The sequence below is a fragment of the Dipteris shenzhenensis genome, chromosome 31, assembly GCF_047967505.1.
Source record: "Dipteris shenzhenensis isolate YYH24624 ecotype China chromosome 31, Dip_SZ_1.0, whole genome shotgun sequence".
NCBI lineage: Eukaryota > Viridiplantae > Streptophyta > Polypodiopsida > Gleicheniales > Dipteridaceae > Dipteris > Dipteris shenzhenensis.
Window position 1 is genome coordinate 7,881,214 of NC_141626.1, and position 144,179 is coordinate 8,025,392.

General features: G+C 43.5%; 3 protein-coding genes across 5 annotated transcripts; 2 read left to right on the forward strand and 1 right to left on the reverse strand.

Moving 5' to 3' along the window:
* The first annotated feature begins 10,898 nt into the window (after positions 1 to 10,898).
* On the forward strand, positions 10,899 to 13,256 carry CBSX3 (Cystathionine beta-synthase (CBS) family protein). 2 transcript variants are annotated; one of them, XM_087369697.1, is made up of 6 exons: positions 10,899 to 11,151; positions 11,398 to 11,674; positions 11,756 to 11,837; positions 12,322 to 12,395; positions 12,487 to 12,547; positions 12,795 to 13,256. In XM_087369697.1, exons 2-6 carry the CDS (start codon positions 11,417 to 11,419, stop codon positions 12,935 to 12,937), a joined length of 618 nt encoding a protein of 205 aa, XP_087225823.1. In that variant the 5' UTR covers positions 10,899 to 11,151; positions 11,398 to 11,416; the 3' UTR covers positions 12,938 to 13,256. The 2 variants fall into 2 exon arrangements, with proteins under 2 accessions (XP_087225823.1, XP_087225822.1); XM_087369696.1 differs by having other exon boundaries at positions 10,903 to 11,151; positions 11,405 to 11,674.
* A 12,020-nt stretch (positions 13,257 to 25,276) lies between these two features.
* Positions 25,277 to 27,266, forward strand: LOC147880982 (wall-associated receptor kinase 1-like). The gene is made up of 3 exons (XM_087370301.1): positions 25,277 to 26,203; positions 26,315 to 26,473; positions 26,876 to 27,266. The coding sequence occupies exons 1-3, from the start codon at positions 25,795 to 25,797 to the stop codon at positions 27,055 to 27,057; spliced, it is 750 nt and encodes a 249-aa protein (XP_087226427.1). The 5' UTR covers positions 25,277 to 25,794; the 3' UTR covers positions 27,058 to 27,266.
* Positions 27,267 to 58,340: 31,074 nt separating this feature from the next.
* On the reverse strand, positions 58,341 to 117,997 carry LOC147880983 (uncharacterized). 2 transcript variants are annotated; one of them, XM_087370094.1, is made up of 6 exons: positions 117,403 to 117,997; positions 116,976 to 117,226; positions 102,086 to 104,251; positions 101,819 to 101,980; positions 100,499 to 101,358; positions 58,341 to 59,489 (listed from the first exon to the last, which is right to left on the reverse strand). In XM_087370094.1, the coding sequence occupies exons 1-6, from the start codon at positions 117,482 to 117,484 to the stop codon at positions 58,409 to 58,411; spliced, it is 4,602 nt and encodes a 1,533-aa protein (XP_087226220.1). In that variant the 5' UTR covers positions 117,485 to 117,997; the 3' UTR covers positions 58,341 to 58,408. The 2 variants fall into 2 exon arrangements, with proteins under 2 accessions (XP_087226220.1, XP_087226219.1); XM_087370093.1 differs by having other exon boundaries at positions 100,499 to 101,370.
* Between the last annotated feature and the right edge of the window lie 26,182 nt (positions 117,998 to 144,179).

Below are 144,179 nucleotides of genomic sequence, written 5' to 3' on the forward strand. Positions count from 1 at the left end.
ACATGATTGGGTTCAATACAGATAGAAGGAGTGAACAAGGCATATGTCCTTTGAGGAGGGATTCCAATTTGTGGCAATTTTTCAAGGACAATGCTAAGCTCATGAATCCTCTTGAGGAGGCCTCATTTACATGGAGCAATAATCAAGTGGTAGTAAACTACACCCTTACTACAAAAGACTTGGATCCAAAGATTCTACTTGTTTAATACATTAAGTAATTCCTTTCTAGATTATAGGTGCAAATAATTTCATTCCCAACCCTTTTCAAATGATACTCACATTCAATGGAAAGGTACAAAGATGTTGTTGGTTCAAAATCAACTCCAAAGGTGTGGACCTAGAAATATGTAGACATACAATGTGCATTCAATATGACAACCTTATTCATCCAACAAATCCACCACATTATACATTCAAAGTGGATTTTTGAAAGGGATGAACTTAAGTCATGACGTAATCAATTTCAAAAAAGGGATAAAGTTATACATCTAAAAGGGATAAATTTAATTCACCAAATCATAAATAGCAAAAAAAATTTAAGGGAAGGAATGTAGGACTCATATGTAAATAGAGGCTTGAGTATCACCTCTCAAAGGGCCTCATATGTAAGTAGAGGCTTGAGAGAGGCTTGAGTATTATCCCTTCAATGCAAATCATATGTAGATTTTCCAAGTAGCACACCCCTTTTCTTTATAGATCCCAAGATAATGCATGATAGGGGCTAGCCATTTTGGATATATACACTTTTAAGGGCACACTATGAAACCAAGGGTAGTAAAATGCATTTTGGTTATTAGCTTAAATAGTCCATGTTTTGCTTTCATTTTTAATGTAGTGCATGAGACCCATAACTTAAGAAGCTTATTTTTACTGAATTTTATTATAAAGTGTGCCTTCATTAGCTACATGCAATCATATTTTCACCCTCCCTTCTCTACAAGAGTAGCAAAAGTTCATGATGTACCGAGAGGTGTGTGCACAGTTAGCCACGTATACCCTTGCACCATGCACCATCACCCAAACCCTCCAAATTCACTTTGATGCACTTCGTGCACAAAACCTTAGCTTCCACCTAAACCTCACTACTCCACTACCACCCAACGCCCTTCAAACTATTCTCCGTCGTAATCCCGACCATTGCTGCCCCATCTTAGCCGTGTCTTATTTTTCTCTTGACCTTCAGCCCACCTCCCTATCTCTTCTTTGCTCCTCCGATCTCCAAACCCTATCTGCACATCCCATTCTTCTTAATTTTCAAGGTTGGTGCCCCGTCATCACTGAGTCCCTTAATTATTGTACGGATGATGAAGTGATGCAAATCGCAAAGCCCGAGGAACTCACGCCATGGATCTGCACTCTCGAAATTCCGCATGCAGATATAACTTGGATGCAGAACTATATCCGAGTCTCAGTAGTCCAAGCTCGCTTTCTCTCCCACTTTGAAAGCCTTATAGTTCCTTTTGTAGGTCAAGTCCTCACGAAAAACTTTATGTGTACATGCAATATGTAGGAGGCTTGAGCACTGTCCATGCCTTGCAAATAGATGGAATGGTATGTATCTTTTTTGTTTCCATCCTAGAGTCATCAACTTCTGGAGTATTTGCAAACGCAATGCATATCAAATGACAATACTAGAATAAAAGGAATTGGAAAACTTCAAGAAAGATGATTCAGCTTACCATCATTCCATCCAAGCTGGTGACATGCAGTTGTGGGGGGAATCGACCAAGGGAATGAAAGGATTCCATGCATGTTTAATTGCACTATTAGACAATAGTAGGCTCATAAGGCCCTTGCACACACGTGCTGACTTCCAAAGAGGCATAGGATACTTATTTTTAATGGTAACTTTATTTAGTGCTCAGTAATCTATGCATAAATGCATAGTACCATCCTTTTTCTTTACCGATGAAACTGGTGCAGACCAAGGTGAGCTACTTGTTTGGATTTGGCCCTTCCTAAGATATTCCATTAACTATCTTTCGACCTCACGTTCCTCCGTTTGACTAAGCCTATATGGGGGTTTACAAATAGGGGTAGATCCAGGAATTAGATCTATTTTATTATCTACTTCTCTCTAGGATAACCTTGTGATAGTTACCTTGGTGATGTTCCTATCCTTTCTAAGTAATTCACTAGAGCATATAGCAAGTCTATTGGTCTAGACTCTTCACTCAAAAATTATTGAATTGGTCTAATAGTACTAGACATACAATATTGTAGGTTTGTAGACACCAAGATGATTTGCACACTTGCTAAAATTCAATGTAATAGAAGATTTCCGCTTTCTATATCCATATTGATCTACTAAAAAAAACCTACCTTTGTAAACATCAACATCCTGTGCTTCTTCTTCCCTTTTGCTATCAACCGACCTTTATTTTTCATATCCTCAACAAAGCATCCATGAGGATTAAATTTGACCTACAAGCCCTGCTCAACCATTTGACCAACAAAAACCAAGTTCTTGGTGATATTCGGGACATGAAATACATCAGATAGATATTTCCTTTTTTCATCCTACATAGACAAAGGAATTTTACCAATTCGCACAATAGGATATGTAGTATCATCACCAGTCTCCACAAATTCTAGTCTTTCCATTTTCCTTGCATCTTGCATCCATTCTGCATGACTTGTCATGTGGTTTGATGCACTTGAGTCAACATACCACACATTATTGCTTTCTTTTGCACTTGTCACAGAATTGGTCATGTGCTGCACCATAAACAAATGCTCATTTCTGTCATCACCTTGTCTACTAGAGAATGCATAGATGCCTTGCTGCAATTTTCCATTCATGATGTCATTCTACTTTTTGTAGCAGTCTTTAGCCATATGACCCATTTTACCATAGTAGTAGCATTCAACATTGTTGTTTGCATTTTGGCCTCTCTACCATCCATCACGACCTCTTTGGCTCCCCCTACCTCTAAAGTTACCACGTCCTCCTCCATAGGATTAGTTTTCTTGAATTTGCTGCATATTCTGATTTCTACCACGGCCTCCAGATTGGCCTGCTCTACCTTTGCCTCTAAGCATTTGAGTAGAAGACAGTTTCTTTTGAAGTTCCTCCTGAAGAAGATGCACCACCATTTCTCTGCTCTTCAGAAATTAGAAGAGTAATCAACTCCTCAAAATCATGAAATTTTTCACGGATGGCAATGGATGTCCGAAATTGTGCATAATCCTTTTCTAGACCATTCAAGGTCACAAAAACTAAATTATCTTCCACTGGCAACCCAATGGAAGCAAGTGCATCTGCAATCTTCTTCACCTTCATGTGGTAGTCATTGATGCTCATATTTTCTCTCTTCACATCATGCAACTCTTGCTTGAGCTCCATTTTCTTGGCTTGCGTATTTGTGCTGTACATTTTTGTCAAAGTATCCCATGCCTCCTTCGGCGTACTTGCATCCTGAATATGCACAATCATAGAATCGAAAATACTGATAGATAGCGAGTACATAACTTTTTTGGCTCTCTCATGCCATCCTTTAAATGCCTGCAACTCCTGTTGATTGGGAACATTAGGAATAACTGGTTCTTGTTCAGCTCTAGTAATGAACTCCCAATAGCCTTTTCCCTTAAGGAAATTCGTCATTCTAAACTTCCATGCTTGGATGTTTTTCTTATCAAGCTTTTCAGTGACTATCTGTGAAAGAGCATTAGACGCATTACAGAACACTGCAAAAATATTCTATCAGTACAAAACTTCTGCCTCACAAGGGTAAATCTGCAAAACTGACGAAAGTGGTATTTGACCACACAGTCACTTCCTAGTGACGATTTTGCATCAGCAGGCAATGAAATTGACTCTGTCACTCCCAATATCTTTGCACATCGGCATACGATGCAATTTCTGTGGCAAGTTTTCACCGACCTGCAGGGCGTCCCAATCTGAGACAGTGCACTCTTGCACTTTCCGACTGTGCTATCTGTAGAGATTTGCTCCCAAACTTGAAAAAGGAAAGCAACACTGATCCTCTTACCAAGACACTGCGAACTTGGTTTGCTTTCTTGAGCTCCTTACCACGAACCAAGCTCTGATACCATGTGAGGAGAGTGGGAGAGAAGTAAGGAGTCTCACTTGCAGCTTTCTCACATACACAAAGGGGGAATACACACAAAGGTGGAGGCTGAAAACAGTTTTCCTCTTCTTGGTTGTGAAAGACAAATGAACTCTCTCTTAGTACAAAAGGAATAGGTGAACCCTATATGTGGGTCTCAAACCAAACTCAGCTAACCTAGGTGGCATACTAACTGAGCCACTAACTAGAGTACATAAGGATAGCTGTCATCCAACTATTATTCATGGGTGGTGTACCAACCACATTTGCAGCTTACAAGTCAGTGACATAAATGCACAACGGTCACCCTGGCATATCACGAGTGGAGCTCGATATCTCAACAAGTGGATCAGTCGTGAGAGTGGACCAAAGTCGCCCCTCTCTTGGTAGAGGCAGTGATATCATCCTCGGATCTCATAGTAGGCTAGGTAGACACAAAGAAAATTCTCCTCGGTCTCCACCACTCCCAATGTGCATAACATATAGAGCTCTTTGGGTATACCTGCTACTCTCCCCACCTCAGTCCTCAACTAATGAGATGAAACCTGCTTTTGTCCAAGGGTGATCCTCAGTGCATGCGAGACTCCTCTGTCCTCAAGATATCGGGGTCTAATGATGAAACCCTCCTCTAATACTCTCAGGAAGTGGTCTTGATAAAATTGGGTTTGGTGTGGGGAGCTCCTAATCCCCTCCCCAAGTCTGAGATGTATGGAGCTAGAGGAGATCTGACCTTATGATACTGTTAATCTCATCTCGTGGGATCAGGAGAGGTGCATCCATGCTGTACTAAAAGGGGTGAAGCCTATTCATTTGAATGCCATGTTTGACAAACCATGTGGATACATGTGCATGCCATGTGTCTGCTCCACTCTCTATGATTCATCTGGATGACTTTAGGGCTAGATTCAGTATTCTCCATCAAGATAAGTGCGAGACTATGGATGAATGCCACTCTTTGAAAGATGGCATCAATTTGTAGAGGTCTCATGGTGAACTCTGCATGTACTATCTCATGTGGGACTAAGGGCTTACTCTGAATCATTCTGGATGCCACATTCACCTGCAGCCGCTCAAATCTCCTCCATTCTATCTTCGAACGATCACTTCCCGAGAATGACACTGCTTACTTGGTCGTCGGCCGCACTGACATGTCTAAAACCAGCCCTTTGTCGGTGGATCTTGAAAGTGTGACTTGAAGCATTGTCTCTCTAGTCAGGCCAAAGCACTCCATCCCTATGTAAGTTTCACCTGGGTTGCATGGGTCATTGTGAAAATAGGTCCTGAAGACTACTCTCAGGTATGTGTAGGATTGAACTATCTCAACCGGTTCACCATGGTATGTGAAACTGAGTCGACAAAGTACGGTGCATCAGGTGTTGAAGACCATAACCTTGGTCTTCCCAAGGTTGACTATCAGGTCTCTCTTTGCAAAACACCTCTAGGGCCTCCAGATGTCTTTGCAGCCCCTCCACTGACGAGATATAAGAACTATGTCATCAATATATAGCAATATCTATATCATGAGGTCGGCTAGTAGGGATCCCTCACCCCCTAGGTGGTCTATGAAGGATGTGATCTCATCGATCTAAAGTCCGAAGAGTGTCAGTGAGAGGGGGCAACACTTATTCTTACCTCAATCATGCTCTTGACCCAGTTTGACAAACCACCTGGAGCCTGAACTCTACCTTTGACTGTTGGCTCATCACACCCCAAATCAGCGTTTGCCTCTCATACCCCAAATCAACGTCCCAAAAATCTACAGGATCGTGGGATAGTGTCAAAGGCCTTCCAAAAGTCCACATCACTGGCATAGACTTTTTGGTGTCTGGACCTCACCTCCGCAATGATATCCCTCAGAGTGAAGATGTGATCTAGAGTAGAATGTTGCCTCTGGAATCCTACTTGTCCTACTGGCACCCACTACCCCTGAGACTCTTCATGGATGTTGAGCTCCCTCTCTAATACCGACCCATAAATCTTGGCCATAGTGTGGCCAATCATAAGGGTGCACTGATCCCCAGTGTCCATAGGGTCCCCGTCTTTGTGTATCAACACAATGGTGGTGGTGCTCCAAGCAGTTGGGAAGCCATGGCATACTGCATGGTTGAACATTTGCGCTACGACTGGAGCTAAGATCTCCCGCCCATGTGCAAAGTTCTCAGTCCGTAGGCCCTCATGATCATGTGCCCTCCAATTATGTAGCAAATGGAGTGCAACCCATGCATTTTGTGTAGTGAACATGTGACAAGTAGTGGTTCTAGGCATGGAGGACACTTCCAGTGGCGCCTACATAGGGACATCATAGAGACAACATGCATAAGTGCGCCACACATCTGAATTAGTGATGGGAATAGGTGGCTTCCCCTCTGATAGAAGCCCCCATCCAATGGTTAGCCGATCTCCTCAAGATGATTTATAATCTCATCCATTCTGTGTGTGAGAAGGCCCGTCTCTTATGGCGTGTCAGTCATCAAAATACCCAATGTGCCTCAGATGGTGTCAACAACTGGCCTAGGGCTCACTCTTGTGTGAGGTGGGATCTCACCTCTTTGTATCATCGTCGAACCAGGGATTTTGAGGCATCTTCCCCTCTTGAGCCTGTGTGGTCAGGTTGTGGGGAAGGATCTGATGGCAGCATCCTGTATCACTAAGACAAGGGTGGCAGGTCTATGCCATCTTCGAGTGGGGCAGAAGCTCTCTAGCTAAGTGACTCACATATACTAAGTCGAGGGCACAGTCAAAGTGGATCTAGTTATGGGCCGGGATGGGGAGAACCCTAGGTATGTGCCGGTGTGGGGAGATTCTCCCTGTGGCTGGCATACTAACCGAGATACTGAAGGCCAGATATGAGTGGTTAGCTCTGAGTGGGGGAGGGGGTACAATGAATTCATGCACTCATAAAGCAAAGGCTAATGGACCTAATAGGTAGTCCATTGTGCTCGCCCCACCACCATGTGGGAAACAAGTGAGTCCTCCAGATGATGGCTATCTTTGAAGACCATTGTAGATGATGAGGTCATGTACTCCCAGCTCAAGTAGATGTTGCCCGTACCCTGTCACATGTGAAGCATCTGTGGAGTGTCTCAATATCCTGACCTTTGCTGCATCTAGCTCTGGAACTATGTGGGGATCTCTCTCATATGCAAAGTCCTGTAGGCCCACCTATTTGTCTCTTGTCTGTGCATCGAAGTCTCCCACAAGGAGGGTGACTCCCTGTTTAGAGAACTCTATGATGTCATCATGTATCGTCTCATAAGGGCTATGTCCCTCTGTAGTGATCTCCAAGTTGTCAATTTTTTCAATTAATGCAAGGTAAATCTTTGGAGGTTGGTGAGGACATTAGATGTAGCATTTGGAGTTGTCCCTGCTGTGTAAGCTATCATGACATTTTCAAGTGCTTATTTCCCCCAATGTCCTCTACACATGCTCGTGTAGGCATTTTGTCAAATCACTTTTGTCTTTGTTTGTTTTCAAAAATGTTACAATGCAAAAATAGATATATTATTTCCTGCTTAGAGTGATCTTTGAGCATGCTGGCTATTTTTTTATGTCCTCCCTTTTCCTTTTCAATATTGCATTTTGCAAAACCATCGATGGGTGTCCTTTTCTTCACTTTCTTGGTACTTGATTTATTGGACTCTATGGTGTTTTCTTTGCAGTTTGGAGCTGGTTGGAACAAAGGTCGAGTTGCTCATTCGAGAAAAGGTCAAGCTGCTAAGGGGCTATGGGCTATGTGGGGGTCGTGTGTAGCCCCTATGGCTTGTGTGTTGCAACAACTAGCCCTACAGGACTACAGCTTACTAGGCGGGAGCTTACAGCCACCCCCGTGGCTTGAGTGTAGAGAGAGCAGCCAAGGCATGCCTGTGATGGGTGGGTGCAGAGGTACAAGGGCTCAGAGGCCCCTCGCAACGCTGTGATGCAACAACAGCAAGGCACGATGCTCGGGGGTTCACCTCAAAAATTTTAGTGTACCACGTGCATTCAAAAAAAGCGGTATTTAATTCAAGTTCTAGGAAAAATTTAACAGGATTACAATAACAGGAGGGGTTTTTTAATTCAACTTTGAGAAAAAATTTGTTAGTTCTTAAGTAAAGAGGGGTGGTTTTATTCAAGATGGAAATTTTAGTTGAGGGGTTTTTTAAATAGTCTTGAAATGCACGTGATACAATCGCTACTCTTCTTCATGAAGAGATGCCACAATGTGACACAAGATTATGAAGGCATAGAGCTTGCGTACATCTCAAAAAGTTCCAACTAAGAATACAAGATGATGAAAGGCCATTAATTTGATCTCAATTGTGCATACTATGGAAAAACTTGGTCATTGTGAAGAATTCTAGTATAAGAAAAGAGAAGATACAGAAAAAGGAACAATGAAAGTAAGAAGGTTGCTCATCTAGTTGCTGAAGGATATGCGGGTTTATGCTTGTCAAAATCCAACACCAACGATGATCATGCATTTCTAGAGATTATCCTTCAGTTATATAGAGTAGATGGTACTTTTTGGTAGTATATGCAAACCGAGCATGGAGTATTGTAGCTTTAGAGAGTCATGGCATTTTGGACACGTGGGGTCTTTTGCTTCTATGCATTCAACATGATTTTCTCTTCGGCTATGACCTTCTTTTCTCTGATAAGATACCATGGTGAGGTGTCATGGGAGTAGTAGTGTGTAGTAGAGTCTTGCAAAAGCTTTGTATTGGTAGATGCTTGGATGTAATCAAGGGATCCTCCTACATATTGGAAATATAAGCCTATAGGGCCTTGGTGGCTAAAACCCCCCTCATGGTTCTTAAAAGGAAATGTGTGGTTAATGGGATTTAGAGTGCTAAAAGGGGCATCCTACCAGCTTTTTTGTTGGATGTGGAAGAGGCTCTGTACGGCTATGGGGTGAGGAGTGGGACCCCCACACCCGATACATTCCGAGGCTGCCATGTGGTAGCAACTAGTGGTCAATGAAGTTTTCTAACATGGTATCAGAGTAGGTTGGCTCTTGCAGGCCTTGCGATTCAGCCATCTGTAAGCAATGTGCGCACTCTGTGGACAATATGAATTGCCTATTTGCAACAGCAACTTGCTGTACCTGTTCAAATAAATGCACATGTGCATGCATATGGGAAGTGGCGACCCACGTGCACGCTTTGTCTGTCTTCACGGGTGTATATTGGAGTTGCAGTGGTAGTTGGTTGCATTGTGTGTGTGTGTACTGGGAAAGGCACTTATGCACCCACAGGAGGTGGCAACCTGCAAAAGTGCTTTGATTGCAGTCCCTATCCAGGTTTGATGATGATTTGATGGTGGTTCCTTCAAAGTGGTGATTCTTCGATAGTCGGCATGGGAATTAATTGCTTGCATCATCATCAATGAATAGTTCATGAATTGGGCAGCATGTGATGGGTCAACCGTGCCTGTGTGGGTGGCAACCATGTGTTTGTTTGACCAATGGGTGGTTGCCATGTGTTTGTCTGACTATGCCCTGTGTGGGTGGTTAGAGTCTAAAGGTTGATCTTGCCTTGTGTGGGTAATTAGTTTTTTGTTTTGTTTTGAGAGCCGGCTTTGCTATGTAATCATTGTGTTTTGGTTGGCCAACTTAGTGAACTTGTGGTCTTTGAATCATGGGGGGGTGTTGGAAATATAGGCCTATAGGGCCTTGGTGTGGCTCAAACCCCCCTATGTGTGGTTAATGGGATTTAGAGGGCTAAAAGGGCATCTCTTTGGCCTTTTGTCGGATGTGACAGCTTTGGGGCAAGGAGCCCGGTGCATTCTGAGGCTGCCATGTGGCAACAACTGTTGGTCGCTGAAGGTTTCTAACACCACATAGAGATGTGGAGGATCCATCTAGGAAGTTTCTACTTTGTTTCCTTTTCACGCTTATATCTAATGATAGTTTATATTCTTTCTTTTGATATTTGCATCTTTTATCTTTCTAGTAGTTTGCATGCCTATACTTATTGGGTTTTCAGGATTTAGTACTTTCTAACTCTAGATAAGAACATTAAAATAAAGGAAGCCTTGATGCAATGTGAAGCTAATTTTTAAAACAAAAATTTACATGGAGAGAGAGAGAGAGAGAGAGAGAGAGAGAGAGAGAGGCTTAAAATAGACTAGGATCTTATCCACTCTAGTACTTTTGTGAGTGATGTGGATTCTCTCCTACATGTGAGTGATCTTATCCACTCTAGTACTTTTGTGAGTGATGGGGAAATACTTGGGAGGTCCATCTTGTGAGTCTTCTCACTTGGAGGGTTAAAAAGAGAGGGAAATGGGCATATTTTGTGTGTGTGTGTGTGAGAGAGAGAGAGAGAGAGTGTGTGTGTGTGTGTGTGTGTGTGTGTGTGTGTGTGAGAGAGAGAGAGAGAGAGAGAGAGAGATAGATTTTTGGAATGGCTCGAATGGAGTCTACCTTTGCCACTCTTTCATTGTAGCCATGGTAGAAAGGTAAATTTATGGTGACCGGTTGTGTCAGAGGATCATGGAAGTCACAATATGGTGAGCAGTTGTGTCGGAGGATCATGGAAGTTTGTGACGACTTGCCAAACTTGCTCAAGGAGAGGATAGAGGAGATTCATTTTGGAAGGTCAGGGGAGAGAGAGAGAGAGAGAGAGAGGCAAGACGAAGACCCAAGTATGACTCATCCGAAGACGACTCATCCGAAGTGGATAGAGCGCACAACACAAACACACACACACACACACACACACCCGAAGTGGATAGAGCACACAACACACACACACACACACATGCAACGACAATAGAGATCATTTCTTTGGTCCCCCGGAGTCGCCCCGCGTCCATTCTCGCGTTCTCTTGGCCCTCTCTCTACAAGAGTTTCATTCGTGTTCTCTCTCTACACGTGGGGTGCACACGTGTGGGCATCTTGATTCTCTTGCTTCTTCTTCTTCGTCGTCTTCGTCGTCTTCTTCTTCGGTGGTCATGGCGACCTAAAGTTTTCTTCCACACTCGCAGCGGCCGAAATCGCCTTCTTCCATCCACAGTTGTCCTTCTATCCGTCTTTGTTTCGTTCCACTTCCCTGCCTTCCCCGCCGCATATTGAAGTCCTCGCGTCCTCCCCAAGAAGCAGGTACAGCGATGCCTGGAATCGCGCGCAGGGAATTGGGATTTTCCTTTCGGATCTTTTTTCTCGAGAATGCTTGAGCACCATAAGAGCGGTCTTAACGATCGTATATTGAAGCGTTTGCACCTGGCTTTGAAGCGTTTGCAGCTCCCCTCTTCTCCTCGCTTATTTTCTAGAAGTCGTTTGCCTACCATTTGTAATGTCCAGCAATCCGACGACTGATCCTTACGCTATTTCTTCCCTTGAATTGAGGTTTCAGTAATCCGTCAAAATGCTAGGCGTTGGAAGGATTTTCTCTATGCATGGAAAGATCCTCACGGAAGCAGTTCTGCAACACATGCGCGTCGCCGGACCCTCTGCTCGACCGGTTCTTTTCCAACGTTCAGAGTCGGGAATGCCTGAGCGTCTGGAGGAGCACGGCTTTGAGAGCACAACGATTGCAGATATTCTGAAGTCAAAGGGGAAAAAGGCAGATGGCTCTTGGCTTTTTTGTAAAACAGACGACACAGTCTACGATGCTGTCAAATCTGTGAGTACTTCGATGACGCATTTGATGAGTGATTCACCAGAGAATTGAACGTTTGGCTTGAAGTATCGTTACGTCTTCCAGATGACTCAGCACAATGTGGGGGCACTGTTGGTGGTAAAGCCAGGCGAAAAGGATTCCATTGCGGGAATTGTTACAGAAAGGGGTCAGTTCACCTTGTGAATTCTATGATTTCTTTCTTGTGCTTGCTCGAGGTGGTATTCACAAGCGCTCGTATTTTTCGGTTTACTTGGTACAATACTGTAAATCCGCCACACATTACTTTGTCCTGCTTGGTGAATCACTTTTACTTGTGCGATTATCGAAGGGTACGTTTCCTTCAGAAAAATACTAACGTCATAGTGTAATGACATAATCCAAAATCGTGAGTGGCATTTTGGAATTCTACCCAAAATGCTGCACGGTTGTTAAGGGTAGTGTCAGGGACATATTTTCAATACGGGCCTGGCCTGAGTCGTGTATGACTACAAAGCAAATAATACGAATAAGCCGGCAGAAGAAGAGCTCTTCAAGCACATCCCCACAACTCTTGAAAATCAAAGTATGAATCACTTTCCCGAGGGGGATGAAACCATAGTTTTGTCCGTTTGACGTTCAATTGATTGCACGGATTTTGGCATCGTGGACAGATTACTTGCGAAAGATTATTGTACAAGGGAGATCGTCCAAAACAACCAAAGTAGGGGATATCATGACAGAAGAGGTATGTATATATATTTGGTATGCGAGCTTGATTACGGTTCATATTCAGCATAAGCATTTGAGGCTAACAATCACGGTTTTACCACTTCCAGAATAAGCTTATCACGGTGACTCCTAACACCAAAGTACTCCGAGCAATGCAGCTGATGACTGGTAATTCAGAATAACTTCCTTTAATGTTCAAGTTCAGAACAATGGGTTTTGAGGTTGGTTGCATTAAAATTATTTTGATAATTGAAACTGTCAGTTTACCAGCTGGCTTGCGTTTTAAGGATCTGATGTTGTCATTCCTGAGGAGCAAATTTTCTCCTGGAGGATGCAGAAGAATGGTTTTTTGCTTGGAAAATGTTGAAAGGATTTGATAGGTATGTCATAACTGTGAAACTGTTTATCATGCCAGACAATAGAATCAGGCACATCCCAGTGATTGAAGGAAAGAAGATGCAGGGAATGGTTTCAATTGGAGATGTTGTTCGAGCTGTTGTAGATGAGCATCGTGAAGAGCTAAAACGTCTGAGTAGCTACATTCAAGGTGGTTACTGAGATGCAAGCGTCAACTTGGTCTTCCTATATGGTTTTCAGTGCAAGAGGATGTTGTTTTCATTTGCTGAACTGGTTGTAAGGATGTGCCCTTGCGAGAAATGATTCGAGGTCTGACCAAGCACCTGTACATTTCCTTGGAGGCTCTCGAATTTCCATCTCTGCACTCAGGCCATGCTTATCTTGTGTTGATTGCCATAGTGTACAATCATCTAGTGATGTTAGAATTATACTCCTCAAGCTGGAGCTATAATATAATCCTTATGAATGATGATAAAAGTTTGTCTCATGTGATGAAGTGAGATGAAACTGCCCTTGATCAGATTATGTGTAACTGTTAATCTTTGGTTTTGGGTAAATCAGGAACTTGAGTCATGAACTTGAATGGAGTGCCATCCCACCCTTTGCATGTGCGCCTTGTTCAAAAGGCAACGTGGGTATGTAAGGGCTAGCTTTCTTTGCTTCATGTTTGAGATGGTGCTCTGCATGCATACAATGTCCTGGAAGTCCCGTTGCAGCAAGGGAACTTGATTGTAACGAGTAGGTCCCTATGGGATGAGAGTGCATGAAATTGGGATTCATATAAACAAGGTTTTCAAGGGTATCCAAAGTTCAGCTACCTGAAATAGGCATGATTCGGTCTTCCAGCTGGTATGCATCATTGAGGGGTAAGAAGTTGGATGTGTGAAGTTTTCTCTTCGGTGCTAGCCTTAATGGAACTCAATTTGCCTTTGTATTCATCTATCTGAGGGCAATTGAAGATGTGAGTAGTTAACTGTGGTGTTGAAGCATATGTGGGTATAAGAGATCAAAACGCATGTGTTGGAGCTTAAAAACAAGATTACTGGGAATTGAATTAGTCATAAGGTGAATCGGCCTTATAGCCTGGGTTACGACACCGCACGATCTTTCTGTGGTTTTCTACAAAGGCCTTGGGGAAGAGGGTGAGGGCCAAGAAAGACACAGCAGTACGATTTTTGTTCTTTTAGAGTTTCGACACTGATGTTCAAAGTTCCAACACAGGATTAAAGCTGCTCTCTGAACTTTGAATTATGAGTTTAGTTCTTTAAAAGTTTCAACATTGATATTCCAAGTCCAACGCAGGCTTAAAGCTGTTATCTGGACTTTGAAGTAAGAGAAGAATCTGCTTTGCCAGGTGTCCCTATCATGCCATTTTGTCTTAGGTTCAATTAAAGTCTTAACAGCAGAGAAGAATCTGCTTTGCCAGGTGTCCCTATCATGCCATTTTGTCTTAGGTTCAATTAAACTCTTAACAGCAGTTGTAATGTCTTACACTAAAGGGGAAAACCCTTCTTCATGTCTTGTGTGTCTTCTGATTTGGCTCCTATCTCAGGCGTGTTTGGCCTTACAAGTACGCATAGGATTCAATGTGCAATGTCAAAGGATGTGGTGTAGTGACAATAGGTATGAGGTTTTAGACCTGTTAAGGCCAAGGATAAGGTGATGTTATACCTACCTACCTATCTAGGTAGGTGAATATATTTGTCATGTAAACTTTCACCTACCTAGATTGCTAGTCTTTATTTCAAAAATACAACACATGACAAAGTCATCAAGGATTCTAATATTTTTACCTCCTTTTTGAAGACATGCAAATTGTTGCCGTGTACTTAATCATGGACGATGATCATGTGTAACTATTCAAGCTATGCACTTTCTGTTCATTTGATTAGTTGTTGCATCTGTGTGCGGTCTGTTGGTATTGTGATAATTCTTTCTATCTTAAATGGTGCGTTGCCCTATGAGCTAGATTTAGACACTTGTTTGGGAGAGACTAAAATGAAATCGTTTAGACTTCACAAGTAGTTGTAGCTTGAATGAAGAGATTATGGACTACTTTTTTATTAGCCTCCTTGCATGTAGGTCGGAAATAGAAACAAGTACTCTCACGAGGGTGGCATTCAAATTCTACATGCTACACATTTGCATTCTTGGGAAGGCTATTCTTTACACAATTCCCCCATGAGCTGAGTAGGAAACAGTCTCTAGCTGCTGACCTCAAGACTATTAAATGTATGTTTAATGTCTCCTTGGTGCTAGCCTTCGTCATGGCTGAGTTTGCCCTTCACCTCCGGAGTGCCGACAGAAACTCAGCACAAAGGCTTTGTATAAATGGATGCTCAAGTATGTGTGGGTGTGGATTTGTATTTGTGAGAGCATATTTTTCTACTATGGCCTACACCCAGTGTTGGGTGTTGATGACGTCAGTGAGAATGTCATAGTAGCTAGTCCTTGCTATGCGTGATGGAGTTCATGGTTTTCAATCTTGAGTGACTATCGTGAGATTGAAAGTGCACTATGTTGTGTTTTTAGAGGATGAGTTTGTTAATGTTCTTGGATTCATCTGGGTATATAGTTGCATCTCAGTGCCCATTAAAATTTTTGCTTGACAGTGAACCTCATGGATTATTTGAGATGCTTAAGAAGGATATATTTTTTCTCAACAAGAGAAGATTTGTGGAAGAATAGAGTTGCTTCCTTCGTTATTTTCACCCACCAAAGTTGAGATTTAGATGCTCATTGGGGAGAGACTAAAATGAAATCGTTTGGTCTTTCTAAGCAGTTGTAGCTTAAACGAGAAGATTTGGACTAGTTTTTGATTACCCTTCTCCTTTAGTGCTAGCCTTCATCATGATGACTGAGTTTGCCCTTCACCTCGAGAGTGCCAACAGAAACTTAGTACGAAGACTTTGTATAAATGGATGCTCAAGTATGTGTGGGTGTGTGGATTTGTATGTGTGAGAGCATATGTTTATACCATGGTCTAAACCCATTATTGGGTGTTGATGACGTCAGTTGTGGGGATATCATAGTAGCTAGTCCTTGCTATATGTGATGGAGTTTATGGTTTTCAACCTTATGAGTGACTATCATGAGATTGAAGCACTACGTTGTGTTTTTTGAGGATGAGTGTGGGCATGTTCTTGGATTCATCTAGATATATGCATAGTAGGACTAAAATGACTACATGTGCCATTGGCGTTATACTTGTGCAAAATGAAAGATGAAGGTTGTCATATGATCATTTTGTGTTCAATTTGTTTTCTTTGAAAATGGTGATTTTAATCAATGGTGGGAAGGGCATTAACTTTAAGTAGTCCAAGCTTGCATAATGATACTTGCAATTTTCAACCAGGCTAGTCACTTATATGGTAGAAAGTTCATTATGTATAAGAGGGACTAACACCACTTATACTTGAGTTGAGTGCTAGTAGGCAATTTCCTTAGTGATGTGTAGAGATTCTGGAGTGGGACACTTGTTTGATTGTTCAGACAGAGCTAAATAAGAGCTAGATGCCTCTATTGCAACCCTCAGCATAATGACAATAGAAGAACGTAGTGTTGCTCAAGATGAGCCCATTAGAATCAAAGAACTCAATTCAAACATGAACTTTTAGTGGCTTATCCAAATTGACCCAAGCAGTCACACCTACCTCACCCAAAGAATGGAGTGACTATGCATGACCTAGCATAGGAAAAGCCATCACACAAAGGATTTTTCACCTTAGAGCAATGCACGAGTGCACCCTTATACACATAGATTTGAATGTTGGCAAATACATGTTGGATTTAATGGGGGATGATAAATCCATGCAAGATCCGAAGTATGCTCCCCCACCCACATTTCCTTAGTTTGCGTCGAAGCTTTATGTGAGTCTAGGTGGACATCCAAAGCTCGAGGGCACATGGTCACCACAATTAGTTTGCCATGCTATGGGTTGATTGTTTGGAGAAATTGCCAACTTTCTTTTAGACTATGCAAGAGCTTTTAAAAACAACTCACCTATGGATAGGATTGCAATCAAGGTTTTGATGGACAGAGATCTAACAAGGCCCACTCTTGATTCGAGAGCTACTATGGAAGATATCTTGATAAAATTGTATGCCCACGAGGTTGATGAGGATGTGGTAATGCAACCCATGGAGGAGATGAAGGTGTGCTTATGAAGTTAAGCATTTTGGGTTGGGAGACTCAGAGCATATGTGTTTTGACACCATGTGTCTACAATTTTGACTAATTCTGTTTTTAATTGGTCAATTGACTTTAACATGTTTCTACAATTTTAAAAATTTGTAGAGTTCAAGTTGTACTTTTGATTGTAACTTGGCAAGGACTACAATATTTTGGCAACAATTTTGAATAACTTTGAAGAATTCAAGTTGTACTTTTCATTGAAAGTTGGTAAGGACTATGATATTTTAACATCGTGTGGTATTAACTAGAAAAGAATTCAATGCATGAGGCTAGACGCTAGGCATGGCGACGTTCGAGGGCCATGGAGGAAAAGGGAACGTGAGGGAAGAAGTGTTAACATAGGTGGGGAAAAAAGATTAAGAGGGGTGGGAATGAAGAGGGGGACTATGGCACAAGGGGGAAGAAAGAGGGGGAAGAGGAGCATGTACATGATGGGAGGTGGAATGTAGAGATGGAGACATCAAGGGAAGAGAGTCGTGCTTTATTGGAAAAATGGGGGGGGAAATCAAAGTACTAGCTAGGTGGCTTTACAAGAATGAGCATGTTACATCAAGGAATAGCCCCCTCCTTTTATAGCCAAGAGAGGGGGTCTCTCCCAATAAATGCATTCTCCCACATGCATGGTGTGTGTGGAAGAGTGTCCCATCTAGGCTAGGCAGTTACGCACTCTCAATTGTGTGTGACAACCCTTTGCCTCATTTTTCCACATACATCAACCCCCATATCCCAAGTCTAAGATACTCCCTTGGTCTCTTTCCAATTTTATAATACGTTCAAACATCTAGGAGGACAAGTGGAGGGTTGGCACAAGAAATCTTGCCACCTCATCCTACTTTCCCATTGTTAACTTGCATTCTTAGACTTTCTACACCCCCCCCCACATGGGCCTATCCTACATGGAGGGAATAATCCAATATAATATCCATCTCCACCCATTTTATATTACTTCTCCCATGGTCCTTGGGCCATATCTCACTAAATGTAGGCGTGGGACCGCCTAGGTGGAGGGGTGGTGCATGGAGGACCCATGCCACCTTATCATTTTATATTAATACTACCATGGATTATGTACAACACACCTTATCGGTCCTCTTACATGGAAGGGTGGCACATGGTCATGCCCTGCCACCTCAACCCTGGGCCTTATGCACACCATATTTTATTATACTATTGCCACACATACAAGCACACACACATATTTATGCCTTTTACTTTGGTCAAATTTATCCATAACAGTTCCCCCTCCCCAGGCAGGGAATGCACAGCATTTCCATGCCTGGGACCATCACGCACAAAGAAGGGCTTGAGACAACGCTTGTTGATCACCTTCTTGTCATATGGCTCATGCAGCTCCTAAACTTGTACAAACCCATTCCTACATTCCTTGATGACTTTGTATGGACCAGTCCACAGTGGCAGGAACTTCTTATCCATTTGGTGGTCCAATCTATTATCAAAGCATAGCACAACATCCCCCTCAGCAAAGTGTCTTTCCCATCCCTTACAAATTTTAACATCCAAGCGGGCCTTTTGTCGATTCTTTTGGATCTCTGTTTGATGTAGTGCAAGGCGTCGGGTTTCATCTAACTTCTCAAGTTATACCAACCTGGCCTCTACATGTTCATCTTCTATCATCCTCTGTTCTCGTGCCAATCTCAAGGCCGAAATCTCTGTACACCAACTCAAAAGGAGTGTGACCTATAGACATTTTATGAGTGATGTTGTAAGCCCACACAACTTCAATGACCTTTTGATCCCACTAGCTCTTGTTCCGTGAGGCCATTTTTCCCATGGATACAAAATCTATTCCCCACTTCTGAAACGGATGGATGGACATCACTGGGTGATGTTGCCCAGGATGCAAATCCTTCCTACCAAAGAATTGGCATGGTTCACAAGTTTTGCAATACATAGTGACATCCTTGAACAAGGTCGGCGAATAGTACCCAGCATGTAAAATCTTCTTAGCTGTATAGTCACCAGCATAGTGACCTCCACAAATACCTTAGGTACTTCATTTGCATCAATGGCCCTGTCTTAGTACCCCATCCAGGCCTTGATGGTATAACACCCCATCAAAGAGAGTGTAGCGCCTACTATCTCCATGGATTTTCTTTCTCTCATAGCTAGTACTTTCTGGAGGAAAGGAGAAAGTGGTCAGAAACCTGTAGATTCCACCATACCATGGATCCCCAACTTCTATGGCCACTACAAGGGTTACATCGAGGCACTCCTCTAAATCAATCAAAGCATTCTTCAAGTTGGAACAACCCCCTTTTACAATTTTGAAAGAAAAATCATATTCTTGTAAAACTGCCAACCATTTGGCCAATCGGCCTCTGGGATTTGGTGATTGAGGAACCTGCTTTGCAAGACCATTCCTACAGATTATAATGAAGGACTTTCTAGCAACATAATGCTTAAATTTCTCAATGTGGAACACCAAAGACAAAGCATGCTTGTCAGCCTCAGAGTAGCGTCGTTCAGTTTCGAGCAATTGTCGAGAAGCAAATCAAATGGGATACATAGAAAGTCTTTGACCAATCAGGATTGCATAGAATGGGTTCTGAAGCCAGAGCACTCTTGATTTGTACAAACCCATGATCACAATCCTCATCCCAAGAGAAATCAACTCCATCTTTTAATAGCATAGTCATGGGTCGCGTCAAGCAGCATATTGATTAATGAAGCGGCGATAGTATCCTGCTAGATTGACAAATGAGCATACCTGACGTTTGGTTGTTGGCGGGGAGAGCTTAAGGATAGCTTCTACCTTCTCGAGGTCATGCTTGACATCCTCAGATGAGACAATATGTCCCAATAACCTCCCTTGAGTGGCTTCAATGGTGCATTTATCAGGGTTGAGGCTGCCATTCGCATCATTGACCCTTTGGAAGGCCAACCTAACCTTCATGACGTGCTCCTTACATACCAAGAATATACAGAAATCATCCAAAAACACCTCTAAGAAAACCCCCAAATAAGGAGCAAACACCATCTGCATAAATCTTTGAAAGGTAGCAAGAGCATTGGTGAGGTCAAATGGCATTACTTTGAATGCAAATGTCCCCCAAGGTGTGGCAAATGTGGTTTTAAGCACATCCTCCTCAGCAATTCTGATTTGATAAAACCCGGAGTAACCATCACAGAAAGTATACATCTCATGACCACTTACCTTCTCAAGAATGAGGTCTGTTCAATGAAGGTGTTTACCGATTGGTTAACAATATGCCACCGCTGGCTAGTGATGTGATTTGATGTCTTGATGATAAGCAATGGTCACATTGTTGACCTGGGGTCTTTGGGACAACACATCTGCCACTCTATTCCAAATTGACTTAGCTCGAAATCTGGCATTGTCCTCCTGCATGGCAATTAAACGATCCAGGAGCACGGTCGCTCGATCCACATATCGATGCGTCGTCTCACCTTCTGACTCCTTCAAGTTTGCCACGTGCAGGTGCACATTCTCCGGCACCTCTTCTTTGTCAAAATACTCAATCATCGCTACTGTTAACCCTGGCCAGCTTTGGTGTATGTCGTCGACCTAATTCTCATACCACACTTGAGCCAAACCCTCTAGAAATGTGGGAACAACCAACAGCCATCTATCTTCAGTAAGAAAGTTGAAACACAATGGCGCTTGAAGGCCACAAGATACTCATTTGGATTTTCTTCAACCCATCCACAGAACACGAGAATGTCAGCCATGCTTGAAAAATGGAAAAGAGAGAGTCGAAATGAGGCTTATCTATTGGCAAACAATGGAAAGAGGTAGCTTGAACTGAAAATTAGGTGAAGATACATCCACAAAGCACACATAGGCAGGGTAGGGTGTGACTGGTATATTGTGAAATACTACACAGGAAGAATCTTCAGCATAGAATAGCTCAATGTGGCAGGCTTGGGTGTCACTTTTTGTCCTTGTTAGCACTTTCTTACACTTTTGACCTGGTGCCTTGTATCCAGGGAAAAATACGAGCACATTCAACAGTGGATAGGGATCTTAATCTAGTGGGGTGAGCTCTAGCACATTGATGCATGCTCTCAGTGTGTTACAGCTTATCACCAAGTTGAGTTCTTATTCCCCAATGCCGAAGTTTGTGCTCAACTACGAGAGTCTCATCACCAAGTTGAGTTCTCTGCGAGTGCCTAACGGAACAAGGACTTGTTTCCCTTTGCTCCACCTCTTGCAACTCCCTTGGTCATGGCTAGTGTTGTAGGATGGAGAGCCAAGGCAAACAATGGATCCCATGACTTGGGCAGCATTATCAATGGGCATCAAGGTTGCAGCAAAAGATTCATCATAGGGATAGAAGGGGTCTTGGAGAGAGCATGGAAGGTGGTAAAAGAGAAATTTTCCTGGGTGTGGTCAATTGTTTCTCTACCCTTAAAATAGTGTTGGATTTATTAAATTATCTTTTCACATGCACAAAAGTTGATCAAATCATCAAACCCAAATTTTATACTGCTGATCGAGTGGGAGGCAATGGCTCTTCGGGGATTTCCCACAGCCCGCAGAGCATGTATTAGTCAAGAATTATGTGCTTTGTGTTTGATTTCTGTTTATTCGGTACATCATCTTTCTATGAGCCAAGCTTGCCAGTATAATCAAACGTGTGGCTCCATGATTCTGCCGTATCAGTTCACCATGGATAAGAAGTGCGTCCAGGATAATTTTTATGTCGATTGCAGACAGGATGGTGTTCCTTACATCAGCATATCTTCCGTTAACAGCCTCAGTGCTACACTTCGCCAATGACAGCCTCTTGGTTGATGTCCAGCCCTATGCTGCTCGCGCTTGAGCATGTGATCAATACTCGTACCAGAATATCACTCTTTTTTTTTTTAAATTAAAAGTAATTTGCTCTTGTATCACTTAAAAGATCCCAAGGGACATCTCATACAAAGCGCTCCGTAGGTGATATCTAGCAATTTTATCAGGCCAAGACGCCGCTAACCAACCAACCTGTGAGGAGATCTCCAAAATAACTTTTTTACATGGTAAACCAAAAACATTAGGGCTGGTAATCAATGCCTCATATCGGGCAGTCCAGATCCGGTGAAGAGTAGCATATCTAATGATATCCCAGAGGACAGACAAATCTGAGCCAAGGTTCGCTCCAAAGACGGCAGCTCCTTCGGATATGTACTCCATTGCCAAGCTCTTAGCACACTTCGACCTAATACTCCCCACACATTCCAGACCCAAGGGCAGCCCCAGAATAGGTGGGTGAGAGTCTCTGTAGAGGCCTTGCAAAATTTGCACCGATCATCCACATGTAGCCGCAGTACATGGCTGCCACTAGGGAAGTGCCCGCCCACGATCCTCTAGAGAAAAATGTTAACTTTGTTGAATGGAGTGGCTTTCCAAACTCGTGAGAATCTGCCCCTCCATGTGATTTCCAGGTCGTCCCTTAGCCATCTCTCATTCAGCCTCAGATGCCAATTCTCCTTGTAAGGCAGCAGCTTGTCAAGCATCTTCATAGTCATTTTGTTCAACGGGACAGCGGCTCCCCATTCCCATTCTTCAGCAACATATCCATCTAAGGGATGCATATTGGTAGGCCAGTCCTGTGGGATACGGAGGGTGATTTCTCCCACTAATCTTGCTTGCTCCAGAGTCATCCTGAACTTCTCAATCAACTGTTGCATCAACAGCCAGTCCTCCGAGAGAGGATCCCAAATATCCTCCCATGTATAAAGGCCCTTGGCATTCAGCCCCCCTGCCGTAGCCTCCTTTCCAATGGCATAGCAGCCCCCTCCTGGCCATATTGACAGTCTAAGGGAGAAGTCAGCGTTCGCTGCAGGCCTGCCTTTCCATGCTAGCAGCCCAATACCGTCTTTCCAAGCAATCACCAATCTATTCAAGAAGCTGGATTTCAGAGAGAGAGGGGCCACTGAAAAAAATTTGGTCCACATATCCATCCCCTGGAAGTGCCTAACAGTAGCTCTACGAATAGCATCTTCTAGGAAACTGGTCCATGGTTCATCGGACTCCAAAAATTGCATCTAGATTTTCATGAGGAACGAAACAGATCTTCTCTTTAGATCCGGGATGCCGAAGCCTCCTTACTTCTTGGGTAAACATAGAAACTCCCAAGAAAGCCACTTCCATTTGGTTTTTTTCCAAATAAATGCCCTCAGTTCTTTTTCTACCATCAGCAAATGCAACTTATAGAACGCACAAACTGACAGAATATAGAAGGAAGCAGGAGCAAGTATGTGTTTCACCACAGTACACCTTCCCAGCATATTCAGAGGGAGCTTGGACCACACCTCGATCTTAATCTTGAACTTTGCCCACCACCACATGAACCTCTGTCTAATGGAGATTCCAACACCTATAGGGACCCCCAGATGCCTGATGATCTCCCCTCTTGGGACCCACTCCATCCAATCTGTTGGATCCTTCCTTGATACATTAAGTGCTTTCGACTTCTCCCATTGTATCCTACAGCCCAAGGCTTCACAATGCACTTTGAACAGGCCCAGGACTAACCTCAGTTGATCTGGATCTGCTTTGCAAATGGAATTAGAGTCATCAGCAAATAGCTGGACAAGCAACGGGGCATTGGATCCCGGGATCCTCATGGGGTCGAGTGAGCCCCTTGATATTAGTCTCCTAAACATAGCAAGCAGGGGCTCGATAATGATGGCAAACAGCAAAGGGGCCAAAATGGACATCCCTGCCTGATAGACCTTCGAAGTGGTAGGCATCCCACTTCAGAGCCATTGACCGACACACCAGCTAAGGCATTTGACAGCAGCGTTCTTATAACAGCCAGGAACCTTTCCCCAAAGCCCATGGCCTGGATCACATCTGTTATGTATCCCCATTCCACACAGTCATACGGCTTGTCGAAATCAATATTCAGCAGGATGATGTCTTCCTTGTTGGTCCAGGCATGTTCCAGGGCAGATATGACATTCAGCACGTTGTCTTGAATGTGTCTACCCTTGACGAAGCCATACTGCTGGCTCGAGACTACCTTTGGGACAATATTGGCAATCCTTGCTACCACCATCTTGGCTATCAGTTTATACGATACATTCAGCAAAGACAGGGGTCTCCAATCCCCGAATTTCTGGGAAATCTCTTGGGGCCAGCCAGATCAGCCCCTTATTTACTTTGGGGGAGATGGATTCCCTTTTCCACGCAGCGTTGGCCATTCTGACGAAGGGACCTCTAATGGTGTCCCAAAGAGCCAGGTATACTTCAGCTGACAGGCCATCCGGGCCTGGAGCTTTGTTCTTCTTCAATTGGAGAAGTGTTGCGTCTGCCTCCTCAACTGTAAATGGCCGACCAAGTGCGTGCATATCATCCTCAGTGACTTTCTGGTCTATGCATTCGATCAGCATTTGCCTTGCTTCCAGCTCGCCTCTTGTCTTGCATTCTGCCGCCCCCAAGATAGCCTCGAGGGAGGATGTGATTTGTTGGGTGATATCATCCTGCTCTGTAAGCCATCGACCATCCTGGTCTCTAATCCTGCATATGTTGTCCCTTGCTTTGTCTGTTTTCAGTGTTCTGAAGAAAAAGGAAGAGGGAGCATCCCCTAGCGCCAGCCATCTGGCTAAGGACGATCCTCGCCCCTTCTGCCTTTTGCAGTTCCACCTACTTAAGGGTGGCCTCACAGTGTTGCACCTCCTTCAGTTCTTGGGCATCCAATGGGTCCCACTGCCTCACAGCTCTTAGCTTCTCCCTTGCATCCGAGTCCATGACTCTCGTATTCCTGGCACGTGCTTTCTCTAGCTCCCTTGCTGTGCGGATGACTGCAGCTATCCCTTTGTCAAAAGCAACAATCGGGTCAATCTCCCCACCAGCACTTTGCTTCCAAGCATCCGCCATGCGCTTGCAACTATCTTTGTCAAGGAACGAGGTCTTAAGCTTAAAAATTTCCCTTTCTTCAATGGTTTACTGCCAACCACAAAGGAGACGAGACAAGCATGTGGTCGGACACAGTCTGAGACCGATCCACTATTCCCTCCCGAGGCGAGCATACCTAGGAGGCACCACTACTGAACCAACAGAGATCTAGAAGAGCCGATTGCACACTCAATCCCTTCCTTCTGAACTAGGTCGGTTTGGTATCGAGCATGCCCAGTTGGCGAGACTCCACCATGGCGTTCTGCTCCTCCATCGTCGCCCAAGCTCTGCTCCGAGTTTCAGCGTGATTAAAGTCTCCCACAACCACGAACTGTGCACCAAGGTCATGTTCACACAACCATTCCCAGAAGTCATCACATTCCCTTGCGTCTGTGGGAGTATAAGCCGATACTACGTCTAGGGGCTACCCTTCAACCTCGATGCGGATACCACCGCAGAGCCACCAGCTCCTTTCTTCTTGCATGAAAAGAAAACATCAAAACCCTTGAAGAGAGCCGCCAAGAACGAAGCCTCTTCCTCACACAATTTTATCTCCTGCAAACAGACGATATTAACTTTCCACTGCCTGATTTTTTCTGCCAACACCCACCTCTTGGCTCTCAGGCCGAGCCCGTGCATATTCCATGATAGCATCTTAACCAGCATGATCAACCCAGGAGTTGGAGGACCCCAAAACATCAAAATAATTCTGCCTTCCGGCCTTGCCCTTCCTGCCATTGGACTTCGCTGCACCGATCTCCTTGTGAGAGTTTTTCTTGAAGCTGCGGATGTCTTCTTCCGACAGACCCAATCTCTGAGGCAGCACCATCTGGTTAGCTGCAGCAGAGGGGCCGAGTGGGGGCGTCTTCTTGGATTGCGCTGTCCCCTCTATCCGCATCCTAATGTCTTCTCTCAAGACAACCTGCTCGGATTCTTTAATTGTAGTTATGGTATTTACACTACAGACTTCAACGGCTTCAATCAGAGTATCTGAACATGATCATTGACGACGATCCGCAGTACACTGTCGGCGGATGTGTTCCGGATAATTGTAGCAATACCGCCGATCCACGTTGCTTTGGCATTTCCTGCTGTGTCTCTGCCTCGCCACGCGGTTTTCGGTCCATATATTACACCGTAATGAATTCGGCATCCAGTTGTACTAGCCAGTGTGCACTTCCGTATTATCCTAACAATATCAGCTCCTTCACCGACGAATTCTCCCTCAAGCTCTTGTGGGCACTGCCATACAACCAGAATAGCAACACAAGCTATATCAAAAGCAACACGAGTTATTGTAGCAAGGTTGCGACTGTGATCTACGTCAAGGAGGTCCCCGGGTACCTCTGCGCATGCCCTGAAGGCTTCCACGGCGATGGATACGGAATTGGTTCAGGATGCACAGGTAGCTGCCAACTAAATTCAAACTTAACTGTTATACGTTACAACGTTTTACAGGTTTCTTTTTCCTTGATAGACTGATGATGCTAATCAAGGATCCCGTTGTTTATCACAGACATTAACGAATGTCAGGATGGATCCAATCGCTGTGTCGAAGGAGCAATATGCACGAATACTGTAGGAAATTACATCTACTCATGCAAAACCGGCAGAGTGGATGGCTACAAATATGGATCTGGTTGTGATCCAACAGCAAACGTTGGACTTGTAGGGAGTAAGGCCTTTTACTCCACATCTGCACTAGCTTTGTAGTGGAAACAGTCTCGTCCTCGCACTTTGCCTTTACTCTTATCTCCAGAAATACTGACAGGTCGAGCTAAGAGTCACAATTTCGGTGCTTGGAATTTGTGAAACTTCTTTATAATACCCGTCATCTTTAGATTTTCTCTTCTCTAAAAATATTGTGCTCTCATTAGACCAAATGGATCAAAATATATTGTGCTCTCATTAGGCCAAATGGATCAGCCATTCAATTCCATAATACGGCTGTATCAACGCTTGTCTTTCACGGATTTGCAAATATGAAGCTGCGGAGGAAAAAGTCGTCTTTTTATGTTAATATCTGAGCTGAAGTATGTGAAGGGTACTGATTTATTATCGCCCAATATATGGACAGGTTTCTTAGGGGTTTCGCAGGCGTTGCCTTGGTGTTCGTCACCTCATTGTGGTGGTTTAGAAAGAGCTCGGAGCAAAGATGCTACAGGCTCTTTGTTCAAAATGGAGGCTTGGAATTGCAGGAGTTCATCTCCTCTGCAGGCGGAAGAGAGACAACCAAACTTTACTCCGAAGAAGAGCTGAAAGCAGCAACCAACAACTTTTCCGGCCATCTGAAGATTGGCGTTGGTGGTTTTGGAACAGTGTTCAAGGGCTTTCTCGAAGATGGACGGACAGTGGCCATCAAGAAATCCGGCAATGACACGAAACAGTTCCTAAATGAAATTGTCATACTGTCGCAAATCAACCACCGCAATGTTGTGAGGCTTCTGGGGTGTTGTGTCGATCGAAAAGAGCCACTCCTCGTGTATGAGTATGTCTCCAACGGTACTCTGGCGGATCATTTGGGTTATGATGATGATGTTGATGATGATGATGATGATGATGATGGTTCTATACAGGGAGGAGGTGGTGAAGCTCGTGAATTTGTCGGTATCTCTCTCGGAAGTGATATTAGTGTGGATCAACACTCTTTGAATCCAAGTGTGTCCATTTCTCTCACCCTCAGAAGAGTTCGCACTTCGGGTCAACCCTCTTTTCATCCGACTAATTCTACGAGCCTCAGAAGAGTTAATACTTTGGATGAACACTCTTTCAATCCAACTCTCTCCACTTCTCTCAGCTTTTTTGAAGGAACTCCTCTACACATAGGAAGATAATCTTGCCCAATTTTCATGATTGAGGCATATAATTCGCCTGCACTTACCAAATCCAGCTATCTTAGCTCTTTTGCTAGAATGCTTCTATACATAGCAAGATAATTTGTCCACTTTTCATTACTCAAGATTATAATTTTGTCCACTTAGCCCAAGGCATTTACTATGTAAAAACCCCATATCTCACGTGCGTTCAAGGGGTATTTAAGAAAGGCCATACCTACAAATTTATATTACCTATATATTACACTCCTTTTGTAAAGTTCTGAATGATATAAAAAGTACTCCTTGCTCATGGAGATTTTCACTTTCTAAATTAAAACGTCTCTAATCTATGTATAAATTTTGTAACTCCTGAAGAGAGAAAACTTGCTCTATTGAATGCAGATACGATCTTATTTAATTTTTTTGGATCATGGTTTGCATGGGTGTAGCCATTTTTGTGACGTTCAAGGAATTTTTTGTATATAGGTATCTTGCATGACCCATAACTTATGAATTGCTCAACGGAATTCGACAAACTTTGTCTTTAAGTTGCATTGCACGTTTCAAACTTGAACATGAGACCAAAAAATCATGGAATAAGGATTTGGAACAAGACCATTACAGCATTACAAGTGCTATGTTGCATGTGAATCATGCATCCTGAAGACTATAGGATATAGCAATTTATTCAAAAACATCAAATTTTAATTATATATATACATGCAACCAAGTAATCATTCAAAAGTATACTACATGAGCTTCTCCTCAACCCAAGAACACACCTAAATGAGAGCATAAGGCATGGACCAACGGGCCTCCAATGTTGTGCTAAAGTGATGCACATCCATTTGAGGGCACGCTCAATAACTTTTTTAAAATTTAGTGAAAACCAAAACGGATTGAAAATTTGGAATTCAAACTAGTGAGACTACTGCATGATGGTCTTAAAACATTGATAGTTGTTGGTATTGGTATCCCGATTCACCCTAAAATGAAAGAAGTAAAAAATGTGTAATTTGTGCATATGCAAAGATCTTTTAATAAATCCAACACTAATTACAATTTTGAATTATTTCTTTTTTTATGCATTTGCTTGCTATATGGCTCATAAGCATGCCAAAGGTCATTGCATTTCATAATACACAACATCAAACTTGATAGTATGCCCTTTGGTCTATTTGTGTCTTGAAGCATTTGAGGCCACATTGCACTTGTTTGGGATATCCAATTTGGCTGATGTGTATCGTCAGAGGGGGAAAAACCGACGGCTGAAATTTTTGCTACTCCCGCGAATTTTGAATTTTCACACCTCCCGCCCGTCAAATCTTGGAAAATTAAGTACTTGCAACCTGCCCCCACCCTGCAACCCGTACGCACCTCAATGCGACCTTGTGCCATCTTTGGTTTGGCATTGTCGTCTTTCAGGTAAGCAATGCTCGATCATCATGATCCGAGTAGTCTATGGGCTTCAATAGAACACAAGAAAAGGAGAGACAACCTAAGTGCAAAAGTCATTGCAATAGTGGTGACGTTTGGCACAAAAATACGAGAGTTTCTCCAAATAACAAGGACATTTGTAGAAAGCGGACGGGACACAAGATGTTTGATAAGCACATCATACACATGCTTGATACAACACATGTCAATGGTTGCCTAAACCATCTTGGTGGTTGTTTGTGATTGAGCTTTGGGGAAGTTTACTTGTTTCATTTCTTGATACAACGCATGTCAGTGGTTGCCTAAACCAGCCTGGTGGTTGTTTGTGATTGAGTTTTGGGATAGTTTACTAGGCTAGCTTGGATTTAATGTAAACCAGCCCGATGGTTGGAATATCATGCAACTGTGGTGGTTGATTCAACTCAAACACCAGAACCAAGTTGGATTGGACTAAATGTGATTGTCCTAAACCAGCCTGGTAGTTGAAACATCATGCAATCGTGGTTGGTTCAACTTAAACACCAATTATGTGAGTAACCTAAACCAGTATGGTTGAACAAAAAGTAGCAGTAATATATTTTGCAATAGAATAGCAATATATTTTTATTTTACTAAACCAGCCCGGTGGTTGGAACATCATGCAACCGTGGCTAGTTCAAACACCAGTGTGGTTGAATAGACATTAGTGGTTGACCAACTTGGTGGTTGAAATTACTATGTTTCTTAGTTTTCAAATTAGTTAAATTTAATTTCATACTGTTCAGATCATATACCACTTAATTTCTAGACCAAGATGGCTTGGACTTAATGTGATTGTCCTAAGCCCAGGCTGGTGTTGTTTCAAGTCAAACAACAGTATCTGATTGAAATTATAGTTGAATAGAAATAAAGAAATAAAAGCAATATATCTGTATAGAAATGAAAAGCAACATATCATTTTTTTCTAATAGTTTAGAAATGAAAAGCAATATACTTGTTATTGCCTAATTGTGATCGTCTGGCTATCAGCTTGGTAGTTGAAATAGTGAGTGTCCTAAACCAACCTGGTGGTTGAAATTATGACCGTGTCCTAAACCAGCCCAGTGGTTGAAATTATGACTGTCCTAAACCAACGCGGTGGTTGAAATGATTTTGTTTTGCTAGTACCTTATTATATATGACTATATTAAACCAGTCCGAGGGTTGAAATTGTTTTGTTTTCCCATAGGTTGATTAGTTTAATTAGACCGCATTTTTGCACATACTGTAATTTTTTTTGTTTTCCTCATAGTAGTACAAAAAGGGGACTTGCATGTTGGGTCAGCAGACGGATTGTATCTCAATTTTATGGATCAAAATTCTGACATTTCAATTGGGCAAAGGAGCTATAAGCATTGGAAGCCCTGGTACGTCTAGAAACTCAAAGACAGGAATGTTTTTTGTTGCCAATTTGCCAAACACACATAGGCTTTGACCTGTGCAGCAAGTTGTGAATGACTTGAGATCTGGTCGTATTAGAGCATTGCTCCATGGGGATCGATGCCCATGTCTCCCCAATGAATGTGCATCATGTGTCCAATACAACCACCACGCTTGTTTTTGTAAATCCCAAACGATAGATTAACCCCATGCTTGTTTTCAGCATATCCCAACAACCACCGTGCTTGTTTTTAGTCATCTAATTGCACGTCATGGGATCCAATTGCATTTTCCTTGGTTGCACACAAGGAAAGTAGCTCCCACAAATAGGTTGGTTCTCTTTAACTATTATCAGATTGCAACCACCGAGCTAGTGAAATATTAGAAAATGCATTTGTTTATGGCACCCCCTTTAGGCTAGTTCTCTTTAACTATTGTCAAATTTTAGCCACGGGGCTGTGACCACAAATCCACGGGTGACCACAAATCTTAAACAAATGAATTGCATGCCATTCATCTTAACACCTATTGCATTAATTTTGGACTGGCACACTGTCCAAATTTGTTTTGTGAGATAATTTTGGATAAAACATGAAAAAAAAAGAGGCTCTTATAACATTGAGTCAAAAAGGAAGATTTTAAAAATTCAAATTAGAAAAAATGACGTTACATGTTATTAAAACTAGAGTACATTAAAAAAAGAGGACATCACATTGTTAAAAGAGACAAAAAGTAAGATTTAAAAAAATCAAATTAGAAAAAATGATGTGACATGTTATTAAAACTAGAGTACATTAAAAAAAGAGGACATCACTTTTTTTAAAGAAGTTTATCATATAACTGAAAGCCATATGGTGTCAAAAACACCTTACATTAGCTCAACCCTACATGGCTTCTTGCAGAGAATACAAGATAATCTAATTTACAAACTATATTAGCAATGCAGAGAAAAGTCTAGAAGATCTCATCATTGGTCTCTCTTATCTTCTCAATAACCCAAAGTCTAGAAGATCTCATCATTAGTCTCTCTTATCTTCTCAATAACCCAATCTTCCACTGCCTCCACATCTGTATCCTCAACATAATTACATGCAAGGAAGAAATTCAAGTAGTCACAAATTGTTTCTTTATAATTTCTTTGAGGCTCTTATTGTTCTCTCAGCATCCGCATCAAATCTCCCATACCGAGAGCTGTGATAACGAAGAAGTCTAAGAGATCTTGTCATGCTTTTATAATATTTCTTAAAATTCTTTCGCTCTTTGCTATCTTGAGAGTCTCTGCGCGCCTCTGTGCATCAAATTCCTCTCTCTCCATCCATGTCAATGGAGAGCCTTGTCGAATTCTGACCTCTCTCTGTGCTCCTTGGTCAGCAATCCATTCTTTGAGACTGTTAATTTCGGACTCCATGTCTTCGACGATGCCAAGGACATTGATGGGTGGGAAGATGATAAAGAAAGAGAGATGGACTAGGATGGAAGAAAGAAGAGACTATTTGTGAAAGGACTAGGATGGAAGAATACAAGTTAATGAGAAGCACTAGGATGGAAGAAAGAAGAGAATGTTTGTGGAAGGACTAGGATAGAAGAATACAAGTTACTGAGAAGGACTAGGATGGAAGAATACAAGTTACTGAGAAGGGCTAGGATGGAAGAATACAAGTTAATGAGAAGCACTAGGATGGAAGAAAGAAGAGAATGTTTGTGGAAGGACTAGGATAGAAGAATACAAGTTACTGAGAAGGACTAGGATGGAAGAATACAAGTTATTGAAAAGGACTAGGATGGAAGAAATAAGAGAGTGTTTGTGGAAGGACTAGGATAGAAGAATACAAGTTCACTAACACACAGTGTGTTTGCTATGATAAGTTTTGGAATAAAGTGAGTGGAGCATTGGGAATGCTCTACTTTAAGTGGGTGGAGACGGTCCCCAACTGACACTTTAACCGATAGTGTGAAATGAAAGGTTTGGAATAAAATGAGTGGAGCATTGGGAATTGATACTTTGAAGTGAAAGATAACAAACAATTATTATGTTCTTCTCATCACTCATTTATTTCCAAATAATCACATCATCACACATTCATATCATAAAATTGTATACATGAAATAATGATATAAATATCATGAGTAAACGCCACTTAAGTAATAAGTCACAAATTGGTGTATAATCGACAAAAATAACAACATGATTCAATACATTGCAACAAATAAATGTCAACCATAATACTCATGGAATAAACAACATATGTCATGAGAATATGCTCCTCATGCATATATACAAAAACATCATACATGCATCACAACTCTTCTAATGCTTCTAGTGGAGGCTGTGGCAACTCTTCTGATGCTTCCAGTGGAGGTTGTAGTGCTCTAGGTGTACAATGAGTCTCTACTTCTTCTGTAGTGTGTAGTGCTTTCGGAGTACACTCAGTATCCTCTTCCTTAAATGCAAGCGGAGGCTCTGGCAACTCTTCTAATGCTTCCAGTGGAGGCTGTGGTACTCTAGATGTATACTGAGTCTCTACTTCTTCTATAGTGTGTAGTGATTTCGGAGTAGACGCAGTCTCCTCTTCCTTAAAATGCAAGCTCTGATATTGCTTCAGTTGCATGTTGTGTTCCAATGGCAACAATTAGGTCTCAAATGATTTCAGCCCTAAACAATTGTATATCCTCCTTTGAATATTTGAGCTCCAAAGAATCTTTCAATGAGACCTATGGCTTAAGTGAGAAAATTTCTTTGAAAATCAACATGCAGTTATAGGCAACTCTCCACCCACAGCTATGCCCATCTTCTTGCTCTACTACTAAATGCCTTTGGAAGTCTGGCGAGTCTTTGTACTATCCTGTTTCTTTGATAGCAGATACCAGCTTCTCAACCGACCTGCTCATCATGACATATTAAAAAAACTTAGTGTGTCTATTACATAAGATACATAATATAGAAGTAACAACAGATTAATAGAATACTTACATTTGCACTGAGCCATGAAAGCTTGCAATCGAGTTGAGAAACCAACAATAGTTGTCTTCAAGGTCCCAAACCACCAGACTCCAATGTGCCCTACACGAATAATTAAGAACCATTATTATTTAACACAATGTTGCCAGTAGAAGATGAAAAATAAGGTTGCGATGATACTTACATCTCGTGATATGCCATAAACAGGACTCGCATGCCATCTAAATGTAAAGGCTATAACCATTTACAAACATTGGCTGTCATCTTTTTGCTATCACTAAGTATAGGAGAAAGGAGGGAATTCAACATATACACACAGTTTTATACTGATCTAGAAAGGGTCTAGAAAATCGTGAGATAACTATACTGCACCAATAAATAAATGAATATTAGCTTATTAGATTTAATCAAAATATTAAATTATCAAGCAGAGAAAAAGTTTGTATCAAACCTGAGAATGATGGCCATCATAACATTGTTATTGACCTCATTTGAAGAAACATAGATGATTGAAATCTCCTCTCCACCAAATTCCAGATACTATGATCTACATTGAATCATAATCCTAACATTAAAAGAGCTTCCCAATTCTTACAATGCAACCACATTTGTAGAGTTGAGGTCTTCTATCCCCTTTGACTCTTTGACGGCATTCATTTCGCACTCCTCCGAGCCATTATCTATTTGACTTGTGGGAGGGTCCATAATGTTTCCCTTAATGATTGCTCGAATGGTACATGTTATAAATGCATAGAGATGCAAGTCCGTATATGTTGATAGCGTGGTGTCATTCTGTATCTCAAAAATTTGACCAAGTACCAAAAAGCAATTGTAGCCCACCCTCCATCCATAATTGTAGATGTGGCTATCCTTTTGATGTGATACCTGACATGTTATATATTCTATTTACTGTGCCAAGTCACCTTGCAGCATTATTGTGTCAATAGCACCTACCAACTTTCAAGCCGATCTGCACATCAAAACATATAACAAGAGTGAATATGTGCATTGCATATCAATCTACATGTGAAGAAGTGACAACAAGTGTAGTCTACACTTACTCTGACACAATGCCATGGACGGATGCCATTGAGTTGGCAAAGAAGCACTTCTTGGAAAATATGTCCACGACCACCAAACTCCAATGTGAGCTGCATTATCAGTAAAGAATAATTATTGTGTTTGAGACAATTCTAGCAATGCAAGAGTAAAAACAAGTCGGGTTTGCTGCTTACTTCTCATAATATGATGTAAAGATAACTCGTGCCTCATTCATAGGAACATGCTTCAACCACTTGCAAACATCCTCTATAGCATTTTTTTTGTTGCTAAGCACTTCAAAAATAAGAGGATCAAGCATATATGAAACTCTATGGACATGTGGGGTTGCTTGGTTATCGTAATCGGTTAAACAATGTTGAATCGCTATGCAAGCAAGAGAGATGCGCAGAGCCCAAGCAGAGATGCTAGCACATTTAGGAAATAGCACTATTACTGCAATGCACAACTCTGTGTAGGATCTTCAAAGGAAGAACCAGGATCTTCATGATAAAGCCAAAGCATTGGACTTGGAGCAAAATGCATTGGACTTGGAGCAACATAAATTAGAAGAGTCACTCTATAAGCTAGCTAAGTCCAAAAAAGGCTTGGAAATATCTATATACAATCAAGTTCGATGAGCCGTAGACAAGGAACGAGAGAAGGTAGAAGAACAAGTGCAAAAGATGAAAGAAACACCTTTGGGATTGAAGGAGAGGAAGAGAAGGTACTTATGTAACATGGATGCATTGGCACCCAGTGGTGGTGCTAGAAAGAGGAGAGTCCAAGCTACAAGGTTGGTTATCAAATGTTCCAATGAAATTACACTCTTTTGTGCTACATTGTTTGTGACTAAGTTATTCTTGTGTTCTTCTTTAGGAACTTCATGGAAGATGTGATGGGAAGAACGGATGGGGATGATATTGACTGTTCATATGCTCTAGCTAGTTTATTGAAGTCAAGCAATGTCATTGGGATACTAAGGGACCCAAGACACAAGCGCCCATGTGTGCAATTTGCTGAAGAGGTGATGAAGGACTTCAAGGATATTGTGGATGCAAAGGAGATGCTTGCAGCTTGTGATACTGCCAGTGTAAGTCGTGAAGCTTACACATTTGTTTTCAAAATTTTCAAGTTTGATATTTTGGAAAAGTATAAGAAGTCTACAGTGCCCCTACCCACACCTTAGTCTATGAGACGTGCATGGCGAGAAACAAACCAATGTGCAAGAGAAATACTTGGAGGGTACCATTGCATAAGGGGCACAATGACTTGGAAGAGTAAAAAGAAATCTGGCTTGCAAACCTTTGAGATGAATGCTTTCAACAATGTCTACTTAGATGTTGAGAAACTGCAACAAGCAATGGTCAAATTCTATGGCATGAGAGAAGATGGTAAGAGGAAATCCATTATAGCATTGCACTTAGTTCATTTCCTATATCGTGTTTATCCTAACGATTTCTCTCTTTTGTTGTACAGATTGCAATGGAAAGCTCATATTTGTTATCAAAATGGATGAAGCTTAATTGGTGAAAGGACACAAGTTAGAGAGAGTGAGCATCTGCATTATGAATAAAGCCTTAGCCTTTGTTCAAGGGAATGAGAAGTAGAGCAACATTTCTCAGTGCAATCAGAGAAAGATATATGGTGGCTTGGCATTTGAGACTTTGAAAGAGTGCCATGAGACATTGAAGTGGGTTCTAGATAGAACAAGGATTCCCATCGACGATCCGAGGACAAGAGGAAGGGCACATATTGACAGTCGAGTTGAATGGCATCTTGCTGGTGATTTGAAAACCCTTAAGTGCTTGCATGGTTGTGATATAGGGGCAAATGCAATGAACACATGCCTTTATTGCATGTGTCCGCAACGTAAGCAAAAGGCTGGCTTACAATGGGAGAATGGCATTCTATCTTGTAGTTAAACGCAATCTCCCAATCGCGACAAGAAGGATCCAAAGTGGGATCCCATCTTGCCCATCCCACTTAAGAGAGTACACATATGTACTTTACACACAAAACTGTGCGTACTTAATAAGTTGTTGTATTTGCATCTTGTTTATGCTTGGAATTTAATTCCGCAAGAAGTATCCGTACGGTGCATTGCAGAAGCTGAGAAGTTGCTGTCAGAGATGGGATTCCATGAAGGACATGTCAAACTTAAAGAGGATAAGAAAATGTATAGGGAATGTATAGGGCAACACAGAATCTTCCTGCAAAAGTGTCCATGGGTAGAGGGAAGGCAAGGAGATTCCTATCGAACCACAATCTTGACTCTCGGACAAAGACAAACATACATTGTCTCAAAGCAGTTTGGGTCGGGAATACTAGAAAGCATTGTGTGAATGCACAACCAACAAGGCTTCTCATCCTCAAGTAGCAACTTTGAGAGCTAAAGTATGGACAAAGGTAGATGCATTAATAAAATTGCTTCGCCAGGTTCAAATCGATGAGATGTATAATGAAAGGTTCAGGATGGTTGTGAAAGAGTTTATGCAATTAATGGTGAAAGCATGGGGGGAGTCGCACATTATGCATTACATGGTAATCTTGGCACCATCGTAATATTTAGCACTTGCTTTATAAACAGTTTTTGTTGCTAAAATGATTCTCATCATGTTTGCAGCATATTCTCTATGCACACAGACCATGGTTTGTACAAAATTAGGGCCCTTTGTCCATTTGGAATACACAAGGCAAGGAGAAGTCGCACTATAGAGCCAAGGCAGCCTACTTCAAGAACTCAAGGCATGGTGGTGGTGTCACTCACAGCAATGCATTGTATGAGATGTTCGATTGGTTTTTTAGATGTCTACTAGGAAGGACTTTGAAGTCTGAAAAGGCAAAGGCATCAAAACTTGCAAAAGCAGTTCAAATTGTATCAAAGAATAGAAGGCATAGTGCTTGGAAAGCATCCATAGGGAGGCGAGGACTCACACGTTGGTTGCAAGCTAGAGTGAGAGAAGGGAGCAGATGGGTCCAACTAGCAAGAAGCTATGGTGTAATTGTATACAAATGTGAAATAAATATATTGCTTATTTTGACCACAATTTGTGTACTCTCTTTAATATCTTGCTTATTTTGATCACAATTTGTGTACTCACTCTTGGAGTCCAAGGTTTGTGTGAGGTAACGATGTTGGGGAAAGTGGGTACATGGTGAAGGAGGGGGGAGAGAAGGGAGGGGCACGGGGCAAGGCAAGGGGAGGGGTGGAGTGGTAGCAAGGGTGGGGGGAGGGGGGGTATGGGGGGTGTGGGGGAGGGCGACAGATGTGGGTGGGGCAAGTAGGGGGGAGGGCAACGAGAGGGTGGGGGTTAGAGGGGTTAGGGCGGGGGCGGGGGGCACGATGAAACCCTAAACATAATTAAAAGGGGTGTCAAAACATGATGGACCTATATAAAATGTTAAAAAAAACCCTAACTCTCATTATTCAATGGCAAGAGTGAAGAACACTGCTAGACCCACAGGACGCTGCCTCCACCCTTCCTCCTCTAGCTCCACCACCTCCATGGCATCTACGCACACGAACCTATTCGGGTCTAGTAGTGCCTCCCCCGACTCTCGTGAGCCCTCCCCCAACTCTCGTGAGGTCTCCCAGCACTCTCATGAGCCCTCCCCCAACTCTCGTGAGCCCTCCCCCAACTCTCATGAGCCCTCCCCCAAGTCCCATGAGCCCACTCCCTAGTCTCGTGAGCCTTCTCCTCCCCTCAAGTCCCGTGAGCCCACTCCCCAGTCTTGTGAGCCCAATCCCAAGCCCCAAGAGCATGAGCCTTCCCCTGTACCTTCCCCTCAGCCTGCCCCTCAACCTTCCCCTTAGCCTTCCCCTCAACCTTCCCTTTAGCCTTCCCCTCCCCATGAGGACTCATCCACACAAGCAAAATGTATTCGATAACCTCCCTGATATAGAGAGGCTTCCTGAGGGCCAACAAACTACTAGGAAGAGCACAATCTTCCCTCTCCCGGTGATAGAGCCCATCATGGAAATGGTACCTATGCCCATAAAGAGGGTAAAGCAGCTGTCGAGGAAGACCCATCCCAAAGAAGGACAAAGCTCAGGATGTCCGCAAGAGGGGGATTCGAAGGAGGATTAACGTAGAGAAGAGCAGCACAAGAAATTCAAGGCAGATAGGAGGCCGTGGGACAGTGTTTGGGTACCTACAAAGCCTCCACCAAGAGTCAGGAAGCCATACAGAGCAAAGCTAGGAGCGCGGGTCCTAAGGGAGATCAAACAGATGCAGAAGACCACCGACAACGTGATCCCACATGCTCCCTTCCAACATATGGTACGAGAGATAGAATAGGGATACAAGGATGATGTGTGATTCATCACAGGAGCTATGGGGGCGCTCTAGGAGGCTGTGGAGCAAGTGACCACTGCTCTCTTTGAGGACGCCAACTTGTGTGCCATCCACACAAAGCGCATCAAGGTCATGGACAAGGACATGACTTTGGCAGAGTGACCTAAGCTTGAAGCCCTAGATTCTCTTGTAGCGCACTCTTAGGACCTAGACCACCCCCTGCCCTTGAAGGCACTATCTTGTATCTGAGGCCCATGGGCTGATCTTTTTTAATAAAATATATCCACATTCTCTACACTATCGCATTATTGTGTATTCTCCATGTTTATGACTGACATTACTGATCATTTTAATGTAAGTTTCTAGAATGCCCAAATTAGCGTCGTGGTGGGTTTTAGGCTTTCTAGGCTCCTGGTGACATCTCGGACACTTTTTCCTTCTGCGCGACAGTGAAATTCCTTTAGGATTTGACAGAAATGAACTTTCGATACCCAGAATTAGTCAAAATGATACTAAATTGGCTAGAAATGGATTAAATGAACACAATTAAAATGATGGAGAAAATATATCATCAATGACTTAAACAAAATATTATGAATTCATGATGAGCAACGATAACTTAAAACAAATAATAAAGACATGTAGTCATGTATCCATTGAAATATATGTTTATATATACAAAAGGCCTCACAGGCTATCCAGGCAGTGTACCAAAACGACTTTGTCAGCATTCTGAGTAATGTTGGAGTATCCGATAGCGTGCGCCAATGCCTTGCACTTTAGCGGCTCCAAAGGATCTTGAGGAGAAAATTTGTTGTGGAAGACCACGATGTGCTCTGCGACTTTGCCAAGGTAAAGGATGATCTCACCCAAATGCGCTGCGAACATTAGCCCATCAAGATGAGAATTCATTAAGCTCAAATGCATCCTGCAATAATTCAACAAACGTTAGAAGATCGACAAAACAAATTATACCGAAAGAGCATCAAAATAAAAAATATTGTTTGAACTTACCACTATAGCGTCGTCGGCTTCTATCCCTTCCTCATTTGCAATGTTAATGGGAACCAGGTGCTGTGTGATGTTCCATTTGGGATGTGGATGCTTTCTCCTGACCTATGTTAGAGGTGGAAGCTTTTGCATGAGAGGGTTGTGCATCATATACGGACATGTCTGCATCCCTCGTTGAAACCAGTGTCATTAAGAGAAACTCTTCCATTGTCTGGTCTTCGGAACCTAAAACCCCAGGATCTTTGACACTTGTGTCAACATCGAGCCCCGATAGGATTTCGAGTGCCTCCTCCTCTCGTAGTCCAAAAAGAACCTCTATGTCATGGAGGAATATGTACTCTTCTCCATCGATGATGAGGGGGGACAAGGACCATAATTCTGATTCTGGATCAGCAATCTCCAATGCATATTCTTGTTATACTGGGGGCTTTTGAAGTAGGCTTAATGCTTGAGTTGCTTCCATCTCCTCTATTGCATCATCAAGACTCTCTTCCATGTACATGTCTAAGTCTAGGAGCAGGATCAACAGTTCTACTAGAGGGGGTGCTAGACGATGAGGCTTCTTCCTCTAAATTTCCTTCTTGGGGAAGGAAGATGAATGTCATCTCCCATGAAAGGAATTTGGTGCCTGTATTTCCTGTGATCCCCACGTCTAGGATTTCTTTAACTTCGACCGTCCTAAACCCTTCCTCTGTAAGGTTGTCACAAAAGCGGGCCAACCACTTTACAAACTTGGGTTCCTCTAGGAACAAATACTTTATGTAATCTATGGGAACCCATCTCTTTGAAGAGTGATCAAGTTTATAAGCAAAATTTGAGAAATTATCTTGCATGTAAAGGATGAGATCTGAGAAGTCATCCTGGCTTGCATATATGTGCCTAGGACATCTAAAGTCCTATCAAATACTAAAAATAGCTCTTCCTCACAATCTGCAAATGCAGTTCGTGAGATGAAGTCATGGAATGCAGTTCTAGCTGAATCCATGGCAAATAGCAGCTGATGGAGGGAGTAACTTTTGAGGATGGGAGTTTCTATGGCTCTCTAAACATGAAAGTGAGAATGTGATGTACAAAAGGCTCTTACCCCTTAATATATATCAAAACCCTAAAATTTAAAAATAATCATAAAATCCCCAAATTTTTCGAAAAACATTTACCATGAACTGAAAGGAGAAAACATTAAAAGAAATAACATTTTAATTTAATTGTCCATCATCTTTTGAAGCAATAACTAGGATTTGATAGTCAAACACATTGTTAGCAATCTTCAAAGTTGCAGGAGGAATGAAATTGGCACTATGCATGCACTTCTCCACACGGCGGCTGATCTTACCACCATTTAAGGTAAAGTAGAAGGACTTTGACATGCCGTCCTCCATGACCAATAGGTGTTTTTGCACATCCCTTAGAGTCCATTGCGATGTGACATTCACATTTTTGACATCTCCCTGTTCAACATCAATACACAAACTTACCCCCGTATTGTCTTCATCATTAGAGTCTAGGGGAAGCCACCGGCCATTCGTTTTCTTCCAGTGCCTGTAATGAAAAGCTAAATACAAAATTTGGCGTGACAAATGGTATCTAATAACCACGTTGTCTTTACATGCGTGACATTGAAACACATCACCCTTTTGGTTGCCTGACCTAGTTCCCCAATTCATCCCAAGTAAATCTTCAAGAGCATTTTCATCTACACGCTTGCAGGACCACATACTTTTTGTTCTACGCATATGTATATCCTGAAACAAAGAAGCAAAAATGTGCAGAGGCATAAACCAAGCTAGCCTTTCCCATTTGGATCCAAATGTAGACTTCATGGCCATGCCCACATCCTATGCAATCTTGTCCTTGTACGATTGTAATGTCCTCAAGTCCACATTGCTGCAATCCATGTCTTGAAGTTGTGGTGGTGCAATGGTTTGCAAACGGCCATAGCTTGATGATGTCGTTGGAGTGATGTATGTTGCATTATACCAATACACATTCTTCATTCGCAAGGAGGCCAACTTCTCCCCAGCATGCATTTGCTTACCTAAATCCTCATGAATCGTAGTGAACTTTCCTATGAATGATTCAACTAGTTCCCACTCCTCGAAGTCCAAAGGGAAAACATCTGCCACCATGAATAAGAGCTCTTAGAAACCAAACACAAAATTTCCAAATGGACTCATTACACCTACAGGTGTAAAAGGTACATAGATAGAAAGGCTCATAGTGTGATGGTATCTTTAGAGTAAACATATCTTTTCCCATGTAAACATGTTGCACTTTTGCGAGCCATCCTTTCTTCCCAAACATGAACTTCAAGATGTGCCCCTTCCACTCATGTAAGATGTCACCTCTCTTGCTCTTGGGAAGCTTATATGGACCTTTGGTTGATCCTTTCATCACTATCCAGTCATTTAAGCTATAGGTGCAAGGGATCCACTCATCCAATGCATTTCTGGTGTTGTGTTCTGATACTCCCTTGTAGTTCACAAGTTTTCTAGACTCTGACATAACCTCTACATTGAATTGAAAGCTTTGGTGTATATCTGTCGGCATCCTTATCTCATTGATCAATCTTTCCACATATGCAGCCACTTGTTGTGGGATTTTTTTTCTCATGTAAGAGGTTACTATTTCTGACGCATCTTCATCCTTTTTTATCCACTTGTTTGCCCATAGCTTTACCTTGGGTGTTGACAAAGACGTTATATGCTTGACCACATTATATTATGGCCAAGGATGCAACAACCAATCATGGATGCTTGGTGACAAACAAACGTGAGGAGAAGAAGTGCATAAATACACATAACAATGTGCACGAGGAACAAAAACGGTCATACAAATGCATGAAGAGAAAGCGAAATCCAGGCAGATCCACAAAAGCAACCAAAGAGGAAGAGAGTACTGAAAGAGGAGAATATGTTAAATGCATTGGGATATCTATGTTGCAAGCAAAGATGTATGCACTTCATTGATCTTACAGACATCAGGGAATATAGAGGACACGTGTGGCAAAGAAGAGGAAGTGAAAGAAATGAATACGTTCTCACAAGTCTCTCTTGCTTTCTTCAGAATGGCAATAAAAGGCTAAGTTCAAGACAAAAGGTAAAACCTCTCGTAAATGGAAAAAAGATTTGCAATAAGGCATATCATAATATTACTGGATTATCCCATGGTACATATTGAGATTAAGTCAGTAAGGCAAAGGGCAGCAAAAAATTTAGCATTCACAGCAGTAGAGGAAGGTCCAAATCAAGAATATCAACTGTCAGGGCAACAGCAATTTTGCAAGACTTCATATAGGAAAATGCTTTACCTCAACCCCATATATCTACCAAACTCCCTAACGGTGACGTGATCACTGAAATGCACCTTCCAATGGGCTTGCCAAAACTCAAAGTATTTGACTCTATTGCAGAAAAGCAAAGGCAAAGAGGGGATGCCGTGGCTTCTTCTCATACTTTGTATACTCTATGGAAGAACAACTTTGGATACGTGAAAATCCCAAAGAGGCAACAAATGTCAAAGTGCAATGTCTGTGATGATTTAAAGCGAGTGATTAAGAGTGCAACATGTCTAAATCAAAGGGAATTATACAAAAAAAACTGAAAATCTCATCATGACCTTATTTAACATTCTAGACAAAAATATGCATTTTGGAAGGAGCAAGCTATTTCGCATCCCATTGACTACATGTGCCTTATTGTAGATGGCATGGATCAGAATACAACAACATTGCCTCATTTTGTTGCCACTCCACCTAAATTACAAAGAAAGAACTTTCTTAAGACACATTTATGTGGAGTGTTGTGCATGGAATTAAGTTTTTTGTAGATATATGGATTGACTCCTTGCATCTACATGATAGCAATCAAGTTGTAACATCGACTATGAAGGCAATTCGCAATGTACATGCAGAAAAAAGTCACCTACCACTGACTTTGAGAATACAAGCTGATAATTGCTGGCGAGAAAATATGAATGTACTAATGTTTGCATACTGCTCAATGCTAGTTGCTGATCGAATCTTCAATGAGGTCAAATGTGGATTTTTGTATATTAGGCATACACATGAGGATATCAATCAGGTTTTTAGCACAGTCTCAAGAGAGCTTAAATGCAAGGATGTGAAGATAATAGATGACTTGGTAAGAAGATGTGGGAGGCAAGTTGGTGGTCGTAAGGAAAGTACGGTATGTGAGAGGTGAGGAGGACGATGGTATGGCGAACATGATGGATCCCTTTTTTGGAGGCACCACGGAAGATGGGGTTGAGATGTCTGAGCATGAGACCGTGATGCAAGATTTGACATCAACACTATTGTATGATGGTGCGAGGATGTCAAAACTACAAGCTTGCCTCTCAATCTTGAATTTGCAAGCAAATTATGAATGGTCATACACAAGTGTCTCATCCTTAATGAGGTTTGGAGCCTTGATCTTAGTATCTCGTTCCTAATTTTTATAATTAGTTAGTATCTTATTCACAAGTTTCTTGCATGTGCAAATTGTAACAGGTTGCTCTAGAAGATATTGCCTATCCCAAATACCATGCCCAATTCCAGAGACGAAGCAAAGAAGATGTTGACGATGGTTGGGATGGATTATGACATCATCCACGCTTGCCCTAATGATTGTATTTTGTTTCGCCATGAGTATGGCAATTTGGTTAATTGCTCAGAGTGTGGAGCACAGCGCTATAGATAGGACTTGCTAGGGGAGACGATCCTAGTGAAGGTCCTAAGACATTTTCCCATCATCCCCAAAATACAGTACATGTTCAGATGCAACTCCATCGCACAACTGATGATGTGGCATACTACACACTGGTCCACCGATGACACTTTGAGGATCCCAACAGATTGTGCTTCTTGGAAGCACATAGACAACATGTGGCCGGACTTTGCGAGGGAGCCACACAATTTAAATCTCAGGCTTGCAATGGATGGCATGAACCCTTTCGGGTTACGCTTCACATCTTGGTCAACATGGCCCATAGTCTTGGTGAAGTACAATATCCCACCATGGCTAACAATAAAGAAGGGACACATCATGCTTTCCCTACTTATGCCGGGGAAGTACAAGGCCAAAAATAAGGATATTTACATGGCACCCTTGATCGAGGATTTGCAGACCCTATGGGGGGCATACATGTCTTTGATATTCTAGAGCCCAGAGGCAAGCCGCAAACATGTGCATCAAGGGAATTTTGATGTGGACCATGCATGACTATCTAGGACTTGGGGAGTGCGTAGGTACGTGCTTTTGCATGCCTATTGATACCTTTATGATTCTATTGTGGTGTGATCTATGCATGTCTAATGACCTATGTGTCCATGCATATATGTAGGACTTAAAACACAAGGGTACCATGCTTGTCCTATTTGTGGCCCTAGTTTGAGTGCACGACACTGCAAACATATGAGGAAGATGGTTTATGAAGGTCATGCTCAATATCTTCCACTTGATCATCCTACACGTCAAGGTCAACTTGATCCACCACCAGTCCATAGGAAGGCAAGTGACTGGATTCGGGATTGGAGAGCTAATAGTGAGGAGGCTCCTCCTGGTATAGACTAGCTATCTATCTTTCACGAGCTTCCATATTGGGGCGAGTTACAAATCAATCACCTCTTGGATCCCATGCATATCTTCAAGAATGTGGGGGCTTCTATTTGGAAACAGTTGGTTGGTGACAAAGACACAAGGGGAGTGCAACAAGACTTGCACAAGATGGGTAGGATGCCTCCTTGTGGCCCCAAGAGTGTGTGCATAGAACTCAAGAGCATAGTTCTACAACTCAAGAGGGTGGTTCAGGAACCCAAGAGTGTCCTCCACAAATTGTTCTCCCAAAGGCACCATGGATCCTTTCCAAGGTAGAGAAGACAAGGGTCAAGGAGTATATTGCATCTTTTTGGACACCCACGGGCAGACACATACAATGCCTGAGGGGAGCATTTACAAGGGACAATAAGCTTAGTGGCCTCAAGTCCCATGATTGGCACAAGGTCCTATAGGTATTCTACATGTTAGCTTGAAAGAAGAGTATATAGAACTAAGATTTTGATGCTTTCGTGTAATTAACTTATATGATTGTGACACATTGTTGTAAGTCCTTTGTTGCTTGGATAGTTTATCCTCCCAATTACAGTGAGAGGATGCTTATCAGAAGATGTTAGAACCACTATCTACAAGATCAATGGCATTGTTAGGTATGCTTACTATCATATCACCTTCGTTATACTTCATATAATTTTAAATGATGGGTATAAAATATTGAATCTTACAAGTGCATGTGGAATAGGTGGATCTCATAAAAAGAGATCTCTATTTCCAACATCAGGAGGGCTAAGGTGGACTCCATTGAAGCTGTGTGCCTACTTGAGAAGCACTTTCCCTCAAGCATTATGATGACTCAGGTGCACTTGCTTGTACATGTAGTTGATGAGGTTGCCATTGCAAGAACCGTTTATAGTCATTGGATGTCTTTTCTTGAATGATTTATAAAAACCTTGAAGGGATTTGTAAGGCAAAGAGCTATACCCAAAGCAAGCATGGCAGAGGGATGTCTTGTGCAAGAGTCATTAGTATACATCACAGAGTTTCTTGCATCCATGGATCCCGATATGCCACATGCTTGGAATATCAAGGATGATGATCATGTCATTGCAATAGGAGTATATTCTCCTTGGTTTAGAACTATAATAACTCTAATAACCAACACGATGGTTGCAAGGAAACTATCATAAATTGTGGTGGTTGAGAAATTGTTGCAAGGACTAATAGGACTAAAATAGCTCCAAAATAAGGCTATATTTTCCTTGCTTTAGAACTAAAATAGCTCCAACAGCCAGCATGGTGGTTGTTGTAGATATGGACCTTGATGGGTCCCCTTTAGGGATTGACATGCCATGGTGGTCTTATGCCAATGTGTTGGTCTCTCCATGCCAACATCATTGCTCGCACGGTGGTCAGCGCAACAAAAGATTGTGTTGCGAAGCAATAGATGGCGAAGTTGCGCAATGACAGGTGGCAAGGTCAAGCTAACGTGGTGGTTGCTCCATGCCAACATCATTGCTTGAACTAGCACGGTGGTCAATGCAACAAAAGATTGTGTTATGCAGTGGCAGATGGCGAAGCTGCACAACATTTGACAGGTGGCAAGGCAAAAGTTGTGTGATGTAGTCAACAGAGCAGCAGTCTCTATGCTCATGAGTAAATGCATATAGTGCCATGTGTCGAGCTCTACGCAGTTGACAATGATAAGATTTTGTCTCATTCTTATGCCAATGTGGCAATGATGATGTCATAAAACTTCCAACGAGTGTGTGGGTCCATGCAAAATTCAAAATCTCACCCACCAACACGTCGCATCGCGGCCCCAAATGGCCCCAAAAATAGTTCGGCAATTGGCTATACCAAGCAAACATTGACCCTTTTGTTGAACTTCCCAAGCCATGTAGAAGAGTTTAAAATCATTTGGATCAATACCATTTGAATTTAACCATCTCCGCTTCTCCCAGCTCTTAGCAACTACACATAGGAAGATAATCTTTCCCATTCATTGTTCAAGAATATTATTTTTCTCAATACACTTTAGCTCTTTTACAAGAATGGTTCTACACACATGGTGATATTTTTGTCCAATTCACCCAATAGTTAGGGACCCTGGACCTCCATGCAGCATAGAGATATAATTCTGTATATGTTAATCTCCTCGGGGAGCAAGGGGGGTTCACTACTTGAAAACCCCATATATCACATGCATTCAAGGGGTATTCTTAAAACCTCTTATCTATAAATCACAAGCCTTTAAAATGACACCCTTTTCTATAAAAATTTACAAATTTTTACAATATCCCAATTTAAAAACCCATTTTGTAAGTATATATATTTATGTTTAAAAAAAAACAAAATGTGACTTGTTGCTATTTAAAACCCCTTCTACTGAACTTATGTGCTATACTTACATATGATGAGTGACCCCCTTGAGTGTTATCTTTCCAAAGCATACCTTATTCTTTATTTTATTTAATAGCTCACTGCCATTAACATTTTTGTTTTGAAATTCATGTCAATTTGATTTTGTGTGGGGAGGGGATAGGTATCATTCTAAAAAGGGGAAATACATCCCTCAAATACTATATCCAAGCTCACTTCCTCCCTCAAATACAATATTCGACCTCACTTCCTCCCTCTTATGCACTTTAGCCCCAATATAGTGTTATGCACAAGAGCCGTCACCATTGGGCTATAGTACATAAGCCAACCAACTGTAAGGCTTAATTAGAATTGTTTCATAATTTTGAAATGTTTGGCCTAGTAAGCATATGGTGTTTTTAAATTTAGCGATGTGAAAGATATGTTACATTGAATGTACTCCAAACCAGAATCATTTATCATAATGGTCTTTGTAAATTGGAATTTCATGTTGAAAGGTGCCTTTGTGCAATTTCATATTGAAATATGCCTTTATTTCTTCTAGTACCAATGATTGTGGTGCACTACAAGAAATTTACTCTTTTTTTACCTTTTTTTTAAATGGAAATTACATTAAATTAACTTTTCTAACCTAGGAAAATGTGGATATTAGTGTTACTATACGCATTGATATTTCCATAGTGTCGATTTTTAACATTGGTTTTTTATAAATATATAGACGTAAATTTTGACGGATACATCCACGTAAAATTTGAGATTTTTTTAAATGCTAATATCGACGGATATATTAATGAAATTTCTAAGAAAACTTCCAAACTTCTTGTCAATGGTAAAATTGCAAGTGATATGGATGGTAATATTGATGCTATTGACTTTTACATGATGCTTTTCAATGGTAATATTGGCACTTCTTTTTGGCAAGTCTTTTTAAGGGTAAATTAGGGCTTGGCCTTGCCCTAATTACCGATTCGTATATATGTCTATATTACATTATTTTTTGCCATTTGTGTATTACATTGTTTGTGACTTGTATACAAGATTATGCCTAGTTATCACTACTTCCTAGCATATACAACCACCCATTACTCATCACTACTTCATGGCAGCCCATCTTCATGACTCATTATCATCATCATCATTGTCACCACCCCCTCTAATTGCTCTGCTCATTGCTTTGTCAGCACGTAAAGCCTTTTCCAAGACTTCATCTCCATCTTGGGACTTGTTCAAGAAGCACATAGGTTAGACATTTGTACATCTTCTAGATGCTCAATTTGAGCATTTGAAAATAAATACGTATAGTTTGAAGAGCTTACATCAAGAAAAGGAACAAAATTTTCACCTTGTTCAATTCACAAGGGTGCCTTCATATTGTATGGGTACGTGAATCTATATTCTTTCTCCAAGACTTCATCTCCATCTTGGGATTGTTTAATAAGCACACAGGTTAGAGGTTTGTACATCTTCTAGATGCTCAATTTGAGAATTTGAAAATAAATATGTATAGCTTGAAGAGCTTACATCAAGAAAAGGAACGAATTTTTCACCTTGTTCAATTCACATGAAGGGTGGTATCTATATTCTTTCTCCATACACCCCCTATCTAAGGAATTATGACATTTATAAGAATACGTAGTAGTTCAAATGATTTAGATGCTACAATCCAGACACAATGAAAGGAGATAAATAGTAGCAAAGTTAAAAAGTATTCATTTAAGGCATCCCTACCTCCTGAGCCTAAGTGGGATTGGCCCGCTTTAGTCACCCTAGTAGCCACCACCCCCATTGTTGGTTGTACTTTTTGGGCTCCTTGCTAATCTCCTTTCTTACTTTATTCTAATCATCCTCATGGACCCAAGTAGGCTTTGTTTCCTTATCTCTTGCTATCCTATATATTTGATCCTTTTGTGATTTAAGCACCTGATACATCTTCGTCAACATCCAATGAGAGTTAATCTCGATCAGGTAGTACGAATCCCAACGTCAATGAGTTTAAAAACCTATTATTTTTCTTTTAGGTTGGTGACAAAACTCATAATTCATTCCTCTCTTGAATGCGTAGTTGCAGATATGTTGCATGTGTTTGATGACCCTTTTGCCTCACAAATTCATCATGATGTGATTTTGTTCATCAACATCATAGGTAGAGTTGTGGAAGCTTGGGAGCCTGTAGTACCACTTCCATCTCCTGAAGAGTGTCAAGCTCTGCCTCTTCCTAGCCCTTGAAGTACGTTAGGAGAGGCAAGTGGTTTGCCTTCACTCCGCTCTAGCAAATTTGAAAGGAAACTAGTTGCCTAGGCACTGAGGGGAATTAGTCCTAGACTACTACAAGAGAATAGAGATAGAGAGGGAAAAGCTTTACAAGGAGTCTTGCTTGCCGCCTGAGGTGTTTAATGGGACAACACGTAGGCCTTGGTCTGCAACATCAAATATATTTTCTTTGGGATGAATACTATCACAGTATTGTAAAACTTGTTACTACATAGAGAGTACTATGCCTTCCTTTGAGGTCCCTCCACACCATGAGCAGTGACTTGCAAAGATTAAGCTTGTTAAGCACATTTCATTGGGTATGCATAGAGTAGACCCCAAGAAACAAATAACTCTAGATAATGCGTGCTGCCTATTTTCATCAAAGGGCATTGATCCTTGGAAGGGCACTAAGAAATATGTAAGATAGCACGTGCAATCAATGGAAGTAGTTTTAAATTTTTACGGACGTACAGAAAATATACATACATAAGGGGTTTTTTAATTCCAAAAGAAAAAAAATTCATATATAAGGGATACGGGATGCACTGACTAGAATGTGTAAAGACAATTCTGGTTCCAAAATTGTTCAAATAATTGCATGGGGTACGAGACTATGAAGAATATTTGGTGCGTAGGAGCAAGATGGTATCAAACAATTGGCTTTGGGGTGACCATTTTTGTCTTCTTTGGGCTTTCGAGTACCTTAGAAGGCCAATCAATGTATGGTATTTATCTCATAAGAAATTTTATTACCGATATAGTATAACTTTTGCACTGGCTCCCTTTTAGCTTCTATACCATAACTCAATTCATGTTTCACACTTTGAAGCAATTATTGAGGATGGAGGATCGTTTCCAGTTCAATGACCATCCACATACTCCAACCCTCAACAATTCTCATCTAGCAACATTATGGATCTTGATCAAGAAATTTTGGCAAAACCTACATCTGATGGTGCAATCCACACAAAAATTGCTAGGGCTATGAAATCATTATTTTTAACAAACAAGATGCATCCTTGCGATTGATACAAGATAGCATGCCCCATGAATCAGCTATGGCAATCGAGAAAGAGACTCATCACGGACAATGTATTCCTTTGCAAAAGATAATGGAGCATCTAAAGTACCTCCAAAAAAAAACACAAACAACAACAAGCTTCTGCCAAGCCTTTGTCACAAAATATCAAGAGCCAGGCATTGAGTGGAAGCAAGTAGCAACGAGCTCCTGCCAAACCTTTGTTGCAAAATACCAAGGACCAGTCATTGACTCAAATGTGGCGATATGGAGATGTTATCTCTTGCACTTGGTACCACTTCATTGTCAAGAAATGAAGTAGTAGCAACTATTCATGCACAATTAAAACATATAGGGGAGGATAGTTGCTCAACTGACTCGGTGTCTTCAATATCTTGAAAATAAATTAGACCAGAAACAAAACAAAAGAATGCAAGGACAATGCTTTGAGGAGAGAAAACACTTAGAGGAAAAATAAGACAAAGCCATATAAACTATCCTGTCAATAGTTTCTGACACATCTACATATTCTAATGTTGTGAGAGACTATCATTTGAATATCAAACAAAAACAATAATTGAAGAGTTCATTACACTATTGGTAGAAACTTTGGTCATTGACAATGATTCCTTTAGGGCATTTGGTAATGCTATATGTCCATACTATAAGCACCAGCTTCACCAAGTCTAGGTCCCCACTTTGGCATCGTCGGCACATGAAAATGAGTGAACCGATCTAGCAAGCGTAGGTACTTTCAAAGCTCCAAGAAAGGCTAATCGCACCGCGCACCGCATTTGCCCAAATATGTCAACATTTGTCTTTTAGCCAATATTTTTAAAAAAGGAAATATTATAAATGTTGCTACTAATCTACACAATGCCCAAATATGTCAACACTTGTCTTTTAGCCAATATTTTTAAAAAGGAAATATTGTAAATGTTGCTACTAATCTACACAATGTCCACACTAAACTACTGCATTAGTTAGATGACAACATGACCATTGGAATTGCAATTAAGAGAATAGTAGAATATCAAACTCTATATACAAGTGGTAATTTTTTGCCAAATTTGGTGATGAGAGCATTGCATCAACTTATGAAAACACCTTTGCTATGCAAGAACATGTCTCAATTTTGTCTATGGCTTAGCTATATGGATGAAAACCCAGCAACATAAAGAAGACTTACATTTCGAGCCAAACGAGGAATGCATGGGCTTGTAAACGCAACGAGAAAATGATGATCCAGTTATAGATACATTGGTCCATGGATATATTGATGTAGATGAAATTTTCAATGCAAGTTCAGCTATTTTTGCAATTGCTCCTAGTGAAAACAAAAAACTAATGAGTATGTATAGAGATAAACACTGTGAGGAGCTACATTATGCAACACTCTTCTTTGGACAACAAAGGCATGAACGTATGCTAAATATGTTTACCTGTCAAAAAATTGCTCAAACAGAAATTTTACACAAAGGCCGTCAATTTGCACTGCATATCCAAAAGGCCATAATAGTTTTGATACATTTCATTGCTAGCTCAGCATGGGTTTAGATATAGAAAGTAAAACTCAATGGCAAGCCCATAGCCGCAATAGATGTTAAGAATAAGCCAAATCTGGACTTGCTCTTAAAATCAATGTAAAACTCAATGGCAAGCACATAGCCGCAATAGATGTTAAGAATAAGCCAAATCTGGACTTGCTCTTGAAATCAAATATTGAGAGGTTGAAAGTATTAGAGCTTCCCCACATTATTTGCAACATCAATGGAAAAAGCTATTTGCAATGGTTCGACAATTGGGTACTCCAACTTTCTTTGTAACATTCATAAGTGGGGAGAGTAATTGGATGGCCTTGCTAGATGCACTAAAAAAACCATGCAACTCTTAGCTAGCTTCTAGTATAGATGATATCCCAGCGTATCAGCTGGTTTGTGACAATCCTATCACTTGTTCATGCTATTACAATCACCATAAGAAGGGATTGAGGAAGTTGTTAAAGGTCGATAAGAGATTTTTTGGGCAAGTGAAAGACTACTACTTCACAACCAAATTTCAAAGCCAAGTGAGTGAGCACTACCATGCTTTGTTGTGGATTGAAGGAGCTCCTATATTTGGAGTGGAAACAAATGAAGCAATAAAAAACTTTGTTGATGAATACATTTCATGTGAAAGCATGCTACTTCTTGAGCCAAATAGCACAGTGCCATAAACATACTTGCACATGTCAAAAAAATGGAAAAGCAATATGTGGATTTCATTTCTCGTTGCCTTCAATGGATGAAACAACTATTTTAGAGCCTTTACTAGTAAAAGATAAAGAAACTAAAGCTACCTTGGCAAATGTATACAAGCAGCTAAATTATTTGAATTTGAGTGCAGAAAAATTAGAGCTTAGCAACGATAAGTACATTGAGTGTCTACATGAAAATCTAAGACGACCCACACTGTTCTTGAAAAGAAAGTCAACAATACTTGGACTAATCCATTTGCTAAATCATTGGCATCGTGGATGCAAACATTGATGCACAATTCATATTGGATCCACATGATACAATGGCTTATTGCATGTCATATCTCACAAAAGTAGATAGTACAAGAACAAAAGCATTCCATGAAATAATCAAAAAATCTAGTGAGAAGATAGCGATGTAGTTGCTTGCATAAAAAAGATGGGGGCTGCATTTCTAAACTTACAATAGATGTCAGCATAGCAATCAGTATGTATAATATTTTCATTTTGTACTACTATGTTGCCCCTCTTCCCTTGAAAGGTTCCACCCCAAAGCTCAATCCTACCCATTATAAGCTCTTGTTCTTGACTTGAGAGTCTGAATTCTCTTCTAATTTCCTAGTAGGTTTCCACCTAAACTCACCTTTGTGCCATAGTTGTCCCCAGATTTACAGACCTTTCTTGAAGAGGAAACTGGCCTTAACCATGTCTTTGTCACTCAGTGGGTTATCTTTGAAAATAATAGAGACCCAAATGGATTCAAGACTGATAAAGGCTACCTTACCAATGAACCTTAACTCAGTTTTGATAGCTTCAAAAGCCTTCCATATGAACCTCCACAACTGACTTCCCTTGCTTAGGTAGGGTTTTGGATTGTAGAGTGCAGATAACGTAGGATAGTTTTTCCACTTAGGTGCCCTATAAGGTCTAACCTATTTGAAGTTTTTTTCCAAGTCTAGGTAGAGGATTGCCTTGATGACTCAAGGGGCTGACAATTTGTATGTAGCCTATTGAATATCTACCACACCAAACCTCCTTCCTCCTTGGGTCATGTACAAAAGGCCCACTTGACTTTGGAAAATTTCCCTTTAGTGCTATACCCAACCCAGAGGATAGACCTATAGATTTTGATGAACTTCTCCAAAGCTACATCTAAGGGGCACTAGTAGGTTAAGTAGAAAATGGTGATGGTGTAAATATGATGGTTTAGCACCATCTTTCTTCCTACTAAAATCTCTTGGTAGCCTTTCCATCTTTCTAAAATTTCCTTGAATCTGTTCAGAAACCGATCCCACCTGTCTTTCATTGTAACATAAAAACCCATTGGAATTCCAAGTAGCCTAAAAACTGTACCGTTAGGAATTTTATGGCATCCCAACTGACTTAGGACTTTCCCATCCTCCCCTTTGCATGTGTTGTATCCTATTTTTGAATGTTTCTTATTTTTTGATATCCTTTTTCTATATATGCATATTCTATGCATAACCTGCAAGAGTCATTTGCGTACATTTCCATGCCTTCTAAAGTCTAGGAATATCAATGTTAATTTCCTATCTAAGCATTACCAAGCTTATTATAATCATAGCCTTCAGTACTAAGATGTACCTCTCCCAATCTAATGATTATCTTGAGACATATTCTCTAGTATGATCGATCCTTAGCAATTGCCCAATAATATAAGGATGATCAGCCAAGCTTAGATTAAGTTTCCTTCCTATGAAACTTCTTGTCAAGAACTGTCCAATCAACTTCAAGCTTTGGTCACCAACTATGCCACTATATATCCAATACTTGACTAGCACCTATTTAAAGTGTGTCAATTTGGTACATGTCCTATGACTCTCCTCCAAGCTCTCTCCTATCCTCTTTTCATCTTGTCCAGGATAACCTTGTGATAGTTACCTTGGTGATGTTCCTATCCTTTCTAAGTAATTCACTAGAGCATATAGCAAGTTTATTGGTCTAGACTCTTCCACTCAAAAATTATTGAATTGGTCTAATAGTACTAGACATACAATATTGTAGGTTTGTAGACACCAAGATGATTTGCACACTTGCTAAAATTTAATGTAATAGAAGATTTCCACTTTCTATATCCATATTGATCTACTAAAAAAAACCTACCTTTGTAAACATCTATCCTTATAGGATTGGACCTAGATTGGACATCATCTTAACATAGAATGGTACTTGAAATTTTTAACCTTGGGAAAAGTAGAAAAATGCAATAGGGACAAGTGGGGGAAAAAAAAAGAGGAAACATAAAAAACGAGGGCTCGAACGAGCATGAGTAAGAGAAGGGAAATTCCAAACTTGAGATGAAAAAATGCAAGAAGGGGATTCTCTCAAACCCAAAGATCAAATTGCACTTGCAGTCAATTTAACATCGGGATCCAACTACATTCACAGTAAATTCAACACTAAGAAACACTGCAAAAATGAAGGACACTTGCAATGGGAGTGTGAGAGGAGATAGGAATGGCGAGATGGTAGGTGAGGGGGAGGGAGATGGCAAGCAAGAAGAGGGAGAGGTCGGGAGCTACGCAGGGAGGGAGGGAAATCAGTGTCACGACTATATGCATCGCCACCACCTTCATTAATTTGCCACATAACGTCTTCATGTTAATTGCATAATAGAAAGCAACCTTAGCTAACCTTACATTAATCAGGCCAATACTTCTCAAGGGGGCCAAGCTCATTAATTCAAATTTTGATTTTTTATTCGATGGGGGAATATTTGTGAAAGTTCTCCTTGCTCAAAGCTTACCTACTAGTAAACTTTCTACCTCCTTAGTTTTAAGACCAATTCTACAAAATAGCTCAAAAAGGAGAAACTACATAATGACGTAAAGCTTCCACAGTTTCTTAATCTTCTCAAAGCTTGAACAAAAAAACGAAACAAAACACACTCACAACCAAAAAGATTCATCCGTTCCACTCCAACTCTCATGGCAAAGGCTAGCCTCTATCTTGGATGCATGGATCTAGGGACATGAATCACCACGACTTTCACACTCAAAGTATAAGCACCCCACTTATTCATTTATCAACTTTGAGTATAGAACTTTCTAGGGGGAGTTTTGAAATTCAAGAATTCATATAATAGTTTACTTACCTACATTATGCTTTTTTATAAAGTATAACCATCCCTCTTCTGCCCATAATTTATGTCCTGTATCAAGTCGAGAGTTATGGCACACATCTACTCACCTAACCAATCATCCTTAATGCCCTTGAATTGATCTACATGATAAATGCTTGTCCTTCAAATTCTAATGCCCAAGCTGAAGGGTTGACTTTCAATAACCCCCATGACTCAAACCCACACGACGCCATAGTTTTGTGAAAAAAGTAGCATAATGATCAAAATCTTGATAGTGATGCTATTTATACAACCTACATGTAGAGGTGGTTGTAACCTTAAAATATACTTTATCCCCTTCTAAATTTGAGTATGGCATCTAGAGTTATTGAACAAACCTACCTACCAATACCAACATATTGGCATGTACTCTCCAATAACTTTTTTTGTGCTTGATGTTCTAGTGCATAAATCAATTTGCATGTATAAGGGAGAGATTATAGGATGCTTCCATGCTTGAACGAAAGTAGTTTCTAACTTTTTTAATGCTTGGTGTTCTAGTACATAAATCAATTTGAGTATATAAGGGAGAGATTACAGATCCTAAACAAAAGTAGTTTTTATTCTCCATTCCGCATATTATAAGGCCCATCAAAGCTTAAAATTTTCATATTGAGTGCCAAAAGTAAAAGTCTTTGACATGGATTATTAGTAGTAATACAACTTTTGGAGAAACCAACCAAACTCAACCCAACCCACTTAGTTGTACTAACTAGTTTATATCTTGCAGGTTATCTACATTGGGTCCCAAAATTCGATCACTTTGTATCAAAGTACAGGACCTCTCTGTAAGCTTTAACGAATTTAAAGTGACAAGATTCATGTATTAAAGTACATTGACTTTCATTCCATATAAGCACCCCCCTAAGGCCTTTTGAATATACAACTTTCCATGGGATGCTTCAAAACACAAAAAATTCATATAGAAAGGAGTACAACAAGGGGGCAAGAGTGTCACGATAGTGCCCTTTGCAAAGAAAAGAAAATGCATGCATTGATAGTGGGAATAAAATGGAGACCTTAAGGAAGAGCTTAAAGAAAGAAACTACATTACGGGGGCCTTAAGGGGATTGCTACCAAAGTGGATGATCCTGTTGAGTCCCCAATTCCTTTGAGGTAAAGTAATGTACAGACTAGAGCCACAATCTCATCTTGCAAGTAAATTGAATTTTCAATTTGGACTATGTGTGCAGTGCCAAGCGCTTAATTAAAGCCTCACAGCCTAGAATATGTGTTACTGGTCCGATATTAAAAACAGACCCATTAGTGATTCTGCCGTTTTCATTCGCATTCAAATCAAGTACCTTCATTGCAGTCTATAGTAGGGTGACCATAACGAGTGTTATCAGACAGTAGAGGTGTTCTCTTAACATCCTCACACAGTTTGCTTTTGATAGGATTAGAAAAGCACAACGTACGTATTTAGAAGAATTAACGTTTATTGCCACTCTGATTCCCAGCTCAAACCAAAACAGAAATGGCCTCTTCTCAGACCTCATTGGAAATTGGGTCATTCCACGTCAATTTTCCAGAATAATAAAGCCCGACAATCTAATAATGCCACTCTTTTATAAAATGATTGTAGCATGCATAACTGGGACAGCCTCTGAACTTTCAAAGCTTTAAGTAAAAGATGAGTGGACGGCAAAACTTTCAGAATTGCTCGAAGCAAATTCCAAAGGGTTGCCAAGTCGCAGCTTTAGAGCTACATATCATGTATTGATTCTAAGAGAGCATCTAAGGCGCACACAGAGAATGAGAACCAAATGCTACTATGCATCATGGTTGTATTCAAGGTAAACCAAATGCTAGGTGAACCATTTTACTTGTGTGGCTTTCATGCTCACAAAAACTGCATAAGTTAAATAGCTTCACTCATAGAGGCATGAACACATTTTGCTGATGTACATCTACACACCCAAATTAAGCAATATGCGTTAGCCAATGATGCATTGTTTGTAAATAAAGGACCAAAGATATTCAAGTTGCTACACAAAATCTCTTGTTTACATTGACTTTACTTTCTTGTTTTTTAAATCGGCTTTTTCAATGGGATATATTGTCTTTCTTACTTCAATCTGATCCATTATAGCTCCCAAATCCAGTGGAAAAATTGCCCTCTTCCAAAAATGCATTGTGTTTGATTATCCTCAGGATATTCTTACTGCGGTCGTTGTTGATGATTTGATCCAACAGTTTATCTTCACCTGTAAGAATGTTCAAACTATCATTTGATTTGCCCTGGGCAACTTTACTTGTTTCTGATGTAAAGATTGATCTCGAAAGCCAATCCTTTCGCATGGTTTTCATGTATTTTTTCTCTTCCATCGTTCCAGATGCTAGAAGACGATAGACATAGACGATCTTCTCTTGCCCAAGCCTGAAGGCCCTGCTAACTGCTTGTTTCATGAGTGCTGGATTCCAATGCATGTCAAGAAATATCACTCTGGATGCCCCTGTAAGGTTAATTCCTTCAGCACATGCTCTAATAGAAGCCAATAATATTGTTGTGCTTCCATTTGCTTCATTGAATCTATCTATAATTTTTTGTCTTTCTCCCATTTTGCCTCTTCCTTGTATCGTGAGAACTTCAAAACTGTTTCGTAGTATCTCCTCAATAAACATCAATGGCGGGATATTTTGACTAAATATTAATAACTTTTCATTTGTGGATCTACAAGATTCTGCTAGATCTAAGATAAACTTCACCTTTGATCCTTGTTGAGGGTCTTTTCTTAACTCGCCAAGCTCTTGAAAATTAATGCTTTTGTATTTTTTTGCAAAAGCGTACTCTATAAAAAGAGACGGGTGGATAAAAAAGGACGTTTCAATGAGTTCTTGTTCAAAAACGTTTACGTTATTCCATAATTTTGCAACCTCATTTAAGAGGTGCTCTTGCAAAGCTGAGGTCTTAAATAATATTGTGAATTCTTTTATTCCAGGTAATGTGTCCAGAACTTCACCGCCATGGCAATGCAAAAAGGAGCTTGTGATGGCTCTCAACTTTTCAATGCTATTCTTGAACAACCGCCCCTTCATTGATCGGTTTGTCTCCAGCTCATTTCCTATTTCGTCCATAAAATATTTTCGAGCTCTTGCTTCAGCCTCCTCTTGAAACTTTTTCTGTGCTTCTTCATTGTTGAGTCCTTGGAACCTGAAATTTACCAATCTTGCTACTGAGAAACTAGGAAAGAAGAAAATGAGCTTATTATGTTAAATTGGGTGCGGTGCTATGTAGGTGCACGTTTGTATTACAGAAAAGACTAGGATATCTCTTAGCTCACTGAAATCATAACTTTGCAAGTTTGTAGTTAATGATATCTTAGTTTGGTAATTATTACACAGCAGTACAAAGACAAAAAAAAAACTGTCTTCCTCCCCGATCCATAAACCTATGTTCTTCCATTCCACATTTAGTCTTTCTCATCAAATTCACCATGTTCTTGACCACCTAATCGCCACCCTAATGCCAGTTTACCAGCTGAGCAGAGGATTATCAACAATACTAGTTTCAGCATTTTCAGTCTTCGTAAAAAAAGGGGTTTCTTATAGCCTATGAAGACTGGTAGGTAAATATGGCAATGAAAGTAATATTTCCGGTGTGACAGGGATTTTGGAATGAGTTTGAGTCATCTGTAAGGAAGCTTTTGCTGGATGAAAATATTGAGGCCATAAAAGGAGCTCATGAAATGGAGTATAAGCATAAGGGCATTGGCAAAGTGCAAGGGCAACTGCATAGGGATGCTAAGGCAGTAGATAGGGATGCTACGGTGAGTGCATCGGGGTGCTAAGGCAAGTAGATAGGGATGCTAAGGTGAGTGCATAGGGATGCTAAGGCAAGTAGATAAGACTACCTAAGGGATCCCTTGGTCAAGAAATCTTCATAACCCGAGGGATTCTATACTCAAGACATCCTTGACTCTAGTATAAGATGTTTGAAAGGAGCCATTCTAAGCCAAAGTAATAAACAATCAGAGCTCCCCTCTAGTAAAATTATGCAGACTTGTACGGAATGAAGCTATCCGTACAGCTTCAAGTGGGATTTTTTGACCTAGGGACAAGGCTTGGTGGAAAGACTATCCTTAATTGGTTTCTCTCTAGCATCCTGAACCTTGCTCTTCCAAAGGGCAGTGTGCCGTGGAGGTCAATGTGGTCTTCCTATGAGAACATAAAAGCTGAAATAGTTTGGTTTGGTCTAATACAGGGAAGTTAATGGCTCTAGATTCCATCTGGTTCTCTCTCTTTTATTGAACTGAAGGAATTGGACAATGTAGAATTCTCTGTCTTAGCCTCTTCATCTACTCAGGCCTTGACTCAGCTACTTGCGCTTCCAGGGGACTCAAAGCTGTCATATTTTTCATCGCAGCAGTGCATCTTTCGGTTATTTCTTTCATTTGGGCGGGAAAATACCCTTGCCTAGCCTAGGGGTTCGCATCAGGCAGCGGGTTTTGATACAGTGACAGCAGTTCTCAACATAGCAGAGCTGAGCACAACATATTAGAGACAACATGGAGACCCGTTCGAAAGTAAAATATGTTCCTGCAAAACTGTCGGTTAGTACAAGCTCACGACAAACAGTCCAAGCAAATCATATACATCAGCCAAGAACATGTACTCCATTTAATGTGAGCATTTCTATCCTCAAGAAAGCATATTTTCTTCAGGAGACATTCAAAAGGATGAGACACACAATGGAGATTAGTCAAGTACAGAAGGAGTAAAGAGTATAAGTCCTTTGGTGGGTTATGGCGGATGACGAGGTGACGATGTCCCTCGGTGTGTTATGGTGCATTACAGGGTGACTAAGTCGACCAATGGGCCACTAAGTCCATTGGTAGGGTACAGTGGGTTGCAGGATGACTAAATCCATTGGTGTATTATGGTGATTAAAAGGTGACAAGTCCACTAAAGGGTTATGGTGGGTGACTAAGTCCCCTTGATGGGTCATGAGGGGTTAGGGGTAGCTAAGTCCACTGGAGGGTTACGGTGGGTGATTGATGGGTCATGATGGTTTACGGGTGACTAGGTCCATTGGTGGGTTATGATGGGTTACATGGTGACAAAGTCAATTTACAAATTGTGGTGGCTTATAAGATTATGCTGTGTTCTTGGGTGCCTAAGCCTAGTCACGGGTTATGGTGGGGAGTAAGACCATGGTGGGATACTAAGGGAGTAAGTCCCATGGTGGGATACTAGGGGAGTTAACCCATGGTTGCATACAAGCTAAGTCTGTCCATGGTTAGCCAGTGGTGGAAAGGAAGGAGTAAGTCGCAGAAGAGAAAGTCACAGATGGGTTAGGAGGGGAGCAAGTCCTAGGGTCGAGCAAGGGCTGGTGGACGTGCTCCCAGAAGGTGGTGAAGAAAGCTCTAGAGAGCCCATCCTCACCTGGGCATTTCTACCCATCAATAGCGCTCACCGCATCCTGCATCTCTGCCACGGTTAAAGGAGCGAGAAGGGTTTCACTCATGCTAGGCTGCACGAGCGACGGTGTATACCTCCACACCTCCTCCTTGCAACGGCGGGCACGAGGGTCTGGGAGCTCCTGCTGGAACAGGGATCTGTAGAAATCCGTCGCCAAGTCCCGGACCTCGTCTGGATCTGTCCTGACACTACCATCATGCGCTCTAAGAGATCGGAGCTGTTCCCTACTGCCCTCTGGCCATGAGTCCTGAAGAACTCTCTGCACATCCTGTCGCCTTTCCTAGCCCAAAAGGACTTGGAAGCATGAAACGAGAACTCTGAGCGTCGCTGGGTGATCTCCTCTAGCATGGCTCGGGCTCTAATCTCCTGTCCTCTGAGCTCCTCAGAGCCTGGAGAAGACTGCTGCATCCGCTGTATCGAGGCAAGATCTCGTCTGAGACCCCTCTCCTTCGCCCACCACTGCTGCCTGACCTAAATCGCCTCCTACTGACAGATGAGACTAGACTCGGCAAGAACCTGAGCTACCTGAGCTGCCATATCCCCCATGGTGTCCCAATCCTGCTCCCACAGGTCCACTATCCTGCTGCGAACCGCTGCTCTGGAGTAGATGGAGTCTGGGATCCGGCACGAGCGTGGAGGTAAGGAGTGAGAGGCTGAGTCCAGGACTAGGATGACTGGGGCATGGTCAGAGAGGGTCGTCCCTGGAACCACTCCTGACTCTCCACCTCTGCCTAGCGCCCAATCGCTGACATAGAAACGGTCCAACCGCTCCATAAGTCTGCCTCCCTCCCTCCTGTAACCCCAAGAGAAGTCCAGACTCCCTGTCCATCTGCAAAAGGAAGGCTCCCTCCAGCTGTCCTGACCTCCCACAACGAACAAGGAGTCCCAATCTGCCTGCTCCGCCTGAGCTATACCGAGGAACTCTGGGCCCCGTCCCTGCTGATCCTCTAAAGTCTCAAGGTTATTGAAGTCCCCTCCTACAATCCAAGAATCCATCTCTGGCAATAAGTCTGTCAAAGAGCTCCAGAAAGCGGCTCTCCGTCTAAGGTCAGTCGGGGCATAGATATTGAGGATGCCGATGCGGGATCCCTCAATATTCAAGCCCACCCAAAGCTCTCGTCCTAGGATCAAGGTGCCAAAACCACACACATGCTGAACTAGAGAAGCGTCGATGGAGGTACAGACACCCCCGCTCCTCCCCTGCTCGCCAATCGAAGGTTCCCAATAGGTGTGGGAGCGTCCTGTGAGGACCTTCCCACACTTACTGGTCTGAGAAGCCGAAAGCTTGTGTTCCTGCAATAGGAGCACATCTACCCTTCCCACCAAGGCTGGCTGGAGCTCCTGTTTGAGCACCATCTTCCTGGGGCCGCGGGTTCCTGATGAGTGGAACCCGTTGACGTTCCAAGAGATAATGCGTATACTCATGAAGAGGGGAGATGGGCCACAAACAGTTGTCTGCTTGCGGTCGATGTCGAGGTGGTTGGAGGATGTCCAGTGTGCAGACGAAGGCGCTTCTGTGAGGGTTTCGAAGGAGAGGCCGGATCATCGGACCCATCCTCTAAAACCTTCAACAGAGGGGAGAGGCCCTTCGTCCCGTGGTGGTAAGCTCTCTCTAACCAACTCGAAGCCTCCGCCAGGGAAATACTGTAGAAGCCCGCTACCTCTGAGGTCCTCCAAGGGCGGAGCCCTTCCGCGTAGATCCACTCTAGAGGCGGTCGAATGATGACCAAAAGGCGGAAACGTTTGGCGCTGTGGCGCCATCTCAGACGAACGTCACCCTCCTTTCACTGCTGCTGAAGAAGCTCCGCTGCTCTGCTACCGATCCAGTCCTGCACCTGCTCCTGGGACTGATCTCGAATCGTCTCCCAAACATTTTCATTTGTCCATTGCTCATTCCCGTCACTGGTGATAGTGAAGGAATAGCTAGGACCATCATGGGGGGCAAGGACGGACACCTTACCCTCCGCCCCCTTTCGAAGGAAGAAGATGCTGATGTCTAGGCATGCAAGGAAGGAGCCAATACCCGCTGCATCCAAATAATCCCAAGGTCCTGCTCGGTAAAACTCCAAAGGTAGAGCTCTAGGAGCTGCCCTTGGGTGTGGGGACGAGGATGAGGAGTCTGAACCAGACAGAGGGGTGCTGGCTGTCGAACAAGCTGGAGTGGTGCTGGCCATCTACGGGGAAGGGCCTCTCCCCTCCACCGGGCCAGGAGGGATAGGCGCGGAGAAGGTCTGTGCTGGCTTCGGGGCCACAGGCGGCGCAGGCGGAAGGGGGGGTTCCCTCGGGATCATGCTCGAGGGAGAGAGGGGGGCTGAAACCAAAGGTGCAGGGGGGAAACCCGGAGGGGGGGGAGGTAGGGGGACCGAGGAGGAGGGGGGAGGGGGGGGGGGCGGGGTGAAGGATGAGGGGGAGGCTGGCTGATCTTCTCCTTCCCTTTCTTCTTCCCCTTACCGGGCTGCTGCTGATTGGTGACCACAGGGGTATCTTGCTGTAGATGGGAAGGCTTTTTTGGTCCTGTTTTGTTTCCTTTCCGTTTTCTTTTGACCTCAGTCCAGCCTTCCCCTTCGGGAGGGGGTGTCGATGCCTGGCGGAGGGGATCCTGAGTTGCCTAGATGGGGGCCATCTGAGGTTCTGTCCTCGTGAAGCGAGGGCAGGAGCGCGCCTAGTGCCCGAAGCCGTGGCATCGCAGACACTGATCTGGGCGACCAGTGACCATAATGCGTTGCGTCACCACACCTGTGTCCGTCTCAATCTCGAACTCCGAGGGGATACTCTACAGATCTAGGACTGCCACTTTGACACGTGGCACCGGGCTACCGCCGCATCAACGAAGGTGTCCTGCATGAGCCAGCCGAAGTGCGCCCCCAGGTCCTTGATGATCGGGCGAAGCTCTGTTGCGAGGCCTGGGAAAATGAGGGTAACTGGATGGCGAGGAATGCGGAAGCGGGCATCGAAGTCCGCTACACTAAAATTCCTATACCATGGGACCATAAGGATGATCTTCCCACCCACAGAAGTAGGGGACCGTCTGACCATATCGCTCGCAGCCTGTGCTGAGGAGAGCTTGAGCCAGAAGATACCACGTCCCATGAGTGCGACCTCCTCAATGTGGCTGTCCTCAAGGTAGAGGGTGGACTGCAACCAATCCCTGATGTCTGCTCGTGAAGGGGCGTAGCCAATGACTCTCCCATAAATGGACGTCTGGGAGAAGTCAGTGGCGGCCTGCTTCACCAAGGAGACCTGATGCTCTGTCAGTGTTATGCGGTAGGCTGATGGAGGGGGGGGGTCCGTCTGGGCCACCGGTTCTGGACTCACGGCCGCCATACCGCACCGACAAACTGCGAAAGCTCCAAAAGGCGGGGGAAGGAAATGGCAGAGGCGAGGGAGGGGGGAGTGGGGCGGAGGCGGGGGAGGAAAGAGGGAGGGATGGGAAGCGGGGGGAGGAGACGTGGTGGAGAGGAAGCGAATGGCGAAGGGGAAGGAAAGGAGGAGGGAGGGGGGGGGGGCAGCGCAGTGCAGGGCGGGGAAGAGGAGGGAGGAGAAGGGGGGGGTGTGGCAGCGCAGCGCGAGAGGGGGCGGGGAAGAAAGGAGGGGAGGGAGGGGAAGGGGGGGGGCAACGTTGCGCAACGGCGGGGAGGGGGAGGAAGGGGGCGGGGGGGTGGTAGCGCAACGCGAGGGGGGTAAGGCGGGGAGAGGACGGAGGGGCGGAGAAGGAAGGAGAGGGGGGGGGGATGGCGGGCGGAGAAGGAGGAGAGGGGGACGGAGGAGGCGCGGCGGGCGGCTGCGAGCTGGGAGGCGGCGGAGAGAGAGGAGGGGGAGGGGAGAGGGGGCCGCGCAGCGCGAGGGGGGGGTAGACGGGAGCGGGGGAGGGGTGGGAGCATTCGCAGGAGCTTAACCCCTGTGCATCTGATCATCGATTCGTGGTGCACTAGTTACTAACTTAGCAACAGACACACATAACAAAACAGGTACTGACCTTTGAGAAGATCTCGCTAGCTGAATCTGCATCTGTTCTGCTCTGGGACTTCCCTCCATTTCCACGTCGCATTCTGAGATCACCATCTTAGCCATCCGACGATCTTTGTTTCGTGGACAATCTTTCCACTGATGAGGCTGAAGGCATCCAAAATACAAGCCTTCTCTCCTCGCTTTTTCTCTTTGCTCTGTGTTCAAAGAAGACTTCGACCAAGCTCGGGCTGCCATTGGTGTTACTTTTCTTTTCATTCCCATGGTGGTACTTGATTTAGGAGTCTCAACTGGTTTCGCCTGCTTGGCTTGACCACTAGGCTGTGAGGCACTCCCTTTGCTAATCCACTTCTTCTTAAACCTAGTTTTCTTCGGGTACCCATACTGAGTCCCAACCTGCACAAACCCACTTGGTCTGTTCCCTTTTGCATCCTCATAGTTCAGGGCTATGGCAATTGCTTCATCTAGCGTGTTCGCATACTTAGCCCGAACTTCCATCTTTATCCGATCATTCAATCCAAAGATAAAATCTTTTACTTGGATTGACTGAGATAGAGGTTCATCAACCTTCATTACACTTTCTCTGAACTTATCAGTGTATTCCGCCACTGATAAATTTCTCTGACGAAGGTTTCGATAGTGATCCCAAGCTCGCGATGCTTCGTCAAGAGGTAAGAAGTGTTTTCTAAATTCCTTTTTAAACCCCTCCCAAGTAGTGGATGCCACTCCATCTTTCTGTTGTTTTATCCACCACCTATCCGCTGCCTCATTAAACATATGGGTGGCCTCGCGGATTTTCTTCATATCATTCCTGATTTCACAAATGGCGAAGGCCTCGTCCCATTTGTGCAACCAGGTCTCAATGATATCGGAACTACGGTCAGACATCTGACCAGAATACTTTTCTGGCCTATAATTGGCAATATTAGGCACCTTAGTCCTCCTAGGCTCGACCGTATGAACACTGGACTCCGGTTCCATTGGAGATTTATCTTTCTCTTCACGAGATGGTCTAGCAGACATACTATGAACCATTTTCCTGAGCTCAGATTGCCCTACATTTGCTTGTAACTGTTGCGCTAAGATCTGTTGCAAGGCATCCTCTAACATTGCATTCTGCTAGATACTCTACGGGATCCACCAAAGAAGCTTCTTCTTCTACTTCCATTTAGGTCGATGGGAGTTTTTTTTTTTTTTTTAATAACTAAAATAAAACAACACTTGAAACTGTATTTACAATTCGAAAGCCCAACTTCCAAATTTACAGCTGACTAGGCATATATCACACTTCAACCAAATCCCACTTTCCCTAGGCTAGGGAAAACTCCTGCAATCTGAAATAACTCAAACACAGATGCAAATAAACGAGTACATATTCCAACGAACTTTAGAAGGCATAGAGAGCTTCCTGGTCATTCATGTAGCATGGAGAGATCAACTTGTCCCTGTAAGGTTGTTCCAAGCACTGATGACCTGCCTTGTGACTACGAACATACTGTACTATCTACCCCTTTCCACGAGCTCATGACCAAGCGCAACCAATAAAGGCCTAGCTCTGCGGGCTACCAGGTCCAATAGTCGAGTCCACGACTAACAAGCCATATATACTGTCGCAAGTCCGAACTTTGCAAAGTAACCGTTACGCAACAGCCTTTAAATAAAAAATCAAAAATCAAAGCTCCACCAACCAGTTACTGACGATAGTATACTCAACGTGATCGATGATGCTCTTTAAAATAGAAAGGACATCGTTCTTTAATTATTGATCCATAAGCCGATAGAGGAGATCTGTCCGCCTTCTAAATTCATACGACTCTTCTGGTGTCACCTCGCGTTTCGTGTACAGCTTCACGTCTCCCTTCCGAGATACCAAGGAGCCCTGAAGGTACCAAATTATGAACTTGCGACCGTGCGCGACCCTGATATCCTCCAATTGCGATAACGTCCGTGAACATATAATACCAAAATACAATCTGTGCTTCGTGTTATTCGTCGTCCAATTCATCGTTGGTCTATCAACTCGACGTACAGCTTTAGACCACGACAATCACCAAATCCTGCGCTCTGATACCAAAATTAAACATCCAAAACTGCTAACTCCTAGCCTTGATCAAATCATGGGCACAGGCACCCGAATTCACCTCCCAGCCGACCTCAGTGGTAGTAAGCTCTCTCTCTCTCTCTCTCTCAAAAAAATCGTTACGTGAAAGCTCTTACAAAATTCCACCAAGCCCCAAAATTCCCTAGATGGATCTAGTATGCCACATGTCTTCATTCTAGGGTCCCTCCTTAATGCATCATTTACCCCTCTCTTTGGATATCATTGAAACCATTTGCCCCTTGGCACATTTCATGCATTTAGGTCCCTTAGCCTTAGATCCACCTAGTCTAGTGCCATGTCACCCTCACCAAGGACCTTGACCTTGATTCATTTTGATCATTTACATGAAGCCCAAACAAGTATAATACAAACATTGATCCTTTAAAGGAAAATGCCGGCTGACCCTTCCGAGGTCATGTTACCTCGACTTGAGCGTAACAGCAAGCCCTCATGTATGGGCATACAGTCAGCCCTTTGGCAGCCTGCATGTTGCCCATGTGGCAGGCCTCCCTTAGATTTGCCCATATGGCAGCCTCTCTCAGATCCCTTTCTTTCTACTGGTACACCTCTGCCATGTCCTTCTCATATGGGGACTCACAAGTGGGGAGGTGACCATGATAATCCCAACAAGAGCGGTAGCTTTTGAGACTAAAAGGCTAACCGAGCCACAGTATAAGTGGCCAATGCATGGAAAAGAGATGTATGCTATTATTCATGTGTTGAAAATGTGGAGACATTATTTGTACGGATTTAGTGTGGTCTATGTGGATAGCTCATCTCTGAAGTGTTTTTGTAGTTCTTCTGACCTAAGGAACAGGAAGGCCCAGTGGTCGGAGCTTATGCAAGAATTTGACTTTGAGATTTGTTACTGAAAAGGATCTAGCAACAAGGGAGCTGATGCCTTGAGCAGAATTGGTAGTGTGAATCAAATTTTCTTCTGAGAATCCATTCACCTATATGACTCCCTTGTGGGCCTTTATCCTGAACATGATTTCTTCGGATGTGTGTGGGATAAAGTTTAAGCAGGGAAAGCCACTCTTAGAATCAAGATTAGAGAGTATTCCATTCAGAATGGTCTTCTTTTCTGAAAGGGTAATGTTTGTGGAATGGGGGCGACAGATAGAAGACACCATATCTTGTCTGAGTGTCACGACAGTCCCACTGCTGCTCACCTAAGGGTAGAAAAAACTTCAGATCTAGTAAAATGAACCTTGAACCTTCTTTTGGCCTAAGCTTATGGTTGATGTCGAGCTGTATGTTTGAAATTGTTGAAATTGTGAAAAGTGCTAAGTCAATAAAGTTGAGCGCTTGAGATGTGGTAGCCTGTTGCATCCTTTGGAGATACGTCAAATGAACCTTTGGAGATCCAGGTTCGGAGCTGACCCTACTTGCCCTCGTTGCCTCTCTGCTTCGGAGACTATTCAACATTGTTTATGGGATTGCAGACAGGCGAGGATGATTTGGATGGGGGTAGCCACGAGTTTCAGTCACTTTGCCCACTCCCCATTCTTTATGGCATGGGGCTCAGTGGCTTGGCTTTCTCTTACAGGGCCTCAGGTATTCTATGAGAGACTTAACTCCTCTTGGGCCATTTTGGTTCGACGTCATCAGATTGAGTCCTATTCGTTGGATGTGGTAGCACACCTTCCTTTTACAGATGTACATGCCTCTGTGGATACTTCTTGGGAGATTTTAGCGAGCATAGCATCCTGGCATATCTGGAAAGCCAAATGCACAGAGGCTATGGAGGGTACTCAGGTTCATCCCTCGCACACTTTGGCTAGTATCTGGACAGACACCGTACATACTTTGATGGCCGTATGTATTTCCACTCAGAGCTTGCTCTGGAAAGCCAAATGCACAGAGGCTATGGAGGGTACTCAGGTTCATCCCTCGCACACTTTGGCTAGTATCTGGACAGACATCTGGACAGACACCGTACATACTTTGATGGCCGTATGTATTTCCACTCAGAGCTTGCTCTAGCGAGTTTCTTTCTTACTTAATAGAAGTCTCTTTTTTGAAAAAAAAAGAAGCAAAGTCTTTCCATGGATTTTGTACTAGGATTACGACAAACCTCTCATGGACATGATGCGATTTGAGTGATTGTGGATCAACTCACCAAATTGTCACAGTTCATACCTAAAAGAGAATAATTTAGCCACTCAGCTTGCCCACTTATTGGTGAAAAAGTTGTTTAACCAATATGTCTTACTGTTTGAAATTTTTATGACAGAGATGCCGAGTTTAATGGGCACTTCAGGAGGAACAGTTGTGTTCACGAAAGTGGACACCTCTCTCTCTCTCTCTCTCTCTCTCTCTCTCTCTCTCTAGCATAGATTAGTACTCGGCAAGGGCCCTAGCGTGCCCTTTGCTCCAGCCCACTGAGGCTTGTATGAGTCTACCATTTTTGTGCACTTTGTCCCATAGGCCTGCGAGGCCTCCCGTGGACGTTAACTCTCTCTCTCTCTCTCTCTCCAGTCTTCACCATGACGCATGCAGCACGAGATAGGATCAGTAGAGGGTATGCCGCCTTGGCTCTTCTCAAGAGGCAGTGTGCACAGTCACATTTTCAGCATCCCGACACGAAGTCCTTACTTTTTGATACGCTGGTGAGACCTGCAGCCATGTATGCTAGCCCCTTTTGGGTAGGAGATCTCAGTGTTGCAGATTGGAGACAAGTAGAGAGGTTACAGATCATCATGTTCTCCAGATTGATCAGAGCGAAGCCCACGGTACCGCATCAGATTACGTTCGCAGAGTTCGGAGCTACACCCCTAGCGCTAGATGCAGCATTTCAGTCAGTTACATACTTGCATAGGATCAGGGCGCTCGGAGACTCAGCAGCAGGCAGAGCACGATTACCGTGGCTAGCACTGACATCCTCGCAGATGTTAGCGGAGAGAGGTCATACTTTTTGTTGGTACCACACACTCTCCACATGGCTCACCTCGCTGGGCTTGGATATGGATAGGCTGCCACCATTTCGATACAGCATAGATGCCCCTCGCCTCCCTCTGACTCGACATGAGTTCAGTCAGGTTATCAGGGCAGATTTGTTGCAGCTACACACGTTTCGCACTTGGGTTCATCCCACGGAGCTTCCTACGAAGATGGCCACATATCGTTGTTGGTAAACTGAAAGGAAAGCAAAGAGTGGACACAAACTCAGAATACTTGCATTACTTGGTTGTAGAATGAAGAAGAGTGAGGTCCTTAAGTAGGCACCTCATACATGCTCACTGACATCACTGATGACCTCAGAGCTCCACAATCATCTCCTCAATCTGCTCCTAGATTCTCTCAATCATCCTATGTGGCTTTCCACCACCTAACTGTGCTTGTGGGCACCTAACTGTGCCTCTAGCACTCACACATAGAAACATAAGGTGTGCCTGAGGCATACACCTTGAGATATCCCAACAAACCCCCCCTCAAGGGAATGCCTCAGGCTATGTCAAGGATACATCTAGTCTCATAGTTTCTCATGCCATCTCATGGTGGTCAAGGATTAATCTATGGCTAGGTTCTCATGCTAGCAAGGGTTCCCTTGGGTGTAAGGTAAACAAAAAGGGATACAAAAAAGACCTTCCAATGGTTATCTCCCCTGCATGTACATGCACACAATGTCTGCAGGAGGTACCATGGAGCAAAACATACACATGGCCTACATCATAAGGTGACCAGAGGTGTTTACAAAACACACCAAACACAATAATTTATTTCATTCATTTTGGAGGACTATCCAGGCTGAGTACCTTGACATAAAAAGAGAGATCTGGAGCATACATAGAGATGATTTAAAATGCATAATCTTCAAAGGATGCCTCATCTTGTGGAGGCTCATCAACTGAAAGTAGATTTGCATTTTCTGTCTTTGAAGTTGCTTCCTTTTTGGCAACCATTGTTTTGGCAATCTTCAACAAGGAAGTCAGATTGGCATTTTCATCCTTTGTAGCATAACAAGACATTGCTTTATGTTTTGGCTTTTCACATATTTTGCATAAGCAAGCCATGAGAGGGTCTAACCCAGGTATTGGGCAGTGTCTTCTCTCTTACAGGGCTTAGAATAACATCTGAAATGCTTCAAAATATAAGCATTTAATGTAGCAAAGTCTTGTGACCAAATTTCAATCAATGATGCTTCTTCTTACATGCTTCATAGAAGAGGCTAAAATGAATACTTTCCAATCAAAACCAGGTCTAGCAATTCAAAACAAAACTGAAGCCACACTTGTACTAAAGTTATTGAAAGTTTCAAAAAACCAGAAATGCTAGAATAGCATTTTATGTAGCATCATCTTCAAAAACTTGTCCAAAACTGTCAAAACTAAAAGGCTGAACTTGGAGGGCTTGTAGCTCACTCTTCAAAGCAAGGAAAAGAGGGCTTTCTGAAGCAAAAGAAAGCTCATATACCAGAGAGGGTCCAGCACAGAGGTTAGACGAAATGGTGCGCACTTTTGCCCGGGGGAGTTGCTACAGGCTGAACCTGAGTTTTGACGATTTCTCCCTCGTTACTGAACCAAATGAGCTGAAAAATGGCTCAAAATCTTCGTCTTGAGGTCGCCCATCTACTCCTAAGAGGGCTCAGGCAATGGCGGAGCAGGCAGGGAGTATTGAGCAGTAGAAGAAATGGCAAAAAATGCGCTGTTTGGGGAATGGCAGCCACCACAGACGTTTTTTCTTCAATTGCTTGCAGGTGGAAGTTTGCCCATACTAGAGGAGTTTCCAGCTCAGAGGGTTTGGGCAATGGTCGTTTGTAGATGGAGAACCAAGCTCTCAAAGATTTTGGGAAGAAAGAGAAAAATGGAGAAGAAGAAGATGAAGAAGAAGATGATGATGTGGCAGAAATGGGCTCAAGGGGGATCAAAGGGCTCTGATACCATGTTGGTAAACTGAAAGGAAAGCAAAGAGTGGACACAAACTTAGAATACTTGCATTACTTGGTTGTAGAATGAAGAAGAGTGAGGTCCTTAAGTAGGCACCTCATACATGCTCACTGACATCAGTGATGACCTCAGAGCTCCACAATCATCTCCTCAATCTGCTCCTAGATTCTCTCAATCATCCTATGTGGCTTTCCACCACCTAACTGTGCTTGTGGGCACCTAACTGTGCCTCTAGCACTCACACATAGAAACATAAGGTGTGCCTAAGGCATACACCTTGAGATATCCCAACAATCGTGACCATTTTCTCAGGATTTCAAAGGATGGCTTCATCATATCCCCAGGATATATCGGCGTTCATATGTCGCACTCACTCAGGATTGCCTTGGGCCAGCTCAGGGTATCTTCCCACAGATTAGACGTTGAGGCCGGCAGGATGCGTCGTACAGCTACCGGACATAGACCCAGGCGAGAGACTAGGATATGCCCTTGTTGCACTATGGGGGAGGTGGAGACTGAGGAGCACTTTGTTTGCAGATGCCCTTTATATTATGAGATCCGTGGCAGATTTCACTGTTTATTTGGGCACGGATTTGGACCTCTCTCTCGGATTATGGAGTATGAGGATCAGTATTGCTTAGCGTTGTTCATCAGGGAGATCACCAGATACAGAGAGAGATTCCTCAGAGAGCACCATCGCATCCCTGCCAGAGACCTGGTTATTCATGAGGAGCAGGACGAGGCGCAGGACCATGAGCACAGAGATAGCCCATCTTGCCAGAGAGCACCGATGGTTCCATCCCGAGGATGTACATATGACATGATCCGGCAGCACCGCAGGATGATCTTACACAGAGGCCGTACCCGTCGCTTTCTTTCTAGACGACGGAGGATGATGGCAGATTTTCAGAGGAGATTGCTCCATGGAGACTTGGCACCGCCAGCAGCCCACTTGACACTTGCCCAGATCTTCACACTCATGGCAGGAGGCATGGTCGATGGCCATGACTTCCATCATTTCTTTGGATCACAGACCCCTTAGGGAAGACGATGTTCCTCATATTTCATATTTTACATTTTGTATCTAGGCATTTTTGGTACTCTATTTCATTTCATTTTGTATCTAGGATTTTTGTAGCCATTTTTGGCATCTTAGCTGTATTACGATGAGGCCACCTAGTTGGCGCATCGTTGATGATGTATTTTCCTTTCGGATGATTTTGTGTCCCATAGGCCATGTATGGCCTTCCGTGGACCTTTAATAAAATTTCTTTCTTTCTTTCTTTCTTTCTTTCTCTCTCCTCTCCCCCCGGTGGCCCCCCTCCCTACCCCCCCTCTCTCTCTCTCTCTTTTGCTCGCACTAGACTCCCATGGGTAGTTGGCTTTGCAAAATGTCAAGGTTGGCACTACTGTTGATTGGTTGCAACAGCAACAAGATATGTTGCAGTTGCAACAGAAAGCATAAGGGCGCTCAAGGTAGAGTGCAGTTTTAGCCAATTAGAAACTGTCACCTTAGAGGGCCAGTGTGTTTACTTGAAGATACCTATTGGTCAGGTCTATAAAATATCTTGTGCTTTCATGGTCCTTTCTTGATCCTTAAAAAGATCAATGAAGTGGCTTACAAGTGGTATTTACCTAATGGCATTCGGGTATACCCAGTCTTTCATGCCAGTAGGCTGAAAGAGAAGTTGGCTACCGGACATACTTTAATCAAGTCCTAGCTTTTCGTACCATGTTAGAACACGCAGTGGAGGATGAATCGCCCATGAGACCACACTTGATAACTCTAGATCATCCTAAATTGAATGCACACATACATGTAAAATGTGAAGGACACTCGGACTTGTAATAGTGAACAAGATATGGCAACCAATAACTGAATAAGAACATCCAAGAGAGGACCCAAAATGTATTACAAAACGGTGCACTCAAAAGCCACATTACGTGGACAGTGGGGTGCTGCCCACTAGGACAGGATTTGAGGCCACAAAGTGTTCCTAATCTGCTGCTCTCTCCTCCTGCTTGCCTCTGATAAGGACTTCAGTGACTATGGAGGAGCCCAAAACTCTGTTTGTCAGTTCCCTTTCTGCACTTGTGTGTTCTGCTCAGTGGATATGTGCTAAGTACGCTGCTGCTGCTGGCATCTCTGGTGCACCCTGCTGCTGCCTCCGCCTTCACCTTCTTTGGTGCCCAGATGCACTTCTGATGGTTGGAAGAGGATCTGGATCCACTGTTTTGCTGCAATTCTGCTGGCTCTCTTTATTGCCTTGGGTTCAATGTTGGGGGCCTTGCCTGCAGTCTGGAATAGGCTCTTCTGAAAAACTGTGCCCCCCCCTAATGGGAGCCTTATGTGGAGCTGGCCGCTGAATGCCCCTTAAAACAGGCCGACTGGCCCTTGCACTGGTTGACATGACCCTAGGGTATACCAACCAGTCTGCTGGTTGGGTGACCAGCTAGGGCCTATAAAACCCTCAATAGCTGTGCCATTTGTGCCCATGTCCAGAGCTAACAGAAGCCGCTAGTGCCCCTCCATTGGGCGTCCAATATGCTGCAAACCTGCCCTAAGTCAGAGCCCATATGTGGCCCACGAAATGGTCAACACTATGGCTGTCTATTCCATGACAGATCTACCCTTAAAGGGTGGGTCATAAGTGACCCTAAGAAGGATGTCTGCATGCTGCCCATGTGGCAGGCTGTCTAGAGTCTAGTGGCACACTATATATTGTTGTACTTGTCTATTGTCTAATATATCAGTCAACATCAAGCTATCAATACATTGTGAGTATTTTGGTTATTGCCTTGCACTTGTACTTTCCTTCCTTTCCATTTTGCCTTTCATTATGCTTTCATATTTCCATTCCGTTCCTAGCTAGCTACCATGTCTCTTCATATGGTATCGAATCCTTCCTTCCTAGCCCTTCCCTTCCTCCTCGCTTCTCCATGAGGTAGAGGGTGGCCGGAAAGAGAAGCTGCCCTCTCTTCTCTTGGAGGAGCTCCCCTTCCCTACTCCTCTCCATTGAAGGCTTCATCAACATTGGGATTCTCCTCCAACGTTGTCTTCTCCAACTTGAGCTTCTGCCACCTCTCTTTCCTTTCCTTGGTGAGCTCTTCTCCTTTCTTTAGCTACAAAGACGTCCTAGAGTGGTGCTGTTTCTTTTGCTCTCTGTGACCTGCGGACGATGTAACGCTTTTATCCGGATCTAGAAGCAGAATCAAGGCTTTGTGTCTTCAGCAAAGTTGTAGAGGACCTTGAGTACTACAAATTTCGTTTTTACATCATTGCAATCCGAGTTTTCTGTGAAAAGTTACAGCCTTGCAAGAAGTGACGAAATTTGTTTCTGCGCCTGAATTTTGCCCGCCATTTGCTCCTTCTGTCCGACATTCTCTTGGAGCTGCTGCCCGCAAGTTGGTGCCTGTATTTAGCCCGTCATTCTCTTGGAGCTGCTGTCCTTCTACTTCTTATCTGCCCATCACTTGATGTGAGTTCTTGATATTACATTGCAGTGACTTCTTCACGTGACTACTCCAAACTTTGGTGAAGACTTCCCGAGCTAAATGTGAGTTCTCCAATACTACTCCAACACAGTCCACTACAGTGATCTCTCTGATTAGTGCATTACATCGAGCCTGATGTAGACCACTCTACATCAACAAGTGACTTCTTCAACATTGCTTATTCGATCGGTGCCTGAGGTACTTCGCATTGATTGACTTCCCGATTGGTCGTGGTACCTGAGGCTTCTACTTCGACATTGGTGACTCTCCTTCCTGCATTTTGAGAGTCATCATGTAATTTCTCCATGTAGCTACCCATGGACTTCACCAACACATTTTTTGGGGCATTCACAAAGAGATATTTTTATCTATTACTACGCACTTGATGTATTTTGGGGTCCTCTGCCCTGGGTAGTCCCCCTAAAATGATATGTATTGAGTGTTTGGTTTTCATTGATCTAAAGGTCCTTTACCTTGGATAGTCCTCCTAAAAAGATGTATTGGTTTTCCTATTTTGGTGTGTGGCTTCCTAACATGTCCTGTTATGAAGCCAAGGGGGGATGTACTGTGGGAGCCATGTATTGGCTTTGATAGGTTTAGAGGGGGATGTATTGTGAGAGCCATGTATTGGCTTTGATAGGTCTCGTTATCAGGACTGGCCGAGTTCCAGGATGTTGGTGTATTCCTAGACCTATGAGCTGGTCATGTAGCCATGCTATAATGTGAGCCTCTGAGCATGTTGAGTCTCAAGCCATGAGAGTGCTTGGATCACCTCTGAACACGCTCAGACCTTAGCCTCTGAGTTACATAGGGTGCACAGTTTGATGACCGTCATTGTCATGTTCTATTCTTGGTTCCATTCCAATAGTCCCTCACCTTAGACCGTCATTGTCATGTTCTGTTCTTGGTTCCATTCCAGTAGTCTCTCACCTTGCCTTCATGGGAGGGTGTTGGAATATGAAGCCAAAGTGAGTCAAAAATGAGTGTACTAGTGGTTTTATAGTCTAGTGAGTCCTAGACATGCCACGTGTCATATTGGGAGATATCCCATAGACATTGTGACTTTCTAGAGTCTAGTGGCACACTATATATTGTTGTACTTGTCTATTGTCTAATATATCAATCAACATCAAGCTATCAATACATTGTGAGTATTTTGGTTATTGCCTTGCACTTGTACTTTCCTTCCTTTCCATTTCGCCTTTCATTATGCTTTCCATATTTCCATTCCGTTCCTAGCTAGCTACCATGTCTCTTCAGGGATTACGTCGGGGGCGGAGAGGTTACAGCAAGGAGAGGGGAGGACATAGTGGACCGGATGTTTTGGCGCAATTGTAGAATGGAGTCTTGCAACAGTAGAGAGGAAGACAGATGCCATAGTGGAAGAGGGGCTTCTTGGGACATTCCTCTTGGGGCTTTTGGGCCACAATGCCAATGTGACTTATATGCTTCTTCTGTTCCTTCCAAGATATTGATCATTCCCCCTCCTAGGTGGTGATCAAGCACAACGTTGATAGGGCTTCTTGTCACTCCAAACATGTTTTACTTCTTCAAAAAGAAGTTCTTGTCCTATACCGTTGCTGCTCATTAGTCCTTAGGTTGAGTATTGCTCTCCATATGTCCATTCTTCATATTCCTTCACTTTTCTCCCATCCTTGCCTATTTTCCTTGCAACCCATAATCATGCGCCTCTTGTATTCAGCTTATGCTTATCCTTGTATTACGTCATCATGTGCTCTTCTTGTGTTACCCCTCTTGTCGTACTCCCTCCTATATTCAGCTTATGGTTTTCCTTGTCTAATTTTCTCCATTACATCTCTTTTTCTCCCTTCTCCTCCTTTTCGGCCTCCATCTCTTTCTTCCCCTTCCTCTCATTTTTTCATTTTTTAATGCTTTACCTTGTATAATTTCCTCCATTACATCTCTCTTTTTCCCTCCTCCTTTTTGGCCTCCTTGAGTTCTTTCTTCCCCTTCCTAGTAGGGAGTCGAAGGGGGCTTGTGCAGGCTGAGAAATGGAGAGGGCTGGAATGGTAGTAGGGGGGCTTCCTTGGAGATTGGGTAGGTAGAAATAGGGAAAGGGATGTGATGGTAGAAAGGGGGGCTTCTTGAGACCTTGTTGTAAGGAGAGAGAGGCACAGGAGAACTACAAGTGATCTCTGGAGAAAACCCCGCTACAACTGGGGGAAAACCTCGGAACCAACAGGCTGCTCGAGAGCTCAGACAAACAGATCAACACACCGAGAGTGGAAGAACAGCTCCACACCTCTGCCCTAGAGCTGCTCCTGAGGTGCACACTGGGCAGGTCCGCACTGAACTGCTCAAAACACAAGTAGGGGGGGGCCTATATATAGCACCCTAGCCTCCTAGTCGGCTAGCATAGGGCAGGCCCTCAAGAGAGGGCTGTATCCTTTGCCCTCCAGCCGATTAGAATGGGGTCTATGGCCGACCTCTGCTCTCCATCCCTCTACTAGGGCACTTATAAGGGCAGCACCACAGGGCATACCTATCCACACACCTCCGTACCCCACCTGGGAACCTCCAAGGCCTACGTGGCATCACATGGACCAGCACGAGGCACTGGAAAGCCACACTAACCTACTCTCACGGGGGTGAGGACACCCACAACACAAGTCCTCACTCTCTACCCTAGCCTCACTCATTGGGCGGGCACACCCACAAGCAAGGCCCTCTCTCTCTAGATGACATCAGGAGATGTTGACCTCCAACACCGCCTCTCATCTCCTGGATGGAACATAGACGCCAGGGAGCTGGGTGTGCCGCTAGAACAACTAGAGGAATCCATCGTGTGATACTCCACCACTGAAGATCACCACAGATACTGTCGAAGAAGCCCCCTCGTTGCACGAACTGCCTCAGCATGATCACTGGAAACCTGGAGCTGCTGGAGATCCGAATGGGTCAGTAGATTGTCAGTGCGGGAACCCAGACACAGTTGATTGATCCTTGTGAGTTATCATATGCCCATTGCCATTGGAGCACTGAAGTTCATCGATCTGGCGACAGTGTACCGGTTTGGACTTGAGAGGGGGCTATCTAGCTCTTCGATACAGGTGCCCATGCAGGGAAGCAGACCTTGCACCGGAGGCAATATTAGTTGGATTATTGTTCCACGATCCTCTGTTGAAGTCATGGACCAGTACCAGTAGTTGGATTGTTGTACCAGATAACCACCCAGTGTACCATTATGAGACCAGAGGAGTGTACCTAGCACGAGTGGCCTAGGAACAACAATATCAGACAATAGTTGCTGCAGAACACTAGGAGACCCCCTCTGGATCTGCCAGGTCATAACGTCCAAACAAAATACAAACTGGTAACAAACTACCACCTGAGTCAGCGGGAACAACAACTCGTGGCTCGAGGTCTTGCCTGAAAGCCTTACCTCAATAGATAAATCCCTGCTCGGTATACCTGATCGGCAAGTCCAGCTGCCACAAACAAGCAAGCAATCCTCCATTTGGATCCGGAAAGCCTGTTGGCAGCTCCTGCCAAGTGCTACTAAAAGGCTGGAGTAATCGTGGTCGCAGCAGTTACACTATTGGCTACCTGGTTACTGGACCCCTCTTCATTCCTTTGGGGACACTGAGACAATAATGACCTTTCTGACCACATCGGTTACACGTACGAGATGCCTTGAGAGCTTCTCGTTCCTCAGTTGTCAATTGCTTTCTTCCTCTTTGATCAGCTGTCAAAGCCTCAGGCTGACTGTCATAGGTATGATTGACGAAGCGCCCCTCTTGGTCAAGCACCATGGGGACCAATTCCTCCTAGGTCAACTCATTCACCCTACCACTGATGATCAGGGATGAATAGAAGGCCCCATACTGAGAGGATAACTGGGATAGGAGTGTTATGGCCACGTCCGCTGATGAAATTTGCTTCCCTGCCTGGAGGATCTCCTGCTGAAGTTCTTGTAACTTGTTGATGTGTTCCCGCATCAATGAAGGTTTCTTGGGATTCAACAACCTCATCTGGACCTCCAGTGAGACCCTCTTCATGGGAGAGGTTCGGTTATACATGGGCGCCAAGTGCTCCCATATACTTTTAGCCACTGTCATGTGCTTCATGTGATTAATAACCTGAGGAGTACAGTTAAGAAAGATAAATGATCTTACCCTGGCATTAACAAGGACCCACAGCTGGGACAAAGTCTCGACCTCCTTTCGAGCCAAGATGCCAAGGTCCTCTGCCAAGGGATTTGGTCTGGCAACAGCTATCAAGACAAAATCTTCCATGTCGTATGACTGTAACACAAATTCCATCATCACCCGCCAAACGCCGTAATTGAGCCCACCTAACTGCCCGGTCAATCGGGAACGTGGGCAACACTAGAATTCTATTCTTGTTCTCTACCATCTCAACACTGGAATTCTATTCTTGTTCTCTACCATCTCAGACAAAGCCGCCATGTTGGAGTGAAGAGGACGATACACTGAAAGAGAAGGTGGATGGGATGGAAGGGATCTGAGGGTTAAAGAAAGGAGAAGGCGGAAGAAGAGGATGAAGGGGCTGACAGCCTAATGTACCTTCACACCTCGCTTTCCCTTCCTTGGAAACACCTCCTCTATGATCTGAAAACACCCTTCAAAGTCACCCCTTCGCTGGTCACCTGAACAGTCCACTCCTCGAATACGCTCCTCCTCAAAGACACCTCCGAACAGCACCCTAATCCTCCTCTCTGTGTGTTGGCTCAACACTCCCTCCACCCCTCGGGTCTCAAGCCAACCATGGCTCTGATACCATGTGAGAAGTGCAGCGGAAATGAACGGAAGAGAGAGAGAGAGAGAGACCTCATACACACGCACTGAGAAGGAGAGAAAGGAGTGAGAAAGAGAGGCACAAGAGAACTACAAGTGATCTCTTGAGAAAACCCCGCTACAACTGGGGGAAAACCTCGGAACCAACAGGCTGCTCGAGAGCTCAGACAAACAGCTCAACAACCACAAGAAAACGAGGCCTGGAGAGTAAAAGAACAGCTCCACACCTCTGCCCTAGAACTGCTCCTGAGGTGCCTGGCTCTGCTGCTCCGCACTGAACAGCTCAAAACACAAGTGGGGGGGGGGGCTATATATAGCACCCCAGCCTCCTAGTCAGCTAGCATAGGGCAGAGCCGACCAGCCTGCTGATGTGGGCCAACCCACAGCCCTAGGGGCCGCCCTACAAAAGGGGCTGTCCAGGCCCTCAAGAGAGGGCTGTAACCTCTGCCCTCCAGCCGACCAGGATGGGGCCTATGGCCGACCCCTCCTGCCCTATAAACAGGGCTGAACCTCCAGCCTACATAGGGGCGCACACAAGCCAAGGTGGCCGACCTGCAGGTCGGCCCACCCTCTGCTCTCCAGCCCTCTGCTAGGGCGCCTATAAGAGCAGCACCACAGGGCATACCTACCCACACACCTCTGTTCTCCGCCTAGGAACCTCTAGGGCCTACGTGGCATCACATGGACAGCACAAGGCACTGGAAAGCCACACTAACCTACTCTCACAGGGGCGAGCACACCCACAAGCAAGGCCCTCTCTCTCTAGGTGACATCAGGAGATGTTGACCTCCAACACTTGCATAGGTAGAAAGAGGAAAACGGGTGCAATGGTAGAAGGGGGGTGGCTTCCTAGGAGCTTGTGCAGGTAGAGAGGGGGAGAGGGGTGACTTTAGGGTGAGTGGAGATGATTGATCAAGGAGAATGATAATTTGAGAGAGGGGGAGGGCTGGATGTGAGCAAATGTAAAAGGGGCGAGTGGGTAGACGAAGGTAGCAGGGGATGATTCAAAAGCTATGGGATGAGGGAGCATTGCCAAACAAGCCAAATGCTGCTTCATTTTAGTAGTGTTCATGCTACTAGAGTGCCCTTCCTTGTAGTGTTTATGCCTATGTATTCATATGCAAAAATATGCTCTAATTAGCTATATTGGATTGATTTGCTGGGTCTGTGTTGGCTCTGTGCCCACATAGACTTAAGTAGAACAGAATGTGTGTGTAGAGCAGTTGCAAAGCTCCACTTGTACTTGCATAAGGCTAGAAATAATCCCTCTTAGAAATCCAACTTGCATGTTCTACATGCAAGTTCTACATGCAACTCCTTCATGCGAGTTCTACATGCAACTCCTACATGCAACTCTTACATGCGAGTCCTACATGCAACTCCTACATGCGAGTTCTACATGCGAGTCCTACATGCAACTCCTACATGCGAGTCCTACATGCAACTCCTACATGCGAGTTCTACATGTGAATTCTAGATGCGAGTTCTACATGCAACTCCTACATGCGAGTTCTACATGCGGATATCACGCCGGCTCAGCAGTTCTTATCGGTCCTAGTCTCCATACGACGGAAGCTAGTCTTCTGGAGCACGGCTCGGCTATCTTTGGTAGGTAGGGCCCTTGTGGTCAATCAGGTCCTTCTTGCCACCGCTTGGTACGTGGCATCTTGCTGGTGTTTCTCGAGATCGTGTGTAGCCCAGCTGAGGAGACTGGTGCGGAACTTTCTTTGGTCTGGCTCAGATGGTTCCGGCACCACCAGAGCCTGAGTCGCCTGGCAGACGGTCATTCTCCCCAGACAGAGGGCGGTCTTGGCATCATAGATCCAGAATTGCAGAGTCAGGCATTACTTGGCGAGTTAGTCATCCGCGGGCTGACCCCAGGAGGGCAGACGTGGAAGCTCTTGCTTCAGCATGGTCTCAGCGCGTGTACCCCCTAGAGAGGGGGTGATTGGCAACCGTCTATCTGGTGGATTTTCACTTCTGCCCCACTGACTCAGCCCTGTTCCCCCTTCCTCCGTAGCCTCGTCTCGGTTTGGAGGAAGTTGTAGCACAGCCTCTCTCAGGTTCCCCCCAGCTGCCGAGAGGAGATAGACAGACAGCCCCTGATCTGGAGCAGCCAGGTGACAGATGTAACAAGTCGCCAGCTTGGAGAGAGATCCCATATCCCATGGGCGCTCTGGGCGCGTGGGCCTGCGCGCTTGCTCCGGGTTTGGAGGGACGTCTATAGCCATTTGAGCCCAGGCAAGCTGGAAGTAGTAGTAGGTACGGCATGTGGGATCCAGGCTCGGCGAGCGGATATCGATGATGCCATTCCTGCAGGTTGGAGGATTCCCATGATCACCAGACAGCTCCTCTCGGGAGATGAGAGGTGGCTAGGGTAGTTCATACCCCGTGGCATTCCTTTGGTGGTTGCAGGCCTTTTCTCGGACTCCTCGATTCACTTCTTCTCCGTCGCCGATGGTAGCCGTCTCCAGAGCAGAGAGGCCGTGATCGACCCCTAGCTTCCCTGGCAGTGCCTTCGCATCATAGGGCTGCAAGGGAAAACGTGGCATATAGACCCCCTGATTATGCAAGACCAGGACTGGAGACTTTGGATTTGGGAGGGCCGCTCCTTGACAGAGGTGGAGTGGGACCCAGGGGAGTGGCGCTGGCCACCACTGGAGGCCTCAGAGAACCCTACCCCCTTCTTCTCATACAGTGCGCGTACAGGTAGGCATGCTCTTGGGGCTCTCCAGTGCAGGCTACCCACACAGGCACATAGTTGGTATGCCCAAGGGATATCTCTGGTTTTTCTTCGCACATTCTGGAAGACTCTTTGGGCAAGCTGGCGGCCGAGGAAGATCTCTTACTTTCTTTGGATGGTGGCCCACAAGGGGCTGCCAGTTGGCAGCTGGCTGAGGCAGATGGGGCAGGAGAGGCACTGCCAGATGTGTTTTCAAGAGGAGTCGTCCCTGAAGCACTGCCTTTGGAGCTGCTCGCATGCTCAGACAGTGTGGAAGGGAGTCATGGGGATCTTAGCGAGGGCTGCACCCGAGCTAGGACCGGTCACTTGGGGAGCCGTTTGCTGGTGCAGCACTGAGATGGGACACCACTTGGCTTATGAGTTCTCTAGACAGGATCCAGTTTTCTTCATCACGCAGGCCACCTGGGCATACATGGACAGCTTCCCTTGGCATCTAACAGAGACAGATGCAGGAGCGATGACTCGGCACCCAGTTTGGGAGATCATAGGGAGTATTGTAGGCTGGTATATCTGGACTTCCAGATGCGCGCAGACCTTAGGAGATCAGGCTTCTTCTGCTACCTAGACCCTAGCGGACATTTGGAGCACGATCATTCACACGCTCAAGGGTCAGTGGGATCAGATTCAGGGGGAGTCCCGGGCAGGGAAGGAGAAGAGACGGCGCTTCCTTCGCGACTAGGACCATCGAGAGCTGTTCTTCCAGCACTCTGCTAAGAGTCTTCAGTGGCATTACTCCCCCCCACCATGGCTGTTTGTCCACACTCCGATGATTATGCCCTGAGAGGCTTGTAATTAGTATTTTTTACCACGGGCTGTATCCGTTTTGTGATTACAGCCCGCTGGCCTTTAGGCCCTCTTGTACTCTCGTTTTCAAGCAATATAACTAGCACTACTTTTTGCAAAAAAAAAAAAAAAGTAACTAGTGCACCTGATAATGTCCTGTCAAAGCCCGCAGCAACGAGGTATACAGCCTTTAATGATACGGAGTTAATTAAGATGAAAGGCAAGTAGCTAATCATGATGTCATTGTGTTGTTTGACTCAGCGTCAATGCACAATGTAATTAACTCCAAGCTTGTAAAGAGGCTGAAACTAAAGACTAGCCCATCTGACTATGCATATATAGTCAGAATCGCAGATGGAAGTTCAACTGAAGTATGGGACCAAAGGGTTACCCAGTTAGAGCTTCGAATTCAAGACTATGCTGAGAAGCTTAATTTTGAAATGACAAAGCTTGCACATGCAGACATAGCCCTGGGTAAGGCTTGGCATTCTAGGAAGAATCCAGCCATAGATTGGAAAAAGCACATTTATCAATTCAAGATGAATGATGTGTTGTATGTCTTACGAGGTGGAAAAGATATACCTCAAGGACCGTTGGTTTCCGTAATGGAAATTCGAAAGACTCAAGAAGAGTTTTTGTTTCTTTGTACAGCATCGGTAGAGCCGATTGATGATTCTTCGGCTAGCACTGATGTTGCTCAAAATGGAGAGATGGCCAAGCTGGCTGATCAAATAACAGAGGAGTTCTCTGATTGTTTTAGGGATGAGCTACCTTATGGGTTACCTCCAGAGCGGAATGTTCAGCATAAGATTGAACTATCCCGGGGGCAGAACCTGTAAATAGACCTCCCTATAGGTTGAGTTTTATTGAAGAGGCGGAGGTACGAAGACAACTGGAAGAATACCTCAAGTTGGGGTGGATTCAACCAAGTTTCTCACCTTTTGCTTCGCCAGTGATATTAAAGAAGAAGAAAGATGATACTTTTCGCCTCTGTATAGATTACAGAGCATTGAATAATATCACTATTAAGCACAGGTATCCGATGGCTCGGATCGATGATTTATTAGATGCATTACATGGGGCCATAATTTTCAGTAAGATAGATCTTAAATGTGGCTACCATCAGATCTGTATTAGAGCCGAGGATGTGCATAAAACCGCTTTTAGAAGCAGGTTTGGACATTATGAGTTTTTGGTAATGCCTTTTGGACTTACTAATGCTCCGGCTACATTCGTCATGCTTATGAACGATTTACTACGTCCGTATATCGGAAAGTTTGTAGTACACTTTATTGACGATATTCTGGTATTCAGTAAAAGTATCATCGAGCATCACGAACACTTAAGAATAGTGTTCAGTACTTTAAGGAAAGCCAGTCTTTATGTAAATAAAAAGAAAACTATACTATGTATGGTAAGACTTGAATATTTAGGATTCATAATTACTCCTGAGGGGGTAGAAATGGATCCAAAGAAAGTGGCTGCAATATTGACTTGGCCAATCCCTTAGAGTTTGACCGCTTTGCGATCATTCTTGGGATTTGTCCAATTTTATCGAAGGCATATCAAAGGATATTCCGAAATAGTATCGCCATTGACTGATCTAACCTCAGATAAAGTACCTTTTTTATGGGGACAAAATCAACAGGAAAGTTTTAACACCATAAAACAAGCTGTGGTCTCAGGACCGGTGTTAAAAATAGTTGATCCCCAGAAACCGTTTTTCCTTGAAACCGATGCAAGTGGCATTGCGGTAGGAGCAGTTCTCCTTCAAGAGGGAAGGCCAGTAGCCTTTGAAAGCAAGAAGCTTTCTCCCTCTCAACGAAATTGGCCAACTCATGGATTAGAGTTGTATGGTGTTGTCCATGCTCTGAAAACATGGAGACATTATTTGTATGGGTCAGAGTTTTATGTTGATGTTGATCATGATACTCTGAAACATTTTTGTAAACAACTTGACTTGAGAGGCCGCCAAGCTAGGTGGGCAGATCTTCATGTAGGAGTTTAACTTGACGATTCGGTACCGAAGAGGGAAGGATAATAAAGTTGCTGATGCGTTGTCACGCATTATGCATAATATGAGTTTCACGGTATTAGAGAGTGCTCTAATGACCGAGATTAGAGAAACTCAAAAGGTGGACGAGTTCATCCAGAGCCTTTGGCCTAAGGCTCATGTATTCAAACCCGAGGAGAAGGATGACCTGGCATCCAGAAAAGGCCAAAATTATGCAAGATATGCCATAAGGGATGGTATGCTGAAAAAGAAATGGTAAGGTAGTAGTACCTAATCAGAATGATCTCAGGCAGAGAGTCATTCAACAATGCCATGATAGCCCATGTGCGGGACATCCAGGAGTCGAGAAGACATATGATCTCGTGAGACGAGATTTCTTTTGGCCAAAGATGAAAAAGCATATTCATGAATATGTGACACGTTGTTTTTCGTGTCAGGTAAGTAAGGCAGAGCGGGTGAAGCCACCCGGACTTTTACAGCCCTTGGAGATATCACTAGGTAGGTGGGAGAGCATTTCCATGGACTTTATTGTAGGTCTGCCTACGACACAAGGTGGATATCATTCTATCCTTGTGGTGGTTGATCGTCTTACCAAGATGGCTCATTTCATTCCAACTAGAGAGTCTGTTAGTGCCCCGCAAGTGGCGGATTTGTTTATCAGACATATATTTCGTTTGCATGGATTACCCAAATCCATAGTGTCAGACAGGGATGTCAAATTTACCGGTCATTTTTGGACTGCGGTGTAGAGACACTAAGGACTGAGTTGGGAATGAGTAGTGGGGATCATCCACAAACGGATGGTCAGACGGAAAGAATCAACTAAATTTTAGAGGATATGCTTAGAGCATATGTGTCATTGAGGCAACATACATGGGACAAGTGGTTGCCATTGTTAGAATTTGCCTACAATGATAGAAAACATTCCTCTACAGGGTTCAGTCCGTTTGAGCTGAACTATGGTTATAGACCAGCGAATCCAACTACAGTTGGAGTACCTCAGAAAGTGCCTAGTGCCACGAACTTTGTGGTTCAGATGCGGGAGATGCTAGCACTTGCGAGAGCTAACATCCGCCAAGCTATGGATAGAGCTAAGACGTATGCGGATGAAAACCGATCCGCTAGAGAATTTAAGGAAGGAGAAAAAGTTTTTCTCAGACTTCCTTCGCACTCTAAGTCTTTGACTACAGGAGAGTGTGCTAAGTTATCACCTCGATATTGTGGGCCATGGTTAATTTTAAAAAGAATAGGCAAGGTAGCCTATAAATTAGAATTGCCACAGGGTTGTAAGGTGCACCCAGTGTTTCATGTTTCTCGTTTAAAGAAATTTTTGCATTCAGGTGACTCACTAATCGAGGGCAAACCAACAGGAATCCTGGATTGAGGAACAATGCAAGTACGCAATCGGAAGATACCCACGGCGTTGGTTGCATGGCATGGTTTACCTCTATCAGAAGCTACCTGGGAATCCGTATACCAGTTACGGAGAGTGTTCCCATACTTTATCATCGAGGACGCTGATGCCTGAAGAGGGAAGGAATGTTACGCTCAAGTCGAGGTAACATGACCTCGGAAGGGTCAGTCGGCATTTTCCTTTTAAGGATCAATGTTTGTATTATATTTGTTTGGGCTTCATGTAAATGATCAAAAGGAATCAAGGTCAAGGTCCGTGGTGAGGGTGACATGGCACTAGACTAGGTGGATCTAAGGCTAAGGGACCTAAATGCATGAAATGTGCCAAGGGGCAAATGGTTTCAATGATATCCCAAGAGAGGGGTAAATGATGCATTAAGGAGGGACCCTAGAATGAAGACATGTGGCATACTAGATCCATCTAGGGAATTTTAGGGCTTGGTGGAATTTTGTAAGAGCTTTCATGTAACGATTTTTTTTTTTTGGAGAGAGAGAGAGCTTACTACCACTGAGGTCGGCTGGAAGGTGAATTCGGGTGCCTATGCTCGTGATTTGATCAAGGCTAGGAGTTAGCAGTTTTGGATGTTTCACTTGCTGTGGTGCCGGAATGAGCCCAAATGGAGGGCACAAAGTGTGCAGCAGTAGCTGCAAGAACAAGGGCTGCAGGACTGTAGACAGCATCAAGCTGGGGCAGTACAACAACTTGGGGCAGTGCCAGAAAAGGACAGACCGGTGAGCGAGTAGTCAAGTGTCACATTTGAGACTTTGGTCGGGCCAGTCTGCAGGTCTGATTGACTGTTTTTTGGGGCATCGAGCCCTATATAAAAAGGGCCCAATCCCTGGGCCCTCTGATTCATTCAATGTGCCTCTGCATAGGCTGCCTTGAGAGCAGTAAGAAGGACTCTGAATGAGCCTTGTATTGCGCATCAGTCTGGAGCAGCAGAGGAGGCCACGAAACAGGTAGTCCAGCCTGCAGATCAGCTACAGGGTAAAGAGCACTATACTGCAGGGTTAGGTATTTGGTGCCTCAGGTTTGTGCTGCACGAGCAGCAGGGAGTCCAAAGAACTAGGAATCAAGGTGCCTTGTGCCTCATTCAGAGTCTGTAGACAGAAGCAGCAAGGAGATCAAGGAACATGAGCAAACAGTGCCTCACCATTGGCTGTCCACTAGAGCAGCAAGGAGGTCTGTTTGCAGGGCATCTACTCAGCCCACTGAAGCTCTAGGAGAGCACAAAGGCTGATAGAAGTTAAGGTTCCAGGAGGAGATAGATGATGGTTTTTTTTTGGGGGCAAAAAAGAGACTTCTAGTAAGTATTAAAGAAAACCGTTAGAGCAAGCTCCATATGGGAATACACCATGCAATGCATGAAAAGCTCAAGAGCCAAAAAGAAAAGATTGGGGCACTTAGCTTGGAAATCTAACATAGCTCTATTAAGTGCTGACGAATCTTGATGTGTTCGATCAAAATGCTTCGAATGGGACATGCGACACTTCACATCGACAATTGTGACATTTCAATCAAGTGATAGGGCAAACATTTTAGCCAGGGTTATACGATATTCACATATGAAACACGTTGTGAATGAGAGACTTTTCATGCCAATCAATCACTATTAATGATAGTTATGGATAGCTTGAAAATATCATTGGGTGTTGTAAAAGGAGTGCAAAGTGTTTATAAGCTAGTTGTAAAGAGAGCGGCGCTCCACATAATTGCCAACAATCAATGGCAAAACAATTAGTGATATCAAAATTGCTAAAGCCCTTAGTACTCAACTACCGACTGATAGTGCCATCTCTATCCGGTAGCAACCTCCGAGAAAAAGGGAGAACCCCTCCAAACTCGAAGAAATACAGTCCTCTTAGAAGAGGCTGCCCGTGAAGGGCCCTGCATGCTAGCCCATATGGCTATCAAAGTGTGAACCGTGTCACTCCAAATACCCGTGAACACCTGTGATGGGTGTATCTGGGTGTCATCCGAGGCCTCTGTGCATCTGGCTCTCCAAATGTGCCAAGAGGAAATGCTAGCTAAAATCTCCCAAGAGGTGTCCACTGAAACATGTGAAGCTCTGAAAGGAATATGTGGTACATCCTGAAGACAGCAGGGCTCTATCACCTGTAGGTGGATTGAGAGTGCCCAAGAAGAAGGATCACCCTCATAAAACACCTGGGGCCCAGTAAGGGATAACCATGCGACCGAGCCCCAAGTCATGAAGAAAGAGGAAGTATGAAAAATGCTGAGTATCCGAGCAACTCCTTTCCAAACAATTCTCGCTTGATTGCAGTCCCAAAGGCAATGTCGCACTGACTCCTCTGCAGAATGGTAGATGATGGTTTTGAGTGGTCAGGTGTCCACATCTATGCAGTACCTTATCTGCTACAGCAAAGAACCCATAGTTTCATGCTAGAACAAAGCATATGGAAGTGTGTTATCACTTCATCCGTGAGGCGGTGAGATTGATCTTGTTCACATTCCAACACAAGAACAAGTTGCAAATATCTTCACCAAACTCCTCTTCCTTGACAAATTCAACTACTTTCAACAATAGCTTAGCTACAATTTAAGGTAATGGTTAAGTTCTACAAGTTGTACATACTCTTTCAGTTGCGCTTTTTGTACTTTTTTTCTTTCTATGCATATTTTCTTGTTTTTATTCTTTATCACCTTTGTTGCCATGTAGGGGGGGGGTTTAGAATGGTGTAAGTTACACAATAGAGATTGGGTTCATGGCACAAACCATAACCCTAAAGGATGAACATGTATATTCTAGCTCATTGAAATACAATGTAGTGTACAATACCCCCTTGACTCTTTTTTTGTTCCTTTCTTTTCTCCTTACCCTGTGCCCACGCTATTGCCTCACTCACTTTTTTTGGAGGGTTGAGATCCAGTTGTCATAATTTTACAAGAAATAATCCCGTAGAAAGGAACAATCAGGTACAAGCATCAAAAGATGTCATTATATGACAAGAAGGCAAGATAATCAAGATCCCGAGCATGTAAACAATGATACCACGATTTTCTTAGAGATGCTGATACTTAGCAAGAGAAGGAACACCAAAGACTCGATGATTGCGGTCTTTCCATAGAGTCCATAGTGCCCAATAACAACCCAATAAAGCAGAAGATTAAATCCATGCCGCACAGGATGAGAGCCAAATGGCCAAAAATTCATGCCAAAAGATGCACTGGGAAATGAGCCTGTAGCCGCTGCTGTAATAAAAGCAAGAAGTCACGAGACTCTAGGCACTGCCAAAGTTAATGAGGCATAGACTCCTATGTAGACAGACTCGACAAGTGGCAAGAGTAATATGACGATGAGCTAAGATCTGTCCAAAGGGAAGAACCCCAAGCACAACCCGCCATAAAAAGAACTTCTGCCGAAGAGGGAGTTTGGAATCCCAAATGTGTTACAATCTTGTCCACCACCACCGAGAGGAGCGTATCATAGACTAGTTGCAATTAGCATGAAGAGAAACCCAAGGGGGAGGCAGTAAAATCCGATACAAAGATGCAACTGTGATATTAGCTAATGCTAATGCACGGCAAGCACTATCATGTGATTGGAGAACCCAGTCTTTCAGGCGATCAAGAAACTCATGATGAGATATTGGCTGAAAATCATAGAGCATGTGTGATAGTAAATGCCATAAAGGCCTATAATGCTGTCCCAAAGTATATGGTCTGACAGTTGTGGAAAAGAGATAACCATACTAGCTGCATGTAGCACATCTTCCACATAGCAGATACCTTTAGTGCAAAGAAAATAGGAGCGGCGAGGTTCTTGTGAGGCCAAAGGAATGAAGACTCTCAAACACAAAGACTTGTCTGCAAGAGTGTTCCTGCCATCCCATTTAAGATGGGAGATTATTGTTGGGTGTGGGGAGCAATGGAGTGGAAGTGAAATGCAAGGGAGCAGACAACAAGCCAAAGGAACACGAAGTACTTGCAAATGGATGTGAGAAAATACAAAGGGGTGGTTTATATGGCCTCAAAGTCAACCATATGGTTGACCAATGAAGTCAACCTAAGGGTCAAATTGACTGAGTCCTAAGACAAGGCCATACCATGGCTAATTGCTAAGAAACCCCCCTCCATGGTATGGCTGAAGTATCCTAGATACATCTCTGGTACCTGGAAACTATATCATGGTTGCACATATTCTCCATTTGAGAGTCGCTCTTGAACATAATGATAATGAACCTCATTGTGCTTTGTGCGTGCATGAAACACTGGGTTTCTCGCAATAGCCAAAGCATTCCGGCTGTCAGTGTAGATGGTAGTCGAAGCTGGCTGGATGATGCCAAGATTTGCGAGTAGCTTATGGAGCCAGACACACTCTACTGTAGCTGTGAAGGCTGCCTATATTCAGCTTCACAACTGGAAGTAGCAACTGTAAGTTGCTTCTTGCTGAGCCATGAAATGCATGAACATTCGAGCATGAAATAGTTGCCACTGTGGGACACTCTCGTGTCATAACAACCTGCCTAGTCACAGTGTCCATGAAAGCATGCAAGACCAGTGGAGACTCATCGCCATAGAATAGTCCCAAAAAACGTTGCTCGACGACTTGCTTGCTGCCCGCACCGCGCTGCCCCCCCCTCTCTTTCTTCTTCGACCCTCTTCCCCCTGTCAGCTACGAGTGCCCAGCGGGGCTGCCTACTTCCAAAGCCCCTAGTCAGGGCTGTATGGGCAGCGCTGCCCTCAATAAGGGGGTGCGACAGTTCCGCCAGCTACTCGTAGGTGCTTGGTGCACATCTTCAACCTCTTGGCTTGGCCTGCCCAGCCCGCGCTGCAAGAGATGCCTCCAAGACTGTCTCACCCAGCTCGAGTTGCAAGAGACTCCCCGAGCTCACGACTCCAAGGCCCTGCCCACCGTACAGGCAGGGTACCACTCATTTGCAACACTGTGCAAGGGCACATTGGGGACTCTTCTCCTATCTCGAAAGTGTTCCCCCAGCAAGGTGATAGCCAAGTAGGCACTCCAACCTCGTCTATCAGGATCAAAGCAGCGTATTGTGCTTCAAGGCAACAGACAACGCAAGCCCTCGGTACTTGGGGGCTGGTATTGTGTGGACATCCGACCCTTGCAGCCCATGGTAGATTTGTGTGCCTCCCTCAAGAGCTGTCAACTCTCCAAGAAGTACTTTGGGGTTGTCCTTCATTTCAAGAATATCCTCTCCCTGGATCACACTCAACCAGCTCTTCTCCCGACGATTCAGTAGATATTCCCTTTCGGTTTTCGGTGGGCGAGCTCTTGGCTTCTCATCTATTTCGGAGGAGGTTTTCTCTCGCTCATTCTAGGAGTGGGCACCAGCGCCTCTTATTCAGGGCCTTCTTTTCTTCCTCCTCCTTAGCTTCCTTCTCTCTATCAGTGGGCGGTGCAGTTTTTTGCTTTCTTTGGTGATTGGGCTTTTGGTGGCAACTGGCCAGAGGGGCTCCATGGCAGCACCCTCGACTCCCTCAACCGTCAAAATTCTCTTCCACCAACTGATAAGCAACAGGTACAGCAAGCAGTGAATCTTTTACAGGGCAGGGTAGTTATTGGCAGGATAGTGGGCCTTACTCCCTCGAGGAGACAGATCAGGGACAGGATCTAGGCCAGCTTGGCATTGGATGGTGACCACATTTAGGAGGTCACCATTTATGGACGAGGTGTATTTCTCCTCCAGCTTGGCTCCTCGGATGCTGCTCTGGCTCTCGTGGAGAGGAGCCATGTTCTCCTAGGCCCTCATTTAGTGTATCTTATCCCTTGGTACCATGGATTTACGGTAGAGGACATGGACTCGGCTTCTCGGAGGTTCCGAGAGAGTATAGGGCCGTCCTTCCTTCTATCGGATGGGAATTTGGCATAGTTCTAGAATACCCTTTGGAGTCAGAGATGGCTGTTGTGACAGATGATGGGGTTCCTTGTCTCCGGCTGGGGGTAGAGAGTCCCGATTCCTTCCAGAGGTGATTCTCTTGGAGGCTCTGGAGGGAGGTACTCTTCGGTAGAGAGTCCCGATTCCCTTCCAGAGGTGATTCTCTTGGAGACTCTGGAGGGAGATACTCTTCAATATAGTAGATACTGGAGATCTTAGGTTTATCAAGCTAGTGTCTGAGGTGCAGGTACATAAGGGGCACCTTGCCAGGGATTGCAGGAGAGGCTTGAGCAGGTCTCATCCCTCACCACAGAACATACAGGGACAGCATAGTGATACACAAGAGGTTGGGACCTTGCAATATTTCACGCAAAAAGCATACCGGTCTCAGCGATTGCACCGGTCTCAGCGCTTGCAACCAGAAACCAGAATCCCAAACTCATGGCAAATCTGCCATAATATTGCGCTTCAAAATGGCAAAAGTGCCAAAATACAAAACGACAAAATGTCTACTGCTACTGCTACTACTATGCGGGCTCTCTACATAGGCCTGATCCCTCGCCCTCCTCCAAGCCTGCGAGCTTCTCCTCTTCTGGTTGACCTGATCCAGTCTCCAAGTCTGAATCTCCGGATGGGTCGAAGTTGCCTCCCTAAGAATGAAACAAGTTAGAAAATAAGATAAGAGTGTCAATTGTAAGACAACTACGATACTTGAACCTTCTGAGGGGGGTGGACCAAGGTGGGGAAGAAGAAGCGGGTTGAGCCTTCTGAGGGGAGGTGGACCAAAGGTGGGGAAGAAGAAGAACCGGAGTAAGTGGGCCAAGAAGAACCAACGACAGCGTGCCAATTGCAAGAGGCAAGCACAGGAGGCTACGCAATCACATGGAGATCAGGTTGAAGGCCCCCAAGCAGGCACATTACATGATTCGGAGAGAGGGCCCTCGATCTTAGGACATTCTTCAGGCCCCTCCGGAGGCGAGACTTCACACCCGCAGGACTCCATGTGGCAGCAGGAGCAAACACCAGAGGGTTGTACAGTATCAGGGCTCATAGCCCCTCTGACCCACCCTCCTTGAGGGTCGTCACGGAGGCCTCACAGACCGCCACTACAACGACCCTCGACTCTGGCAGTGACAGATACTACCCAACCTCCCCCCCCACCTCCACAAGACACTTCATCTTCGGCCTCCTAGGACCCGCATGTCCCCCTCTCCATAGCCTCCCTCCACGTCTACCCACTCCCCGTCACCGCCACCTGCTGCTCCTACATTGATTACCCTCAACACTTGCCCCCCTCAACCCCCCGCTCCTTCTCCTTAGCCAACAACAGCCTCGCCTGGAGCCTCTTCCTCGTGTACCCCCCTCGTATGTGCAGCAACGGACCCCAAATCCGTGAGCAAGGACAAAGAAAAAGCCATCCCGCTGACCTCTCCCTCGTAGCAGGTCGACTTAGCGAGTATGCATAATTCAGCTCAATCTTCAGGCCTCTACATGCGTGCTGGGAGGCCTCTGCTGCAAGAGTTCTGGCGATTGGACCGTGGAATTACTTAGAGATACAAGACACGTATCCCATGCCCTTCAAATTGACCATTCTGATCCTGCAACCCCAGAAAGGGGGCATTAGCGCGGTAGGATCCAGCACCCACTTGGTTTGGGTCCTCCATTTGTACAAGGCATATGCATGTACCTACTCAACTGGGAGACAACATATTGAAGATCAGGCTGGGTATGACATAAATAAATAAGGCAGCCCACAGCCTGCTAATATAGGGTGGCATCAAAGGGTGCACTCCCATCCTCGGAGGATAAATGAAAGCCAGGCTCCAATGGTGTAGAAACTGGCTTGCAATCTTCAAATTGGAAGCGGTCTAAGAGCTGTCCAACGTACTTGGACTGACTCATCATTATACTCCCCTCAACATATGCAAACTAGATACATGTCAGAGTGATCGACTACACATCAATATCATCATCATCACCATCATCATAAGAGAGAGAGAGAGAGAGAGAGAGAGAGAGTATTAAATGTCTTCAAAAGAAACATGATACAATGAGCTAACGGGTGGAGCCACTAAAGCGGGCATCAAAACCCTTGATGAATACCAAAAAATAAACCATAATCATTATCATAATCATAACGTCACCAACACATAGAGAGAGAAACTCTCTGAGCTCAGAGGATGGGAGTTAGTGGGGTGTCAAACCTAAGAAGGGGGCATCGTTGTGTGAGACTGTTGTGGTGGCATAAAACCTATGATGGAGCACTAGTGGCTGTCGGCATGTGTGGTCCCCGTTGTGGTCTCCTGGCTATGGCCCTGCGGCAAACAAGCGCCATTGTCACTCCTTTGGGTCGTGACTTTGGTCTGGTGAGCATGGAGGGAAGGTCCCCTAATACGATATGTGCCTCATTCCATTGGCGAGTCTGACGTATCTTTGGCTCGAGTCCTCGCATACACCGTCTCCGTGAGTCCTGCTGCTGGTTGGTGCGATGATCATGCTCAAAGACGAGTGTGGTTGTATACCTTGATTCGCCTACATGCCCAGAGCAACCGCTCCTTGTGTCGGATAGCCTCATGGATGAAGGCTATCAAGCATCTCTAATCTAGGTAGGATAGGAGACTGGATAGGCGTCCGAAACCATAGGCATGCTAGGAAGGGGGGGGGTCTCAGTGACTACTCCGAATGTGGCTCCGATAGTGCCAAGAAGTCGATGGTAGACCTAAGAAAGACCAAGAAATCTAATGAACAGTGATGTGACCTGACTGTCCTTCTCGACCGGATCGAAGCCCAAGGTGTAGGGCAAAAGAAAGATCCTCCTCGAACCCAAAGCCAGAGGATTAGCTTTGAGAACAAGGGCTATGGACTTGTGGGAGTCGAAAACCACTTGGAAGAATCCACGTCCCAAAAGTCGAATATCCCTGAGGTGTGAGGCGAGATCTCCTGGTAACGCCGCCAGCATCCAGTCTCTAGCCTGTGATCTGGAAGGGTGTGACCCAAAGATGCGGGCGAAAAGTGATGTGGAGCCCTCTAGTTCCACATCTTTCTTGAGCTGCTGCAACTCATCTTCTGAAAAAATGACGGTTCTCGCGGCCGGTGGAAGTGGACAAAGATTGGCTGAATGGGGATCCATTTGCCAATCGATATGAAAAGGCCGATTCGAACACTAAAAAAGCTCCGTCCGTGAAACTGCTGCCCAGGACGCCTTGGAACACGGACGCAGGAGGAACGAAAACAGGAGCGTAGGAGAGAGGGGAAGAGGAGGAGAGGAGGCGAGGGGGGGGCTGTGGGGGGGGAGAAGGAGGTAGGCTGCAGGGGGTAGGAGGTAGGCTGCGGGGAGTAGGTTGCGGGTAGAAGGGGGTAGGGGAAGGCTGCGGGGGGGTAGAAGGGACGGGGGAAGGCAGCAGCGGGAGGGGGGAAGAGGGGCGGGGGAGAGGTGGCGGGGGGAGGCAGAGGGGAGCTGCGGGTTAGGAAGGGAGGGGGCGGGGGTGGGAGAGCGGGTGAGGGGGCTGGTAGGGGGCAGCGGGGGGGGGGGGGGGGGAGAGAGGATGGGCGGGGGAGGGGGCGGGGGTGGAGGAGGTGGGCGGGGGGGCTGGCGTGTGGGGGAGAGGGAGGGTGGGGAGGGAGGAGGAGGGAGGGGGCGGGGGTGGAGGAGGGAGGCGGGGGGGCAGGCGGGTGGGGGAGAGGGAGGGCGGGGAGGAGGAAGGGGAGCGGGAGGGTGAGGGAGGAGGAGGAAGGGAGCGGGGGTGGAGGAGGGGGACGGGGGGGCTGGCGGGTGGGGGAGAGGGAGGGCGGGGAGAAGGAAGGGGAGCGGGAGGGTGAGGGAGGAGGGAGAGGGGGCTGGCGAGGAGAGAGGGAGAGGAGCAGCAGCAAGGGGAGGGAGAGGAGGGGCAGCGAGGGTGAGGGAGAGGGGGCTGGCTGAGAGAGGAGGGGGAGGGGGGGGGGGCAGCAGCTCACGAATGGGCCATGCAGAGCCGCCAGAGGTTGGCCATTCTACTCTTGGACTTTGAGAAAGCTTACGACAGAGTAGACTGGGATTTTTTAGAGGGTACTCTATCTCGCTTTGGTTTTTCAGATGTATGGATCAAAGGAGTATCCTCTCTCTACAGATTAGCCCATAGCCAGGTGCTTATTGGGGGGGTAAGAGGGGATAGGTTTCAGATCTCTAGATCAATCCGCCAGGGTTGTCCTCTCGCCCCTTTTCTTTTTCTGTTTGTGGTGGAAGCTATGAGTATCCACCTTAGATCTCAAGGTGATATTTATGGGCTGAGGCTTCCTCTCCGCCGGGAAGAAGAGCTCCTGGATAGTGAGTTGGCAGATGACACGGCTGTTTTTTTGGATGCCTCCCCCAAGACACTCACTTCCTTTCGGGCAGCCTTGGATTTATTTTGCACGGCTGCAAGTTCACACATTAATTGGCATAAATCCAATGGTTTTTGGATTTTCGATGATGAGGGGGCAGGCTGTCCAAATCCACAGACGGTATTTTGTTGGAGGTACATTTCAGCCAGTCAAGATAGTGGGCTTCATGGAGCATGCTCTCTTTCACAGTGGTACTTGGATCCTGACCCGCTACTCATTGCCCTGGGCTCATGGAGGCTGTGGCTCTATGGAGGTGTCCCAATTAAGTTTTTGCAAGGGACCCCGGGGAATGGGAGTGGATAGATGAAGGGCACCGAGAGAAGGGCATCCCCTTCTTTCGTTACACGGTCAGTAATGCCAGGAAATTCCAGCTCAGCTGTAGGGGTTGGAGGCCCACCAGAGATCCTCATTGGGAGAATTTTCAGATTTCTGCAAACTTGCAGAAAATTTTTTGGCAGAGGCTCTCGAAATCCCGCCGGAATAGAAAAATCACTCTTCTTTTGGCTTTCTATTCATGGTGGGATAGCAGTGAACCAATGGAGATTCAGGTTCGGGGCTGACCCTACTTGCCCTTGTTGCCTTTTTTATTTGGAGACAATACAGCACTGCCTTTGGGATTGCAGATAGGCGAGAATCATATGGAAGGGGATTGCAAGACTTTTCAGCACTTTTGTTTGCCTCCCCTTCTATGTGACCTGGGGATCAGTGGCTTGGCTCACTCTTTCAGGGCCCTAGGTTTTCTTTGAGAGACATGACTCGTCTTCGGCTCTTCACATCCGATGACACCTTGTGGGGTCGTGCTCTCTAGAGGATGTTCCAGCCACTCTCTTCAGGTCTGCTCATTCCTCGGTTGACTCTCCATGGGAGGTTTTAGCTAGCATTGCAGCATGGCACATTTGGAGAGCCAGATGCACTGAGGTTATGGAGGGTTCTCAGATTCACCCTTCTCAAAGCTTGGCCAAAGTACTTGGACAGATACGGTACACACTTTGATGGCCATATGGGCGACCATGCAGGGATCCTCTCGAACAGCCTCCTCCAAGAGAGTTACTTTTCTCAGGGATTGGAGAGACTCTCTCTTCTTTGCTGAGACTTCTACAGGATTGAGTTGGCATTTTCAACCTCAGCCTTGGTTTCCTTCTACCTCAGCCTTGGTTTCCTTCTACCTCATTCTTCAGAGGTGTTTTTTATTACATGTTTAGCATGTTGTATTTCCGCATAGAGCTTGCTCTAGCGAGTTTCTTTCTTACTTAATAGAAGTCTCTTTTTTGCAAAAAAAAAAAAAAGTGTGTTTCAAAGACTTCCACAAGCTCAATCTCTAAAATGTTCTTGCAGAATCCCATGAGGAAATTGTGGCCTTATTCTTGCCCGAGTTTAACTTTGCCTTCAATCATACGACAAGGACACGTTTGCTATTATGGGATCCCATTAGATCCTTACTCCTCCCCTAGTGTCAACCTACCTCTGTCTGCACACTCTTCCTGTCAAACCCACCTACACAGTCCCAATTGACCAAATTTCTTGAAAATTTTAAGTGGCAAAGGCTGCAAAAAAATAATTTTAGGGGACAATGCTTTGACAAGGTACAACCCTAGAGAATTTTCTCTGGTGCCGTTTTCATTTCATATGCTTCCAAGTACTGCAGAATTGAAGAGATAAGAGTCTATGAATACCAGGATTTCAATTAAGAAATCACAAACTATATCGTGGAAAGAATTACAACAGAGCAAGATGCAAGATAGAAGACCTGAATGAAAGAAAACGCCCACACTCAGAACCTGAATAGTGATCCAATATATATTGTAAATGCATGACAGTAGAGCAGCATTTAGGAGGGCATAACCACCCTTGTATACTGCCTCATATTTTACCATGATTCCAGCTTGAATTGGCCTTTGAATTCCAACCAATTTTCTTTTAAAATTCTTTTCTCTTCGAATTCCAACTCAACCTATTGCTTCCATCTCATACGACACTCTCCACAGTTAAGAGCCCTATCAAAAATTGTCATTTCAACCCTTTGAATTCATACGTGAAAAGTACTTTGAATGCAATTACGTTTTGAGGATCAAAAAGGTGGAATATTAAATTTTCAGTGTTTAGATTTTAATAAAATTAAAAACTGTTGAGATGGTGTTTTGCCTTGGCAGGCACTCCCTCCTTTCTTCCAACATGAGAGCATGACTGCAAACACATTACTGCAATAATGTTTGTTACCATGATTAAAATGCATAACAGTTGCCTTGGCAGCCACTGTCTTTTTCTTTCAACATCAGAGCATAACTGAAATCACATCACTGCAATAATGCTACTCAGTATGAATAGAAGCCATATCTCACCTCTTTCCTACAGTTCCCTGGAAACTGTCCATAAAAGTTGGCCTCGCTAGGTATAAGCTGTTGAAAAGCTCTTGAACATTATTCTGGAATAGAGTGCCTGACAATAGGATCCTTAGTCTTGTGCGCACCTGTAATAGAGACTTTCTGATTTTTGATCTGTTATTCCGTGGTAAGTGCCCTTCATCTAATATCAGTAGCCCGGGGCTGTTCAACAGCAAGCTTCCAATCTTCCTAGATTCAGCTGTGAGTTTTACATTTTCCTCGTCCGTAAACAGTGAGAAAAGTCGATAACTCACAATCAGCACACTCTCTTTCTTTTGCCACTTGGATATTATTGACAGATGACGCAATGCTGAACTGGAGTGTGATGGTTTTATAGGTTTTCCAGATTCCTCCTGGGACAAAGAGGAGCTCAAAATATACACGGGAATACTAACCTTCCACTTGCTGAATTCTCTCTGCCATGGAAGTAGCATGCTTTTGGGTGCCACAATGAGAGGCCTGCACCATGAATTTAAAAGCAAATAGCTTTGGAGAAAGCTGATTATCAGGAGTGATTTGCCTGTACCTGGAGCATGTGAGATTATGCATCCACCAGTTCCAAATTCTTGAGGATGATTTTGAGTACCTGGTCCTAAACCTCCCCCTATATTTCTCCAAAGAAATTCAAATGCATGGACTTGATGGGTCCTCATCGAAGCCTTAAGGTCTGGTATAAGACTCCAGACTGAAGATTTGTTTTTTGAAGCATCTCTGGTGATTGATGTTGTATATATAGATGACTGCTCTTCTCTGTTCTCCTTGTCATTAAAAGCTTGACCATCATTTTCATCATGCCTTCTCTTGCACCATTGATTACACTGTTTACGAAGCTGACACAATTTCAAGTTCAGAAACTACACAGAAATCTGCAAAGACATGTTTCTGACTTTACAAAAGAAGATTTTATCTACGTGCTTAAGTTTCACGTGAATGTGGTAACTTTCCTCATTTCAAAAAAGACAGAGGCACTCAAAGAGGGACTATTTGTGAAGGGATGGATAAATGTTTAACAAGCTTATCAGTAAGTAACAAGCATGCCAGAGAAGTCGTTCACTACTCAGTAATCTCAGAAATTACATATTTCAGCATGTACCCATTCAAACGCCTCAATATGTGAATTGAGCTATAGTGACAGGATAATTCAACCTGCATTTGACTTGTGCAACGCTCACATGGGACAAAACAGCTTTTTATAAAGCATACATTCTGTGCATTGTCAGTGTTGTATACAAAATGAGAATGATGGTGCTCAAAAGGAAAGAAAGAAAACATAGGTACCTTATCCTCTGTCAATGGAGAGAACACATTGTCTATATGGATCACCACCAACCCACAAGAAGTGCAAACATAACCCTCTTCTGGATCAAGGACCAGGTGGTGTTTGGTATTAGAAGTTATCTCATTAGACTTTCGATCTCCTTCTGTTGGTATGGTCTCCATCTGTTACAATTAGGGGAAAAGAAGTAATCCAGAGATAACAGATCAGAATTTGGCAACGATGTGTGTGTATACATTTTTAAACCAAGAGGTAGTTTACTGACTTACCACTTCTGAATGATTGTCAATTTCTAAACATAATTCCATGTCACGCCATATGTTCCTCATGAGTTCTTCTTCCTCATCAATCTTTTCCTCATAAGAATTTCCCTTTTCATGAAAAACTATAGGATCCCATGTACACTCTTCTTGCAAATCCTCCTTATCATCTCGTTGGGGCAACCTTCTCCAATCTGTTGTTTCATTCTCATGTGTATTTTTAATAATCTTCTCGAAAATTTCATTAAATAAGATGCTGTTCTTCTGTCGTTCTTTCTTTCTTGAGGCTGTGTGTCTTTTCTGACCATCTGACCTCAACACTGCAAGCCTCTTTTTCTGAATCTTGGCAGGATTCTTAGGTGGTAGTTTGTTCAGAGTGTTCTTCATTTCTTCCATTGGCATATCATATTCGTCTTTCAAGCAGGTATTTACATCTTTCCCTTCTTTACAAGCACATCCATGCTGCTTCTCTGAACTATTTACTAGTTCGATTTTGTCTGAAGCCATGCTTGAAAGTTTCTGCCATTTTGAATCTCCTTGTTCAGGGTTATCTTCTTCGTTTGCAGGTTTGAAAGCCTGGTTTTTCTCTAGGAACAGCTGTATCTTTGGAAGTCTCTGCTGCGTTGTGATTTTTCTGAAGCTTGAAGGTTTTTGTTGTTTGTCTGAATCCTTTGTAGGACATTTCTTTGCATTCAAGTATGGCTTAGTATTTCCATGTTTTTCGATTTCTTTCTTCAAGAAGCTGCTTTGTCTTCTTTCATACAACTTTGCAGACACTTCAATAGTGGCACTTTCCCCTTCAGATGAGCTCAATGTATTGCTATTTTCAAGTGAGTTTGGGACAGACTGGCATTTTTTTTGTATTCCTTGGTGTGCTTTCATATCTTCCTCATTATCACTTGGCTCTGACCAGTTGGCAGAATATCCTTTGGTGTGGGAGCTTGAACTCTGATCTTTGTCTCTGGTTTCATGTGGACTGTTCAATGGCTCATTAGACTGCAAGTTGTCCTTATCCTTTGCCTTTTGTCGACTTGTTTCTGGAGACGGGTCGCTGGACTCACTACCATGCCATTTTTTATAGTTCTTAAACACTGTTTGGTGTGTTCTTTTTGTGTGACTGTTTACTTCACAGTGGTATCCTTGTTCTTGATTGTTCTGGCCCATTCTCTGGCGCTTTGAACATATTTGATTGTGGGTTTTAGTGTATATTGTTACCCTTGGATGACTTATTTTGTGTTGACCATCTGTGTAGTCATCGTGATTTCCCTCTTTTTCAGGCTTGTTGCCCATTCTCTGACGTTTGGAGCATTTTTCGTTGCCAGTCTCAGCATATATACCTTCCTGAACAATTTTTACCTTGCGGGGAAGGCTTGGACGAGTTCTTATTTTATCTGTCCTACCCAATGCATTTTGTTCCATACCCTTTTCAGATTGACTTGAGCTTACACTACAATTAATGAACAATTTCCCTATAGTGTTGTTTACAGAATCTTCCAATATTTCACAACTTGGACCTGACAGTTCAGAATGTTCCAATATCTCTACAATGTTATTTACAGAACCCTCCAATATTTCACAACTTGGAACTGACGGTTCATTATGATCAAGATCCAAAGTCACACCTTCATCTGAAGAGTTTCCCAGTCTTTCACAGTTGATCTGGTTGTGTTCTGCCATGGAGTCTAAAAGGACTTGATCATCCGGATTTGATACCAAGTTTAAGTTAGCACGCTCAGTTTTTTCTTTGCACGTGTTGAAATCTATGAGTGTGCATTTTCCTTCCAAGAAATTTTGTGAATTAGAGTCTTCTTGACACATTGTGAGGTCAACTAAATCTAGCTGTTTCTGCGTTCTACTGTATGATGAATCTAAAGATCTATAAAAAAGGACAATTTCTTTAATTGAATGTGAGTTTTTTGACCATCGTCTTTTAGGAAAGGTCGCTGAAGGAGCTAGACATTTTCCCAATGTGGCCTCAAATGGCATGATGATAGGCACCTGAAGAATACCAACTTTTCCAATTGTCACAACCATTGTGCATTCCAAAAGAGGCCTTTGCTTTCCCATTTTGACATCTCGGAGTCTTGAACTGTAGAATTGAATGGTAAACTTACAAGCACATCCGTAATCGTGAGACTTCTGGTCTTTTGAGATGACCTTTGCATCATACCAAGCCTGCATAGGAAAGCCTTATATGAATATCCATATTTACTTTATTTTTTTGAATATTAATTGAATTTGAGAGCCGTGCACTACGGTTCCACTTGATTTATTTAATGGACGCTTGTGGTTTGCCTAAACAGAATTCTTTTTTCATGTTTACCAACCTAATGTTGTAATAACTCATCTGTTTTTGGTGCATACCTACAGTTTTCACGAGCATTGTTACTTAGTGACCATGCAATAATGGGAGCATGGTTACTTAGTGAACATGCATCGAAATTGATGTAACTGTAGTTGGGTTCAAAATACACAGCTAATTTTGGATGATTTACGTATTTTGTGATATAAGACATTGGTTGTGTGTTGTCCACATGGGCATGTCTAAGATTGCTCGATGAAACTGTCAAATATATAATCTTCCTACATAAGATAGGACATTTCCATCCAAAATCAATCTGTCAAAGCAAGACATGAGGCCAAACTCACAAAGCAGCAAGCCATCTCGAATCTTCCAAGCTCCATAAACCAGCAAAGAAGTCAATCACTTTATTCCAAAATCCTTGTAAATCCACAAACCCATGAAATATATAGAAGCCTTCAAATGTCTCCTACTTCACATCTGACAGTTTCTAATGTTTCAGATCCTGCTTTCAAGACTTTGTGGTTTACCACTATGGGGAAGACATTCAAATGTTTGAAGATATCTGGCAGTTTCTAATGTTTCAGATCCTGCTTACTTCGTGGTTTACCACTATGGGGAAGACATTCAAATGTTTGAAAAGTAAGCCCTAATTCCCTAATTTGGAAAACAATCAATGCATCTTTTCCACTTGGCAGTCCTTTGATCCCATACTGTGGATCCATCATTGGTCCGTGGTTGCTTATTGCTTGTAGTTAGGCAAGATTGCCATCTATCTAGCCAATTTTGCCCCTTAGGTTGCTATGGCTTGGAGCCGATATTGTCAAGCAAGGCAAATGTTTTGTAAGGTCTAATGTTATAGGGTCTTAGACTAAGTCATGAGCTATGTTTGGGAATGGTGGGATCATTAGTTGGGTCATTGGGGAAACCATAATAAAAGTTAGAAGGCTTGCTCACCTAGCTGAATATTCTTCAATGGACCCTGTTAGGGGTTAGCTAGGCACCTATAGCTAGCTCTAGTCCTAAGTAGCACCCTTAGGGGTTAGTTGTCATAGTCAGCGTTCTAAAACAGTTATTCAGTTATATATGCATGTAACTATTGGACTCGTGCTAATGAGTCTTAGTAGTTGGACAAAATTCATAGATGAATTGGAGTGCAATGATGCTATGTTTATCAGTTCTATTCTTTACTGTTCCGATAATGATGAATGCAAGGAAAACACTTTCTAATTTGTATCTATTATTCGCAATGTGCTATTGAGTTGTGAACTGTTCTTACTTATGTCTGATTGAGTTCCGACTCTATGTTTAGACTCTCAATGGGAAGTGTTTGTTTGAGGTATGATGTAGAAGTGCTCTGGGTATAACCACCCTGAACACATTTGGCGATCTTGCAGTTGGTTCGAGTTCAGAAAAGCCTTCGAGATGGAAAGAATCAAGGAAGCTTGATGCCGCGTGTCGGAAAGTGCTAACAAGATGTGCAAAAGCGGCAGCAAGACGAGGAAGAAAGAGAGCAAGACGAAGCGGACGCACGCTTGCAACCCACAAGGGAATGGGCAAGCAAAAAGAGAAAATCAAGTGTTGGATGAAGATCTTGATGAAATTGGCAAGGGAGAACGACAATGAAAGAAAGGCAGCTGGGTGCAAATAAAGAAGGAAGAGGTTGTTTCCATCGTGGAAGGAAATTGATGAAAGACGGGAAATCTACAAGCAATTAATGTGAATGATAGTACGATAAAAAGAAGATGAGAGAAGCTCCGATCGAATTCCGACTAAGGGTGATCATGGCCTTCATGGAGGATCGGGTAGCGAATGTCGGACACAGGAGAACAGGAGACTCCTACCCGAAGAGGCCACACCTATTTTACTAAGGCGAGAGTCAGGTCCGAAGCCTCAAGTCAAACCGACCTCCAACAACAACAAGATGGAGAAAGCAGTGATGATGTCGACTATGTGCCGAGTAGAGAAGGATCTTCTACGGATTCTACTTGGAGTTCGGAGTATTTAGAAGTGGAGGAAGCAAATCCAAGCCTGACAGGAGGGTTGCTTTTCTCAGAGTCTGGAAGGATTGTCCTTTCTTCTCTGACTCTCCTTCAGGGATGAGGTGGCATTTTCAGCCGCCACCTGGGATTTTTGTTGGCTCATTCTGAGCTGTTTTCTCATGCTTGACATGATGTACTCCCGCACTTGAGCTTGCTCTGTGGTTTTTATTCATACTTAATGAAGTACTTTTCTTGAAAAAAAAAAAAAAAAAATCCAAGCCTAACCCCGACGTCACCATCAGAAGTTCTCATTAGAACTACCTATGGTTCTTATGTAGCAACAACAGTTTGTGTTGCAGCCCGAAGAAACTTGTTCAATCCATTGCCACCTCAACCAAGAAGGAGACAACCTGATCCACCACCTATCATCATGGCAAACCCAAATCCACTGGTAAAAGCTGCAAAGTTCAAAGGGAAAAAAGGACAAGACCCTGATAGTCATGTAGGGTAGTTCAAGATCCGATGGATTGCAAGCGGTTTCTAGGGATTAGCAGATGCAATAAAGAAGGAGCAGTTTGCAGCCACAATGGAAGGGAGAGCAATGAGCTGGTTCATACAGTATGGGCTACCACACTTTGCTACATATGATGAGTTGAAGCGATCTTTCTTGGGAAGATTTCAGAAGGGAAAAACACCGGAGTCAATGCTTAAAAGACTTCGCAACATAAAGTAGAAAGACTTATTAGTGGAGGATTATGCACAAAATTTTAGAAACCTGTATCTGGCTTGCAACACCGCAAAGACCTTCTAAAGAATAGTTGGAAGACTATTTTTGCAAAGGGCTCAACAAGGAGTTGCAAACCGCAGTAGCAAGCCGTGACCAACTTGCTGGAGTAAATGATTTCAATAATCTGGTAGAAGCTGCCCAAAGGGTAGAAAGAAGATCTGGTGTTTCAAAGAACAAAGAAAAGAAGGTAAAGAAGAAAAAGCATTATGACTCTGATTCTAAATTAGAGGAAGAGGAGGATTCCGACTCAGAGATTGAGAAGAGTGATAGTTCAAAAGATAACAGTTCCGACGAAGATTTGGATGAGGAAGGAGAAGGAGAAGGAGAAGGAAAAAAGAGGAAGAAAAAAGGTAAAGACAAGAAGTCTAAAGCAAAGTCTAAAACTAAAACCAAGAAAAAAAAAGAAAGGAGTCCTAAAGGAGACTCTTAAGCTTGAGAAGATAATCAAGAAACAACTGAAGAGTATGGGAGTAGACTCAAAGAAAGAGAGATACCATGTGAAATCTGTGGAAAAGATAATCATGATAAAGAAAAGTGTTGGTATAATCCAAACTATAGGGGGAGGTTGCCTCCTCATATGCAGCTAGCAGGGAAAGCTACCCAAGCAACGGTAGCCAAGGAACTCACAAAGGCTCAGCTGAAAGATAAAGCAAAAGAATTAGCCAAAGTTAGGGCTGCCAGGAAGGATGGTAAATGGGCAGTGTATCGTGGAGGAATAGCAATCATTAAGGAGTTTAAATCAAAACCAAAATACTGTCAGTCTTAAAATGATGTAAGGCCGACTATATGTTTTTTTTTCAGGACATAATCTAAGTACTCTAAATAAGTGGAGTTGCTTTTTGCACTCTTAGGGAGCTGCCATGTGCCCTTCCTAAACTGATGTATTGGATGGCTTTTCTATTGTCTCATAGACCTATGGTCTTCCGTGGACCTTAATAGACTCCCTCCCTCCCTCTCCCCCCTCTCTCTCTCTCTCTCTCTCTCTCTCTCTCTCTCTCTCTTTGCAGCCACGCAGAAGTACATTTGCACACCTATGGCAATACATAAGTGAAGAGCTTTGGCCTCACTTCGCACCCGATCACACCAGCTGCAGATTGAAATAGGAGGATGGAAAGATATGCCAAAAGAGAGCAAAATATGCCAATTATGTGACCAGAGAATGGCAGAAACTGAAGAACACATGGTAATGATATGCCCTTACTATACTCACATCCGGAAAGCATTTAGCTCTCTTCTCGAGGGACATAACAGACTGGCTGATATGCTACATAGCGGGTCACCCCCAGCTTTAGGAACGTTTGTCTATAAGCTTTTCAAGCACAGGAACTCACCTAAGACATAAAGGTAGTTTCTCTTAATACCCTCCCCTCCAAGGGAGGAGTCTTTGTGTACGAGAATTTTGTATTGCTCAGGTCCCATAGGCCGATTTTTTGGTCTTCAGAGGACGATAATATATTATTATTATTATTCTTCTTCTTCTCTCTCTCTCTCTCTCTCGTCCGTACCTCCTGCTCAGCCATTCGTGCATTACAAGCGGAGGATTGGATCTAATCCACAGGAGCAAATATATTTTCTACAACAAGAAGTGAGAGAGCTCAGACGTATGGTTGCAGCTCTTGATCGCCACTCAAGTTCGTTCAACCAAACAAGAGATGGCTATTGTGGCCAACAACAAGGTCAATAAAGAAGATCTTTATGTAGGAGTAAAAGAACAAGAAGCCAGAGTGTATAATAAGAAAATACTACGCATTGGAGGGGTATTAGAAGATTGCCTTGGCTGTTTTGAAGATGACAGAGAATCCAATGAAGAGGAGAGAAGGAGATAGCACAAGTTGAATGGGATGCCAAACAAGATGAAGGGTATGGATACAGATATCTGAGGAACTCACTCCAACTCAGCTCAAACAAAGGAGTATCGAACTTACCAAAGTAAAAGGTGCATGCAAAGCTGGAAAATGGGCAGTTTATGGAGATGGACTGGCATTAATTAGAGATTTCAAATCTAAACCCAAGGACCCTCAGTCTTACACTGATGTAATGTCCTTCAATCTAAGTAAGAAGTCAAGACCTGATTCATTTGGAAACATTGGATTGTTGTTCAGTTGATTCTCTAACAAGAGAATACGTGACATGTTGTTGGCATTGTACCTCCTTTCCAAAGCTTTCCAAGCAAGTACAACTGAAGTCTGCCCACAAAGAAGAGGGATCATCATATCTTTTACATTGAAATTGATGATATTCAAGGCAAGTCGAGCCTTGGTATCCCACTCTTTCTGTTTCTTTGTGAACTCTAGTTGCTGATCTGCCGTAAGAGGAGTTGCCGAAGTTGGCTCGGGTCTCTTTTCATCTTCTATGACTATGACCCACAAGTTCTTCAACTGAAAAATGTTCAGCATTTTGAACTTCCAATTGCCATAGTTGTTATCATCAAGCTTGCTACTCTGATCAAGAAATATGACATCATCATGTGTTTTTGCCATGGTGCACCAAAAATCAAATCCTGTATACAAATAGCAACCAAGTGCTGGTGATAGCCAGAGGCTTTACAAGGTTTGTAGAAGTGGTGCAAAAACCGAATGCCAAAATAGTCAATTAGTGACTTTACAATGTGGCATGTGCGTGCAAAGGTGCAATTGTCCTGAATCAGAAACCCAAACTGCCAAGTGACTCAACAAGAGTGAATCTGCCCTCTGTCAAAGAATGAAACAGGTGTCGGTATGTGTGAGATGAATGCCGATGTTAGGTTCCGTAGGAACTAAGACCGTTCGAGAACTAATTGGGAATTTTTGGGCAGGGCTTCAGATTGTCTTTTGTGGATTATCTCCTCTAAGGTAGCTAGTCCTATAACTAGTCTACAGGTCGAACGATATGAAAAAGCAGCAAAATAGATTTTATCTTCATTAGGTTTGTGCTGGGTTCAGAGAGGATGCGAGCTGATCAGGAGTGGCGCCGATGGAGAGGTTTCTGCAAATACTGCAAACTGAAATTTCCAAATGTCAGAACTGATGTGACAGGTGCGTAGAGCGCGAGGGGGTTGCAGTGGGACCACCGTCTTCTTTGAAGCGGGGTCAAACTGAACTTTATCAAACTTTTGAGCAATCTCTTGTGCTCTGGCGAGTGATTTTGGTTTTCGGAGCGCCTCCAAATTCCACCTGGATTGAAAGATAGAGCCCATGGAAGAATAAAAAATGCACTGATGATGTGGACTGTGTGTGCATATGCTGGAGCACACAGTGTGCCTGTGAAGCACAGATGCTGAGGTGGCACTGTGGTCTAGCACTGCGACATGTCAGGTGAGGGGGCAGTGGTGATGTGGCTTACTGGACCTGAGTTAGGAAAGGTTTAGTCAACCCAAGCCATGGTTAGTTGACCATGATGATGTAACCATGGTTAGGGTTAACTATGGTTAAAGCTAACCAAACCTGGGAGGATAAGCCTAACCTCTGGTCAACGTGACCTATCCCAAGTGGAGGCCTATCTGCCACGTGTCAGCTATTGGTGAGGTGAGAGAATGTAGAGAGGGGTAGAGATGGAGTAGTGAGAGAATAGAGAGAAGAGATAGGTCCCTCTGTAGGAGGTGACGGAGAACGACGAGGCTATGTTCGTGGAGGCTTGGCAGCCTACGTTGGAGCTGCCCATCGTGAGGGCTGCTCAGTCGGCTGAGAGAGAGGCTGCTATGGCCTTTAGCAGCTGGTCGTCAAGCCTGGGAGCTAACTCGTCCTCGTGGAGGCGAAGCTGAGGAGCTTGTGGAGTCCTCGTGGAGGCGGCTAAGTGGAGATCTGTGATGAAGGAGGCGGCCGTGTGGAGAGCTGCCTGCTGGTGTATTCATTCGTTGCAGGTTGGAGGGTTGCTTGATAGCATTGGAGAAGCCGTTGAGGTTGCCTATAGAGAGGCGTTACATTGTTGGAGCTACCCGTCGTCGGTGGCTATGGCAAAGGCACTCGTGGTCGAGAGGTCTACTGGAGGTAGTGCACTAGAGCTTGTGGGCTGGCTAGGTCGCTGATGGAGGGCTTGGAGCCGTTACGGAGATGAGCCGCCAGCTATGTCAAGAGCTCGGTGGCTAGAACGTGAGCTGCTGAGGAGCCGTATGTTGTCGTCTTGCATTAGAGGCGTGAAGGCCGTTGGACGTGAGCTCATTGGAGAGGTGCCATTTGAAGCGTTGTTGTTGGCAGGCCGGGTTTGGATGGACATTGATTTAGCCTTTGGAGAAGCGTCGCTATGAAGTCGCGGGAGCCATGGCTTATGTTGATGAAGGAGTAGTGGGAGTTGCTACATGCCGGGAGCTCCATTGGGGCTCATTGGTGGTTGTTGGTTCCTCCATTGTTTTTGGATGGAGCTTTGCATAACCACTCAGCTTGAAGTCTCTCCCTATCTACCTCTCACAAACAATATTTCCTTCTACTCGCTTGACTCTCTGTTTAGCATAATAGAAATCGTTTTAAAGAATAGAACTCTGTCAAGCAAGATAAGAAGGACAACCAGAAATCTCTCTCGAAAACTCTCAAGATCGAATGACGGAAATCTCAAGAACTCTCCTTTACAAAAAAAAACTCTCTCAAACTCACAAGGTGGAGATGGAGGATGCCTCACATGTGGAGGGCTTATTGCCTTGACAACATGCAAGGGCTTGTGAGCACCATTGGCTCCGATACCATGATAAAACGGAGATGAGAGTGAGAGAGAGAGAGGAGTGCACAAGATAGGCTAACTGTACACTATTCCAAGGCAAATAGGAATATATACATGGACCCCTTAGGGTTAGGGTTAGGGTTTGTCCCATAACCCTTATGGTGCAATTTACACACACCATTCTCAACATAGGCGGCATCAAATTGTTGCACAAAAGTCCATGCTTTCAGCCTATCCTGTGTCCCAATGAATGTCTCAAACTTTAATAGTAGTGCCACGCTCTTTGTAGTCTTTCAATTTGCCCTTGGGTGCAATATTGTCATACACAGGTGGCTGCAAATAGGGAGGTGGCATTGTCTGGCCCATACTCTGTGCATTGCTACCAACTCCCACGGCTGGATTGAGCATTCCAGGTCCCATTTCCTGCATCTGTGGCATGTTCAGGGAACCACCCATCATTCCTGGCATCCCCATCTGCATTCCGGACTGCATCCCTATATTTGAATACATCATGTTGGGATTTCCAGCCTGCATACCCCCCGCCATTTGTTGCAGAAAATTTTGCATTCCTGGCTGAAAACTTCCCGTGCATTCCTAGCCCTTCTATGGGCTGTCCCACCATTGCTTGGAAGACTGACCCTCCTCTGAAGTATCTTAGGTGCATGACCGGAGGAGGAAAGGGTTGCTGTCCATAATTCACCGACTGAAAATTGTTGGCTTGTGGGGCATTCCCCATGCGAGAGCAACTGAGGGCATTACAGGTGGAGTCACGAGTAGCTGTCCAGTTGAAGGTGCATCATTGTACGTAGGCCTTTGCTTCCTCTGCTTGTTCTTGGCTGTCCTTTTTCTCTTGGGAGAGGCATACAAAATTCTAGCTAGATTCTGGGTCAATTGTGTCAAAGTGCCCACTGCATTTGCCAATTTCATCTTGAAGAGGGCTTCTGCATCTAGTTCTTCAGCTTCATCTTGGGATACCTCAGTGGCATGCCCTAAAAGAACATGCTGCCCTCACCATCCTACCCTTCTTCACCCTCACTGGTGTTTTGCTCCTCCTCAAAGCTGTCCGACCTTCTATCTTCCTCCTGCTCTGAGATAGACAGTGACCTCTCACAGTGTGACATGCTTGCTGTTTTTATGTCTCTAACAAGAATGCAATGGAGGCCTTCTTCTTCCAACACTACTAGGGCTCACCTCTGTAGGAATATGGTGACTTTCCCAGCAATGGAACCATTGAAACCGGCCCTCAGTTAACTAAAGGGGCAGTAAGCTGTATACACTTTATTCAAAGCCACATTGCAACATCTCCAGCCACTTCCGGGAATCGACTTCCACGACTGAAGGACAGTGCCCTTGCGAGAAGGAGGGTGACTCAGGTTCAGACAGGTGCATTCAGAGTTCTGGTCTACTGAAGGTTGAGTTTGGTTGACTTTGATGTGTGGTTTAGCAGTAGAGATGTCGACCTCTTCAGCCTCTTCAGCCCTTGCTCTCCCTTCCTCCTTCCCCAGATTTCTTTCTTTCACTATCCCTAACTTTGGAGAGTCTGGGAAACTGGACGGGACAAACTACCCAATCTAGAAGGTGAAGATCCAGAGTCATTTAGTGGCTCGGATGCTATGGAAACTGACAATGGGAGTGGAGGCGAAGCCGGAGGACATGGTGGACAGACAGGGGAATATACTCATGGCAGTAGACGGAGAGGAGCTCGAAGCTTGGGAAGACAAAGATGCCCATGCCCTGGCATTGATGATAGGGACTATGGCGGACTCTGTGCTTCCTCACATCCAGATGGTTGAGACGTCATTAGAAGTGACTCACTCTGAAGGATCTGTATGAGACAGACAACACATTCCGGATCTTGCTTCTTCAGCATCAGCTCTACAACCTTGATATGGAAGAGGGAGATTCGGTACATGACCACTTGACGAAGGTCAAGGTAGTGAGGGATCAACTGGCATCAGTTGGTCAAAAGGTGGACTCGTGCCATTTGGCCTTGATGGTATTGAGGAGGCTACCTTGGAGTTTCAAAAGCTTTGTTACAACTGTGACAGTAGGACAGAGGACCAAACCTTTGACTTTTGAGGAGTTGGGTCCATTACTGCTACAGGAGGAAGCTAGGGAGAATCTCTACAACAACGACAAAGACGACAAGGCGTAGCTGGCAAAGGATTATGCTGGCAAAGGAAAGGGCAAGCCTAACGGTGGAAAGTCCAAGAAAGACGACTTTGATGACGAGGACACTTCCAAGAGGAAGCAAAAGAAGTGTTTCTATTGTGACACGCCAGGACATTTTGCGAAGGACTGCAGAAAGAAGAAGGCGGATCAGAAAAACAAACGGAAGGAGTCTGACTCTGATTCAGAGGGTGATACAAAGGCCAAAGCAAATGTGGTAATCAAAGAGTTGTTCCTCGTGACATCTCCGTGTGTTACCAAGGTCAGATATGTTGACCTAGAAACCACAGTGAGGATGTCTGCAACAAATTACAATTGCAAATATCATATTAATATAATGGTACTCACTAAATATCAACTCATGCCTAGTAATATTTGTGCGTCAAAAAGCACCGATTTCTAAGTCTTATTGCGTGAATTTATTTTCTAAACAAAAAGCACTAAATTCCCTAAATAGAACACTTTAAAGTTTTCACTACAACAAATCATTATAAAGCGTATCATTACGTGATATTAGATGTGAAAAATGATGAGCCCACTTGAAAATATGACCAATATATTAAACTCGACTCACTGCGCTGGCAGAGGAACATGATTCCATTATGAAACCTTTTGACATGCCTTTATCAACAAATTTCTTGAAAGAGATCTATCCGAAAAAAATATTTCTGAATGGTTTGAACGTCTTACAATATTCACAGGAAGGGAGATTATTTTATGTCAGAATAACAGGAGTGATACATGAGCATGTGTTAGGGCACATGGGTTCCTTGGTTTGTTTTATACACAACTTAAGGGAGAGAAGTTTCCAGAAACCTTTAGATTCATGAGAGGATGGATCCACGTGAGCAAAGAGATATATAGACTTGACATCAATTGGGATATGTTTGTAATAACAAATTCTTAAAAGAGGATTATGAATGCTTAAGGCTTATAGTTGGACATCGGAATAAAAGGTGTGACATAAGAGCATATATTTCCAATGTAGGAAATGCCATGAGAAGTAATGAAAAAGTTTTGCCTATGTGCCATTTGTTCACGATTTGAGCTTAATTTTTGTGCAAATCCTTCTAAAATATTAAAAAATGCAAACTCAAAACAAAATGCGCCAATGCACAATGCTTCATGACACCTTCGGATCCAAAAGATGACGACGAAAAGATCACAGCTTAGTGCTACTTTCACTCGGGCAAATATCATGACAGTGGGGGGTAAGTTGTGTCTCATGAGGAGAGCTCATCTGGTTGTGGTGATGAGAAAAACAAAAGACTAGTGATCACCGTAGAGCTCATCTGGTTGTGGTGATGAGAAAAACAAAAGACTAGTGATCACCGTAGTGCTTATAATCATTTGATGATTGTGTCATGTACCCTACAACACTTTTATCTAAATAGAACCTTGTGCATCTTTAATTCTTTTAACAATCTTTCCTCTATTTATCAACAAATCCTTCGAGAAATGCAATTTGCAATACATGTTTCACAAAAAGAAAAATTGTAAAATTGTAATACTTAATGTTAAATTCTATTAATGGTGTCTTTCAATCTTAAATAAAAACGTTCATGAGTATTTTATTGAAGCTTTAACAATGTTTTTTGAAAATATGCCTTTGAAATAATCTTGTTTAAAAATGTCTTTTAACAATCTTCTACTAGAAAATCATGTCACACAAAACGTGTTCCAAGGGTCTACCAAGCCCTAAACCATTACTTGTTCCTAAGGCTGCTTATTATATGTGTGTGTGTGTGTGTGCGCACACACCCTTTTTTGTGTGTGAAATCCATTTGGCTTTATATTACAATGAGCAGTCCCCAAAAAAAGGGGTAATAACTACAAGATTAAAAAATATCATTATAAGATAAGAAAAGAGTATGATCTATCTGACAAGCACGCTGGCAATCCAAGAAAGATTGCCTCAATGACACCCAGAAGAAGGAAAATTTGAAGAAAGTGGAATCTCAAAAGACTCTATGATTACGGTCTTTCCAGAGACTCTAGAGTCCCCAATAACGAACACACGTGAAAAAAAGATCAAAGCCTAACCGCTTTGGGTGGATTGTGCTTTGTGTGTGTGCGCGTGCGTGTGTTTTATGTCTCATACACATCCCTTTTTTTTTTTTTTGGGAAGATTTTGATGCACTATATTTCACAATAGCTTCCCCTGAATGGGGAGCTAAAAAGTACATCAACACAAGATCTCACTATATGACAAGTATACATTGTAGTCTATGTAACGAGTCTGTAGACAATCAAGGAAAGATTGCTGCAGAGAGCGTCGAAAGAAAGGGAAGGTTAAGAAGGTAGGATCACCAAAGACTATATGATTTCTATCCTTCCATAGAGTCTAAAGTGCCCAGTAATGAACCCATATGAAAAACAATATAGTTCTCAGACGATGTCAAAAGAGATCCAAGACAACACGGGTATGTGGACAATGCCAAAGGAGATGAGGCATAGATTCCTATGGAGCCAAGCATCTGTGACAAACAGCCGGATCAATATGTCTGTGTGCCATGCCTCAAGTGAAGGTACTAGCAGAAAAGGATGAAGCATGTGAGCAATGTTTTGCTACAAAGGGCGATAGTGTATCCCTAAATCTCTCTCTCTCTCTCTCTCTCTCTCTCTCACACACACACACACACACACACACACATATATAGAGAGAGAAAGTGTTTTCAAAGTTTAGTCTTCAATCTTTAATCTTTGAACTTCTAAGTTAATCTCACTTAAGCACTAGGAATTATAGGCTTTGTCACCAAAGTAAGCTTGACGTAGATAGATAAATGACTTTTGATCAGGAGTAAATGATGCAAATTGCATGTTAGAGTATATTGCATTGGCATGTGGTAGCATTCTAACACTGAAATATGCTCACCTATGCTTAGGATACCATCTAACCATTTGGCAAGGGACGGTTTAATAGTCATTTGACAGATGAAAAGCTGCAGATTACCGATGCGTGGCCAAAACACTTCAAAGAAATTGGAAAGTTGAAGAGTGTGCATGTATGGAAAATGAATTCCTACTTACAGAAAGTGTGCTCAAGCGTGAATTCAATCTGGAAGCATAAGGATGCACTGCAAATGCTACAATATCCGTTCCTGGTTGTAGATCTTGGCAATCTGAGATGTCCGCCTTTTTAGTTCTAAGTCTTATGAGGTTTAAGGAAATTTCTTGGTCCTCTTCTTTGCGGAATCCTTTGTAATGTATTATGTACTCGTCTTCATTTTTAGCCACTAATTCGACGTCCCACCATGCTCCATGATCAAAAGCTTCTAGTACTGCTCAAAAACGGAACAAGTAAATGGTTCATAGCAGAACCTAACGCCATAATGTGAAAAGATTCTAGCACTCCTTCAATTAAATGTGAACAAGTCTGTTAGATTCAAGCATAGAATGCATCCGGGGGGGGGAGGGGGGGAAGCGGAGGGAAATCTTGGGAATTTGTAGGCCTTACAAGGCTTGTGTGTACGCATACTTGCATCTGGGTTGCCACTTCTCGTTTTGTTAGGCATTTTACATAGCGGGCCCTCTGCCATCGAAATTGCTTACTTTCAGCAAACTGGATCGTACATCGGAGAAACCCTCAGCCTCTACTTACGTGCCCAGAGTCGAGGAGTTTAGTCCACCGCTGCTGGTATCAGAGCGACTGGGCATGAAGCTCAAACTCTGCTTGCAGGAGGAAAGCATTTCAGCACTTTCGAAGAGTTTTGTAATATTTACGCTGGAAAGCTTGACCCAGCCTACTCGTTGCAAAATCCGAGGCCACATGGGACTATTTTCAAGTTCCCACACTCCTACAGTCGCGCGAGGTCAGCAGTGCACGCTAATCTAAGGTCGACATGGTTAAATTCTTTTCGTCAGGAATTTGGTGTTGTCAGAGACATGATCGTAACGAACAGGCTCTCTGATGCATTTTCGTCCGGCAAAATAGAAATGCCTGGATGGCGGACGGATGTCTCACGAAAATTACAGATGATTTGACTGATTTGGACCGATTGATTGATGGAGTTGATTCACTGATTGATTGTTGGACTGATTGATCGTTTCGAAAAGATCAAAAGTTGCCTCATTCACTCGTTCAGTGATGATGAACTGCACTGATTTGACTTGATGAACTCAAGTGATTAGGAAGGTGGAATCAAATGAAAATCTGGCCTCTCCTTCAGCCACGTGGAATGCTCCATGAATAACTAAAGAGCTCTTAATGAAGCCTAATATTTTAATATAGCAAAGACGTCTAACCTCCTTCCATCATCATGGAGAAATGACCGACCTCCCCTCCAGGCTCCCTCTTGCTCTCCTCCTCTCTTACCCTATTTTTCTTTTTCTTCATCTTACATGGAGTCTAACGTCGTTCAATGTAGCCAGCGAATGGATATATTCTACAAATTTCATGAGATGTAGCATAATCAAATCCTACTGAAAATCTTCAACTTCCGCTGTTGCAAAGGCAAAGCAAAGAATTTCTTCAGTCCCTTGCACTGCATACTCATTCAAAGATGGAGTCTGACTTGCTTAAAGATGAGCATCAGCGCAAGAAACAAATCAAGAAAGAGGTAATCAAACGTTCTAGCCACCAAAATCTCTCCGATAAAAGTGTTATACGCCACTTAAACCACCGCGAGTAAAATTTGTCTTGTTACTTCATGAAGGAGCTCGATCAAAGAAATTACTCCAGCATGCATGGAAGGAGACCATCCACAAGTAGCACCATCACCACGTGAAGCGAGGTTTCCTCGATGAAGGTTACAGGTAGCACGAAGGTTGAGATGGATGCCAATCCTGCTCAGCCTACGAGAGCGCCCCTTGAAGACAAGCAAGACAGTCTTCCATTATCTTATTCTACAATGCTGCAATTTGTTAGCAACTTAACCCCTCGTGAGATATTTCAAGAATCAAATGCGAAAGGTGTAGGCAAACATGCAAGAATAGATGAAGCAGTCCTAGCTGGAGATGAAGACAAGAATTCAGAGCATTCCACATCAAAGGGTACAGAAACTCCTCAAAATATTGATCAAGGGGAAGAAAGAGAGGATGCTAAGAAAGATTTCTGAATGGTTAGATCCCGTAGCAACAGCAATAGAAATTATTAGTATGGACAGGGTCAACCATGCTTTTCCCATGAAAAGCACAAGCAAAATATGGCGTTTGAAAGGCACACAAAGCTTCGCAATTACAATGCCACAAATAAAACAACGAGGGCAGCCGTGCCAAGCCTACAAAGCCTATATAAACAAGAGGGTGAAGAGGCTGAGGGTGCCCATAGCAGCATGTAGGCTTGCATCCATAATTGCTGTTGTCTCTACTCTTACCACCGCCATTGCCATTGTTTCTTATTTATATTACTTGAAGAAGCTCAAGGAGCAAGAAGAGTGCAAGAGATGGTGGTATGAACGGCAAGGGTAGCGGTGCCAAGTCTACAAAGCCTATGTAAACAAGAGGGTAAAGAAGTTGAGGGTGCCCATAGCACCATGTAGGCCTGCATCCATAATTGCTGCTATCTCTGCTCTTACCACCACAATTGCCATTGCTTCTTATTTATATTACTTGAAGAAGCTCAAGGAACAAGAAGAGCGCAAGAGATGGTGGTATGGCGGCCCATTTTGAGTGAATACCATAAGAATGCGTCACTTGAAACAAGCCCATTACAACATAGTTTCCCTGTTTGTGCCTCCTTTGCATCCTCTCTTGAGTTCCAAATCAAGAACCAAATATCATGGATCAAAAAAGAATTGGCAGAATTTTGCAAATTACGTACCATTGAAGTGAATAATCGCTAAGTCTCAATCTAAATCGATCAGCCTTGCATCCAAATTAGGAATCAAACAACGCAGATTAGAAAAGAATCGGCACCGAGAATGCCTCATCATGGAAATCCCATCGGAGGGATCCCTAGCTAGAGCGGACCCCTTCATGTGCAATCATCTAATAGGCAGATCCTACACCCCACTAACCATTAGGTTTGCAACTAATTATGACCAACACCTGCGATAGGATGACTATTCCATCTGCTTTACCCTTGGTATTTCTCACCTCTTCGAAAATCCCCGACATTGATAACATGCACTATTCTGATAATTTTTATGCCCAGTCCTTTGTCAGATGGTTCTCCTTCAATGGACATTCATTCATTGTGAAGGAATTTTAAAATATGCTACAAGCAGTCTTTTTATATGCTCTAGAGGAATTGTTAAAATGCATTAAAGATAGTCGATTCAAGAGGCCACAAGGAAGGGACTATTTGTACGCGTAGGTAGCGCAAGTAGGAGATCATGAGGCATAGTGCAAATATTTCGAAACCTAAGAAAATGATGAAGAGGAAGAGTTAATGTATTAAAGCAGGATCAATACTTTTAGCGAAGCGTATGGTGACTCTAAGACCATTCTTGTGTATTTTGCCGTTAAAAAAGTTATTTCAGCTGATACTTTAGATGATTTGAGAAGCTTTCAAAACCTACTCTAGCACATATTGAGAAAAGAATAGAAAGACCTCATAATGATTGATGGTGTGTCTGAAGTTGCCTTGATATGTAGAAGATACCCTAGTTCCTACATTGTACCCATGCAGATTTTTGCAAGCTCCAGGGCCACCCATGATCACAAACTCCCAAGAGAAAGTGCCCTCACCATGTTGATCGGTGAGTTTCCCATGATTGTAATGAACTACATTATTCACAACAAACATTGTTGAATTGGCAATGTTATTGACTACTACAACTGTTCCCTTGACATAGCCAAAAAGTATGGACAAGGCATTTGCAGTATAGTGATCACATATTTGTACGCAACCTGTTTGCTAAAGCTAGTTACAATTCCAAGTGCATCCAATAGGGCTTCAGGTACTATAAATGAACTTGTTAACATCCAACCGTTGCTATGTGTAGTATAATAAAATTGTTTCTCTTGCAAATTTAATTGATAATGAACTCATAGTAGCCCAATTCTATCATGTCAATTCTTTAGAATACTAAAATCCAATCATAAGCTCTCCTACACCAATGCACATATGCTTCATAAAATCTCGTTCTTGCTTCTTCACTCCTAGTTACAAAAATTCTAAGGACTTATGTTGCTACACTGTAGTCACATGGAGAGTTCAAAAAACGAAGCCTGCTATCTTAGTAAGCTCTGCTTTTAATTGGATGCCAAGTGCACTCTTGTCTCTTTTTGCAAAGCAAACATGGTGTTTTCCTTCTTGCGTATTGAGTTGAAGAGACATCATCTTTCTTTTGACTTACTTCTATATTCAACCCTTGAACATCTTCCCCTTCCTTTGTCTCGCAAATAAATCATATGCTTATGTAAATTAGATATTGCTCATACTTTGGAAGGGCCAAAATCATCACAGAGAAAGGAGGGTCATCTAGGGCAAGTCATTGTGTAGTATCCATCAACATTACAGGGTCTTCAAGAAGCAGAAAGATTGCATGAACACTTCAAATATTTTGATCGGTGTCGTGAAGAGTGGCTGTCAGCTAAAAACCATCTAGGATACATTGCAAACCATTTATGAGCAAGGCATTCATATGAAGGACTTGTAAATGTAGCTCAAGAGTAGAAACATTACACAAAGGGACCATGACTTGATGAACCATTAGTTTTCACTAATTGTTCTTTGCTACTTTAACAATTAAGTTGTGATCCTCATCTTTCCATCATTCTCGATTGCTCAAAAGGTAAGGTTTTCTTCCATATTGGTTTTTCTTTTAATTGAGTAGACTAGCCAATTGCATATACTATGAATGCAAAGTTGTATTTATTGAATGCAAATGAAAATTCTCTATGCTAATTGCCAACAACAAAGTGCAATGTACCAAATTCGAATTGCAATATGCTATATGCAAATTGCTATGTGCTAAATGTAAATCTATATGAAACCCAAGGAAGGGCATGTTCCATGGACTTATAATTTTTGGAGAGGAAGTGTGCCAACTCTTCTCCCACACAAATGTGTGGTTATGTGCTAAATGCAAAGTACTATAAGCCAAATGCAAAGCGGTATGTGCCAAAGTCAAATTGCTATATGCAAAATTCAAATTGCTTTGTGCTAAATGCAAATTAAACTAAACCCAAGGAAGGGTACATTCCTTGGTCTTATAATTTTTGGAGAGTAAATGTGCCAACTCTCCCTCCCCCCATACAAATGTGTGGTTATGTGCTAAATGCAAAGTGCTATGTGCCAAATTCAAGTTGCTTTGTGCAAAATTCAAATTTCTATGTGCCAAGATCAAATTGCTATATGCTATATGCCATATTCCAATTGCTATATGCTATATGCAAATTGCTATTTGCTAAATCCAAATCTATATGAAACCCAAGGAAGGGCATGTTCCTTGGTCTTATAATTTTTAGAGAGGAAGTGTGCCAACTCTCCCCGTACACAATTGTGTGTTTATGTGCTAAATACAAAGTACTATAAGCCAAATGAAAAGTGCTATGTGCCAAATTCAAATTGCTATATGCAAAATTTAAATTGCTTCGTGCTAAATGCAAATTAAACTGAATCCAAGTAAGGGCACGTTCCTTGGTCTTATAATTGTTGGAGAGGAAATGTGCCAACTCGCCCCCACACAAATGTGTGGTTATGTGCTAAATGCGAAGCACTATAAGCCAAATGCAAAGTGCTATGTGCCAAATTGAAAATGCTATGTGCAAATATCAAATTGCTTTGTGCTAAATGCAAATTGAAATGAACCCTAAGAAAGGGTGCAGTTTTTGGTCTTATGATTTTTGGAGGGGAAGTGTGCCAACTCTCCCTCCCACAAATATGTGGTTATTTGCTAAATTCAAAATACTATGTGCATAATGTAATGTGATATATGCAGAATGCAAAGGGATATGTGCATATTTAAATTGCTATGTTAAATGCTAAATTTATGAAATTCAAATAAAATATATTCTCTAGTCAATACAGCTACCTGCTCGGATCTACTTGATTGATGGTTCCTAAATGATCAAACGTAACGTTCAATGATCCAAAGGTTGCCTCATTATTGACTCAAATGTTTAATGAACGAATGTTCATCTTCAATTCCATGCAAATTTTAAACAACATGAATTACATTCAAGTGACCTGTCTTATGGGGGTTTGATGGGGGTTTGTGGAATTGTAGTGCAAACGAGGGAATGGTCGAACCACTAGATGTAGTTTGTGCCTGCTGTTGTGTTGGCTTTTAGCTTTGAGTTACTCCAAATGTGGTCAACTGTGGAGTTAGTTGTTGATGTGGGAAAGGTGATTAATTGCTCCATGTCGTGCTCATGCATGAATTCTTCTTAGAGAGGCTTTTTTTGTTGTAGCAAACTTTGAATTCTTTGACGAGGTATGCCTGAGAGCTTGTCTTTAGAAGCATCATAACCCGTTCAAGCGTTCCAATATAGTGTTCGTTCGTGCCCTTGGTGACTTGTAGATGTTGGCAATCGCTTTTCATTGTAAAGTAGTGTTACAAGACATTCTACACCATCGTCGTATGTGAATTCTTTGCGAGTCAGGACTGTGTCGCTTTTGAAGTAAGTCCCCAGGCTAGCAAGCTGTGTGGCACTGAAGTATATTTGTCTGGTAGTCCAAGTATGTGTGGCTTTGAGGCACTCTATTTCTTGCAAGATTGCTTGGTCCACTTTAACATGCTTGTTTTGCAATGGGGAAAGTAGGTATAGATTTGAAGGATTTCATATTTAGAGAGAGAGCTGTGTACGTCCGTCCATGGGATTTGATGTTTGAGGGGTCGAAGGCTAATGTGTCCATTGAGAGACCTTATGCTCAATGGACTATACGAGCCACTACTGGCTGTATTGGGAAATTCGTAACGGCATAATGTGTTCATTTCATAAATCCCTATTTGGAATTCGCGTGATATTTGATGAATTGGTGTCCATGTTGAGTCAATGCTGTCTCCACACAAGGAAGAGAGGGCGTGGCATTTTCTTCGGCCTATGTTAGGGTTTGTGAAATGGATCCACATAATCGGAGGGTGTTTGGAGATGTCTGTGCATTTGATGTAGCCTTTAACACCATTGACGAGGCCGTCAGAAATATCCAGGTTGCCAGAGCATATCTTGATTATGTTGCCCTCCTTTGGGCATAGCTCAGCATGGAGGCCACCTGTTGCCTTGGGGTCTGTTGGAATTGCGATAGTCTTGCTGCACGTTCGATGGTGAACGTCTCTAGAATTTATGAAATGTGCTTGTGATTGGATGAGCTCGAAGACCTCGTCGTTATGTTTGTCCTTTGCTGCATTCATGTAAAAGAGGTGTGGTGTAGTTTCCCTTTTTAGCTGTACAACGTGCTCAATTGCTCAATGTCTTGTGATGTTTGGTTACCGGTACGAATGTGGTTTAGCTGTTCTAAAAACATGGGGTTATCTTGGCACATTAGGAGAAGTAGTTCATAGTACATGACATTTGTGGCCCACACTAAAAGTGCCATTGCTAGAGAAGTCGCCTTCGTGGAGAAAACCCATCCTTCTTGGGGCTTGCTAGGCATAGGTCACCACAGAAGATTACGTCAACCCCATCGAAAGGTTGCTCGTACTTATGTTTTATCTCGAGCATTCACATGTCACATGCTATGAAAGTGTCCAGTCCAACAAGAAAGATTTCATCGATCATCAAAAGTTTAAGGTCTTTGTACATGTGGGATAGTGCTTGTAGTGTCTCGGCTGAGAGGCTTTTGTATGTGCTTGATAGAAAAGGCAAGTGCAGGGTAGAATGTATTGTGGTGCCTCCTATGTTGTAGGCTACCTTGCTTGTGTAAGCAAGAAGCAACGCTTTTGGCAAGTCCATGTCTTGCGATTCATCATGAGAATAATATCTTAAAAGAGCTTGCACAAGGAGGAGGGTGAATGTTTTACCAATTCCCGCATTCCCTGACAGGAAAAGGCAAAGAGGGTTGTTGTCACTCAATCTTTTCTTCAACAGTATGTCCTCTAGGAGAAGACCTTCTTCTTTGTTGAGCATGCGGAGTGAGCAGTGGTAGTCATTAGTGGGCATGAGCTGATACGTGAAATGCTACGCTTGGTGCATAAATGAGGCTTTGCTTAAAAAGTCAAGTTTCTCCGAAGATCGAAGTGGTTGTTGCTGTCTTTGGAAGCACTTGACTTGGGTGTTGATGTGGAGGTTATGGTCATGCTGTTGCATTGCCGAGGGATTTGGATGATGTGCCTTTTGAAATTTGATTTGTTGTGTTCGATAACTGGACTATTTGTGTTGTACTTGTCGTGCCATGTTAGGTGTTCATCATCCAATCTATCCTCGCGAGGGTGAAATGGCAGGTAAAGGAGGCAAAGTTCTTGGAAATGGTCTCCAGATCCCTTGCCTTACTAGATAGTGCAACTGATTTTTTGAATACGTTCATTTGTTGGTGCACGCAGTTGCATCATTTGAAAGCATTTTTTATGGTGTCACTAGTTACCTTGTCTAATTTCGTCATGTATGATGTGCAGTATGCAGGGGCACCATGCGGATTCAATATAAATTGTATATTAGAGTTGGCTCCCCAAAACTTGGATATCTTCGGGTTGTGGTTGTTTGTGTTAATATCCTTTGGATGTCTTTTGAGGAAAAGAGTGGGTTGAGTGATACTGCTCCGCAAGGCTTCAATGTATTCATCCTCAGACATTGAGAGTCTTTGTAAAAAAGTCTCGTAATTGTTGTGGTCCTGGTTTTCTCTCCAAGAATAGAAAAAATTTCTTGTAATCCTTCCTTAGTTGAGCTAACCGTTCATTCTCTGTGAGAGGAAGCAACACCTGCGTAGCCCACACTGGTGGATGAGGAAAGTGAAAGCGACAATGTATGTTCTTTTTCTTGCATGTGTTCCTATGCTTGTGTTGTTGGATATGCTTGGGCTCACAAGCAAATTTGGAGATGTCGGTTGTTATCTACTTGTCAATGACCCCAGACGCATCAAGACAAAGGAATTGAAAAGCAGCCTACAAGACTATGTTGAGGTGAGTCAAACAATTGTAACTAATGAGGGTGAGTTTGATGTTGTTCTCATAATGCTCATTTCCAAGCCCATGATCATGCCATTGGGAGAAACAAAATGAGCTTGCTCAAGCAACTCAAGCCAAGGTGAGCGCAGGGGCTCCGGAAAATGGACTCTATCAATATGTCTAGCATGTCCATGCAAGCTAGCGTAGGGAAAGATTCATGCAAACATTCCAACACGTTTGTGTTATGAGGATGTGCTCTCCTAAATGAAGCCCTTTTGGATGCATCAAAGCTTGAAGCTTCTCTACACTTTCCATTGGTCTCGCACTCACAACAAGACAAAGCACCCACAGACGCACATAGATGCGTTTACTGAACTATTAAAAAAACTTACGGGCACATCTATTTGCGCATCTATTTCCACGTCTAGAGACCCGTGTCTAACAGTGCATCTATATAGCAGACAGACATGCATATAGATGCGTAAATAGATGCTCTGCTAAAAAATTTAAAAGACAGACAGACACATCGTTAAACGCGTGTATAGACGCATTTATAAACAGTCTTATAGATGCCTTTATAGACACGCAAATAGACGCTTCTCGAATAGACAGATGCATATATAGATGCATTTATAGATGCACTAATAGACGCGCTACATAATATTTTTTTTAAAAATTTACAGAATGCTATGTATGTTGTGTATGCTATATAGTTACAAGAATCCCATTTCCACATTGTGTAATTCAATTCTTATAGCCAACCGCATTTTAATTACAATTCCAAATAAAACATTACAACTCCAAAACGCAATAAAATTGAAAGCTCAAAAAGTGCTTGTATGTACATATAGCACGAAGCTAAGCCACGTCATGTGGCTTCAAGTACAAAAAATAAGAGGAGTGTATATACAAGAGGCACGAAGCCAAGCCAGTGGCTTTAAGTACAAAAAAGAGTAACTAGCACTACTTCTACGACTAATCTATGTTCTCCACATCCTCGCTCCCTTCCACGCTCCCTTCTGCACTCCCTTTTGCGCTCCCTTCTTTGCCTCCTTCCTCGTCTTCTTGTGCAGGGACCTGTAAACAAGGGACAACATATATCAATGTATGAAAAATTAAATCTTTACTTATAATATTGACATTATTTAATTACTTTCAAATACCTCGGGGGCCGCTCTAGTAGCCCAGATATACTGCTCCTCAGTAATTAACCCATCATGATAGAAGTGCTTCCATGTATCTCCTCTGCGATGGTGGCGGTGGTAGGCTATCTCGACAGGAGTAGGGTATCTGCCCACGATATCAAGCTGCAAGATGACACAATTTGCGGAGGGGTTAGTACAAAGAAACAACCTCCTAATAAACTACATAAGCAATATAATTTGAGATCGATACTTACAAATTAGGCCTCCCATGATTCAACACCCCCTGCTCCAAAATGCACGCTTTCATATTGCTCCATCTGGATCCTTTGTGCCTCCACGTGCTGTAGACTGGGGTCCTCCCTCACTGACTTCATTTCTTTCTTCCACTCACGCTTGTGAGTGGTGTGGGTTGGGCCCCTTGGTGGTTGACCTCCCTCGAGCGTAGCAAGCTTCGCTAGTGTTTGCCTCTTAAGTGAAGATCTTTTATTGCCAAGTATCGTAACAATCTTTGACTTGGTCCATTTATCTGTGAACTGATGATTGGGGGGGTTAGGATACCTAGAGCGAACAGTAGCGAGGATCTCATCAGCCAACCTCTTTGGCTAGTCTTTGTAGTGGATAAAGCAATCTTTGTAATTGTTAGCAATTACAGAGCACATGAAGGCCATGATGTCCTTCCCCCGTGCATCCATCAAGATGCCTCTTGTCTGAGTGATGTCATAGAAGACATGCATCCCCCACCGCTCTCCCTGCTACTACGCCTGCTACCATGTCGTGTCGAGCTAGTACACTGGCCACTCATAGCTGGAGACTACACGGGACTATGTGGACCACTCGTAGCTAGAGAACCGAGTCTCGACTGCACAGGAGTACGGCGACGGCTCTGCGAGACAGAAGGACCTCCTGACGGCATGGGGGAAGAGGCATAAGACGGCATGGGGGAAGGGGCATAAGACGGCATGGGGGAAGGGGCATAAGACAGCATGGGAGAAGGGCCTCGGCTGTGTAGCTGGTTGGGCTGTGCTGACTCCGCTGGGGTAATCTTAGCTGGTGTGGGGTGGTTTGGAGTCTATAGTGCCGACTCCTGGGGGGTGTTTAGAGTACCCGTCATATACTCGTATAACTCCGTAGTACTAGGAGGGTGCCCTAAAAGGTTATATAAGTCCCTAAAAATAGACTCCCAGAGATCAGGTGAGCCCAAAGAGCTTCCTGGCCACATGATGAACTGGAAAAAATAAAAAAAGACGATTGCTGATGAGCTGAGAAGAAAGGGGAAGGGAAGAAAAGATTACTGTTGGAAAAGATTACCGTCGGAGCACGTTTATAGATGCGTCTGAGAAGCGCGTCTATTTTCACGTATAAAATGGCATCTATAGATGCGACTGTCTGTGTCTGCAAATAGGCTAGACACGTGTCTAGACGCGCCTGTAGATGCAGTTTTAGACGTGTTCTGAGACGCGTTTATAGACGCGCTCCAACAAACGGACTATTCTAAAAAGTAGAAAAGGACATGCGCCCGACACAAAAACATAACACTTATACCAAAATCATGCGTTTCTTGGATACGACAAAGGACAAATCCAAAGAGAGCAACTTCCAAAAAAGATCAACTGTAAAAAGACTTACCTTGGATAGAGGTATGGAAGCTTCTTCTCCTTTTTCAAAGTTGTTTCTCTTCCTTGTTCACCCTCTTCTCCTTTAAGCCTGGAAGTAAGTGTGGGTGCCTTCCTCTTAAGTGTAAGCTTGGAAGTAAGTGTGGGTGCCTTCCTCTTAAGCATTGAAACTGTGGATCTGCTAATAGCAAAGCAAGCAAGCCGTGCGAAGTATAAGTATAAGTAATGTGAAGAAAAGCAAAGCGAGCACGCTAAAAGCAGATTTAAAAACCGCATCTATAAGCGTGTCTAATAGCATGTCTATACACGCATCTAAATATGCGTGTAATTGCGTGTCTAGATACACAGAGCAGATGCAGTTTTAGATGCGCACCACAGAACAAACAGACACGGTTTTAGATGCGCCACAGAGTTTTAAAATTAAATATTTGAAGAAAAGCAAAATTTTTTGTGTTGTTTGTTTGTAGGATGTCTTCATCTTCAACAAGTAGCTCCAGTGAGGATGAATCCCTTCGTATACACCATCGCAAAATGTGGTTGGAGCAAAAAATCAAATGTATGTGTGATCGATGTCAAGGAAACATGTATCGTGCACGTAGGATTACACTCAATCACATCTCAAAGTATGGAGAATGGGATGCGACCGTAAACATGGTAAGTGTTAAAGAGTTAAGGTTGATTGAGATACCTATGGGTGTTCATATGTTTGAGTTATGATCCTGTTTTAATTTGATACAGGACGCATTTTCGAACACAACGGATTGATGATAAGAGAAACACACAAGATTGCGGCATCATTGCTAGCTTTGGGGGAGCCAATGGAGCCATGGATGATTATTGTGGCATAATCCAAGATATTATTAAGCTTGACTTTCGACGCTTCTTTGTGTATGTTTTGGATGTAAAGTGGTTTAAGGACGTGGTGGAAAGAGGCCCTAATGCAACAATCAAACGCCATGCAAGTGGCTTTGTAACTATTGACTCCACAAAGTTTTAGCAAAGTAGGAAGGACACACTAGTACTACCGCAACAATGTGAACAGGTACTGTGCACACATATAAAAATACTCGCTTTTAAATATTTGATGCAAGGAAAATAACATGATTGTATTTGTGTTTGAATTAGGTTGTCTATCAACCAATGGTGGATAATAATAGATGGTGGCATGTCATACCTATTATGCCATGTTCCAAAGTGATGTATAGTACATTTACTAATATGGAGCGTATGGAGGATGATCATGGCCATGGACGTGATGATGACCGTGATACGAGAGAGGAGGATGATCATGAGATAGGAGATACAGATATTGAGGCCATTACCCGTGAGGACGAGCCTACCATTGGTGATGCTGATTTCGATGAGCACATGAGTAGCACAAGTAGTAGTAGGTTGAATGTATTTGTAGATCTAAACACTTGTTTGGATTTTGAAGTAGATAGTTTGGCAAGGATTGATCTCATTGAGGATGAGATTGAACCGTAGCCCATCATTGATATTGGCAAAACTATTTTACATATTGTCTCATTCTCCTCACCTCACTTAATTCTTGTATATGTGGGCTTGCAAAAAAGCATTGATGTTTTTGTTAAAATTATGTGCTTTGGTAATCATGGGCAATGTTTGGAAAGCAATGATGTACACCAAAATCTCACTTTCTATATTCTCTGTTTTGCATCTAATTTCCAATGTAAATGTGCTAATAAATGCCCTAATACACACGCAAATAGATGCACTGATAAATGCAATGTTAGATGGGCTCGTATTTTCTTAGTGTAGACGCGCAAATAGATGTGTTAATACATGCACAAATAGACGAGCTGTTAGACGCGCTATTAGACGTGCCCATAATTTCTCTATTCAAGCAATGCCTATAGATGCGCCCGCTATTTTGCGTGTCTATCAAGCACATATTTCTATGCGGAGGTTATCCAAAAGTGTTCTCAAATAGAACATGAGCATTCCAAAGTTTTTGTGTATGCAATATATTTATAGTAGGTGGATCAGTTCAGGGCTAAATTTTAGAATGGGTTCTTAGTACTGTCTCCATAGTACTTAAATAGGGAGAGAATTCATTGAGTTTGGACTTATCCTTCTACTTTCATATGACCTCACATGTCCATCTACTTTCATATGACTTGACATGCCCATCTACTTTCATATGACTTGACATCTGAATGGTGTTGCTTCATCTTTTGGTTGAGGTGGGTAGTCTTATATGTTAGCATGTTGGAACTCTAGCAAAGATATGAAAATATAATGTGCAAGCAATGAAGTCCATAAATGGAAGTTACAGAAAGCATCACAAATACATGGGGTCACAAAAATCTACATGAAATAAAATACCACTCCTCAGGCACATCACATCAAGGATGTTTTATCAAAGTTATACTTATATATTAACATTAGGGGAGAGTTGAGGTCTTAGAAGGGCCTCATAAGGAATAGATTAAGAAATTGATTAATCTAAAACCAATTGAACCCACTATGGTAACCCATGGGCTAAGGGTCCCCTACTAGCATTTACTTAACTGACATGGGTACCTTATTTTGAAATTGATCAACCTTGGCCTTTAGAGATCAAAGGCCTAGGATGCTCAAATTGATGGGAGGCACCTTTGGTGGGCTCCAAACTGGACAAAATAGATATGTAATAAAGAGGGAGACTCCACCATTTGTTGTGGACCATTAGATCTTGGATAGATCTAATGGTGGAAATCAAAAAATCAAATGAAGGGCCTAGATTAAGGCAGATTTTGGAGGGTGAGATAAAGGCACTTAAGATCAATGGCTGAGATTCAAGCACATATTGGATGGTGCATATTTGAGTGCCTTTTTCTTTCATGTCCAACCTTGGATCTCCTTGATATCAATGGCCCAGATGCCAATACTTTTTCCTTGCATCTCCATGCTTGGCTCTATTTGTAGATGGATGGATTAAAATGAGACCCCTTCTCTTTTGATCTCATCCATCAGATTGTTGCCATTTTCAAGGGCTTAGATTTGATCCCTCTATCCTTTGATGGTATCTATTGGATCTACACCTTGATCTAATGGATTGGAGGGTTCTAACACAATATTGAATGTATCCCTTGGATTGTAGTTGAGATCCATGGGCGAGAGGTCTCCCCATCCATAATTCTCAACATGTCCTTTTGTACACCTCAATGTACCATTGCCCCACACAAAGGAGCACTCTCATTGGTACATCTCAAATCCCTCTCTAATCCCTTGAAATTAGGAAACACTAATTGGAGACCCTTTTCAGATCCCAAATCTCCACTAATGGGGGTAAAATCCTAACAAAATTTTCTTGAGCTTATTTTTTTAGATTTATAATTTTGATAGAACATATCACAATTTATTAAAAATGCAATACAGAAGCCAATAGAGATTTTTGACACCAATACAGAAGCCATGCATCACATACATAGCCTTTTCCTTCTTGAAGAAGGCTCTGCAACTTGTGAAGGCTCTCCAACATCCCACACATCAAGTTGTACATTGTGTATGCTAAGTAATATTTGCTTCTAAAAGCATACAGGCCAAGACCTTGGCCAAAAGTTCTAACAACAAATTGCTTCTCCAAAAGAATTATCTTATCTGCATTCCACCATATGGGATATGACCAAAGATACCTAGATAGTGTTTTTATTGCCAACAAGGGGAACTCTGTAGTGCTCTTTGAGTACTTCCTATGGAATATTACAACTTGTGGAAATTTAAAGTGTTCAATGTACACTCCTAGTAGGGATGCATCTTTTTCCATCCCCCTTGGTGTTTCTTAAAGAATGCTCCAAAAAGTCATCCTCGTACATGACGAGCTACAAGATAACCTTATCTATTAGAAACATGACGAGCTGCAAGACAAGCTTAAGAAAATACAAAGTGCTAAATATACATCATTATGAAAAAATAAGACTTTTGATTCTCATCATCAACAAGTAAATAATCCATCCATAAGTCAATTGATGTGTTGCTCTCTTGCATATTGCTCGATTAGATGGTAGGGGTAACTAGTTCCAAGTTTCCCATGCATGTAATATCTAGTTTCTCTTGAATTTCTTGGAATTCACTTTTGCTAGGAATGGTCCCTTGATAACGAGTTGCATTTTTGTACATCAAAGCTAATGTGTCTACAATAGAGAGGAACTCATAATCATGCATGTTTGAGTCCAATAGTAAATATTTATCTATACCTGGCTCCATAAACTCTTCATATTCCTCAAGATATTGTTCTATGATTGCAAGGCAATAATCCTCCCTTATTTGAAACACCATTTAAACTTCTATAATCAAAACATATTCATTGTCACAAACGTGATACGTGGGGAGGATTGGAGTAGGAATGAAGTTAAGATTCTCCTCTAAATTAGATAAGTATTGGAGACCTGCAACCACTTTGGAGTTTTCTCTCTTGATTGCTTCAGTATCAAGCCTATCACTTAACTCCCTCTCTGCCTCTAAATTGATCTCCTCAATAATCTCATGGGCTTTTTCATTCGTGTCCCTACTAGTTTCCTGTATGTCCTCTTTTGGTTCTTTCTTATCCTCTTCTGCCCTTGTAGTATCATGTCTTCTTTCCTCTCCCGCTTCCTGAGTTTCCTTTTGAACTCCATCTTCTACAAGAACCATATGCAGATAGTAGGCAAATCCATACACATATTTAACCAGACCGCATTTTTATTTTGAATTGGACATGCCATGTCCATTCTCTTTTTATTCAGTGGAACCCTACTTACATCTCTATGTAGCTTCTATGCCTGGTCTATTGCAGCCCAAATATCAATGAGGTGCACATTCTAAGCACCATCAATTATCACTACATCCCTTGAAGTTTACTCTTTAAATTGGACTTCTATCTCTTCACATATGCGCATAAAGACACTAGCATATCCCTAATGGAGAGATTGCAGTCAAACATATGAGAGTTGCTGGATGGTGATGATGCTGGCGAACCTTATGTAGAAAATCAAACAATGTCTCTCTTGGTGTTTCTTCAATGTTTACATCATCATAGACCTCTATATCAAGATCGAAATGATCCATCTACAAGATGTTAACAACAATTTCGTTTGGTGATGATAAGAACTTATTGAAGTCACTACAACATGATATGGGGGATCCTCATGGATCAAAGAGTATTTATCGTGCAACAATCGCAGTGTGGTAACTTCAAAAAATGGGAAATTCCCAAAAGAGATATCACGTTATAGTGATTTTGAAGGTCATAGACAAGCAATCATATTCATGCGGCATGCTTCATACATTTGGAAAAACTTTTCATCTAAATAAATAAGACACAAAATGAGAGTTGCTGGATGGTGATGATGCTGGCGAACCTTATAAAGAAAATCAAACAATTTCTCTCTCGGTGTTTCTTCAATGTTTGCATCATCATAGACCTCTATATCGAGATCGAAATGATCCATCTACAAGATGTTAACAACAATTTTGTTTGGTGATGATGAGAACTTATTGAAGTCACTACAACATGATATGGGGGATCCTCATGGATCAAAGAGTATTTATCGTGCAACGATCACGGTGTGGTAACTTCAAAAAATGGGACATTCCCAAAAGAGATATCACGTTATAGTGATTTTTAAGTTCATACACAAGCAATCATATTCATGTGGCACGCTTCATACATTTGGAAAAACTTTTCATCTAAATAAATAAGACACAAAATGGGAACTCACTGGCATGTTGAGGAGAGAAATGTGGTAGGAGTGAATTGTAGGTGTCAATGGATCAATCGAGGTAGACACTTGACTTGCATAACCCGCATGGAATGCTTCTGGATGCAATAGAAAGAAGTCAATGGGAAAGATTCTTTAACTTATAGAGAATGGTTTTGTAATGGGGAAGACAATTGAACTGAGAGAAAATGGCTCCACTTTGGGGAAGACACTTGAACTGAACACTTCTGGAAGGCAACGAAAACACAAAGAATAACTTCTCTAAGTAGAAATGACACTTTAGGGTTGATGATATGGTGGGAAATTGGGAACATGGAAAACTACTTCTACACTTTCCTATGATGTGGACCTTGCTCTTTTCCCAAAAATTTACACCAAGATCTTTACATGAAGGAAGAGAGTGGAAACCTTCTTTCCAGACATGTGTCATGCATGGATTCACTATTTCATCTCCACTAGATATCACTACTGCTAAATACATGCTAACATTACTACAACATTTGTTCTTGTACTATTCACCTAAATTTGATCACCTTTGACAGGAGATCACCACATGTCAACTTACATGCAATGGCCTTTATCTCTCTCTCTCTCTCTCTCTCTCTCTCTCTCTCTCTCATTTCTATCTTTGTTCTATGTGTAGACCCTCTATCCTTGTCTATGTCTTTTTGTCCCACCAATTTGGGCAAAAAAATTTAGCCCAAAAGGGGCTTCTAGAGTAGAGATGGCATGCACAAAATCACCCTACATATGAAATTTCATGAAACTAACAAGACCAATGAGGTCATTTGATGTTTTCTGATTGTTTTGATACCAAAGATGACTATATTTGGATATTTTTAGCAAAAGTTATGAATTTTTTAAAGCCCAAATTGGCATCCATCTGGATGCCAATTTGGGCTTAAAATTTTTCACTTTAAATCCTTCTCTCTCTCTCTCTCTCTCTCTCTCTCTCTCGCCTTGATTTGTCTTTTTTATCCACCATTAAAAAGACAAATCAAGGCAAGAGAGAGAGAGAGAGAGAGAGAGAGAGAGAGAGAGAGAAGAAGAAGAAGAAGAATATATTATCGTCCTCTGAAGACCAAAACCGGCCTATGGGACCTGAGCAATACAATTTTTACTTCTCTCTCTCTCTCTCTCTCTCTCTCTCTCTCTCTCTCTCTCTCTCTCTCTCTCTCTCTCGCCTTGATTTTTCTTTTTGTTCCACCATTTTGGGCAAACTTTTTAGCCCAATAGGGCTTCTAGAGAAGAGATGGAAGTTCATGAAACTAATGAGAGAAATGAGCTCATTCGCTGTGTTCCAATCATTTTGATACCAAACATGACTAAGTTTGAAAATTTTAATCAAATAAACTTTTTAAGCCCAAATTGGCATCTAGAGGAGGGCGCCAGCACCCTCCTTTGGATGCCAATTTGGGCTTTAAAAGAATTTCACAAGTTTTGCTAAAAATGTTCAAATATAGTCATGTTTGGTATCAAAACGATCGGAATACATCAAATGAGCTTATATCTCTTGTTATGTTCATGAAATTCCATCTCTAGTGATATTATGTGCATGCTAAATCTCCTTTGGAAGCCTTTTTTAGCTAAAGAGTTTGCCCAAAGTGGTGGGAAAAAAAGATAAATTATCACGACAAAAAAGGAGAGAGAGAGAGAGAGAGAGAGAGAGAGAGAGAGAGAGAGAGAGAGATGTTATAAGTGGAATAGTTGGAACAAAACACATTGGTTGCTTAAAAAAACTCGTTCCAAAACTTGCTCCAAAAACTCGCTTCTCGCACATACTCCTTCCTCCTTGGGGGGCTCAGTTTGTAAATATGTAAGCATAGCACATGAGTTCAATAGAAGGAGTTTTTTAAATCCTAGTTTATACATTTTTCACATACAGAAGGGTATCTTATAAAGGGGGTATTCACAGATTGAACAAAAAAGGGTGTGTTTTATTCATGATAAATTTACAAATAATGGTTTTAAAAAATAGGCCATGAATGCACATGACATATAGGGTTTATACATAATGACCCCCCCCCACGGGGATTTCTCTTGGTCTCTCACTTTCTCGCTTCCATGTCATCTCCCACTTCCTCTTGGGCTCTCGCTTTCTCGCTTCTTGGGCTTAGGGTCAAGCATATGTAGCTACGATAAGATATATTCCATAAATTTTGGTCTGCTATATCAATCATTCTTTCTAGTTCATTCACAATATCTTCTAGCTTATCTGTGCAATCTTCTTCATTCATTGTATCATCTTGGTCTCTTAGCGAATTGTGCAATCTTGCCTGCCCTATGCTTCATAGCACTTTCAAGTGGCTATCCATGACTTGTTTGGAGAACTTGTATTTATTTCTTTAAAGTTGTTCTATTTGTCATCTATAAATCTTAAATGGACATCTCTAGCACTCTTTCTTTGCAATAAATCTTCAATGGACATCTCCAACATTTGCAATATTCTCAGAGAGGCTATTCACATTGATAATTTTCTCTTTAAAAGTACAATTACTATTATTGTATCTAGTTCATTCACTGGTGTCCTCTTGGTTTCTCATCATATTGTAGCTTATACATGCAAATCACTACAATATGATATGGCACTTCTGAACTCACATGGCCACCCACATCATGTTGTGATGATTTCCTCTTCATAAGTGCAATTTCTATCATTGTATCTATTTCATTCACCATGTCATCTTGGTTTCTCATCAAATTGTAGCTTATGCATGCAATCTGCTTCATAGCATTTTCAAATCACTACAATGCGATATGGCATTTGTGACCTCATGTGGCCACCCACATCATGTTGTGATGATTTTCTCTTTAGAAGTCCAACTTCTATCTACCGTATCTATTTCATTCATTGTATCCTCTTGGTTTCTCATAAAATTTTAGCTTATGTGTGCAATCTTCTTTGTAGGATTTTCATATCACTACAATGTGGTATAGCACTTGTGACCTCATGTGGCCACCCACATCGTGTTGTAATGATTTGCTATTCAAAGGTGCAAATTATGTCACTGTATCTATTTCATTCACTGTATCCCCTTGGTTTCTCATTAAATTTTTAATTAGATGGCACGTACTTGAAAGACTGCACCAACGAAGGGTGATCCAAAAGTATGTTCCAAGGCATCCTCTTGAAAGAGAGGAAGAAAACCCCCCAAAAATCAAGTGAAAAGTTATCGACAGAGGAGGTACTCTCGGCATGCATCTGTTCTTTCGGAACTTAGGAAAGTTGAGAAGCACATGCAATTGGCTATTCCAAATCTCCCATTCCACAGGCTCATGATATCAATTTACGAGAGATACCAACTTGGGTACAAATAGCAAGTGTCAACCCTTAGGGCTTTGCACCAAAGCATAGAAAACTAAATGCTATATTTCTTTTCTAATAGTTTCCTCCTTGTGGAAAATGCACACAGAGTCACAATCATGGATAGAGACATGCACTTACTCTGAGTACTTAGATACAGATTTAACAAGACTTGTGACCTTGTGGCTTTACTAGATCTGAAGATGCAAGGTATACTCCCGCTACCTCCTTTGAGGTGTAGCTGAGTTACAATCACCAAACTGACTCCACGCGTTGTGCATTCTCACAAAACATGGTTTAAGGCACCAAGGATGGTAGTTGAAGAGTTAGCCACAATGGGTGAAAGGTCAAGAGTTAGCCACAGTGGTTGAAAGGTCACCTATGGTAGCTACTAGTAGAGATGGAAATTGCAATAGAGATGGAACCCGTAGCTGAGTGTGTCGTAGCTAAACTGAACAAGCCATGGCTGATCTCCGAGCAAGAATATTTGAGTGGCTATGCATAGTGCACAAGAAAGACAGCATAAGGGCAATGCAAAAATCAAATAAGTCTGCTTTATCCTCACTTGGTCCTTCTTTCCATGTACACATAAGGTTGTGAGGAAGGCCATATTATATGCCTTTCAGTGATGATGACATTCAAGTTCTCTCAAATGTACATAGAGGCGTTTAAGATATGGTCATCAACCCTTTGCTTAGGTTTTTTTTGTCATTATTTTTCATTCTAGCTACTTCTTGAATGGACGAAAATAATATCCTAAGCTACTTACCATTCAATATCCAATGCAAGCAACCTCAAGTGCCCACTACAAAAATAATCTTAGATGATGATGAGAATTGGAAACATAGTATATAGTTGTGGTCCGTCACAATACCTACTCCTCATGGTAGGCCAACAAAATTATTCGGAGGAATTCCAAGTCATACTTCAGTTGGCTGAGTCGTGCAGCTACATCAAGGAATGTAGTATTATATGGACACATCAACGGGTAAATAAGAGAGTCCAAAGCATAATGATGAAAAAAACCTAAGATGACGGTAGGACTTAGTATGGCAAGAGAATGCTCTAAGTCTGGATAGTGTCTTGTGATAGTCCAAGGATCGTAATGTCAGATAAAAGATTTTGAATATCTATATATATATATATGTCTATATATACCCAATATTAGAAATATTACCAAAGTGCTAGAAGTGATGTTGTACAAAGCTCACTAAAAGTTGCATGCTCTTCAATACAAATCAATGAAGGAGCAGCGAAGGAATAGAGATAGAAAGCCATGACAGCAATGACATTTCTTTAGCCTATTTTCATATAGAAGATGAAGCCATTTTGCAATGGGTCCCTTGGTGACCCAATATTGTCATACATGAGATTGATCGCTTGGAGGACGAGCTTAGTGTTCCACAACGTCAACCCAAGATTGTCATTCAAAATATGGATCGATTGCAGGTCAAACTATTGGAAGGCCTTCAATATTATAAGGACCCACAGTTTGCAAAGTATGTCACTGAATGCTCCCACTGTGCTCTGTGTTGAGCACATGTCCTAGAAGCCTTGTGCACATCATAAGTTCTTCAGAGATATCGAACTTGATCTCTTGGAACTTTGACTACTCTGTTTTTTTGTATAACAATAAATCTTGGATATATATTACCTAGGTCTTGTTTCGGGGCTCACCACCCCTCTAATACAGTCATCTTTTCAATAGAACTTGGGTTTTAAGTAGTAAATTGTCTTTGCATTTATCCATCCTTAGATATGATGGTGGTCTCTTTTCGAAATAGAGAAGAGTAAAACTTGGTTGTATACTACGTGGGTATATAGCTTTAGGGGATGACTATACATTTGGCTTTTCTATTTAGCTTCAATTTTAAAGTAAGAAATTTCCTTTGCATTTATCTATCCTTGGATACATCTTTTATGACAAATTCACTCAGTTGAACTTTATAATTTGAAATTTTTTCATTCAGTTGGATTTGAAGGTTCTATTTTCTTATGATTGCTTCACTTAGTTGGACTTTATAATTTGAAGATGTTTCACTTAGTAGTTTTATGACTGCTTCACCAAGTTGGACTTTATAATTTGATGGACATTTTCCAATATACAGTATGATTCTATAGCTTGCAGTCTGTAGTAGCTCACAGTCCTTTAGTTATGTAACTTGATATGGATCACATTCCTTTAGTTCTTGTCAATGTGGCCCTCAATCCCTGAGTCAAGAAAGGATAGAGACAAGTGTCGGCAACTTTGTAAGGCATGATATTATACACACATTCGTGTACCTTAGGTGAGAAGCTGTGAAGCTATTGTTGCTTTTGTCTTGGACCATTGGGAACTTAATGGCCCAAACTAGATTCAAGTATATAAACGCTTTAGGCTTGGTATGAAACAATTCATAGGTTTGCTCATCCTTTCTTGCATAGAAGAGTCATTTCACTATGAAGGAGCCTCAGGCAATGATGTTTCCCTAGGCATCTTTAATAGCTCTTGTGGTAATTTTCTTCTCTTTTGTGCACTTGATAATGGAAATTTCATCATTCTGCATTGTCCTTTTCTGTACTAACTACAAAATTATCTCCAACTAGCAAGGAATCACTAAGTGTGTCATAATGCCCCCAATATGTTGCATCATCAATGACATCCATGTCAAAACCATTCTCAATACTACCATCTGTCAATGGTTCAATATTAATGTAATTCCAAATTGTCAAACCTCTAAAGAGGGCTTGGCTTAATTCACCACCCAGCCATTGGATCCTCACGTGAGCTCCTTCCCTTGCCTTCATACATTTTGTGAGATCCCTCGAGGATGCACCCCTGAACCATGGTTTTCTCATAAGTGCCACGTGTCCCACAAGGGACCTTACCATTCTTTTCACTAATGCATAGGCCTAGGAATAAACCTAGACCCAAGCCCTCAAAGCCCCATTAACTGCAAGTACTATCAAGCCCTCTTGGTCTTGTGCCTCACCATAACCAAGCCTTAGACTACCATGATTGTGGAGGATGTAACATTCCCTTCCCCTTAAGAATGGTTTACGTCCTCAAAAGAAAAATTAGGAAACCTGCTTTGGAGATTGCTTACCCTTTCCCATGTTGAAATCTCTTCATATCTATCTTTCCACTTAACCAGATATTCTTGCCATATTGTATGTCATGTTCTTTTTTCTTGTCTATCTAAAATTCTTTTTGGTTTAGGTGGTTAAGATGCAGGTTCAATAATTTCAGCTAGGAATTCATTTCCAATAAGACTCCTGCCCCTACCTCTCCGCCCTCACCTCCCCTCACCCGCTGCTGCCGCCGCGCCCTCCCTCGCAACCCCTGCCTCACCTCCGCCTCACCTCCTGCCCTCCGACCTCACCCCCTCGCACCTCCACTCACCCCCTCGCACCTCCGCCCCCTCACCGTTGCCTCTCCGCCTCACCCCTCGCACCTCGCCTCACCCCCGCCTCACTCCGCCCCCCCTCACTACGCCCACCTCGCCCTCGCCACTCCATCCCATCCCCCCCCTCGCCCCTCCGCTCCACCCCGCCCCACCACCACTCCGCTCCCCCCTCGCCTCCCGTTTCGCCCCCCCCGCCCCTCGCCTTACTGCCCCTGCCCCCTCCCGCCCCTCTGCCCTTCCGCTCCACCCCCGCCTTCCATTCTCGCCCTCTGCCCCCGCCCCCCCCGCCCCTTTGCTCCACCCCACCCCTTCCGTCCCACCCTTTCACCCTGCCCCCCGTCCGTCCTCCCGCCCCGCTCCGCCTCTCCCCCGCTCCCGTTCCTGCCTCCTCACCTCACCCGCTCTCCGCCCCCACTCCTCCACCCCGTGCCACCTCCGCTTCCTGTCCTCCCATCCCACTTCCTCCGCCCTCCACCCTCTGCCCTTCCCGATTTTCACCTCCGCACCCGTCTTCCGCACACCCAGGCTCCACCCTCCCGCATCTATCCCCCCCTTTTTTCTGGGTGGTAGCCTCTTCCTCATCGGAAGCCTCACAGTTTGTCTTGGCGGTATGGCGGCTCCCTGCCCGGAACCGGAGGCCCAGTCGTGGACCCTCCCTCTCCAGATGCCTACCGCGTCATCCTGACACAACAACAATCATCTCGGGTTCAGGAGGTTGCCAATGACTTTGCCCTTACCTCTGTTTATGGCAGAGTCATTGGACATTCCCCCTCCAGATCAGCCATCAGGGACTGGCTCCAGTCCACTCTCATGCTAGAGGACGGCCATATTGAGGAGGTGGCCTTTATGGGAAGGGGCATCTTCTGGCTCAAACTCTCCAATGCGAAAGCTGCGAGCAACCTGATTGCTGGCTCCCCCACATCAGTGGATGGAAAGATTATCATGATAGTCCCGTGGTACTGTGGATTCAGCGCAGCGGATTTTGATGCTCGGTTCCGTATACCTCGCCATCCAGTGACGCTAGTTTTTCCAGGTCTTGCTGCTGAGCTACGGCCGATTGTCAGGGACCTGGGCTCCCACTTTGGCTGGGTTATGCACGATACTTTCGCCGATGCGGTGACTACGGCAGGAGCCCCCCGAGTCTGTGTGGCTGTGGCGGATCGTGCGACTCTCCCTGCAGTGATCGAGATCGTGACAGATGCCGGCAGCATCACCCAGAGCATGGTAGTCACCGGACAGCCAGGACAGTGTCTGAGGTGTCACGGCTTTGGGCACCTGGCGGCTGTTTGTCCACACTTCGCTAGCTCTTCTCGGCCTCCCCCGCCCCCTCCCCCCCCCTCCGGGCAGCCACGCCAGGAGGAGCAGAGGCAGCCGGAGTCCGGACCAGAGTTAGCTGGCGGCTGGACTGAGGTTAGAAGGAAAAGAGGAAAGAACAAGAAGATTTCTGATAAAGGCAAGGAGGTAGAGGTTACCCAACCTGCAGCAGCACCTCAGAGACCTGACAGGCAGCCGCCCCAAGGACCTGGGAGAGCATCTTCTTTGACGGTAGCCCGCCCTTCATAGCCTCAGGTCCCCCTCTCTTCCGCTCCCCAGCCTCTTCCCACTCAGTCCCAGCCCATCCCCCAGCTGCACCCCATATCTCCCGACCCGCAGCTTCAGCCCCTACTCTTCCTCCTCAGTCTCCTCCCCCTCCTTCTCAGCCCCAGTTCCAAATGCATCCCCATCCCTTCCCCCCCCGCCTCTTTCAGCTCTCCTGCAGAGCTAGCTGCACCGACGGCTCCTCAGCCGAGGGCAGCCCCCGCTCCCCCTCCTCCTCCTCCCCCCCAGCCTCCTCCCCCTCCCCCTCCGCTGGCAGGACACCCTGAGTCTACACCACCACCGGAGCAGGCTTCTTTGTCCGCTAGCCCCTCAGTGGCAGACTCTGATGGGCCTCAGCTTCAGGAGAGAGAGCTCCCCCGTGACTTTTACAGATCTGGCCCCTGGGACTACTTGGATGTGGCCGACCTCGGGAGCTTCCCTGCTTGCCTCGACATCAGTATCTTCCTGCTCCACAAAGGGGCGGATGGGAAGATAGCCGCCTTGGCCCCTAGGGATGGCCCTAGCTTTGCTTTCACGTTCCTTAGCGACGGCACCGAGACCTGGACAGACGACTCGGTCTGGGAGGCTCTCAGGGAGCAGACGCATGCTCAGGTTTGCTCCTAGATAGGCCCGTCCGGTGGGCAGCTTCTCGAGACTCAGTGGTCCGAGGGTGACGTGCACCTGCGGTGGCGTTGCGCTGCCAAACGCTTCAGATTGATTGTGATCCTCAGGCCCCCCCTGTCTTGGCCCCTCCCCTAGGATGTCAGAGCCTGGACTCCTCAGAAACTCCGTGCCTTCTACGGGATGACCACCTCAGAGATCTCGTGCTGGCTTGAGAAAGCTTTCGTTCATGGTACCAAAGGCCTCTCGCCTTTGCTGAAGGTGTTGGACGGGCAGGACGACCCCGCTTCCCCCTCCAAACCTTTCCATAAGCGTCAGCGCCTCCACTCCGAAATGTCAGCTTCTTCTTCGACTTCGACCGCGAGCAGACAGTTGTTCGTAGCCTCCTAGTCCTCACCATGAGCCTACACCTCGTATCCTAGAATGTGAACGGGTTTCACTCTTCTGGCACTCATGGTCCTAGGAAGCTCATTTTGAGACAGGAACTTCAGCCAGCAGTGATTGGTCGTTTGGATGTACTTCTACTCCAGGAGCACAAGCTTTTTGTGGCTCACTCCCGTAGATGCGGGAAGATTCTCCCTGGACGCTCTCACACTTATTGGGAGCCCTCGATCGGTGCACTGGGGAGGAGTGGTGGTGTTTGTACTTCCGTGGGCCGAGCAGCTAGCCCAGGGAGTTTTCGGTCATGGCACGTTGATACCAGGATGTGCCCTTTGGGTAGGCCTGGAACTGGAGGGCTCCAGAGTTGGAATCCTCAACATTTATGCTCCCACAGATCTCCGTTGCAGAGCCACCTTCTGGAGGACACTTACAGGAATTCTCCCAGACATGGATTCCTGGATTGTTGGAGGTGACTTCAACAATCTGGAGACCTTGGAGGACCAGCAGGGCAGAGGACCAGAGTTTACAGGTATGTCTCAAGTAGAGCAGTCCGCTTGGGACTCTTTTATCTTTG

Excerpts from the sequence above, each read along its gene's own strand:
- CBSX3 (XM_087369697.1), top strand. The coding sequence starts at position 11,417 with ATGCTAGGCGTTGGAAGGATTTTCTCTATGCATGGAAAGATCCTCACG. Across the intron at positions 12,396-12,486 it reads GGGATATCATGACAGAAGAG|AATAAGCTTATCACGGTGAC; the intron begins GTATGTATATAT and ends TACCACTTCCAG. Across the intron at positions 12,548-12,794 it reads AGCAATGCAGCTGATGACTG|ACAATAGAATCAGGCACATC; the intron begins GTAATTCAGAAT and ends TTATCATGCCAG.
- LOC147880983 (XM_087370093.1), bottom strand. The coding sequence starts at position 117,484 with ATGGCAGAGGGCCCGCTATGTAAAATGCCTAACAAAACGAGAAGTGGC. Across the intron at positions 104,252-116,975 it reads CACGCTTGAGCACACTTTCT|GCTTGGTATGATGCAAAGGT; the intron begins GTAAGTAGGAAT and ends TTTCCTATGCAG. Across the intron at positions 59,490-100,498 it reads CAGGGAACTGTAGGAAAGAG|GTTCCAAGGACTCAACAATG; the intron begins GTGAGATATGGC and ends GGTAAATTTCAG.
- LOC147880982 (XM_087370301.1), top strand. The coding sequence starts at position 25,795 with ATGATCATTGACGACGATCCGCAGTACACTGTCGGCGGATGTGTTCCG. Across the intron at positions 26,204-26,314 it reads AATTGGTTCAGGATGCACAG|ACATTAACGAATGTCAGGAT; the intron begins GTAGCTGCCAAC and ends TGTTTATCACAG. Across the intron at positions 26,474-26,875 it reads AAACGTTGGACTTGTAGGGA|GTTTCTTAGGGGTTTCGCAG; the intron begins GTAAGGCCTTTT and ends ATATATGGACAG.